Genomic DNA, 142,876 nt, shown 5'->3' on the forward strand with positions numbered 1-142,876 from the left:
GTGTCCTGCTGCCCGGTTTCAGGCCTGGTTAGATCAGGCAAACACGGAACCTGGGGCCCAGGTGACAGAAGGCAGTTCTGGGCAGGACCTGAGTGAGGCCTCTCAGCTCTGACTTCCGAGGCAAAGTCTGGGCTTGGATTTTTGCTTGTGTGTTGGAAATGAGCTGTGCGTGGAGCCTTTTCTTCCAAGGAGGAGGAACAGATTGAGTCTTTTGGAGCTGTTTTTATGCCTTTTTGGTGGTCGTTGTAGCAAAGCTCCAAAAATACCGTCTGTCAGCTCAGATAAAGGTATCTCTTGAAGGTGGATCCAGAGCCTGGCCAGCTGCATCAGAGCTCGTTCTAGGAGCAGCTTGGAGGGGATGCTTACTCAGCAAGCGGTGCAGATTTTGGAGTTTGGCTGTCTGCTTGTGAGTGGCCTCTGAGGCCAGGGCCCTCCACGTTGCAGCTTTGGGGCTTGGAGCGTGCAAGACACTTGCCTTGAGGTATCCTCAGGGGGGCAAAGGCTAGCTGGTACCATGCTCCTCCCAGGCTGTGTCCCTTGCTGCCCCTCTGCCTGTTCTTCCAGCCTAAGGTTCTGTCGCCCCTTCTGTTCTGAAGGCCCTGGGGGTGCCTGGGGGGTTGGTCTATAGCAACATAACGTGACTCTCTTCCTTCACTGGGCGCTTTACAGCTCCCCAGGCCTCTGCCGGCCACGGGGTGCCACGTTCAGGCCTCAGTGAACAGTCCCAGTGGGTTGGCTGTCCCCATCCCCACCTGTAAAGTGCTCCAGCAGCTGGGGCTGTGCATCCAGGCTTTAGAGGATGGACTCAGAGGCTCTGTCCACAGACCTTGCCCTCCTCATCAGCCCTGGCTCGTGCCCACTTCCAGCTGCTGGTACCAAATTGATTGCCACTGGAATCCCTTGAGTGTCAGTGGCCGTGATACTCATCTGGGACAATATTGCTGGACTAAATCACCATTTTAGGAGGCAGCTCGCATCCTCCCTGCCACGCGGGTACATCCCCCTCCCCTCACGCGCACCCCCACCCACTGCGCATCCACTGTCCAAGCAGAGGCGGGGGCAGTGGCCTCCTTCCAGTCTGTCCCTTAGGTTGATTTCTTTTAATTATCTGCTTCCTTTTCTTCTGTGCACCAAAGAGGGCACAGAAGTGGGGAGCAGGGCAAGGCAGCTTGCGAGCAGAGACAGCTCCACACCTCCCTGAGATGCCTGTCTCCTGGTCCTGTTTCCCCACCACATCCTGCATCCTCCTAGATGGGGTCCCTCAGATGGCAGCGGGAACGGTGGGACCCCGTCCCGCCCTTATGGTCTCCAGCCCACTGACCCGGGCACCATCAAGGTGTTTGGCAGGTGTGGGCTGGTGGTGCTTCCTCAATCCTTCATTTCCCCGGCTTTTTGGTAGGAAAACCACAGGGTGCCCAGAGCATGATGGGTCAGAGCTGCACCCTGGGTCACGATGAAGTGGGTGAACACGAAACCCAGACCCGGCCGACCAGTGCTGAGCCTCCCAGAGCCCCTGGGCTCCTGCCTGGGGTTATGTAAGAGTCATCTGCTTTCCAAACGTAGTTGCCAAGTTTTCTTCAAAGGGCTACAACTCAGTAGAGACCAAATTGATGTAGAGATTAGCTTGGAAAGCCAAATATATCCTTGATCTAGATTTTCATGTTTGAAGTCTGGCTCGAGAGGGTTTCTCCTGCCCGATGCCAATCAGACGGGAGGGGAAGGCAGGAGGAGGGCTCGCTGCAGCTGGAGTAGACAGACCCCACTGCCCCCTGACTCTCTCTCTCCGAGACCCCCTGGAATTCTAAGGAGCCCGTGAGTCAGAAGGCCGCCCAGTGGGGAGTGGTGGTTACATACCTTGGATTAACTCTCAGTTCATAGAACGTCAGAGGCTGCAGCCCACCCACGTCAGAGCTCTGGGGGCCCTGGGGTCCTGGTTACAGCAGAGTGTGCAGGACTCACCCCTACTGCTGCTGGTGGGCAGGGGAGGGAGCAGGGGCTAGCCACCGAATTGTCTCCCAGCAGCCTCTGGAGCAGCTGAGTTAATTGGATGCCCCAGCAGGTGCAAGGAAGTGGCTAGGTGGCGAATGGTGCTTCTCTCTTTGGAAAGGGCCCTGTGGATGGTGAGAGGTCAGAAACCTACCATTCATCTGTGGGGATCTTCATAGCTGACACATATCTCCAACGTGACCCAAAGAGAGGCCGGACTGGAGGGCCGTGGGAACGGCGGCATCCATCCCGCCCTGTCGGCCCCAGCCCCCTGACCTGGGTACCACCAGGGTGTCGTGTATTGGCAAAGAATAGGGTCCTGCTGCAGCACCAAGGGGGCTGGGGGAGGAGGGGCTGGGGCTTGTATTTGCCTTTCCATCCCATGCGTGCACTTTGCAAGAGGCTGTCACTTTCTTTCCTTCTCCCCTCCCACCCAAGAAAAGGTGGGCGGCAGCCGTGCGGGGTCCATCTGTGCTTCAGCCTTCCCCGTCCACCGTTCACGTGCCGGCTCTGTCCACTCACTGGGGCTTCTGCCATTTGGTGCACTTTCTCTCCGGTGGCCAGCCAAGGAGGGCTGGCGTGTAGGGCTCGCTGCATCTGCTCTCCCACCGTTCCCAGCCCTGAATGGACAGCAGCCTGGACCGTGTGGCCAGTGAGCCCTCCCTGCCTGCCCTCCCCAAGGAGTTGGTGTTTAGACCTGTGTGTGACCTCAGGGTCTTCAGCTGGCAGTGGTGCTCCTGTGCTCAGGCTCCCTCGTTGGCAGCAGGGAGGATCTGTGGACTGTGGGCTCGTGAGGGTAGGGACTGTCTCATCCTTCATCACCTCTCGAGAAGAGTGCTACCACTTAGTCGATGCTCAGGAGCTGTCTGTGAATGAGTCAGTTTGCTGCCTGGCACAGTGCCCTTGCTTTACAAGTCTTGCCCTTGTGGTTACTCATCCCTGACTACAAACTGAGACTCAGGAAAGGAATGCCCAGTCAGGGCTGGCCTTAGGTTGAGACTCTGTCCTGCCCCCAATAAATATAGAACTTCTTTAACCTCATTTACTAGTGCTCACAATTCCACCATTAGAGGTTCATTCATTTGGCTGAGATTTAGTCACAGTGGAATGTAGACATGTTCACGAAAAACTATCCCACTGAGTGCTTTCAGTTGTTACCAGTTCAGTAGGAGCGAGCACATCTACTTTGTAACTTTCTGAGAGGAAAGGTGGGTGCAGGAGGGAAGAGAACACGAAGGTAGGTGGCACAGGTCCAGCAATGGGATGGAGGAACTAAGGTATCACCAAGGGAGGACCGGGAGACACAGGGGTGCAGATCAGGGGCAAAAGGCAAACTTATCGTCCTTATAGTGGGCTGAGGTCTCCAGTCCCCGTCGGCTTTCTTGGGAAACTGGGACAGTTTACGTACCTACTAGGGACTAACTAGGAGAAGGGCTAGTTCACCTGAAAGAGAAGGTTCTGGTCAGTATGAGTCCAGGTGGGCAGGTGGAGTATGTTGAGGAAAGTTAGTGACACATACACACCTCGACATGTCTGCTCCTGTCTTAAATGTGAGCTATGGAATTTGCACTGTATTTGGATAAAATATGCATGCTTTTAAAAAAAATTTGAGATATGACTTTCATAAACAGTGTATTAGTTTCAGGTGAACAACATAATGATTCCATACTTGCATACATATGAAATGAGCAGCACAGTAAATCTAGTTAACATCCATCACTACACATAGTTACAGATTTTTTTCCTTAAAGATAAGAACTTTTTTGGGGGGGAGAGGGATAAATTAAGAGGTTGGGATTAACAGGTACACACTACTATATATAAAATAGATAATCAACAAGGACCTACAATATAGCACAGGGAAGTATACTCAGCATTTTGAAATAACTTAGAAGGGAAAACGATCTGAAAAGGAATGAATGTATATATATATAAATCACTTTGCTGTACACCTAAAACTACCAAGACATTGTAAATCAACTATACTTCAATTAAAAAAATAATTTAAAAAAAAAACTTTTGAGTTCTACTCAACAACTTTCAAATATGCCATGCAACAAACAGATTGGTGGTTGCCAGGGGTAGGGGTAGGGGTGGGGGGGTGTAAAATGGGTAAAGGGGCCAAAGGTACAAATTCCGGTAATAAAATAAATCAGTCCTGGGAAGGACTGATTTAGTTACTGGATGCCATGTACAGCATGATGACTCTAGTCCAGAAAACACGTCTGCTGTAAATGTCTGTAAAACGTAGAGAAATGCCCTTATCTCTGCGTTCACCCATATCACTCGTTTAGTTTATTCCTCAGTTCCTGAGCACCCGGGGCTGCCTGACCCTGAGCAGATGCCACGCAGACCAGGAAATAAGTGGATTTCTGCCCCCAAAGACCCCTCACTCCAATGATGGAGGGGGAAATAAGTGTAGGGGTAAAAATACTCTTATTGGAGTAGAGATTAGCACTGTTCAGTAGAAATACTATACGGGCCGCATTGGTATTTTGAAAATTTCCAGTAGCCACATTAAAAGAAAAAAAAAAATACAGGTGAAATCAAGTTGAATGACATATTTAATTTTTCCAATATATGCAAAATATCATTTCAAGGTGTAGTCAATCTAAAACTGTACTGCTGAGGATTCATTTTATGTTCTTATGCTGCTCTAAGTCTTGGAAATCAGGAGTGTGGTTTATTTGCACAGCACATCTCCTGCTGAACTAGCCACTTTTAGTGGGCTCAATGGACCCGTGGGTAAGAAGCTGTCATATTGGACGTTTTCCTATGGAAATTCAGAAGTGAGAAAAGTAAATGTTTAGAGACCACCCCCTCCCCAGCCAGTGTGTGATATTGGCACCATTGCTCCAGTAGTAAGAGCTCCGAGGAGGGCCAGTCTGGCTAGCAGCCCTCCTAATTCAACAGTGGGTGTTTGCTGATGACAGCTCTGTGCCGGGTCGGTGCCAGGGCCAGAGGCAGAACAGTGAGCTGGGGGGAGGGCAGTGGCTGCTGCCATCAGGGGCCCTCGGTGTGGAGAGGGAGCTGGGCTGTGCAAGCAGGTCCTTCATACCGGCCGGGGTCCCACACTGTAATGAAACGCTTTTGAAGAACTGAAGAGGGCGTTTGTAACAGAGGGGTCACAGGGTGGGGTCCGTTGTTGGAGAGGAAGGACCAGTGAAAGAGCTTGCTGAGCTCAGAAGCCGTGCCACCTGTCAGAAAGGAGAGCTGACCTCCTGGAGGGATGTTCCCGAAATGTGCCCCAGAGCCAGCAACTGGAATGAACACACCCTGGGGTGACAGACATCTGGGTGGCCCCTCCTAGCTCCAGCAGCACACATTCACTGGACCTGACCTGAGGTGGGGGCCTCCATCCTCTCTCCTGCCCCCCCAGCATCTGTTACCAATGCTACTACCCATGACACCTGGGGCCCATGGGAGGAGGAGAGATGGTGAATCACAAGGCCTGGTTTCAATGAAGACCTTTAGGAGCTTTGTAGAAGTAGGTGTGTGTGTGTATGTGTGCGTGTGTGTGGTGTGGGTGGAGTGGGTGTGTCTTTGGGGAGTTTAGGGGCCAGTGGGCATCAAAGCACTTATTATCAGGAGCTCCAGGTGAAGAGATCAGGTTTTAAACAAAACTCCTATAGGAGGGAACTTGCTATGTTCACCAGACTGAGGGTCTGGATGAGGAAGCCTGGAACACACCACATTAGGGACCTGGCTTCTGTGTGCAGAGAGGAAGCTTATTCCAACGGGGCTGGTGGGCTGCCTACCAGTGCTGCACGGGTGTGACAGGGCTCTTGAAGGGATTTGGAGGGAGCGCCCTTGCATTGACCAGCCCACCCTGTGCCTTCAGAAAACACTGATGGGGCACTTACTAAGTGCAAGGCCTCAGCACTGGGCACGGCTTCCTGGCAGTGGGGCATGATTTGTGAAGAGAGTGTACTTTGCTGAGGTGCCCTGAGTGGTCATCCTTTCCTTCACAATACAAATAAAGAATTTGTATTGTGGGGCAATTCCACAATTTGGGAGCTCTATCTAAATTAAATTGTAAACTCTTTGAGCTCTGAGAAAGCTCCCATTTTGATCTCATCTAAATCTTTTTGAATGCACAGATATAGTTAAGCAGGGCACAGGTTCATTGTAAGATCCCTAAATTCAATCTAAGGGAACTTTGGGGCAACTGAACTGCAGATCAAATGCCTTCTTTTGACCAAATTCAATGGTGCAACTTCTTCAGATGGACATAATGCTTTGTCAGCTGTTGTGAAGATTCTAGCAAAAGAAGGGTGAAGGAGGACTAATCACCAGTGTCTCCAGGAGTGGGATCTCAGGAGTTCAGTAGTGATTGATGGGCCACAGTATACCAGGGCCCTGCATGGAATTTTCATGGTATTTCATGGAATCCCTGGTCCTTATAAAAGAATACTTAGGTTGGAGGAAGGGAAGGTCTCAGTGGAAAAGTCCTGGCAGCAGGAAAGTGCTATTAAAGAACAAACAAACAAAAAAAACCCAAAACTAACATTCTCAATTCTATGGACCAATATGGTTTGTGAAAATAGACCAAGAAAATCCTTAACAAAATATTAACAAATATGCAAATTCAGCCATATATAAAAAGAAGTGTGTACCATGGCAGAGTGGGGTTCATTCCATGGATGCAAGGATGGTTCAATATTTGGAAATCAATCAGTGCAATCTATCATAAGAAAAGGCTAAAAAAGAAAAATTATATGATCATATGTGTTTGATAAATTCTACACCTATCTATGATAAGAACTCCTAGAAAAAAGCAATAGAGGAGCACTTCCTCAACTTGATAAAAAGCATCTATAAAAAACTACCACTGACTTCACACTTAATGTTGAGAAACTGGACACTTTTCCCCTGAGACCAGGAACAAGACAAGGATGTCCACTCTCACCACTATTATTTAACATAATGTTGGAAATTCTAGCCAGTGTGATACAGGAAGAAAAGGAAATAAAAGACATACAGAAAGGAAGAAATGAAACTTTTCCTATTTGCAGAGGATATCATTGTCTACATAGAACATCTCACATAATCTGTTAAAAAAAACTCCTAAAATTAATAAGTGAATTCAGCAAGGTTGCAGGATACAAGATAAATGTACAAGAATGGATTGTATTTCTATCTATTAGTAGTTAACACATGGACACTGAAATGAAAAAATGCAATACCATTTACAGTTGCTCAAAACATGAAATATCTCAGTGTAAATCTAACGAAACTTATGCTGATAACTTGTATGCTGAGAACTACACAATGCTGATGGAAGAAATCAAAGAAAGTCTAAATAAATGGAGAGACATACAATGTTCGTGGATGGGAAGACTCAACATGGTATGAATGTCACTTCTTCTCAGATTGATATAGAGGTTTAACACAATTCTTATCAAAATCCCAGCAAAATATTTGCACATATAGATAATTCTAAAATTTTTATGTAAACGTAAAGGAACTAGAATAACTGCAACAGTTTTGAAAATGAATAATAAAGTGAGAGGGATCCATCTATCTGATTGTAAGACATTATACAGCTACCATTATCAAGACTGTGTAGTATCAATGAAAGGGTAGATATACAGATAAATGAAGCAGAATAGAGAATCCAGTGATAGACTCCCACAAATATGCACAGTTGATTTTTGACAAAGGTGCAAATTTAGTGGAGGAAAGATAGCATTTTCAACAAATGGTACTGGAACAAAAGGACATTCATAGCCAAAAAAAAAAAAAAAAAAGTCCTCACCTTAACAAAATTAACCCATAATGGGTCACTCAATTAAATGTAAAATGTGATTATAAAACTTTTAGGGAAAAAAAGAGAAAATCTGAAAGATATGGGGCTACACAAATAGTTCTTAGACTTGACTCCAAAAGCACAATCCATAAAAGGAAAAACTGATAAATTTGACGTCATCAAAATTTTTAAATTGGCTTTGTGAAAGACTCTTTTATGAGGATAAAAAGACAAGCTTCAGGGAAGGAGGAGGAGAGAATATTTGCAAACCACATATTTGACAAAGAACTAGTATCCAAAATACATGAAGATCTTTCAAAACTCACAGTAAAAAAATGGAGCAATCTAATTAGAAACAAGTAAAGCCATGATGGGGTGTTGCACCAAAGAGGATATTTAGACGGTAAAAAAGCATGTGGAAAGATGTTCAACATCACTGGCCATTAGACAAATGCAGTTGAAGCCATAATGAGACATTACTATGCATCTACCAGAATGGTTAAAATTAAAAATAATGACACCAAATCCTGGCGAGAATGTGGAGAAACTGGATCCCTCATACACTGCTGGTGGGAAGGTAAAATGTTACAGCCACTCCAGAAAGCACTTTCGTAGTTTCTTATTAAATTAAACATGCAGGTGCCATACAGTTGAGCATTTCACTCTTGGGCATTTATGCCAGAGAAATGAAGAATTCTGTTTACACAAAAACTTGTAGGTGAATGTTTATAGCAGCTTTCTTTATAAAGTCTCAAATTGGAAACAACCCAGGTGCCCTTAAGGGAGGTGAGTGGCTAAACACATCATGGTACCTTCACACCACGGAATAGTATTCAGCAATAAAAATGAGGAAACTATTGGTACATGCAACAGCTTGCATGAACCTCCAGAGAATTACGCTGAGTGAAAAAAAAGCCAACCTCAAGGATTACATGCTATATGATGATTCCATAGCATTCTTGAAATGGCAACATTATAGAAATGGAGAACACGGTCCTAGCTGTCAGGGGTTAGAGAGAGAGAGAGAGAGAGAGAGAGAGAGAGAGAGAGAGAGAGAGAGAGAAGGGAAGAGAATAGCTCTAACAGGACAACATCAGGGACCTTTGTGGTGATGGGACGCTTTCTGTCTTGACTGCATCCTTGTCAGTATCTTGCTTATAACATTGTAGTGTGGTGTTGTAAGATGTTACCACTAGGGGAACTGAGTAAGGGTGCACAGGATTTCTCTGTGTTATGTCTTGTAGCACTTGTGAACCTATAATTAACTCAAAATAAAAAGTTTCATTAAACTAGTGTTCTCTACCTCACTGTCAAAGGTTAACATCTGATTGTGTGTGTGTGTGTGTGTGTGTGTGTGTGTGTGTTTCCTCTTTAGGAACCATGTATTTGGATTTAATGACAGTCATAGGTGATGTGGAAATGGGAAAAGGGGTAAAAAAATTACCAAATTTGCTGTTTTGATTCTGCCACACTTTTCAGCGTGCAAAATACAGCAGCATATGAACGTGCGGTGTTGCTAATGTGATGAGATCCTTTACCAGTGACAGTAATGAATGACCTGGTGCATAATTATTGGATAAGAAGAGCTGTCCAGATCCTTACATAAATCAGGTCAGCTCTGAAAATAGTGCAGCCTTTTTGGGGACAGCCCCACTTTCCTGCCCTGGCACATAGGGTGGCATCAAGACCATGCTCCAAGGAAACACAAGAACAGTTGGTTTCTTGTTTCTATATCAGTAAGACAAGAGCCTCGAGTTTGTGAAGGCATAGTGTTCATTTGTGTCTTTGCTGTTTTCACTTCATTTGGTCTTTACAGTAAAAGAACTGGAGTGTGTGTGTGTGTGTGTGTGTGTGTGTGTACGCACATATGCGCTTTATTAATGCTTGTGGAATGAAGTTGGGTAATGCAGTGGAAAACTCTATGTCAGGTTTGACTCTGAGCCTCTGAGATCCCATGAACCAGACCTGTTACTTCTCTTTTTCTGTCCTTTTATGTTCAGCTAGGAGGCACTGAAACACAGTAGTTCCAGACCTTTCCATAAGTCGGCTTTGCACTAAGTGACCCAGCCAATCTATACCATTTCAGTCTGTCCTCAGGATCCACATGACGACTCTGCAAGGCAGGCGTTGCTGCTCTCATTTTACAAAGGAGGAAACTGAAGCTCAGAGGTTAAGTGATTTGCCCAAGGTCACACAGCTGGCTAGTGGGGGAGCTGAGATTTGAATCCAAGTTTCATGGATTCCAGGGTCCATGCATGCTCTTCCCACTGTCCCCTATGGCTCCCATGTTTTATATAAAATCTCCTTCTCACTCCCCTGATTAAGTAACACATTGCCCTTCTGAGAGAAACAAAATAAGATTTAAACAAAACCAAACATAAAGCCGAGAAGGACCCAGATGCTGTGATGTCAGGTCAGCACTTTGTGGATCTAGCCCTGACTCTGACATTACAAGTCCTTCAGGCACCCACAATTTTAGGTAAAAGTTTTGTAGTCTAAGTGAGAGATGATTTTTCAGCAAAGAATTCATAAAATGTCATTGATGAAAACATACCTGTGCCACAGATACAGTCATTCAATCTATTTACTAATTAAAACTAAATATGTCACCAAATCCAAGGAAGCCTCTCTTGAAAGCTCTTGTGAAATTAAAACTGGGAATTAATGAATGACCACAGTGAGAAAGCTGGGTTTAACATAACTTAGAAGTCTGGATAAAAAGGATTGCCCAGGGCTTCCCTGGTGGTGCAGTGGTTTAGAGTCCACCTGCTGATGCAGGGGACACGGGTTCGTTCCCCGGTCCGGGAAGATCCCACATGCCACGCAGCGGCTGGGCCCGTGAACCACGGCCGCTGAGCCTGTGCATCTGGAGCCTGTGTTCCACAATGGGAGAGGCCACAACGGTGAGAGGCCCGCGTACCGCAAAAAAAAAAAAAAAAAAGTATTGCCCACCACCGCGTGCATGCGTGCGTGTGTGCGTGCATGCGTTTATTGAGGTATAATTTAAGTATCATAACATTCACCCATTTTAAGTATACAATTCAACTTCTAGTAAACTTACTGTGTGTGCAACCATCATTGTAGTCATCTTAGAACATGCCCACCCCCCCCCCAGTAAGATCCCTTGTACTCTTCACAGTTAATCCCATTCCTACCCCCAGCCTCAAGCAACCCCTCATCTGACTTTTGGCTCTATAGATTTGCCTGTTCTGAGCATTTCCTCTAAACAGAACCAGGCTTTTTTTGTCTGGTTTTCTTCACTTCACATAGTGTTCTTGAGGTTTGTCTACGTTGTGGGCTTCTTTATTTCTGGGTAGCATTCCATTTTTTGGACATACCGCACTTGGTTTATCCATTCATCTCTTGATGGGCATTTGGCTTGTTGCGACTTTGTGGCTAATACAAATAACACTGCTGTGAACATTGTTTCCATTTCTTTCTCCACCCCGTGTACTTTGTAGCCATCGATGTAAATGCTTTGGCAGGGGTGGGGGTCAGAGAAGCCCTTGGTGTGTTATTCAGTTAGTGGAAATGCACAAGCCAGGTATCCGGGATGCCAGCTCTGGCTTTGGATTTGCTCCTTACCTTTGCTCTGAAGAGAAGAGCCGACTACACAGAAGCCATTGTTTATTTGCTCATTTTTCATGTGATGCACATTTACTAAGTGTCGATTGTGTCTCCCCAAGGTGCTGCATTTTGGCGAGATAAAGACCAGGACAAAGTTTTCCATTCTGCCTTGGTACAAAGCTCCTGTGAAGGGGAACATTTTGACTCATTAGAGCAAGAGCTCCTCGCTGGCCTGGGGGTGGCTCCCGTGGCTGGACGGAGGCAGCCTGTGGCTTGGAGGTGGAGGGGAGGGGGTTGGCAGGTGGTCCTGCAGAAAGCTTCCCCACCACAAAGCGTCCTCCTGCACTCAGCCGGCATAGCTGAGGCAGCCTAAGGCGGGCAGCTGTGCTTATTTGGGATCCTGTGCTTTCTTCTAGTGGGGCAGTGATGCCATTTTAGGGAAATCCACCCTCATGGACTATCTTCCAACAACAGCTATCATTTCAGATGAAAGAGACAGTGCAGGTCCAGAGCTTTTGGGCTTGCTGTGTTGGCTGCAGAACCTCCGGACCACGCCCACCTGCTGGGGGTGGGTTGGCAACGTCACCTCACACAGGTCAAAGATGGTCCTGGGAGATAGCCATGATTTTGGAGATGGAGCAGGGTGAGTCCACACCTGCTTCTCTTTCCTTAAATGAACCTTTGGGTGAAGCGCTGCTGGGCTCCCTTGGGGTTCCGTTCGAGCACCTGAATAAACACAGCTCACTTTGACGAGTCTCATCACTGCCCTCCCGGCCTGGCTGCACCTGTGATCAAAAGTGAATGTTCTCCTGTGGATCCAATCTCCCAAACTGATGCAAAAAGCCATCTTAGGCAAGGAATTACCCGGGGATGGCTGATGGGCTTCATCGGTGCGCAGCCACTATTTTACAAAACTGACTTTTCTAAATAAGAATCAGTGACTACATAGGGTTATATCTTGCATGCTTACAAGGAACCTCCAGAAACCATGGGACCAGACTGTGACAAAAGCCTCAGCCTCCAGCCCAGCTGAAGACCACGCTCTCCTGCTTAGCAAGGAGCACACTGTGATGCGGGGGAGGATCCACCCAGGAGTCTGTTTCCCTCACTCCTCTCACCCCCCTCTTTTTTGTAAAGAGAAAATGCAGGACTGTACCCAGATGCTGAAAAAAGCTGTGCTTCCTGCCGAGGGACACGGTGGCTTTCAGAATGCAAGGATTCTTTAGGGAGCCAATTATGCAAAGACAAGAGTAAGCATGTTTATTTTTATGACACCACATTTCAAAATCCCAGAAAACGTTGATGGAATGGCCCCATTAGGCGCCGGCCCCTCCCTAGCGCTGTGGTATCACACCGGGCGGGTATCGGGGGGCGCTGGCACGCCCTTGATGAAAGCCCGGCCCTGGGCTAATTTACTGCCCGTTACTACCCTGTCCCCAGCTTCCTCCTTCCCTTAGCATTTTCAGGCTAATTTGAGTCTCTTCACAGAAGCCTGATGCTCTAGAAAACCTGAGGCTCAAGCTCACGCAGCTGGCATCCGTTTCCCAGGTTCTCGTCCCCAGGGTCATGGGGGAGATCAGGGCTGTGTTTTTGTCACACCAGCCACTATGTGGCGCCCCGAGGGTGTGCTGCCCCAGGACCGCAGCTCAGGCTGGCTCCAGGCCTGACGGGGCCGAGGGAGAGTTTCTCCTGCAGCCTTCATTCAGCAGGCATGGTGGCCTGCCCCTGTTGCTGTGATGTGCTGGCCGCGAAGACAAGGGACCCTCTCTGGCCCTGCAGGGACTTTTCATCAGAGTGGGAGCAGAGGTGCAGGTGGAATTGCAGGAGCCGAGAGGAAGAAGCAGGAGCTGCTGGGAAGACTTCCTGGAGGAGGTGGCACTTGGCTCCCATCTGGAAGGAGGAGGAGGGTGTGTCCAGACAGAGGGAGCAGGGTGGCTGCTGTTGCTCCAGGAGCATTTATGGTGCACGTGCTTCACAGCCAGGGACCTGGGGGACACCTAAGGGTCAGTGACTTTGTGAGGATGCCCCCCCACACCTAGGAGGAGCACAGGTGCCGGGAGTGGGCAGGGCCAGGCCAGGTGACCAACCAACAGTGCCGAGTCAAGGTGGAAATTTCCAGTAGGAAAGGGAAGACTGGGGGATTGGTTCCTCCTCAGATAATGTCATCGCGGTCGCTGCTTCCTTTGCCCACATGTGGGTCCAAACCTGCGTAGCAGAAAAGATGAAGGCCCTCTTCTTAAAGTAGCTTAAGGAGAGAGCTGGGGTGTGTGTGTGTGTTTGTGTGTAGGTGTGTGGGTGTAGGTGTGTATCTGTGTGGGGTGTGTGTATGTGGGGGGTATGTATATAGGCGTGTGTGGGGGTCTGTGTGTTGTGGGGTGTGTGTGTGTGTCTATGATTGTGGGGTGTATGTTAGGTTTTGTGTGTCTTTGTGTGTCTCTGTGTGTGTAGGGGTGTGTACATGTAGGTGTGTGAGTTTTTGTATCTGGGTCTGTGGTGTGTGTGTGTGTGGCGTAGGGGTGTGTATGTGGAGGTGTGTGTATGTGTGTGTGTATCTGGGTCTGTGGGGTGTGTGTGGTATGTGTGTGTTGTGTAGGGGAGTGGGTGTAAGGCATCAGTGGACGTGAAAATCCCCAATTAACAAATCTTTGCCCTTTTCATCCGTCAGCTCCCTAGCAGTTCAAAACCTTTAATTGACAGAATCTCTCAACAGCTCTCCAAGGTCAGGAGCCATCATTAGCTTGATTTCACAGATGGGTAAACTGAGGCAGAACAAGGTTAAGCAGTGTTTCTAAGGTCCTGCAAAGTCAGCAAAGGAACTTGACCAGACTCCCGGGCGGCCAGCTGTCTAGCCCCAGTCCTGGGAGGGGGACACCGGGGAGAGCACAGCACATCCTTCTCTTGTTCTGCATGTTGTGCGTGTCCTGAAGCCGGGAGCCCCCACCTGGGAGACGGGGTGCCTCCAGGGCTGATGTCCATGGCAGCTCCTAGAGGTGATGGGAAGGGTGGACTTCAAATCAGCCCCCTCCATAATCTCCTTCAGCCCCTCCCATCATTCTAAGACCCCGTCTTGTGTAGGAATTCCAGAGTCCTACTGAGTCACAAGCAGGTAGAATTTATGGCAGTGGCCACAGGGAATCTTTGGATTTCACAGGAGGGACCCAGACTCGGCCACCAGGAGGGATCCAGACTCAGCCAACACTCTTTTTTTAAAAACTTGAGGTGAAATTCACATAACAAAATTAAGACTTTTAAAATGTACATTTCAGTGACATTTAGTACAAATGCAATATTGTGCAACCATCACCACTAGCTAGTCCCAGACTATTTTCACCTTCCAAAGGGAAACTTGGTACCCATTAGCTGTCACTCCCCATTTCCCCTCCCTCATCCCCTGGCAACTACCGGTCTGCTTTCAGTCTCTATGGAATTGCCTATTCTGGACAGTTCATATAAATGAGATCATACAGCATGTGACCTTTGGTGTCTGGCTTCTCTCACTCATCCAAATGTAGCCTGAGTCAGTGCTTCATTCCTTTTTATGGCTGAATAATATTCCATTGTATGGATGGACATTTTGTTTTCCATTCATTCATTGGCGGCGATTTGGGTTGTTTCACCTTTGGCTGTTGTGAATAGTGCTGCTATGAATGTGAGCGTACAAGTGTCTGTTTCAAACCCTGTTTTCGATTCTTTGGGGTGTGTGCCTACATGTCAGCACTTCCCAAACACGAATTTCATCCACACTTGCCTGGGTTGGAAATAGCTGCACCCCTTGTGTGATCTTGGGCAGTTCCCATGTTCCCTTCAGTTTCCTCATGTGAAAGATGGGGCTGTCACCCCATGTGGGGCTGGGAGGATGGTCACTGTGTGAAAAACACAGCCCAGCGCCTGGCTGCCCAGTGACGGAGCCGACCCCAACCCCTACCCCATCACAGAGCAGCCAGGTTTCTGCTTTGCCTGTGGTCCCAGTGCTGGAGCCCTGGGCATGAAGCAGCTGTTTCATATTTACTCCTAACACATCCCTAGGGAAGAGGCTCGGGCGAGAAGCAGCACTTTTTATAAGCTCTACACCAAAGAGGGATTATGAGCCATTTGGGGAGTGGATTAAAGCAGTTGCCCCTGGGATGAATTTTATTCTCGGTGGCTTTTGCTTTCCCCTCTTCCTGGACCTCAGAGCTGAGCCATGTGGTCTATTGAAAAACACCTGAGCCGACGTTTATCCTTTCAGTGAGATGCCAGCCTGGATCCCACAGTTAGGTGAGACCTAACTCTGTGACCCAGCCATGGGCTGTGAACTTGGAGTTTCCCTGGTGATGACCCGGCTTCTTGAGTCTGTTGCCTTTCCTTGAGAGCTGCATCTTGCTAGCACAGAAGTGCGATGTGCACTCTGCTCCTGGCTCCTGGGACACTGCCACCCCTCTGGTCCAGTGCCAGGTCCCTGATAAGCGACCCGATGAAGGTCTCACCACCCGACCTCATCCATCTGTGGTTTCCAGTCCTAAGAACCTGCTGGGCGACATGTGAAGGAAAAGTGTGAGATCAGGAACAATCCCAAATTAACTGGAACGTGGTTTTCCAGAATGTTCTTTTGCCCTCTCCCTTTTGGAGGAAGGGAAAAAGCAAACAACAGCCCACCATGTCAATAGGGGGATTTAAGTTTTAGGAAAACATCTTTTAAGGGATGTCCTGGCGTGGAGATCATTTGAGAAAATGTCCTGAACCTTATTCGTCATTCCTCCTCGGTGGAGGTGATGGTAATAGTAACACTTCCTGGTATTTTAGAGTTTGCATCACACATCCCATGCATCATTTCACTTGTTCACAGTCATGAATAAAGTTGGGTGATTTTGCTCATTTTAAAGTGGAAGAAACTGAGGTCCAAAGCATAATGGTGATGATAATATTGATACGAGGATGACAGCCTTCATAAAAATAGCAATAGCAGGCAACTGTTACCAGGAGCTTACGATGTATCATGTAGCATGAATGCACTGTCTTTCTTAACACTCATGCCCGTCGGAGCATCAGAACCTGGTCTTCCCATCGAACAGGTGCGGGGCCGAGGGCTCAGGACAGGCCCGCCTTTCCCCATCACAGCCCAGGAGGTGGGGCAGAAGGACCTCTCCCAGGCCCTGCAGTCCTTCTCCCAATGCCCTCCCGATTCTGTGCTCACGTCATATCCCCGTTCGTCCAAGGACATTGGCACGATGACATGGAAACCTTGTTAGCCATGCTTCTAAATCTAAAAGGTATTGGCCCATTATTTTTCCTGCTTTTTTAGATCTGCAGACGGAACAAAATTGAATCCATGGGTAACCAGAAAATGTAATTAATGGGAACACAGAGTTTCACAGGGAAGCTGGTTAGAGCCTGCTTTCATTGTGATGGTCTAAGTGGGGACCTGCAGTGCAGACCTCCCACCTGCACACAGGTGCTGCAGCAAGGATGATACTTTTGGGAGTGAGCTCTCCAGAGCACTGTCCTTCCCCATTGGGTGGAGTCTTTCAGAACCCCTCAGCCACCATCCCTGGTTTCTGTGGCTTGAGGCTCTCTGAGCTGCTTGGGAATTGTTAGGACGTGTAACTTAAGCTGAGTACTGGCTGTCTCCCGGGTGTGGACCATGATGGGGGGTTGTCGTGGAGCCCATGTCTGTACTGGGTGGAGGGGGCAGTCGGGGTGACTCGGACCTGCCATGGCTGGACCTTTTTTCTGCCAAATGTTACCAAGGCTATTGGACCCCAAATCACTGGAGCATGAAAGGCTCCACACACATTGAAGAAAAATGAAACAGCTGAACCTCCAGGAGCCACAGGGCCACACACAGTCAGATGTTCCAGTCTTGGGGGCTCTACAGGGATGGAAGACTGTTTCTGTAGGAGCTTTGCCCATATGGTGTTGGGATATAGTCTGTTTCTGTTTGGGACCCTGCACTGTGCTTCTGATGATGGTAAGCCTCTAAGCCTGAAAGTCTGGGAGCAGAATGTCTGGCAGAAACTCCTCAGATAGCCCCAAAGCAGCCATTTCCGGGGACCAGAACCCAGGGTAGAGGTGCTTCCATTGCAAATGCCAGCTCTCTCCAAGATCATTTCCAGGGAAGGGGCCATGTCTGTCTGGTGCATTATGGGGTCCCCAGTGGTGTATGTCTCAGTGGGTGATGGGAGAGAATTGTGGCTCCCAAGTAGGTCCTGGTCTGTGACTATGATGCGATGCTTTGCCCTGAATATGCCACCTGAACACAAAGGGGACTTTGCAGAGGTAATTAAGGTCACTAATCAGTTGATCTTAAAATAGGGAGATTATCCTGGATAATCCAAGTGGCTCCAATGTGACCACACATGTCCCTAAATACTGAGACAGAAAGATGGAGAGATGCAGCAGGGGAGCAGGGAGATTCGAACCATTAGAAGGGTGTGACGTGGTGTGGATATGGAGAGGGCCACCCATCAAGGAAACAGGGACCTCAGTCCTGTAACCATGGGGACCGGATTCTACTGGCTGCCTGAGTGACCTCAGAAGAGGACCCTTCCCCAGGGTCTCCAGAAGGAGATGCAGCTTGTCAGTGCCTTGATGTGAGCTGTGCAGCTCTGAGCAGGGGACCATCCATGCCACTCTGGACTCAGACCCACAGAACTGAGGTTCTGTGGTGTTTCAAGCTGCTAAGTTTGTAGTACAGGTGCAATTTGTTACGCAGTGTAGCTGACTGATACAAATGACTTAGGTAACGAGGTGCCCTTGATGTCCAGTTTTCTTCCCCCTGCCCCACTCCTCCTCTCTGTCTTCTCTCATCCCCTTCTTTCTTCCTTCCTCTCCTTCCCTCTCCTAAGTCTTTCTCAGAATTAGTGGTTCAGGAGAGGCTCCACCCCTGAGTCAGGAGCAGAGAATTTGGGGGCTTTCATGGACTGCATTGAACTGCATTGCCCCCACATAGGGCAGCCAGATAAAATACAGGATGCCTAGTTATGTTTGAATTTCAGACAAACAACAAATACATTTTTGGTATAAGTATGTCCCAAGTTTTACAAGATATCCTTGTACTAAGAAAGAGCTGTTGGTTTTCTGAAATGCAAATGTAGCTGGGCATCCTGTATTTTCATTTGCTAAATCTGGCTGCCCTAGTCCTGGAGATTGCAAACAGGCTGAGAGCCTGGGTTGCAGCTCAGGACAGTGGGCAGGGAGAGGGCACTGGAGAGAGGATTCAGTGAGAACCTTTGGGCTTTAGGACCTATTATGTAGGTCAGGGGCCAGCAAACCACACTCTGAGGGCCATATCCCACTGCTGCCTGATTTTATAAATAAAGTTTTATTGGCACATGGCCACACCCACTCACCTGCATATTGTCTGTGATTGCTTTTGTGCTACAAAGAACAGGATTGAGTGGCTGTGCCAGAGACCCCTACCCAGCCCACAAGCCTTAATCACTTGCTCTCTGGGCTTTTCCAGAAACAGTTTGCTGATCCCTGCTGTGAGTTCAGAGGTCAGAGGGAAAGCAGAGGTGCTGGCAGTGGCGTGAAGGACTGAAGTCAGACACAAGGGTGCACTTTCCGACCAGATGGGCAGCTGGCCGGGGCTTTGCACACAGTGGGCAGAAGCTCTTGGACACTGGTCTGGAGCTCAGGTTTGAGGAGGAGATTGCAAAGCCCCAGTTCTGACTGCACAGGGGACAGGGTGGAGTAAGCAGGCTACGCCCTCCTCTGCCTCCCATCTCCATATTTCGGGGTCTCTGGCAGAAAGTTCTGTGCAAACAAAAGCCTCCTTTCATCTGCATGTGCCTATTTCTGTCTCGTTGCCTACTTCTGCTCTTCCTTCTTGACATTCAGCGTTTTCAAACACAGATTCTGCACAGGGCGTGAATCATGTTGCCATGTGGCCATGGAGACGTTGTCTGGGGTGCTGGCTCCAGCATCTCCTGCAGGCTGGAGAACACTCTCCCTTCCCCGTGGGGCCCAGACGTCAGAGCATCAGGACAGGAGGGAGGGGGCAGGACCCAGAGCTCATACTGTGCCCTCCTCTCCAGCCACCGTCCCTCTCCTGAGCCCCTCAGGGGCCAGCGATGGGAGCATGCTTATGCAGAGTCAGAGGGTGCTACCCCCAGGATCACTGGCACTTCCTACATGGGGTCTGGTGTGTGGGGGCCCCAGGACCACTCCCACTTCCGACACCAACTTCAGCCTTTGGGGGGGCCTCAGTACCACCCTCAGGTTCAGTAGTTTGCTAGAGGCTCTCCCAGAACTCAGAAAAGCTCTTATACGCGCAGTTAAGGTTTATTACAGGGAAAGGATGCAGGTTAAAATCAGCCACGGGCAGAGATGCATGGGTGGAGTGCAGGAAGGAACCGAACACAGACTCCCAGCTGTCCCTTCCCCGTGAGTCAGGACATCTCACTTTCCTGGTGACAGTGTGTGACAGTGCACGTGGAGTGTCGTCCCCCAGGGAAGCTCACCTGAGTCTTGGTGTCCAAAGTTTTCTCTGGCGCTCGGTCACATACACCTGGTTGATGGCCCACATGGCTGACCTCAGTCTCCAGTCCCTTGGGAGGTCAAGCAGATACTGTGAGGCCCAACCTCCCCCCCCCCCCAAATCAGACTGTTAGACTGTCTGGTGGCCAAGCCCTCAGGAAGACACTCTTATCAGGCAGGACATTCCCAGGGCCTGGACCCACCTCCCAGTGGCCATAGGCAAAGGGCAGACCTCTTCGGTCATGGTTAAATCCTTTACTACACAGCGTGCCTTACACCGGGGCCTGAGGGTCCCACATAATCCCACTGTGGACAGTGGTGTAGCCGAAGCCAGTTAAATGTTGCCCTGAAGTCCTTCTGGGCAGAATAACAGATGGAGAATGGTTTCTCCTTGAATCAGCAGGACGTCCTGGTGTGTCCAGTGAAGTTGCTGCAAGAAACAGCATCAAAGCTGCCTCGTTTCCTGCAGGGACTCAGACACTTGCTCTGGAGAGGAAGCTTGTGTCCTTGCCCAGGGACAGCAGCCCCGTCGGTCACTCGCTGCTCCCCCTCCTCCTCTGTGGCTTTTGGATGCTCAGCCTCTTTCAGGAGAGGACCCTTTGCCGCTTGGTTCTCGTGCTGCAGAGATCAGTGGGCACCGTGTGTTTGCCTCATTTCATTTTGGTGCCTGTGTATTAGTCACACTCCTCCAATTCCCTCATCTCCTATGCACTTGCTCGTTTTTTTTTTTTTTCTTCATCTTCTTTTTTTTTTTTTTTTTTAAACCAGTTCCAAAAAAAGATGATTTGTGTGAAGGGAGTGAAAATTGAGTTTATTTACGACAAATTCAAACTTTGGCAAAGAATTCCAGAAGAGGCTACTGGCTCCCGAGATGGGTCTTGTTGCGTCACCGTTGTATGTGAAGTTTCCGGTCCAGCTGGCTGGGGAGACTGACCCTCGCTTCTGTCCTCCTGGGGTCCCTGAGTTCAACTTCTGCACCAGCCCTTCTCAGAGACAGTAAAGGGACCCTGTGAAGTCCGCTTTCAAATAACATACACATCAGAAGGAAGAAGGAAGGCAGATTCTTGGGAACTGCAACCCAGAGACTCCCTGGACATTGAGCTGGGGGTGGGACAGATGGGCCGAGGGAAGGAGACCGGGGATCGTTGGGTCCCCTGTGCGTCTGTCATCCGGGTTTCAGGGATGACACAGCCCTCAAACAGGCCTTGTCTTCCAGTGTCTCGCCAAGGGCCAGGCACCAGAAAAGGGCAGTGTGAGGATTTTAGCCTCTAGATGCCAATGGGGGTATTGCGTTATTGAATTTGCTAAGACTGGGTAATATAGATGCAGTGGCGTTGGCTCCAGAAGTTAAAAAAAAAAAAAAAAAAAGAGCAATGGGCAAAACTGCTACTGTGAGCTGCTTTCTGTTGGGTGTGAGTAGGAGGTTAGGCCTTTGCCCAGCCCTGGGGGTTGGGGCTCGATTTTGGTGGGGAAGGGAGGGAGGTGGTAAAAGTCTCCACCTACAGAAGCACCAGCTCACTTTTGTTTTCTTGACTCATCCTGGCTTCTTGGGACCGACCGCTATGCCCTCCCAGCCCCACCCACCTGTCCCGGCCCTTCGTGGAGAAGACGGTGCCAGGCTCTGCCTGCAAAGAGGCAGCCCTGCTGGTGGTCTTGCCCACACTCGGGGGGGCAGGTCAGAAGGTGACTGCAGAGACCCTGACCCGTGCCCACCACCCCCCTTCCTGTTCCATCACAGAGATGATCAGGCTGAGCCTGTCCCACCCAAAACCATGGAGAGGATTTTCCAGAAGTAGAAGCGACCATCTGGAGGGTCCCAGTACCCAGCGTTTGCTTTGGCTTGTTTGTTCTCACCCCCAGACCTCTGTCCCGACGTATGTCCCTGGCCGTCTGTGTCCAAACCCCCCAACACAAGACCCCATCCCACAGTTCCGTGTTTGTAGGATACTGGGGACCACCTAACGTGGCCTCATTGACCCTCTGGTTCCTTCCACTGGGACAGATGCTCCAGGAGAGCTGAGCTCTGTCAGACTCACCCCTGCTGGGTCCCAGCCCCCAGCACAGGCCTGGCACATCCTCAGCGGGTGTCTGCACAGGGTTGGTTGACCCAGTCGTGGACGGGTGAGTGATAGATGGACTGAACACATGGGCACATTGGAGCGGTTTGTTCATCTAGGAGGAGGGAAGGCTTGGGAGAGTCAGGAGGGGACCTGCGCTGTGTGAGCTGAGGTTCCCAGTCAACAGGGCTGTTTAAGAGCATGTGTGGACCCTGTGACTGGACGGAAACGTGGGCAGGAGTCCCAGGGTGGCTGAGATTAGTTCAAGGTAAACAATGACATCATTGTTGCAGGAGGTGTCCAGTGATGTAATCGCCGGATCATGGAGAGAGTGAGCTCCCCGCTAGAAGAGGCATGTAAGCCCGGGCTGAGTGGCAGGTGGCAGGGACGGTGCAGAGGGGAGACCCCAGTAGACAGTCGGGGTGGGCTGTGATCTCAGGTGCGTTCTAGCTTGTTGGGCTCCCAAAGGCTGAGGACTCTGACCTCATGCCCCTGCTTCCCCTAATAGAGAGGTTGCCTGGTGTGTGCAGCTGCTGTCGAGCCTGCTGCTGAGATTAATTGCTTTTATTTGTAGTAAGCGAGCTGTTCAAATAGAGGAGGGTCTCCACGGGAGATGGTCAGTGGCTTTTCTCTTCTCTTCCCAGAGGGGACCCCACCCTCTCCTGACCCACTCTGCTTTGCCAAGTGGAGGACAGAGAGGGGGTTAAGAAGGGAAAGAAGGATTAGAAAGGAAAAATAAAACAAAAACAAAAACCCAACATCTGAAACCAAAGCTGGCCTGCAGTGGGCGTGAAGCTGTGGTTTGCAAGAGAAACTCTTTTCAAGTCAGTCGGCGGAGATTCACATGGGGTGGAAGAGACTGGCCTATATATAAGAAGGAACCAGCTAATGTTCCCAATGAAAATGACATGAAATTAAAACAAAAATGTATGTGTGAGTACATGTTTGGGTCATTAAGAGACAATAGTAAATATATCCATCCCATAAATGATGAAAATGAACCACTTTTTTCCTCTGTCTATGGTGGTCCTTAGAGCTAACTACTGGTTCAAATCAGAATGCCAATTCACTAATTTTAAGGCGAAATATTAGAGAATTCCCTGGCTGTCTAGTGGTTAGGACTCCAAGCTTTCAGTGCCAGAGCACTGCATTTGATCCCTCGTCAGGGAACTAAGATCCCTCAAGCCATGCTGCATGGCCAAATATAAGATATAAATGTGGAGTGTGGTACTTCTGTTGTTCTCGTGAATAGTGGGTTTTCTTCCTGTAGGGGGCTTGGTGAGTGTGGATCAGCGCAGGGAACCAGTAAGTGGTGGCTTCAGCAGCCCCCAGTGGGACCGACTGAAGCATCTCCTGCAACATGTAAAGGGATGACCCTTTCTTCAGCACTGGGGGCCACATCACATTCTCCCTTATGAATCTTCCCTGTGACCCCAATTCTTGGGATTTTTGCGGGTTCAGTTGAGGAAGAGTGTGTATTTGTGAATCACGTAGAAAGGTGCCTGGAACAGAAAGTGTGTGTATCGCTCACATCAGTGAATCGGTCCAGCTTTGTGCACTGCAGGGCCTGGCCTGTTTCTAAAGATGAGCAGTGTTTGTATTAGTTATCCATGACTGCATAACAAAGCACCACAAACTCAGTGGCTTAAAACAATTCATATGTATGATTTCCCACTTTCTGTGGGTCTGGAGCCTGGCCTGGCCTAGCTGGGCTCTGGGCAAGCTGTCGTCAACTGTAGGCTGGGGCTGTGGTCTCTTCTGAGGGCTCAACTGGGGAAGGACCCACTGCCAAGCCTCTGGCTGTTGCAGCTCCTTGAAGACTGCCTGACCGAGGGCTCCATTTCTTGCTGGCTGTTGACCCTTCACCCTGTGGCCCTCTCCACGTGGTAGCCTGCAACGTGGCAGCTGGCTTCTTCAAAGCCAGTGAGAGGGAGCATCCCTTAGCAAGAGGGATGCTAGAATCTTAAGTGATCCTATCCTGGAAGCAACATCACCGCCTTTCCTGCTTTCTGTTGGTTAGAGGGGAGTCCCACGTCCTACCCACACTCATGGGAGTGAATTATATAAGGCGTGGACACCAGGAGGCAGAGATCATGAGGATGGTCCCCCACTGTGGTAAACGGCTCTGCTGGGGGTTCCAAATAATCGCTGACATTTGTGAACATAATAGGACCATGGGCAAGGTACACCTACCTTGAAATATCTCATACTCACAACAAGCCTATCATCATCCCCCTTTTTTTTTTTTTTTTTTTTCTTTTTGCGGTATGCGGGCCTCTCACTGTTGTGGCCTCTCCCGCTGCGGAGCACAGGCTCCGGACGCGCAGGCCCAGCGGCCATGGCTCACGGGCCCAGCCGCTCCGCGGCATATGGGATCCTCCCAGATCGGGGCACGAACCCGTATCCCCTGCATCGGCAGGCGGACTCTCAACCACTGCGCCACCAGGGAGGCCCCATCATCCCCTTTTAACAGCTGAGAAAACAAATTCTCAGAGAGGTTCAGTAACTTGCCCAAAGACACACAGCAGGTATCTGAGGTCAAGTGTGCACACCCATACCTGTTTCACCCCTGAAGGCCAAGAACAAGCTGCTGACTAGGACCCTGGGGGACAGCTCTATGCCATGCATCCCCAGCTCCCCCCAGTCTTAAAGGTACACCACCTGACTTCAGACAGCACCCTCCTGAGTGTTTTGTACCGCACTTCCTGATGCAGTCATTTCTCAACAGCTCTCTTCACTGTTGGGTCCACCATACCATTTACTTGATTTGTGTTTTGCCTGTCTCCTATCCCTAGCATGTAAACCCCACGAGGTCAGAGAGTTGTATCCTGTGTCCCCAGACTCCAGAACAGAGACGTTCAAAGGGCAGACATTCAATAAATATTTGATGGGTCTGAATGAATGAATGAAAGATCCTCATGTCTTGGACTCTTTGGTAGGGATCTCAGATCATAAGTGACACCAGCTGATTAGTTTTTTGGGGGCTGCCATAACAAAGGACCCCAAAGGCGGGGGTTTTAGACAATCGGAGTTTATTGTATCAAAGTTCTGGAGGCCAGAGGTCAAAGAGCACGCCCCCTCCGAAGGCCCTAAGGAAGAATCCTTCCTCACCTCTTCCAGTTTCTGACAATCGTTAACATTCCTTGGCTTGTGGCTGCATCACTCCAATCTCAGCCTTCGTCTTAGCGTGGCTTACTTTTGTCTGTGTCTCCGTGTTCCTTCACTTTCTTCTTATAAAGACACCAGTTGTATTAGTGTTCTCCAGAGAAGCAGAACAAAAAGAATATACATATATATACACACACACATATAAAAAGAGATTTATTATAAGGAATTGGCTTACGTGGCTCTGGAACCTGACACATCCCAAGATCTGCATTCAGCCAGCTGGAGACCCAGGAGTGCCGATGCTGTAAGTTCCAGTTCAAAAGCCATCAGGCTTGAGACCCAGAGAAGAACTAAGGTTTTAGTTCAAGTCCAAAGGCAGGAAAAGCCTGACATCCCAGCTCAAAGAGGTCAGGTAGAAAGAGATCCTTCCTACTCAGCCTTTTTGTCTTATTCAGATCTTCAACTGGTTGGATGAGGCCCACACACAGCAGGGAGGGCAATCTGCTTTACTCAGTCTACTGATCCAGATAGTAATCTCATCCAGAACCCCCCCACCCCCGCCAGACACACTCAGAATAACATTTAGCCAAAAAACCCCTTGGCCAAGACAAGTTGAGACATAAAGTTACACATCACACCAGTCATTAGATTTTGGGTCCACCATAATACAGCATGACCTCCTCTTAATTACATCTTCAAAGACCATATTCTAAATAAGGTCACATCCTGAGGTTCCAGGTGGACATGAATTTGGGGTATGCTGTTTATCCCACTATACCCCCTTGGGAGGCAAAATCTAGGAAGGAGTTCAGTTGTGGGTCTGCTGGGCCCACGGCCTTCTCCTCAGTAGATGCTCGTGTGTGAATGACCATCACGGGACTGCATGGAGTCATCACCCTGCTGGCCCTGGTTCTGGCCACCATCCAGGCCCCACTGTCCATTTCATCCCTTGCAAAGCCATCCTCAAGGCTGGTATACATGCCAGGCAGAGACGGCCACCTGGGGATGGAGAATTACAGCTGTATTTTCAGGTGCACGGGAGTTTTTATATCTAGACAAAAAAAAATTTGTTTCTACCCCAGTAAGAATGCGAAGTCGCTGTAGCATTGCTACTTAGGAGCTTGGGTTCCAGCACAAGCATCTTTGTAGATGTGTTTTTATATGGACTTTTGGCTGAAGGGGAGTAGGAATGGAGCATTTCTCTGCAGGATTGTAGTCTAGTGTCTATAACGTATACAGTATATGAGCTAAATAATAGGTCTGTGACATTAGAATTCGGGTGGATTTGGAAACATTGTGAAGATAAACTTCTGAGCAAGTTCTGTTTGAAATGGAGTGTTTTCCAGCACCCGTTATTGGCTTAAAATCCTGAGGGGAAGAATTAAATAAATCAAAGAGACAGGTGCAGTTTTTAGATTAAACAGCCAAACTCATACAAAATCCCTTTGTCTAGACTGGACAAACGTCAAGTGTTATTTCAGACGTTTTGATGAAATGCCCACTGTTAACCGGCAGCCTGCTGAATGCCCGCACTGTTTGGTAAAGCCCCTTGGAAGCTCGTGTTTTCAGCACCGCGGACAGTGTGCACAATTGCCACAGACTGCAACAGAGAGGGGTGTCCACTGGGCCACGCTGGTGGCATCCCCGTCTGCCAGCCACAGGCCAAGGAGAGGAGGCCAAGCGCCTGCCAGAGTCAGGCTGGGATGCAGCCATGCCTGCCCCTCTGGCAGGCCTCCAGGAAGAGGCGCCAGGGCCTTTGGGGATGGCCTGAGGCCGGGCTGCTCCGGGCGTTTCTGCTCATTCCTCACCGGACACGTCAGCTGGGGCAGAGAGGACATGGCTGCACAGAGGCGATCCTGGGGCAGAAGCTCCTCATTCTGAGAAATCCCTGCGCCCCATCATGGGTGTGGAGATGAGGCCTCTCTAGAAATGCCGCATCCTGAATTGGCACCTCTGGCTGTGTCCCCTGCAGAGGACAGGCAGGCCACGGCCAGGAAGCCGTGTGCTTGGGATCTGACAGACCAGAGGGGGGAAGCTGTCAGCTCGTGACTCCGGGCAGGTCTGTCAGGGTCTCTGCCCGGATCTCCCCACCTGCAAAACGATGAGGGGGACAGTAGCCATGGTGACAGTGTCTCTCAGCCTGCTGAGTGCTGGACACCGTGCCGGTCAGTCCTCAGCACCCCTGTGATGACCTACGTCTTACAGGTGAGGAAATTGAGGCACAGAGAGGGTAAATTCTATTTTTTTTTTTTTTTTTTTTTTTTGCGGTATGCGGGCCTCTCACTGTTGTGGCCTCCCCCGTTGCGGAGCACAGGCTCCGGACACGCAGGCTCCGGACGCGCAGGCTCAGCGGCCATGGCTCACGGGCCCAGCCGCTCCGCGGCATGTGGGATCCTCCCAGACCGGGGCACGAACCCGTATCCCCTGCATCGGCAGGTGGACTCTCAACCACTTGCGCCACCAGGGAGGCCCGAGAGGGTAAATTCTTAAGGCCACACGGCCAGGAGGGGCCAGGGCTGGGATCGATCTAGGGAGTCTGGCTGAGGGTCCGTGGGTAACACCATGGCCCATCAGGGCTGTGGTGCCATGGATTCGGAGATGCTAAGCGTGCAGGAAGCTTTTGTCTTAGGATCGTGGTCGTGGAGGTGCTGGTGTTGCAGGGATGTGAGGCTGGTTGATGAGGGTCTCTGTGAACGGCGACCCATTGTCTCTACTGAGGTTGTCGTTGCTACAGTGGCCTCTCCCTGCTCGGGGATGCTCCGCCCGCGCCCCGGTCCAGCCTGGCCACCTGTCCTGCTTCCACCTTCGCCGTGTAGTTCCCTCCCTCGACCCCACCCAGATCCCCCCTCACCTGTGCCTGCACCTGGACCACGTTTCCTCTGCTCTCCAGGCTCGAGGCCACATCAGGCCTCAGAGGCCAACTCCCGTCCCCACTGCCCCAGCCCTGGCTGTCAGGGGCCCCTTCCCAGCTTCCTCTCCCAGGTGGCTCCTGGGTGCCTGCAGAGCATCTACCTGGTTTTGTATGATTTCAAACCCAAGGTGCCTTGTGTATTTCCTGTTTCCCCACCCGCACAGCACCCAGAGCCATGCTGAGCCTTCATGGGGCTTTGGACGGGGGTGTGATGATGAGGAGGATTTTGTAAAGGAGTAAGGTTGCATCGTTGTCAAGCTCCCCTTGTCAAGCCAGGTCCCCTCTGCCTTGTGAAGCCCAGTGTGCGGTGTGTGGGCTCCACCTGCACCACCTGCCAGAGACCCAGTTCTGCATTAATTGTAAGAGTCAGATGGGGCTTCCCTGGTGGCGCAGTGGTTGAGAGTCCGCCTGCCGATGCAGGGGACACGGGTTCGTGCCCCGGTCCAGGAAGATCCCACATGCCACGGAGCGGCTGGGCCTGTGAGCCATGGCCGTTGAGCCTGTGCGTCCGGAGCCTGTGCTCTGCAACGGGAGAGGCCACAACAGTGAGAGGCCCGCGTACTGCAAAAAAAAAAAAAAAAAAAAAAGAGTCAGACGGCTCAAATCTGGACTCTTACCCGCTGTGTGGCCTTAGGTGCATTAATCACCCTCTCTGTGCCTCATTCCCATTATCTGTAGAAGGGGGTTCGTAACAGCATCTGTCCTTCAGGGGCACAAGAGGATTAAATTAAGGTCTCTACAGTGCCGTGCACAGTGCCTGCCTGCAGTCCTTGTTCCGTGAAGGGCTGTTGGCATTCCCACCCGGCCGCAGAGCTCGGAACCCCCATCCCTGGAGGGCTTGTGAAAACAGATTCCTAGGTCCAGGGTCTCTGATTGCGTGGGTCTGGACTGGGGCCTAAGAATGTGCATTTCTTACCAGTTCCCAGGTGGTGCCTGTGCTGCTCGCCAGGGACCCACTCTGAGAGCCTCGGAGCCGGTCCGTTCCATTTCAGTGGATCTTCTGTGACCTTGGTGTGTGCGGAAGGCAAAGTGACGCCACGAACTTAGGAGAGCAAAGAGATGTGGGAAATGGCTTCTCGGTACATTTTGGGGGACGTGGCTTCCTGTACTGGGTGCCCCGCAGCTTTTGCACATCTTCCGGCCTCAGAGCTGCAAAATCACCATGAGACTCAGGACGAGATGAAGTTGTCACTCACCCTTTGTCTCATTCATTCCGCTGTCATTTGCGGTCCCTGCCTTGTGCCAGCTCTGGAGTGGGTACAGATGGGGCCACAGGGGCAGGAAAGGCCATCCCTGCCTGGGAAAGCCCCAGGTGGGACCTGGACGGGTACCTCTGAGAAGGGTCAGGAGAGCGCGATGCACAGGGCTGGGGGCCCGAGGAGGGCATGCGGGGTGGGCGGGGAGCCCAGGGGAGCAGCCCATAAAGCCAGGGAGGACAGGGCCCTTGGGTGTGCAAGGGCTGGGCTGGCCGGGCTCATTGGAGAGATTTAGTTTCCTGTCTCTGCAAAGCTCCAGGGTTCAGAAAATGTGTTGCCCTCCGCGTGTGCAGGGTGGGGAGTGCATCCCAGCCATTCGGGGGCAGCTGTTAAAGAGTTGATAATTGTCCTCAGTGGAAAATGTTCTCCGTTTCATTTGCTCCTGGCTCAGCATTTCTTGCAGGTTTAAGAGTTCACAGGGCAGGTGGGAAGGAGTGGGCCAGGAGACAGCCTCGCGCCTGGGGCAAGGGAGCTGCCCGCCACCCCTGTGAGCGCGGCTTTCCCAGCCATCAGCTTAATGGGCGGCAGAAGGCAGAGTTCAGGGGAGCAAGACCCAGGGCAGCTCAGTGGCCTGCCTGTGGGAGGCAGAGGGTGGGGTTGGAGGGGCTGGAGCAGCAGGGAGGGAAGCGGAGGGGAGAGGAGGGGAGGAGAGGGGAGGGGGAGGGGAGGGAAGGGGAGGGGAGAGGGGAGGGGGAGGGGAGAGGGGAGGGGAGGGGGAGGGGAGAGGGGAGGGGAGGGGGAGGGGAGAGGGGAGGGGAGAGGGGAGGGGAGAGGGGAGAGGGGAGGGGAGAGGGGAGAGGGGAGGGGAGGGGGAGGGGAGGGGAGGGGGAGGGGAGAGGGAGGGGAAGGGGAGGGGAGGAGGAGGGGAGAGGAGGAGGGGGGAGGGGAGGCAGCAACGTGAACAAATGCCCTGTATGTCCTGATTTCAGGGAGCTCTTTCCCTCCTGCTTCTTAGACATTCCAGATACATTGCCTTTCCTGGGTAGAATCCTGGGATGAGAAGGTTTTGCAGGCACCTGGGGCTCATCACTTGCTTCCAAATAGAGCTGCGTCCTAACCATCGGAGACAGTCGGGCATCTCTCCATTTCACAGATGGGAAGGCTGAGGCACAGGGATGTCAACTTGTCTAAGGGCAGCTAGTAAAGGCAGAGCAGGTACAACGATTGAACAGAGGTGGGATCAGACCATCTCGTGAGCTCACCTGCCCCTGGAGAGCCAGCCATGTTCTTCCTTGGGAGAGCAGGGCCCCTTGGTGGCCTTGGAGATGGACTCAGACCTGGTCCCAGGCAATTGTCTTCAGCGTTCTGTCACTGTAAGTCATCATGGCAGGGGGGCAAAGGCAGGATGACCAAGCCAGCCTCTTGCTGCCGGAGTGTCCCCTCTTAGCAGGCCTTCTCTGCAGGGTGTGATAGTGACCGAGAGCCTGTCCACCGCCGTCCCACGTCTGTGTGACAGCCAGTCTTCCTGGGTTCTGAGGGCCCGTGTTAGCGCGACTGTGTCCAGAAGAAGGAGCTGCGAAATGCTCGCAGCCCATAAATCATGAAAAACAAGGACATAACCTTGGTTCTTCCTGCACCATCAGTACATTACCCAATTCAATCATAAAATGAAAGAGCGGTTCCATTTGTGTTAATTCCGTAGGAAACATCAGCAGATCTTTGCATTCTAAGTGCTGCCTGCACAGCCCCTCCACAGGCTGCATGAGACCTCCTTTGATGGAACAAGTGTCGAGCAGAAAACGGTATAAACGAGCTCCCACCTCACTGCCTTGCGTGAAGATGCTTATTTAGGGGATCTTTTAATGCCTCGCTGCCAGAGTTTATTTGCAAATGGTCTTCAAGCTGCTCACAATTTGTGTTTCACAATTTGTGGGAATTTGGTGGCAGCCCCTATCCTAACTAATAATGCTGACAAGTCACCAGACGCGGCATCTCCGTCTTCAAGATGCTGCTGGCAGGCACTCCTTCCCGAGACCAGGAACTCCGGGGCTGCAGCCCCCTCCCCAGGCAGGGGACGGACAGGCGGGATGAAGACCGCACCCTGGTGCCTTCTTAACGTGCACTGTGGGGCCTCCCCTTGCCCCCCAACCCCAGCATTCCCCCCACTGCAGGGGCAGGTGCTGTGGGTGGTCCGCCGTCAGCCATCTGGTCAACCTGAGGCTACAGGGCTGAAGGTCTGTTTGCTTGGTTATTGCAACCTCTGCCAGGCTGGAGATGGCAGGAAGGGTCAGGTGACAGACACAGGGACCCAGGCAGCCATTGAAACACACACCACATTTGACAGAACCCCTCTCTTTAGGGATTGCCTCCTGTTTTCCCAGGGAAACCCAAACTGTAGCCTGGATCTCAGGACCTTTTCTGCACCTCTGGGGTCTTTACCCCAAAAGCACGTGTCAGGTAGCTGACGGTTGATAGTTGCTGAAGCGATGAAGCCTCATGTTTACTTCCTCCTTAAAACTCTTGGTAGGGAGGGTCTCCTCCATTCAGTGCCCCCTTATCAAATAATCACACCTGTGTGAGTGTCCTGGGGCTGCTATAACCACAGACTAGGGAGCTCAGAACCACAGAAATATATCCGCTCCCAGTTCTAGAGGCCGGAGGTCTGAAATCAAGGTGTGCGCAGGGCCGTGCTCCCTCCTGAGGCTCTAAGGGAGATCCTTCCTGCCTCTTCCAGCTCTTAGTGGTCCCGGACATTCCTGGGCTGGTGGTCATATCCCTCCATCTCCACATGGCCTTCTCCTCCTCACCCCAAATCTCCTGCTGCCTTTCTCTTACGAGGATACTTATCACTATATTTAGGGTCCACCCAGCTAGTCCAGGATGACCTCATCTCCAGGTCTTTAACTTACCACATCTGCAAGGACCCCTTTTCCAAATACGGCCACATGCTCAGGTTCAGGGTGCTGGGAGGCGGACGTCTCTTTTTGGGGAGCACCATTCAGCCTATGCAGCAGCCCTGTCACACTGAGCTCCTGCTGTGTGCTGGAGACATTGTACCCATCATCCCTGTTCTTTCTGAAACCCTACCAGGCAGCTTCTGTCCTTTGCAACTTACAGATGAGGACACAGGCTCACAGAGGGGCAGATGCGTGAAGGCTGTGTGGTTGGCCCAGGAAGCGAGCAGCCGAGCTGGCCTTCAGCCCAGGACTGTTGGGCTTCACGGACCAGATTCCTACCTTGATGACGATGACCATCTCCCTCCCCGCACCTGGACCCTTGAGCAGGGCTGGGGTCAAGGTTTCTTTCTTCCCTGAGAGTGTGAACCCTTAATTCCTTTGTGCCCCCAGCATAACCCCATTTCCAAAGAGTGCCCCATGCACAGTTATTCGGCCTCAGTAAGTAAATGAAATGATAAACCCCAACCCTCCTAGATCCCTCACCGACGCTGAGGGAGCAGGTAAGCCTGGGCCAGGTCCCCACTGAGCCTTTCTGCTCAGGAGGCACCGGTAGGAATTTATCCCCTCCCTGCTATTCTGCCCATCTCAAAGCCTGCAGATAAAAAAGGAGATTCACTTAGATGCAAATGTAGACAGACCATCCTTCTGGAATGTTTTATCTGCTCTTCCCAGCTGCAGTCAGGACCACTGGCCACAGCCTTTGACTCTGGGCAAGATGAACCCCTTGGTCTATGTGTCCCCTTGGCCTTCCAGCAGCCACCAGTCCCTGTGGTCCCTCAGTGTGACTCACTGGCTGTATCAGCCCTGCTTTTAGGATTTCAGTGTTCAAGCAGATGGTAGTCTCTGCGTCTGCAGAGGGATCAGGGTAGACAGAGAGAGTGTCCCTAAGTTGGACCAGTATCCTTGCTGCCCACTCCCTGCCCTGAGCTGATCAGGGCAGCTACCTGTCATCCGTGAACCGGATCCCCTGCTAGGAAGCCCCCACACAGGGTGTATGAGGACCAAGAACATGGATGGTGACAAGACCCAGGAGTCCTGGCCCCTCCCTCCAGAACCTTTAGCTTGGCATCTTCTTCCTGAAAGACTGATGAGCGTCTCTCTTCTCTCTCTCTTTGTAGAATCCACTCAACAAACATAGAAAAATATTTGACTTTTAGAGCCACGATCAGAGTGAGAATGTAGGATGGAGTGCTTAGAAACCTCATGAAATCCATGTGGGCACTCACTCACCATATAGCAGAATCCTGGGGGAATTTAGGGAAGCCGTGGATCGTTTGTGCAGTCTCTCCCAAAATTATCTGTTGTCTCAGCTGAAATTCAGAAATAGGTTTCCCTTAAACCCAACGTGGAAAAGTATAGAAACACCAGCACACCTTCCGTCAGCCTCAATGCACCAATCCAGCCATAACACATCATGCCCCGTGTGAGGTCAACCTGGGTCGGGGCAGCCTGGTGGGCAACCTCTGGTTGGGGGCCGGAGCCCCTGGGGTTTATGTGGTGGACCTGAGTCTTGGTTTCCTTTTTGATTGGAAATGAAGGGCCTAACGTCTTATCTGCGTTTATCATCGGACAGTGGGGGTCAAGGGTTAAATGGTACCAGGTGGGGCAGAGAGCGGACAGAGTTTGAAGGGATGATAGCAGGAGTTTCTGTCCCCCATAACTAAGGCCTCTTTAAGAAAAGAGGATGTTCATGTGTGGCTTATAACCACTTGGGCCACAGCTGTGAAATGCTGAACTGAATTATGCGATGAATGTGGCTCTCATTCAGAGAAGGGGGCTGTCATTCACCCCCAGGACCGGGGTGGTCAGTGCAGACAGAAAATGGAGGGTGGCATCCCACAGAGGGACCAACACAGGTGTTGTCCATCCATCCATCCATCCTCCCATCCATCCATCTATCCACCCACGTGATGCTTGTGTGCTGGGCATTAGGGGGTCTGGGGTACAGACCAGGACAGAGCTCAGAGCCTCAGGGGCCCCCGGCCAAGAAAGGGGATGTGCTCTAAGTGGGTACTGATGAGGGCTGTGCCTTGAGAAGGTTTCTCTGGGCCTGGCCTTTCCCGGGGATGCAGGAGGGCGTTCAGAGGAAGAGGCATTCACGCCTAGGCCAGAGGATGCAGGAACGGTGGTGAGGATGGGACGAGGGCGGTGGGACCGGGCTCTGCTGGACAAGGCTGGAGAGGCGTCCTGAGAGAGGCCTCGCAAGACCCATAGGGTTGGATGTGGGACATGCGGAGACTGGCTGGGGGTCGATGGCGTGTGGCCCGGGTGTTGGCCGAGCCGTGGGAGCGTCACGTGCTCTCAGAGTGACCACATATGCATGGTCTGAGTGGCGGCGTGGCTGCCCAACCCCTATCCCTCTCAGGCTCTGAGGAGATGGTCCCTCCACGGTCCTGTCAGGCCTTGGGCCAGCTCAGCATGCCCGGGTCTCGGAGGCACATGCTGGCCAAGGCCCGGGAGGGTCCAACAGGGAGCTGGTCTGGCTGATGTCTGTTAGCTCGTCGGTGAACTGTGGGTCCAAAAAGGAGAGGAGGGTGGGAGGGAAGGAGGGAGACAAAGAGAGACAGAGAGGGAGAGAAACAGGGAGAGAGAGAGAGATGTCCTTAGGTGAAATGCAACATGTGAGAAATATAAAAATACATTCAAACATAGACTTATTTAGTGAAAACACTCAAGGTGTAGCTTCTCACTTAAAAACAAACACGTGATTAACTTGAGAATAGAATCCTGGGGGAATAAAAGAGCCCCAATTCTATGTTTTCTCTCGTTGTTTTCCTCGCTGCGGAGATGACCTGCGTACTGGGATCATATCAACTCACAAAGTGCAGGGACGTCCCTGAGAGCCTCATTCCCCTCCACAGTTGGGGAGACCGAGGCACAGAGGCACTGCAGGCTCCGAGGACCCCCGCTCAGAGCGGGCACGCAGGCAGCACACACCCATCGGAGGAGGAGAGACTCGTCGGGGCTCAGGCCCATGGGCGTCTGAGGCTCCCTGGCGAGTGGGGTGGGAGACGAAGTCGCCGTCCTCTGTCACCCCATCTGTCTGGGGGCCACTAGGGCTCCTGGCTGACCTGGCACAGTGGCCCTGGTCCAGGACACTCTCTGTTCTCATGGGGTGTTCCCGAGACCACGTAGAGGGAACGGGGTGTCCAGAACAGCTCCTGGCAGAGTAAAGAGAGAGAGAAACACACCGACATCCTTTTGCCCCAGAGAGGTTACCGATACACAATTACCGATAAATCAGAACAGCACTCCCAGTATGAATTCAACGGATGGAGGTGCTTAAATTGTGTGCCTTTGCCAAAGGGTGGCCCGATTAACAGCCAAACAAGCAGTTTGTTACACCTGAAATACCTACTTTCCGAGTGGATGGCAGAGTGAGTGGCGCCCATGAGCGGGTGGAGGCTGGACCAGAGACCCAGCGCACCTTCCCCGCAGAAGGTAGAGGGCGTTCCCGGCAGATTCTGCACGTACGGCAGGGTGAGGACCAGACCCTCCATCACCGAAGACCCTCCGGTAGATTCCCTCTGAAAGGGGTGGCGGCAGGAAGCCACCAGGATGCAGGATGAGGACAGGGCCCCCGAGACCTGGGGTATGGATTTGCTTCTTTTGGGGGGCTGCACCTGGATGAGTCTGGATTTCAAGCTCAGTGTCCTCAGCCTTGAGACGTGATCGGGCTGTGAGTGTCCAGCGTCAGCGTGAAGGGCCATGTGCTTTCCACGCGGCAAAGCGCTGGGCTTCCGTGTAGGGCAGCTGTGAGAGGTGGAGGAGGGACGGAGAAATGGGGCTGGCCGGCAGCATCCCTGTGAGGGGGTGGGAGCCCCCGGCAGAGGCGAGTCAGAGGAGAGCTCGGTTCTTCCTTTCCTTCGAATGAGAAGAGGGGTGCCTGCCTCAGGGCGGCTGCCTGGCCCGAGGGCAGCATCCGGCTTTCACCGCTGCCGCAGGTTGTAACACAGAACCTCCCCAGCTCTGGGCACAGGTGGCACCCGGTGCACCCCTGCGGACTCATGGATGTATTTCCTGCTGCCTGACAGAGACAAAAAGGACCTGGCCCTTCCCTGGAGGAGCATAGAGTCAAGGAGGGGTCTCCCCACTGCCCAAGGACAGAAGTGTGCCCAAATTCCTCCGGGAGGCCCGAGGAGGGACTGTACCCAACAAGACCCCACGGGCGGTTTTCCAGGCTCTGGCCCCTGTCATTGTCTCCTGGGCAGGGCTGGCCACTACCCTGCCCTCACCTCTGGGGTCCGGGGTGCTGAGCTGTGTCTGCAAAGGTGTCCAGAGCTTTCCAACCCTTTATGATGGGTATGACCTCTTGTTTTAAGGATGGGGGCCCAGCGAGCAGCCATCGGCTGCCCTCATGGCTGCATCCTCTCATCTTCAGGGATCTGCAACCTGGAGCTGCTCCGGGCACCCCAAGGAGGCTCTCGGGTGCAGGACGGCACTGTTTCTTTGCATTTGCACCGCCGGGCCTGGCGGGCGCTGGACACGGTCCTGGTTGAGAGAGGCAGGCTCCTCCCCATTTATGGAGCATATGCCCAGGCCAGGTCCCAGATGGACCTTGTTTTATTTCCTCCTCACCGAAGGCATTCTGTCCATTTTACAGGTGGGGACGCTGAGAGCTTAAACCGTTGCCCAAGGCTGCACAGTCCACAAAGAGAGATGGGACTTTGCAAGTTCCCTGGACACTCGAGGTCCGTGAACCATTTCTGGTGGAAGGGGAGAGTCCCCAGGCTGTGTGACTCTGTTCCTCCTCAGGGGGCCATGCCCAGGGCTGGGAGTGTCCAGCCACTCTCAGCATCCATGCCTCTCTCCCCCATCCTTCTCAGGCCAGATCTGGGCAGGGCCCACTGGCCACCTCCTTTGGTCCCCCTCTGGGCAGCAGGGTTCATTCCCCCGGGTCTGTGGACGGTGCGGGTCGGTCAGCAGGGGTTGGTGCTGTGGGTGGACGGATTCGTCTGCCCCCTCGGTCCTCGGCTGCCCACGTGCTCTGAGAGGGTGGGGCACACAGCAGAGCTCTGGGGAGTTACTGGGCACCAGTCTTGGGCCAGCCAAGGGGGATCCAGGGAGGAAGGCAGGGTGCCGGGTCTCCTGATTCATCTGGACTGTGAGCCCCAGAGATGTCTGGCGCTTGTCCCTCCTGAGAAGAGGGCTGCCAGGCACTTGGGTCATCTGTCCTGCGCCCAGGTCACTGCCCTCTCCCCTCCTCCGTGTCCTTGCTCAGCACCTTCCCTCCTGCTGACCCCAGACCCACACCTGGGAGGCGATGGGCATGGGCCGCTGGAGGGAAGTGCGTCCGTGTGATTCACGGTCAGGGTGACTTTTCAATGCATTGGTGGGCAGGTCCCAAGGAAGGGCTGCCTGGGAATAAAACAAACCGAGGGAGCAGGGGAGTTTCCTGGTCAACAGAAAAGCAGCCAGACCCCGGGGACCCCAGGGCTGGGAGCCACCACCACACGAGTTCACCAGGATTGCAGGGCTTCAACGTGGCTCCCCAAATCCTCCTCCAGGAATCACTCGCCAAGTGCATCTCTTCACCCTCTGCACCCATGAGGCAGATAGCAGAGCCGTGGTGCCCCAGGGCCATTAGGGTCTGAACTGTGTGCACCTGGAAGGTCACCTCCCCCTGATGTGCAGATGAGGAAACTGAGGCTGGGGAGGCCAGCTGTCCCTCCACCATCAGGTCATCGTGGGGACTGACTGAGCTCGTGAATGTAAGAACCCAGCCTCAACGCTGCCCCAGGCGAAGTGCTCGGTGACTGTTGAGAGGGGTTTTCTACACCCTGAAAGGACACGGGTCCTGGGAGGCCCCCAACCCCCAGCACTTTCCTTGGCAGCCCTCCTGCTGCTGTTGGGCCTTCCCGAGTGGACCCCAGAGGTCAAGCCATGGCATTCCTTCTGTTCTCATCATCTCCCCTCCCTGGTGAACGTTGAACGGCATTAGAGACCTGTCACCTCCTCTGAGCAGCCCTCCAGGTTCATCCAGACAGAGCTGAATCTGCCCCAACAGGTTGACTGCCTTGCCTCTGGGTTATCTGTCAGGTAAAACCCTTGTTTTCCCAAGTGGACTGCGAGCTTCTGATTCATTCATCCATTCATTTATTTGTTTGCTCCCTGAATGAATGAATGAATGAATGAACGTGCATTTGTGAGCCAGGCCCTAAGGTGTGCACTGATCAGAGAGGGTGGGGACACCGTCTCTTTGTTTCCAGTTCCCCAGCGCCCATCACCGTAGCTGTGTAATCAAGGGTTGTGCAATAACTGGATAAAAACAGAAACTAACAAGCCCAGTTAACAGTATTAAAGCGTAACTAATATTAAATAAGACTCAGATTCAATAAGCGTCCACCTCAGGCTGCAGCTTTCCTCCCTTATCACGACTCTGGGAGGTCGGTGGGGTCATGTTCCTCTCCCATTTCGTGGGGAGAAAGCATCTGAAGAAACCCAAGAAGCCTCTGTGATGCTGCCGGGATGCAGAGACCCACTTAATGGGGTGGGGCTGGGGGGCAGGCAGTGGTCACCGGTTGCCACGGGCAGGCACTGGGGGAGATGGACTCTGAGCTTCAGAGGAAACTTGGGAGGAGGAAGGTGGGAGGTAGTCGTGGATGGCTTCCTCGAGGTGGTGTCGTGGATGGCTTCCTCGAGGTGGTGTCGTGGATGGCTTCCTCGAGGTGGTGTCGTGGATGGCTTCCTCGAGGTGGTGGGGAGGCGACGGCCCAGAGGACACCCTCAGAAGCGCCAGAGCCCCCACTCCCACCAGCTGCAAAGGGGCCCTTCTTTCTCCAAATGAGGCTGACCACACACGCACTGGGCGCTGGGGAACCGAGAGAGGGAGTTGCCTACCTGTGTTAGGCACCTGCGACCCCAGGGCACATGTGACCATGTCAAGAATGCTTGGCACAGCTTTGGGGTGCCATTTGCATCTTCTGGATAGAGGACAGCAGTGCCTCCAGACGTCCTGCAGTGCCCAGGACAGCTCCTCCCACAAACAGTGGTCCAGCCCAGATGTCTGTGTGCGGAAGCTGAGAACCCCTGCGTGGCAGGGAGGGATGGGCAGGACCCGCTGAGCACATGTTTGGTGGGGGGGGAGGGGCGGCAGGTTCTGAGGGCAGAGTTCTGGCTGTGCTACCTGGTAACCGGCGGTGCCCCCTGGCTGCGCTGATGGGTGTGACATTTTGAGGTGGGCAGGGTCTTAGCAGGGGCTGTGCTGAGTCCAGATCTGTGAGGTGGGGCTGTGCTTCTGAGTGACCTCTGCAGGGACAGTATCTGGAACCCTGGTGCTGGATCCCCAGGAGAGAGTGACAGTGAGGACCCGCCGCAGGCGCTGAGCTCGGAGCCCTCCGGGCAGGAGCAGCAAGAGGGAGAGGTCCCTGTCCTGGTCAGCTCACGCCGCCTAACAGCCACCACAGACCTTTGTCCTCTCCCAGTCCTGGAGGTTTGGGCGGGGCTGGTTCTCCCGAAGCCTCTCTCCTTGGCGTGTAGATGGCTGTCGTCTCCCCGTGTCTTTACATGGTTGTCCCTCTGTGTGTGTCTGTGTCCTGATCTCTTCTTCTGAGGACAGGAGTCATGTAGAATTAAGATCACACACCTAGGGCTTCCCTGGTGGCGCAGTGGTTGAGAGTCCACCTGCCGATGCAGGGGACACGGGTTCGTGCCCCGATCCGGGAAGATCCCACATGCCGCGGAGTGGCTGGGCCCGTGAGCCATGGCCGCTGAGCCTGCGTGTCCGGAGCCTGTGCTCCGCAACGGGAGAGACCACAGCAGTGAGAGGCCCGCATACCGCAAAACTTAAAGATCACACCCCTATAACTTCATTTTACCTTAATTACCTCTTTAAAGATCACATCTCCAAATACAGTCACATTCTGAGATATTGGGGTCAGGACTTCAATGTATGAATTTGCGGGGGGACACAGTTTGGCCTATAACAGGGCCTCAGGGAGGGGGGAGGTCGACCCCAAGGGGAGACGTTGCTTGCGGGGCGGCGGTAGGCAGCTGGTGATGGCAGAGCCCGTCTGCCAAGCTTGACACTCAGCTCTGCTGGGTTCTTCTGGGAAGAATTTCCCCAAAGAGTGTTTTGTCCCCTTGCCAGTGGTGGCTGCCCCATCAGCTTTATGCCAAATTGTGTTTGGAGCCGAGCTCTGGACACTCGACTTGGAGATTCAGGCGAGAGCCCCGTGATGGCGGGTTTCACAGCTGGGCCACAGGAGGGGACATTGGGTGAACTGGAAAAGGGATGGCTGGGGACGCATGTTCACCTGTGTGTCCGTGTGTGTCTGTGTGTGTCCATGTGCGTGCGTACGCGTGTGGTCCAGGCAGGCTGGTGTGGCCTGCATGTGGAATGCCTCTCGGGGGTTGGATGAGTCCTGATTCCCAGCAGGACAGCTGGGGTGGGAGGTGGAAATGACCCGGGGAGGTTCTCTATCCAAGCCCCCGCCCTCCACCCGCTCAGTGCTCTGTGGAGGTAGTGAGTTCCCCATCACCGTTTGTGTTCAAGCTGAAGCTGGGAAGCTGTGGATGGCGGTGGTTAGAGCAGAGATGTCCGTCAGGCAGGATGTCCCCCGGTTCTGTCTTCCTGCGTGGCTGGCAGGAGCCTGGCCTCCTCACTATGCACCCAGGCCCTGGGGGAGGTGAGGCCAGGCGGCCGCAGTGTGGGATTGGGTCCTGCAGGCGTGTGTCAGGTCCCTGAGGTACCGCCCACTGGCTGGTTACCTGGGGCAGGTGCGCCGACACCTCTGAAACGTACATCCCCTTGTGGGTAACATGGCGGAGCGGGGTTGCCTCTCTCGGGGGGTGTGGTTGGGGTAAATGGCCAGCCCAACGGGGACCAGGGGGCTGGTCCAGGCTCGGCTCCTGGCTGTCCGGCATCACGCCCAGCACTTCCCATGGCCTCGCCCGCAGCCCAGTGGGACTTGGGTCTAGGCTCTCCCCCTCTCGGCGGGGTTGGGCAAGGGTGGCGTATCGGCAGCAGAGCCTCTGTTTTTGGCAAGTCCCCTCCTGATGGGGACACAGGACCTTGCGGTAGTGGAGACAGAACTGTGACCTACGCTGTAGGATTTGCACAGATGGCTTCATGGACTTCCGGCGGTGCCGGCTTGTTTCCAAGTTACCATTTTCTTTCTCCCCCATCCACAGACGCAGCCATCCCCTGCCCCCCAGGCCCCCTCTCAGGACCCTGTACCCCGTACAGGCCACCGTATGGGTCCCTCCATCCCCTGCAAAGGCCCCGTTTCATCTCAGCCTCATTTACACTCAGGTACAAAAGACTGAGGATGGTAACGTGGTTGCAGCCAGGCGTGGAGACTGCTGCCTGAGGACTGGGCTCCCTGCGTCCCCTCAAGTGGGCTGGGTCTGCTTTTGACTGTGTGAGGAGGACCCTCCTTCTCCCTCCTCCCTGCAATCTGCGCTTCACAGACTCAGGAGGACCTTCAAGGTCATCTGCCCTCCCCCCACCCCCATCGGCTGCAGGAGACCCTCCCCAGCTGCCTGAGAGTTGTCACCCTTCCTCTGTGTGCTGCTCCTGGTCCAACACCGCAGCCTCCTGCGAGGTTCCGGACCTCTCTAGGTTCTCCTGTAATTTCACCTCCTTCATAACGCCCACTCCAAACTCTTAAACTATCGATTCTGTCTTCCTCATAGTTTATCTTCTGATATTCAGGGACCCACCATGCTTCAGCCACACTGAGCCCCTCTGAGCAGTGACCCCAGCTTTCCCTAAGGGATGGTCCTGGGGGTTCTGGAGGTCAGAGATGGGCAGTGTTGGCCTGGAGACCACTGGAGAGAACTAGGGGGTCACAGCCGGAGCTGGTCCCTGGGCCTCCTCTGGAGGTCCACCACTCTTTGTCCCTGGACACACAGCTCCTCTGCCTTTGCCTCCTGTGGCCTGAGTCCAGCCTCCTCTTGACTCCTAAGCCACATAGCTGGGCCCTTGGCTGAGAGCTCTGCCAGCATCTTGTCACTGTCATCCCCCCCCCCGCCCCTCCCGCTTGCACAAGATGAGCACATGAGCACCTCAGGAGACAGTGCCCAGAGGAGGTGGAGGGACCTGCCCCGGCCCATACACTGGGTGAGCGGGTGATGGAGCTGGGCTTTCGGCCCAAATCCGCCCGACTCCAGAGCTCTCCCTCAGCCATCTCGCTCTTCCTTCCCTATGCCCCGCCCTCCCCACCTCCATCAGGTCATCCTTTCGTTATCCCTGCAGATCCCACGACAGCCCTGCTCCTGAGATTCTGAGAAGCAGCGATGCCTCCACTGTTCTCCACCCTTCTTGGTTGGCTTACAAAGTGCCAGGCACGTGTAACGAGCTTCGTAAATACGACGTAACAATAGCAACACAACTAAAATAGATATTTCCCGTGAGAAAGAGGAACTTCATTGGTTGCTTTGGAAGCTGGCATCGTTTATTCTCGAGTCCACTTTTTAGGGACAAGGCTATCAGTAACGCGCCATCTATCACCAGGAGCGGTGTCTGAGATTATACGGAATGTTCTCTACGGGGAATGCATGTTTCCCAGCACCAGAGAGGCGACGGGACAGTTCTCAAAACCTGAAACCTTGGAGGAACACATCCTTCCCAGAACCAGCTTCCCTCCGGGGCTGAATATTTATCTCCTTCAGCATCAGCTGCTTTCAGTTGTATTTTTAAGAGACTTCTTTCCAGAGAAAAACACAGCTACTATTTTTGTGCTTTTTTCTTCTTCTGCAAGATGAGAGTAACAGCCGTTCTTCTCAGAGGGTTACCGTGCAAGCAGCATGAGACAATTCGTGTCGAGCGCTAAGCCCAGAGCCCCGTGCAGAGCTGGTGCTTAGTCCATGTGGGTAATGGTTCTGGCACCTGCTCTGCCCTTTCCGTCCATGATCAGCTCTGTTCAGCCCTTTCCGTCCATGATCAGCTCTGTTCAGCCCTTTCCGTCCATGATCAGCTCTGTTCATCCCTTTCCGTCCATGATCAGCTCTGTTCAGCCCTTTCCGTCCATGATCAGCTCTGTTCAGCCCTTTCCGTCCATGATCAGCTCTGTTCATCCCTTTCCGTCCATGATCAGCTCTGTTCATCCCTTTCCGTCCATGATCAGCTCTGTTCAGCCCTTTCCGTCCATGATCAGCTCTGTTCAGCCCTTTCCGTCCATGATCAGCTCTGTTCATCCCTTTCCGTCCATGATCAGCTCTGTTCAGCCCTTTCCGTCCATGATCAGCTCTGTTTCCATAAACATGCATTTGTGCCGTGGCCCTTATCTCTTCACGTGACTGTGTAAGAACTTTCCGGTGAGCATCGTCCCGGCCTGACAGCCCTGGCCCATGGTACCCGGAACCTGTGTGCTGAAGGGTCACTGGTCCGCAGCATCCCTTCTGCCCCGCCGAACCCATCCTATATCTCTTGTTAAAAATGGACATAAAATAGGGTTAAACTGGGTCCCAGTGAGGAACAGGAGACCTTCCTCAGCTCTCAACCCTGGATGCCTCTGGGGAGCTTCCTAAAACGTTACTGATGCTGGGCATCCTCCCCAAAGATGCTGATTAGTGGGTCTGCTGCGGTGGGGCTGAGGCTCAGAGTTTTGTAACGATCCTTTACCCCAACCAGGTGGTTCTCATGTGAGGCCTGGGCTGAGAACTGCTGGCGGGAATTTGCAGAATTGACTTTGCCTTTCCAGGGCCTTCTAGACCTTGTTCTGAGTTGGCTTTGGTGGTGGGGATGGTTTCTCACCCAGCTCATGTCTGTTTGCCTTTGCCCAGAGAGATATGGAGAAGACAGGCTTGACCCCGGGACGGACCAGCTCATGCTGGGGGCCTGTCTCAGACCTTTGCCCCCACCTGCAGAGGAAGCATGGGAGGGATGGCCCAGGGTACCTGGCAAGGCGGGCTGGCAGACCCGAGGAGGCTGCTCAGCCGCTGGGGCAGCTGCTGGTCACATCCTGGGTGCTTCCCAGAGAGGGAACAGACACCATGTTGGGGGGTCAGTAGCTGAGCCTCTCAGAGGACCAGCTGGGCCGGGGGCACTTTGGTGGCTGGGGGCTGCCGTTCCTGGATGGCCTGCCTGCTGTCCCGCAGCAGCAGGGCTGCAAGAGGGCAGTGGGAACCTGGCCACGTTGGCAGGGGCTGTAGCATCAGACACGCAGAAGCCCTGCTCCCCACTCCCGGGGAGAGAGCGTTCCCACCCACAGGGCTACCCACCCACCGCTTGTCACCACTTCACTCCTCCGGAATGCTTGCGGGCGCGTTGCCCAGGCAACCAGAATGCCAGCACGTTGCTATCCTTCAGTCTCCTCCAAGCACCTGTGAAGCCTTTGAGCACCAGCCCCCGTGCTCCGAGTTCTGCAGACGCCCCACTCTGGAGCTCCTGGGGAAGGAAGATGGGCCCCTGGGTGCCATCCACAGCAATGGGTGGAGCGGAGGGACCACGGCTGGGAGCCGAGCCTAAAGCACTCCCCATGGAGTCCCTGTGACACACTGTGGCGTGGGTACCCATGTTCACCCCATTTTACAGGTGGGGACACTGAGGCTCAGAGAGGTTCCATTGATTGCCCAAGCTCACGCGGCTAGCAGGTTGGAAGTCAAGTAGCCGGACCTGAGCCCCTGAGGTCATGACCACACAAGGCCGCTTCTGGAGCCTGTGTGGATGAGTCATCTCCAAGTCTCTCTCCTCCTGGGGATAAAGATGGTCATTCCCACCTCACCAGGCCCCAGGAGGAGCAGACCATCCGTGTGCAAGAGTGTTTCTTGGCTTCAGCCCTGTGGCCTTTGGGGCTGGATAAGTCTTTGTGGAGGCCTGTCCTGTGCACATGGGTGTTTTGCAGCCTCCCTGGCCTCTGCCCACTAGATGCCAGCAGCAGTGCCTCCATCCCCAGCTGCTGATAACCAGGAATGTCTCTAGACCTTGCCGGATGTCCCGTGGGGGCACGATTCCCCCTGTGCGAGCACCGATGGTGTGAATGCACTGTGTGGACTGGACAGCGTCACTGACATGCCAGGGCTTATCGTCTTCTGCAAGAGCTTGTGAAGTGATTCCCTGGGGCCTGCAGGGCCCTGGCGGCCAGATGCGGTTGGGAGGGGCGTGGATCCCACCTGCTCAGGTCCAGCGCCCACCCAGCCGCCTCCCCGAGGGCGGAGCCTCTGTGCAGACTGTCCAGGGAGTGGAGTCACCGTGGTTACAGGTTATCGAGGGTTTGTTCTTGCTCTGCTTTTTCTAGTGTGTCCCTGTCCCCACAGGTCTAGGGGTGTTGAGATTTACTTTCTGAGCACAGAGATCATAAGTCCCTGAGTCCTGGACTCGTGGTGACCCCAGCCAGCCCCCTTCATTTGTGGGTCTCTTGTTGTCCACACCTGGGTATTGAGGGTTTGGGATGAAGACACCCACCCACAGATGCTCCAGGACAAAGGGGTCCGTCAGGAGACCGGTTTCCCTGTGCTTCACCCACTGCAAGGCACCCAGGAGTAGGAGGGTGTCAAGAGGACTCCAGCCCCCAGGGCTGACCCCACGTTCCGGGAAGGAGAGAAGCCTGAGACATTTGGTCATGTTGGAGGTTTCTTTCCTGAACTGCTCCTTCTGTGTGTCAGAAACCACGTGTACGCCCGACATCCACTGGGGCCACGGATGACCCAAACCTAGGTGCCCAGAGCGCCTCTCCTGAAAGGGAGGGATGCTTTAATCCCCGCGAATCCTGGGGCCAAGTGTGGAGCCACTGCTACAGGACATCACGGTGACATCGGGCTGGGAGCGCCATTAGAGTGATTCACAGCTGCGTTTGTTTCACTAGGAAAATTGAACCAGTTACTGCTTTCCAGAAGAAAGCACGTGCTCTGATCCCTTCCTGAGCTGGTGCTGGGGGGTAGAGGCTGAGCCACCTGTGTCCGTGAGAGGGGAGGGCGGGTCTCTGCTCCTGAGATGTAGCCAGAGCCCCTGCTGCACTGTCCTGTTGGTGATGGGGGTGCTGGGGGACACGGGTTGGAAGGAGGCCCCCCGAGTGCTCCTGGGCACCAGAGGGTCCTGTACGGAGGGTGGGGGGAGATGGATGTCTCATGGTGTTGGAAGGCCGCATCCTGCTCTCTCCAGGGCAGAGACCTTGGGGCAACACGGAATCAGGGATACCAGGACCTTTTCCCCACCAGGCACCAAGCTCTCCCTTCTCACCTAGAACTGAATGTCTCTTCCTGGTGGGATGTGCCTTCTGTCAGGAGAAGACGTGGTGGTGAAACAAAGGCTCACCTACTGGGAGTTTCACTTTGCCCAAAGGTCAGAGTTGAGTGTGGCCACCGTCTCCCCTTAGTCACAGCTTTGGGGTCCAGGATTTGTCCTCAGAAGGCTTGCTGCCTCCTCCATCCATCCCAGACCCCAAGCCTGCCGCCCCTTGGTCTCTGGTCTTTGCGAAGAGAAGTATCACTCTGTCAGGCTCTAGGAGAGGGGGTATCTCTGAACATCCTGAGAGCAAATCTCATGACATCTTCCCTCCAGCTCCCTGAGTGGAGATCCCACGGCTGGAGCACCCCAGCTTCTCGCTGCCAGCCCACACCCAGAACACACTTGGAACGTAGGTTTTAAAGGAAGGGAAAGTCCTGCCTGTCACCCACCATCCTCTTCATTTGGGACAGTGGCTTCCTTAGATTTGTCCCATTCCATGGCTTGACTGCAAAACTGGTGAGGTTTGAGGAGTTAAAAACAAAGGGGGTTTTCCCCCCAGAGTGTGTGCTGTGTTTGGGGTCCTGCTTCCTAAGATGAGCGTGTAGAAAGGGGAGGGTCCTCACTTTTCAGTGGAGATGGCTGGCAGACAGGACACCACAGGTGTCTGAGGTCATCAGCAGAGGTGGGTCGTGTTGACCTCAGGCACCCCGATACCATGTGACAGGAGGGCTGCACCTCTGAAGTTCCTCCCAAGAACCCATCACCCCAGTCTAACCATGAGAAAAACACCAGACAAATCCCAGTAGACAGACAGCCTACAAACTACCTGACCTGTCCTCCTCAAAACTGTCAAGGTCACCGAAAGAAGGCAAGTCCGAGCATCCATCACAGCCCAGAGGACCCCGAGGAGACGTGATGACTAATGTTATGTGGGATGCCGGAAGAGAAAACTGGTGAAACCCTAATACAGTATGGAATTTGATTCGTGATCATGGACCTGTGCTTTCCCTTAGTTTTGACGAATTCACCATGGTGATGTGGGATGCTCGCATCGAGGCATCTGGGAGAAGAGTACACAGGACCTCTCGGTGCCCTTGTGCAATTTTTCTATGAATCTAAAACTGCTCTAAAAAGAAAAGCTTATTTAGGGCTTCCCTGGTGGCGCAGTGGTTGACAGTCCGCCTGCCGATGCAGGGGACACGGGTTCGTGCCCCGGTCCGGGAGGATCCCACATGCCGCGGAGCGGCTGGGCCCGTGAGCCATGGCCACTGAGCCTGCGCGTCCGGAGCCTGTGCTCCGCAACGGGAGAGGCCACAACAGTGAGAGGCCCGCGTACCGCAAAAAAAAAAAAAAAGAAAGAAAAGCTTATTTAAACAAACCAACAGAAGTGGGGTGGGATCAAGAGGCTTCTGGACACAGGATCATGCTGAGGAGGGGCAGGTAGACTCAGCAGGGGCCCCAGGTGAAGGGAGGCCCATGTCTGCAGGGGGTTGGTGATGTCCACATAGGAACACGGACTCCCCCAGAGCCAGCTCTGTGCTGGAGGAAGCACATCTGTGTCTGTCCCACCTGCATCCTCGGAGTCATTTCAGGCTGTACCCTGTCCATTATTGATCATAGATGCGCGGTCCTTCTTAGAAGATGAGGAGACCTCAGAGCCACCTGCTCCAACCACCTCGTATAAGGATGGGAACTTGGGGCTTGCAGAGTGGAAGCAACAAGCCCATGCTCAGGCCAACCTCAAACAGAATTGTTCCCACTGTGGCTTGTCCCTTGAACAAGCTGATGGCAAGCCCAAGAGAGACATCACGGGTGGGGGTCTTCCTCAGTCATCCAGTGCTGGGGTCGTCCATGGGGTGCTTGTCACTGCTAGTGACAGGTCTGGGACAGGCTGGCCACCTGTCGGATACCACTCAGGTTCTGCCCCGTCCCGGAGATTCCGGGCTGGCCTCCGGGCCGTGCAGACTCCTGCATAAACTTCTGGCCCAGCCCCAGTGCTCTGGCAAGTGGATACCAGCTGCTTGCAGAAGGCAGCCCTGCAAACTCCTTGCTTGGAGAAAAGCGCACCCTTAAGTGGAAGAGATGTCTTTGTCTCCCTTAATTGACAGTGATTTTCTTCAGTGAAGAAAATATACAGAAGGTATCAAATTGAATCTCAATTTGCTGAATCTTATTAAACCGTTCTTGGGGAAAAAGCATTTCAATAAAAATTTAAAAGGGAGAGAAGCATAAAGGCTGCCAACTAGAAAATAAAGTGGGATGGAGCAGTAGTTCCCAATTTGGGAGCAATCAGGTGGGGTGGGGGGTGGCTGGGAGCTTTTGTTCTTCATTTGGAAGTCTAGGCTGGGATGCTGCCGAGGGGGAGCCATCCGGGGCCCGTCTGTCACAGGGTGTAGACGCGGCAGCCGGGCACTCAAGCAAGGATCGTGTGGACGGATCTAAAGTCTCCACTGCACGTCCATTGCCAAGGCCGGCTCTGGTCCCAGCATCCTTTCTGCCCTCCCACCTGCCAGGGACAGGGAACAGGATTAGGATGCAATGCAGTGTGCCCCAAGTCTGTCTATCCAGTAGCCCGGCACACATCCACCTCTTCAGATCTAAACTACGTACCCTAAAATCCATGTCTTTGAAGTGTAGAGGTCAGTGGTTTTAATGTATTCACAAGGTTGTGCAACTGTCCCCACCATTAATTCTGGAACACTCTTATCACCCCTAAAGGAAACCCTGTGACCATTATCAGTCACTCCCTACCCCCCTGTCTCCAGCCCCCCGGCAGCCACCAATCTACTTTCTATCCCTGTGGATTGACTGCTTCTGGGCATTTTTTGTAAACGGAATCGTACAGCCTGTAGCCTTTTGTGACTGGCTTCTTTGTGGCGTTTTCAGGGTCCAGCCACGTGGTAATGTATATCAGCACGTCTTTCCAAATAACGTTCCACTGTAGGGCTGGACCACCCTTCTTTACCCACTCATCAGCTGATGGACACTGAGATTGTTTCCTCTTTCCTCTGTTATGAATAATGCTGCTGCGAAAGTTCGTGTATGCATTTCTGCACCCAAGAGTGGAATTTCTGGGTCCACTTTGAGGAACTTCCAAACTGTTTGATGGCTGCACTGTTTCACATTCCCACCAACGATGCCCGAGACTTCCAGTCTTCCCACATCCTCACCAGCACCGGAATTGTCCCTCTGTTTGCTTGTAGCCATGCTCATGGGGCTGAAGCAGTGGCACTTCCGTAAGGCGTCTGTGGATGCCCCAGAGTTTTGGGGAAGCCGGCCGCACTCGGCCTGCGCCATGGCCTGGCCTCCTTGGCGAGTCACCCACTGGCTCTGATGGTTAGTGACTCTGAGGGCCTCCCCTGCAGATGTGTGGGGTCCTCTGCCATCTTGAAAAATGGCTGATGGCACCGTGGATGCCTTCCTGGGGGAGAGGATCTGTGAGTGGTCCTCCAAGAACCTCTTAACCATGAAACGAGTGTGGAGTTGGGGGCTTCCCAGCCCTGTGCTTAGCAGTGTCAGAGGGACACTGCAGAGTGTTCCTGGGGTCCTGCCTGGTTTCAGGACTAGCTGGAGGGATGAGGGCAGAGGCCACTGGCTGCCCCTCACACGGTCCTCGCAGATGTGGCTGAATCCTCTCACACCAAGATGCGTCTTCACCCCAGGGGATCCCACACAGGAGTCCGGGAAGGTCCAGATTGCGCACAGAGGCAGCAAGCCTGGTGACGGAGCAGAGGGTTTGGGGCCTTTGGCCCCTGTAGAGAGACCAACGATGGGTCCCCTGCAGGCCACGGAATCGGTCCCTGACCTCGCTATGGGAGGGTCTCTCTCTGCTCCCCCGCCCAGGCCCTGCATTTCCTGGCTCCTGGGTGTGGGTGGAGCCTCTGTCCTGACCTGTTCACCTGCCTCTTTATTTTCCCTCTGTGAACAAATCTACCAGTTCAAAACGAAAGAAAATGGACTTGTAGAGGAAAAACAAATCTAGCTCTCCCCGCTGTTGCGACGGGTTGGCTTTTCTGCATAACAGCTGGGTGGCGTGGAAAAAGAAGGGTTTCCATGGTAACCAATTACAGCTCATGATTGGTGGAAAATGGCAGAAATACCCTGCATGTGAAGTTGTGCGGGGCAGGCAGGCACAGGCGCTGTTGTAATTTCTTGGGGCGTTGTTGCTCCAGGTGGTGGTGGCAGGCAGGTTTGTGTGTGACTGCTGTTCACTCAGCCTGCCTGGCAGAGCCTGGTACGACCTGGTGGAGTCTAGTAATGCCTGGTGGGGCCTGGTGAGGCCTGATGTGATTGTGGTACCTGGGAGTGCCTGGTGAGGCCTGGTGAAGTCTGCAGGTACCTGGGGAGGCCTGAGGGTTGCTGGTAGTACCTGGTGGAGCCTAGTGGTGACTGGTGGGGTGTGGTGGGACCTGGTGAGGTGGTGGGGTATAGGGTGGACTGTGGTGCCCTGTGAAGCCTGGGGGTACATGGTGAGGCCTGGGGATGCCTGTTGAGGCCTAGTGGTACCAGCGGGGGGCTGGTGAGGCCTGGTGGTGCCTAGTGGGACCTGGTCCTACCTGGTGAAACCAGATGATACCTGGTGAGGTCTGGGGCTTCCTGGTAGTAACTGGTGGGGTCTGGTGGGATCTGGTTAGGCCTGGTGAGGTGGTGGGACCTGGTGGGACCTGGTGAAGCCTGGGAGGACATGGTGAGGCCTGGGGGTGCCTGGTGGGGCATGCTGAAACCTGGTGAGGCCTGGGTTTGCTCAGCAGTGCCTTGTGGTACCTGATGGGTGGCCAGTGGTGCCCTCCAGGCCGAGGCACCACACCTGTTGGAAGCAGCATCTCATTTCCCTGAGGGCTGGGCTCGTGTCCAAATGCATAGAGAGGTGGGAGAACTTGAGCTTCTAAAGCATCCCCCTCCCTGGGCCACCTGTGGCCTCAGAGGGGCCGCCCTTGGTGTGCGCCTGGGGGCACCTCGCGCTGACCTAAATCTCCGTGTGCAGCGAAGCTGGCCTGGTCCCTGCACCACGCGGGGCTGGCCGTGCAGAGAAATCGCACACCGGCAGCCTCTTGGTGCGGAGGCATTAGCATAATGAGCAGTTCCTAATTTCTGCAGCCAAGCGCTTTCGTTCTGATTGAAAAACTGGGGCCTTATTATTTGAGGATTTGTCCTTTTCGGCAATTAGCGCTCATTAATACAAGTTTCTTCCTTTCAGCATGCTGGGGGGACAGCACGTTCCTAAGTGTCAGTGAGGGAAAAGTCAGCCCCAGGCACGTGGACGCGCTCACACAGACACGGACTGATTCAGTCCCTTTTAAAGTCACGTGACACCCTTGGAAGAAAACCTGCCAAACTCCGCTTCCCCAGGCCTGGTTCCACAGTGTTTCTGGGCTGACGACTCAGTGCAACACACATGCTCTCCCACCCCCACCTGCGACCGTCCCTAAGCTCTGGCTTCGTGTCAATTTCCAGACGTGGCCTTGCTGACGAGCTCTGACTTTCAAGGGCGCCTGTCCCAGGTCCTCAGTTGCCTAAGCCGGTGGCAGGGCGCGGGGCGCGGGTCTCCCCACCCTCCATGTGCACTGCATCCTCCCCTGGCTCTCCTCAGCCTCGCTGCCCTCGCCAGGCCGTGCGGGGGCGCCGACCCCAGCCTCCCCGCGCTGAGGAGGTAGATAGAGGACAGGGTTCCCAAGGGCACCTGCACGGGAGAAAAATAGCAGCAGAACAAGCACTTGGGCAGAGTGGGCGCCCTGATGGACTTTCAGGTTCCCCGCAGCGTGTCTTTTCCTGAGCGAGATCCAGAGGAGGCCACAGACCAGCAGCTTTCCCCGTGTATGTGTAACGGCATCTGAGGCCATGCGCCTGCTTTCAAATCGGCACATTCGACTGAGATACGAGGCAGCAGGTGGGGGTTGGCAGAGCGCGGGACCCGGCCCGGAGCAGTGGATGCTGGGACTCTGCTCCATGTGACGCCCCACAGGCTGAAACCCCTGTCCCTCCAAACCTCGGGACTGCCGGCTGCAGGCTTAGCATCACCCACCTCGGACCGCGATCGTCTGTGACCTAGAGGGAAGTGCCCAGGCCTTGGACCCAGGGTGTGGACCACGTTCCAGCCCTGCCGTCCCCTCCCCTCTTGGTGCCTCCGTTGTATTAAGGGTCAGAGCAAAGCGGGGATGGAAGGCCCGTGAGGTCATCTCTTCAGCTGACAGGTGGGGGCTTTGGAGACTCGGTTTCCCTCCTGTAAGCGGACGCTTTGTCCTCAGCCGGCCATGTGCAGGCAAGCTCCTTGGAGGTGAAGCCGGGTCCTGAGCGCATGTGGTTCGGCCTGTGCTTCTAAGACGCTAACAGACCGCGCTCGAGTCGGCCTTTGGCGTGAGCTAATGAAGGGTTTCATTCCCCTTTGGAAGCTGGGATTAGCGCTCATTACAAGAAGAGCATTTCCTCGTCCTGGTGGGGGGTGGAGAGCGCCCCCCGGGCAGAGGGCCCCCCACTGATGCTTTTCTCTCTCTCCCACGCAGTTCCATGTTCATCCGCTGGCCCGGCTGCTCTCTAGGAAGCCATGCTTGGATCCTTATAGCCATGTTTCAGCTCGCCCTGGATATGCCCGCGTGCGAGTCCCTGGGCCCGGGCCCCGAGTTCCGGCTGCTGCCCCGGCTGCCCCACCGGCCGCCCCGCTTGTGGAGTTTTAAGAGCGGACAGCCCGCCCGGGTCCCAGCGCCCGTATGGAGCCCCCGGCCGCCCCGCTTGGAGCGTGGTCACAGTCACGGGCAGATGCTGAGTCCCCGGGCCCGACGGGCGCACAGACCCAGGGACCAGGTGGCCGCTCTGGGGCCCAAAGCGGGGCTGGCCAAGCCCCCAGCTGCTGCCAAATCCAGCCCTTCCCTGGGCCCCTCCTCCTCCTCTGCGGGGGGCAGTGGAGCTCCCACGGACCAACAGGCCCTCCTGCGGCGGGGGAAGAGGCACCTGCAGGGCCCTGCTTTCAACAGCTTTGACTTCCAAGGCAGCAGGCCCACCACGGAGACGGAGTTCATTGCCTGGGGGCCCACGGGGGAGGAGGAGGCCCCGGAATCCAATACATTTCCAGGCGTTTATGGCCCCACCACGGTCTCCATCTTCCAAACACGGAAGACAGCTGCGGCCACCGCCACCGCCACCGCCACCACGGCCACCTCCGTGACACTGCAGACTCAGGGGCTCACCGAGCCCCTGGACCCCAGGAGTGGGAAACCGGTTGGGGTAAGCACAACGGAGCCTTCCACCAGTCCCAGCAGAGAGAGTGGCAAAGTCAGCAAGCCCCCGCGGGTTCTGGGGGAGACCTCAGGTACGCCCACCTCTTTTCTGGTTGGGGCTGGGTTGGGGGGATATTTGGAGGGGGAAGGGTGTGGCTTAGGAGGGATGCTGAGCTGTGCCCGGGTAATGCTGTTTTGTGAGACTCTTCATTTCCCAGCAGGGAACCTAAAGCCATAGCCCCTCACGGGAAGATGGAGCGCTGTGTGTCTGTGAACTTGCACGTGTATATGTCCTGGCAAATCTGGGCTGTGCTCTGCAAGGAAGGGCCAGGCTCTTCCAGCTGCTGGAAGGGAGCAGGGAGAGGGTCTCTCCTTAGAGGTGGCCCTGAAGTGGGCACTGTACCCACCCTGCCTGTGTAGGGGTATCTGAGCCCCACCAGACACAGGGAAACACCTTCCTGAATGGCAGGACTTCTGCTCCTGGGCCAGCCTGGGAGTTAGATGTGGGCACATGTGCTGATGATGGAGACTGGGTAGGTGGCGTCTTCAGAAACCCTCAAGGGTATGGCCCTAAGGAGGGGCAACTGTCAGACTGACCTAGAATTAGCAATTACCTTAAACAGCAGGAGAGCCGGAGGTCGTGTATCAGGAGGAGCTTCCTGTGGTGTTAGCTGAGGCTTTGCGCACTGACTCAGGTTGGGGGGGTGTCTTGTCCCTGAAGATGGGTTAGGAGGCGTTTGGAGGATGGAGATCAGACAGATGGCTTTGGTTCTCCTGCCCGTGCCATTCTAGGTGTGTGTAGACAGCTAGCATTTCTTGGCTTTGGAATATCCTGCTGCAACGTCGTTTTGTTGTTCTTTCTCCTCCTGTAACGCCTCCCATTGCTTCCAAAGGAGTAGCCCTTGAAAATCTCCCAGGCCAAAGCTTGTCCCTTTGCTGGTAGGCCCTCTGCATGTACCCAGCTTCAGGCCGGCCAAGGGACAGCCAGAATCCTGGACCCCTGTGTTCCCACCCACTGCCAGCATCCTTGGCTTCTGTGAACAAGCCATGGCCCCATGCCCCACCATGACTCCCAGGTTTACAGACTGTGTCCGTGCCTGCACATCCTAGACTAGCAGCAGTATTTGCTGACTTGCAAAACAGGATGCAAGTTCCAGGGCATGAGCCCAAAGGGGTGGGGGCACCGTGCAGCCTCCTCCACCCCTGGCTTGCTTCTCCACTTCCTCAGGGTTTGGACCTGACATGGATCCTCTACAGAACCCGGAGGACAGAGAGAACTGCTCGTCAGGGTCCCTCCGCAGCCAGGTTGCCATGCTGTCCCTTGCACTCGGTGCGTGCACCACATTCTGTATCCCGGCCGGCAGGCAGGGTATGGTCAGTAGTTGGACAGGTTTCCATGGAGTGGGTGGCCTTTGTTCCATGACCTACTTCCTTCCTTCACCTGGATAAGAGAACTGCAGTTTTTATTCTGCGTAATCCTTCCCTAGAGAGCAACATATCTGTGGAAGCAAAGCCAAGCTCCATCTCAACGCCAGGGTCTGGGGGTCGGGATGGAGGGACGGAGGCTGTGAGCTTGGGGGTGTCACGGGAGAGGGTCTGCAGGGCTGTGCCTCAGCTGTCTTCCACATAGCCCCCTTCTGGGGTCTAGAGACACACACACCCTGCCATTCATCTTCTCCGTGCCAGGCGCCCAAGAGCAATTTACAAAGCATTCGTTTTTACCTCAGTAAACTCGCAAGCCATCATCATAATAGAATTTAGTGGTGCACTCATTTATTGTCATCTCCTCTGCCTACGTCACTTACTATATAGACATGGATGAGAAAACGAGTTCCCATTTCTTCCAAATTACATCTGTTATTACTAAAGTTAAATGCCCGGGACAGCATTATAAGGCTTAGCAAATTAATTCATAGTACATTGGATATTGCTAATCCAGCTTGACAGATGCTTATCTTGGAAAAGATTTATGGTTCTTCATAATATAATCTGCTGCTAGATTAATTTGTTTAGCACAACAGATTTAAAAGGGGGAAAGTATGTGTGTTTGTTTCTAATGCAGAGAAATGTTCATTCTGGGAGGTGATGCTGGATGCTGAGTTGGGGCAGCCAGTGGTCCTCAGCTTCGAGTTCAAGGCAAGGAAAGAGAGGAAATGCTGATTCCCCTAACAACCGGGCTCATCAAAGCTCAGCTGGTCCTACATAAGTGATCCAAGCCCCAGGGCATTGAGAGCCTAGGCAGGGGTCCTGCAAATCCCCCTAGTCAGCAGGTGTAGACCTAGGTCCCCCAACTCGTTGGAGTATGACTGCTACTCACACTTCTCCGACAAGATTTAAGGCAGCAAGGGTGGTCTTGGGTATCCCAGAGCTGTGGTCTGGGGGGCCTTGCGCACCACGGTCAGCGGTACGTGCTTCCAGGCTGCAGATCTGCGTCTGAATCTGGGCTCTGCTGCACGTAGCTGGCTGACCCTGGGAAAGTTCTCTTCTCTGTTGGCTACATTTTCTTCATTTATGAAAGTTTAGAAATCTCTCTCCTAAATGGTTGCTGTGAAGTCTCAGTAAATCAACCCCAAGTACAAAATATGGTGCCTGGCAACTAAGACTCCTCTATCCGTGCCAGATGTTTTTATACCCAGCAAGAGTGACTCTGAGGAGAGGGTTACAGGCGTCAAGGACAAACAGACCCAGATTTGCCCACTCACAGCTGGGGGGTGCCCCAAAGTCTGGAATTAGGCTTTAGGAAGTGATATAAAGAATTTGATAAGTCAATTCTGTGGTCAAAGGAATGTCTTTGGAATCAGATTTGGGAAGTTGTTTTATTTTTGCTTCTGTAGAGAAATGTTTAGAAGGGGAATGTCTAAACATTCCTGTCTGTCCATAGCACAGGCGTTGGTGGGTGTAGAAAGGGTAGGTGGCTGGTGATTTTGGGGCACTCTGAAATCTGTCAGGAGCTAACATTATATGGAAAAGCTGCTGGAATTGTCTAAGGGCCCACTTGACGTGGAGCAGGAATCACGCTCCACGTAAGGCGGTTGGGAAATCTCTCCTAGTTTTAGTATGGTAGTCGAGCGCGCCACAGCCTGCCTGCCAATTCCTGGCTTCATCTGTATTAGCTGTGTGAACTTGGGCAGCTTGCTTCTTATCTCTGTGCCTCAGTGGGAATTACAGAATTAAAAATCTCATAATGTTGTAAAGATTCAGTGAGATAGTACATGCCAGGTGCTCAGTGCCTGGCACATAAAAGTTCCTCAGGACATGTTTGCTGCTGTTAACACGATAATGATGATGGTGGTGGTGATGATGATAGAGATGATGATAATGATGATGATGATGATGATGATGATGATGATGGAAATAATGGTGGTGATGATGATGGTGATGATGTTGGAGATGATGGTGCTGGTGGTGTTGATGAAAATGATGATGAGGCTGGTGATGATGATGCTGGTGATGGTGATGATGATGGTTTTGATGGAGATGATGTAGACGATGGTAATTATGATGATGGAGATGATGATGTTGGTGGTACCGACAATGATGATTATTGTCCTTGTGATGATTTGCTGTCACCGGCTTATTGCTCCATGGTGACGTCATTTGATGAGGTCCCACACTCTCATCCCTGACCTTGGTGCTGCGAGCAGAGGTGTAGAGGATGCTTAGCCAGGAACTGCTTGGGGTGGAAAATCACCTGGCTCAGGTTCACCAAGGCATTGAGCTGCAGCTTCACACGGTGCTGGCAGAGGCTGAGCGTCAGACGGTCAGCACTTCACCTGAGGTCGGGAAAAGAGGGCTCACCACAGTCAAGCACTGTTCTCCAGTGAAAGCTCTCTTGCTGGTTGTATTCTGAGTCTGGAATTACAGTGTCTCCCAGGAGAAAAATGGAAAAACGGAAAGTCATTTCCTGGGCTTTAATCTTAAACCTCGTAAAGGGAGCTGTGGGCAGTTTAAGTCAGCTGGTTTCAGTCCCCGCGTTTGCCCACTGCGGGATCTCCTGGGCATTTGGCCGGCAGTTATTGCTCAGTAAAGATTTCCCAGACCTGACGTTCCTCGACCCTGCCTGCTGGCCCCCGGCTCCTGCCTGCACGGACACATCTGACGCTTTCCCCACCTGCCTGTGTTCACAACTCCGGGAAGGTGCACTGCCCAGGAGGGCCAAGGTCCCCATTGTCATTCGAGATTTGTCCCCATCTGGATCAGTCACAGATCTGTGACACCCAGCAGCTCAAGGATGCGATGGCTCAGATGTCCTCCCAGTTCTGTCTGGTAATTTTTACACTGGAATCCACTCACGCGTTTCCAAGGATGATTTCCAGGTTGCTTTGTCCTTGTCACCAGGGGGCCTTAAGTGTCCTCTTGGTGGCACGGGCTGGTGTCCTCTTCTCTCACCCTGATGGTCCGATGACCTGAGCTGGGAGCGGGGAGACCTTGGGATCAAGTCCCATGATGATGGAGTAGTTTCTAAATGCCGGGATCGGAGGGGAAGGGAGAGAGAAGCAGATGTGATGGAGAGAGACATGTTCCTCCCCTTCTGTTTAAAGCTGCGATGGCGGTTTAAATGCTGAGCCCCTTTTAATTAACTTGCTGGGTGTTTGCTACCAGGGAAATGAATCCGTCCTTAATTTAAAGATATTTGAAGCAAATGACTCACGAACTTCAAAATTTTGAGTGGCTTAATTGGGCTAAGAGCATCAACGAACAAGTGAGCTTGTGGAGCTTTTCCTAAACATCCTAAACCCTGTAGACAGCGAGGCTGGTCTTTGGGGTCTTCACTGGGATTTCCTGTATGGATGCGGTGTGGCTTGTCCTGCCAGCTCTGGTTCTGGAGGGTGACCTGTCCTGGCCACAGGTGGGATCATGTGTGTCTGCTGACGGCGCCGGGACCTGTCCAGCCTCCCTGAGCTCTCCCCTGCCTTTGCTGAGCAAAGCTGTGTTCACACCGAGTGGATAAATGAGCTGACTCATTAAAGCCGGCCTCGGATTCTCCTGGAGATGACTCCATCACCGGCTTCCTTTTATTCCCTTGACATGCTTCCTGCTCCAACTTACTACATTTAGTGCTTCTTAAGCTCTTTGTTTCCCTCAGAGCCTCATTCCCCTTCTAAGAGCACTTTGGGATCAGGAAGTTTCTTTAATTCTTATCCCAAACCATGGTGGCCATCCTCCTGCGCTTTCTACCTGTGAGCGGTGGCCCTCCACCCACCCTGGGCTGTTGTCCTCCCCAGGCCCTCAGAAGATGCAGGAAGAGACCTGAGTTGATGGCTCCTCTACCTGGAAACCAGTGTCCTCTAAGGGTGCCGGTGGGGCTGCCGGTGATCCAGGGCCTGGGGGGCTGCAGGAGACACACCCCTGTAGGATGCATCACCCCTCCACGGGAACCACACTCACAGATGCTTTTGATATACGGTGGTATATGGTTTCATCCGCTCACAGGGGAACGATTTTAAGTGTTGAAATTAAATATTAGAACATCATTTTTAGAATTTTGATTTGACTATGTTAAGAGAACTGGTCTCAGAGTTTCTGGCTTCTGATCAATTGCACAGAGAACCATCCACTCCTTAGTTGACGCTAAATGCTGCACCTTGGGGTGGGGAGGGGCCAGGGGGTGGAAAACCCATCCCTGTGCCCTCTTTACAAGGAGCTTAAAAATCTCTTTGGGAAAGCCAGACAGGGAAGGGCACAAGAGACAGATGACAGTTAAGGGCGCGAGAGGAAATGTCACAAACACCACATAGGCAATAATAGCTCAGTTGTTATTCTGGAAACACAGATGGGGGAGGAGGGGTGAATGAGGAGAGTCCTGATGGACGGGGAGGGTGAACAGGGGCAGAGGCCAGGGAGGCCAGCACTGCTGGAAGCCCAGAGGCCTGCCTGGTAGAGGGAGCCCGGGGGTGTGTGTGACCCCAGGACTGTCTTCTCACCTCTAGAACAGGATCTGGAAGAGAAAACCCTTGGGGTCCCTGGTCCAGCTCTGAACTGATAAAGCAACGTGAGAGGCATGTGTCCTTCTGCCGAGCACCAGAAGAACGGCCTTGGTGCTGTTTCCCTCCTGTTTTGTCATCAGCGAAAGGAGAGCCCTGGAGAGCTTTGGCATTCCCCGCTTACAGGGTCAACAGCCTGCCAGCCGGCCGGGGGCCAGGCAGTGGGCCCAGCAGTTCCCGGGCGCAGGCAGGCTCTGGGGTCAGCAGGGTGGTTGCTAGAGACAGGGTTTCAGAGCCTCTGTTTGGGGTGAGATGTCACCCGTTCTGTCCGCCGCCCCTGCCCAGGAGTGGTCTTGGGTTACAGTGACTAACGTGAAAGGGCCCAAGTGATTACACCTGGGGAAGAAACAGTGCCGTCACCTCTGCAGCAGGTAGGTTCCCAGGGAAGGTCAGGGCTCCTCAGAGCTCCCTGCCCAGTTCCAGAGACTCAGCCCCGACGGCCGGGTGATGGATGTGCCACACGGTCAGACAGGAAAACCAGACCTCCGGTCTTTGCTTTCGATGTGGCTCAGCGACTCTCTGCCCTGAAGTCTGTGGTTAGGAGGTGATGATCAGTGATAATAGAGGATGCAGCTTCCCTTTCCAGAAGTTTCCTTTGGCAGCAGGGATGCCGAGGCTGTCTGGGGAGCTGTGTGGGGGACAAAGTTGGGGCTGGTGAGGAGAGCCCCTGCCTTGACCGGACCTGCCCCAGGCCCTGGCGGCCCACCTGCGGGCCAGTGGCATGTCCTCGACTGTGCGCTTGACCTCGGGGAGTCCCAGCTTCCCTGCCTGCAGAACTGGGAAATGCTTTCCACCTCACGAGGCCGTCCTGAGACTTGACCGTGTTGACCCCAGTGGAGCGCAGAGCTTGCAGCAGTGCCGGCGCAGAGCTGATGAGGGAGTCCACCTCCTTTTGCGGCTACCTTGGGGGTTGGAATGGCTCCAGTGCTGGGAAAGTGCTACTTATTTTGTGTCCGTCAAATGCTGCCCGAAGGTATTAGGATGAGGATGTGCAGGTACCCAGCCAGAATTGTTCTAGCTCTTCTGCGACCTTTCTCTGCCCTGGAAGGCTTTCAGCAATCAGACCTACCCCGGAAACCCAGCAGAACCCCCTAACGAGCCACATCAGCAGCCCCGTGTGTGTTTTGGGGGGCATCACACCAAGGGGAGGTCATGAGCTGGAGCATCCTTTGCACGAGGACAGCCTGCTTCTCTCCAGACCCCCCTGGAACACAGCCCTCCCCCAATAAGTAGCCCAGGAAGGACTTGCCATGCTCCAAGCTCGGCTTCACTCTCCACGTTCTCAAAACTGGCCTGGGGGGCAGGGGGTGGTGCTGATGCTGAGGGAGGCTCAGCCATCGAGAGTCGGGGGGCAGGTGGACCCGGACCCAGCTCTCCTCACCCCCAGGCCAGGGCCCTTTCCGTGACTTTGCGGGGACCCTCCCCACCACACACCCCTGTTGCCTGAAGCTTCAGGACATCCTGAGTGAGGTGGGGACAGGGGTCCTAAGTCCGAGAGGAAGCCGATTGTCTTACTTGCTTGCACTTTCTGGGCCATGTGTGAGGTCCAGTGATGAAAGAACCTTCCCTGTCCTCTGGGGCCTTCAAGAAGCTCCAGGAGTGGGGGGTCTCCACCAGCAAAGCCTAGGCCGGGGATGGGGTGGTGGTGTGTGGAAGGGTCAGATGCCCACATGGTGTGCTTTCACACACTACCCAGGAAGGCCAGCAGCTAGGGCCCTGGCCAGGACTCCAGGGGTGTGTCCTTGGGCCGAGGGCGGAGCCCCTGAGAGACGCACACCTGGGTCCTCTTCTCTATCCCCCATCCGCATGAAGGAGGGCACCGGCATCCTCTGTGGAGACGGGGCAGGAGGGGCCACCCTGGAGGACAGAGGCAGCTGGAGAAAGCTGGGCTGGGAGGAGGGTGCCAGAGGGCAGCAGAAGGAAGTGCCGGGGCTCTAGGGCAGGCCCCCTGACCATCCAGACGCACAGCCCGAGTTCCGAATACACATTTGCAAATGCTCCCTTAGCTCACTTCCAACACACCTACCTTTTCATAGAAAATAGAGCCTGCCGAAAGCAGTGGTTCTAAGCACTTGAATGGTGCCCTGAGTGTGATTTAGAGGCAACACAGAGGAAGGTTACTTATGATAAAGGCTGGTCTGTGCACATCTTCACTGGGAAGCGTAAGGAGGTGGTCAAAGGCACCCTCCCCCCCCACCAGGGCATCACCAGGAACATGATGCCAACACGAGCTGAGACAGGTGTGTCTTCTGGGCCTTGAGGGCACGTGACTTTCTGAAATGATGAGCAGCTCTCTGCAACCTTGGGGACAAAAATAATACAGCTTCCTTTTGATGTGCATGGTGGTTGCATTCAGGGAAACTTCGGTGCTCCTTAAAATCATGCAAAGAATACGCTGGGTCTGTACGTGGAGGCGAAGGAGGGTCTCCGGGCTCAGAGCATTCAGAATGTGCCTCAATGTGTGGCAGGATGTTCACAGTCGCACAGGACAGCAGGCCGTCCCTGGGGGAGCACATCTGTCCCCCGCACTGCAGGGTGGGTAACATTGCAGCCTCGCTCAGCTGATGCCAGTCATCATGACAACCAAATGTGTCCCCACATTCCAAGATGCCCCTGCCCCCCGAGAATCCCGTCTGCAGTCTAGGCATCCCTGGGCCTCACCCTCACCTGCGTGCCACACACAGAAGCTTTCTTCTGTGTGTGAGGGTCCTGGGGCTGCAGCAACAAATCACCCCAAACTGGGGGGCTTAAAACCACAGAAGTTCATTCTCTCCCAGTTCCAGAGGCCAGAGGACCAAAATGAAGGTGTGGGCAGGGCTGGGTTCCCTCCACAGGCTCTAGGAGAGCATCCTTCCTGCCTCTTCCAGCTGCTGGGTGCTCCGGTGTCCTTGGCTTGTTGCCTCATCCCTCTAATCTCGGGCTTGTCCTCAGATGACTTATTCCTTCTGTGTCTGTGTCTCTCCTTATAAGGACACCTGTCATTGTATTTAGGGTCCACCCTGATAATCCAGGATGGTCTCATATTGAGACCCTTAATGTAATTACATCTGCAAAGGTCCTTTTTCTAAATAAGGTCATATTGACAGGTTCCAGGGATTAGGACATGGCTATCTTTGAGGGGGGGTGCCATTGAACCCACTACAATGGGAGGAGCTTTCATTAGCTCTGGCTGGGGCTGTCAGTGCCTGGGGATTTGCTCCTGCAGAGGCAGGGAAAATTGCAGAATTTTTCATCTGCCCCGTGTCCTGGCGATGCTGGAGAGGTAGGCAGGCCTTCGGGGGGAGAGCATTAGCCCAACCCTCACTGCCCCTCCCCCACGAGGCCAGAGCTGCCCAGAGGCCCTGGGAGCCACTGGGGCTTGGAGCAAGTTTCCTTTGTATAAACTGAGCTTCACAGACAAGTCAGAGATCAAAATGCTTGAGCTCCCATTGGCCTCATCCCTGTAGATCATCATTCACTCACTTGTTCATTCAGTTCAAGTGTTTACTGAGCACCTACTATGTTCCAGGCTCTGCAGTGACATCAGAAGACAACACACACACGGTCTTTGTCCCCTCCGGGGGCAGCAGACAGACAGACACACGTACAAACACAAATAAGGAAACCCCACGTACGAACGCGTGCGAGGAGGGTGCTCACAGGGTGGGTGGGTGAGTGTGGCCAGGGAGGCAGCCCTCCCCACCCGAGGACCCGAATGATGAGAAGGAGGGAGTGACGGGGACATGGAAGGTGGAGGCAAAGGAAACCCTGTGATGTGATGAGTGACAGAAGGGCTCTGGTGGGCGGGTCACACGAATTGGAGTCGGGGAGGTCAGAGTGGTGGCTGGGGCGAGGTCGCGGGGTGCTTGGGGGCGGCCGTAAGGGCTCTGGGTTTTATCCTGAGTGTAATGGGGTGAACAGAGCGCTGTGGTCCCACATAGGCTCCTGGAGGGCAACCGTAGGGGAAGGAGAGGAGCACGGGTGATGGAGGCAGCCCAGCGGAGAGGGGAGGCTGGCGGTGGGTGGACTTACTGAAGAATCGGACGGGGAAGTGAGGAGAGAGAACAACCTGGAAGGCCTCCAAGTGTTGGGTCTGAGCAACTCGTGTCTTCAGTTGAAAGTGGTGCCTTTGACTGAGACGGGGCAGCGTGGGCGGGCACAGATTGGAAAAGAATGTCAGCCCCTTTAGCCGTGTCGGGGTCAAGCTGCCGAGTGCGCTGTCCAGGTGGGGACGTCTGTGGATTTCTGGACTTGTGAGTTTGCAGCTGGAGAAGGTCTGGCCTGAGGTGGAGACTCAAAGCCCTCCAATGTCTGGGTGGGGAGGGTTGAGATCACCTGGAGGGAGTGTGGATAGCATGCGACGGGGATGGACACAGGGCCCTGGGGAGTCCAGGAAGTGTGAGCAAGAGGGGGAGGGGGGCAGGAGGGTGGTACGTGGAAGCCTGGAGGGGGGGAGAGGGAGGAGGAAGGGGGGGAGGAGGAGGAAGGGGGAGGGGGAGGGATGAGGGAGGGGAGGGAGGAGGAGGGGGAGGGGGAGAGGGAGGAGGAAAGGGGGAGGAGGGAGGAGGAAGGGGAGGGGGGAGGAGGAAGGGGAGGGGAGAGAGAGGGGTAGGAGAACGTGGTCCAGTGTTAGAGCTCCTGCGAGGCCAGGGAGATGAGAACCAAGGGACCGTCACCCTTGTCCTGTGTCAGGGGTGGACTACTGGAGGCTTGGTGAGAAGATGCCCCAGTGCAGCAGATTAGGGGGAGGAGGGTGAACAAGCAGAGGCAGGGGGTGGAGCTGGAGATTTTGCAGTGTCCGGGCTGCAGGGGAAGGGGGAGAGTGGAGGGGAGAGGACCACAGAGGTGACACAGGACTTTGCTGTCTTGTTTTGCTGTTTGTGATGAGGGAGCGTTCAGGCACACTGCCTGCCAGCATGAATGGTCCGGCAGAGAATGAAAACTCATGGTGGGGAGAGAATAGAGATACTGTGGAGGCAAAGTCCTCAGAGGACGAGGGGCTGGCCTTGGTGGCTGGAGGCCGACGTCTGTGCTCAGTGGAGAGGGCGGTGAGTTGGGCTTCGGTAGAGAGAGCGGAGGTGATGAGGGGAAGGCAGGTCTGGGAAGCCCTGCTTTTCCCAATGATGGACACCCCCCCCTTTTAACTTGAGAACCTGCGCCAGCGCGAGTGGGCAGTGGCCCTGAGGGGCGTGAAGAGGAGGCTGTGCCCCCTCCGGCGTGGACAGACGGTGGGCAGGTGCACACGGAGATCGGCTCGGATGGAGGTGGGGCCTGTGAGCTGCTGGGAAGGAGGTGTCTGTGGGTTGGAAGATGTGGGCCCGGGCCTTCCAGGGGCAAGTGCGGAGGCCGCCTGGCAGGCGTGAGGCTGAGGGTGGGAAGAGCAGAAGCGGGCAGAGGGCTGGAGCCCGTGCAGGGAAGTGGGGAGGATGTGGAGGTCCTGGTCAAGAGCAGGCTTGGATGTTTCTCTAAGTTCCAACAGCAGCCACGGGAGAACTACCCCCAAATGTGCAAGCCAGCTTCTGTCCACACTGACATTGGCAATGACCCAGACCCCACCTGTGGCCCCCCACCTGGTGAGGTAAGCTTGGTGTCCTCACCTGGTTACGTTGCGGCTCAGCAGACGTGGAAGAGTACATCCCAGCTGCCACCCTGTGCCAACTCCTGCATCCCCTCTACCAGGGCCTTGCAGCCTCCACCTGCCCAGTCAAACCGGTTCTTGGGAAAACATCACCAAGTTCACAGAGCACCCCTGGCTCTTTCTGCTGCCTTCCACCTCGAAGCCGAAGCCGGTGAAAATGTCAGCCCCTTCCAGGCGTAGGGGTCAGTTTCTCCTCCGTGAGAGACTTGCCCGAGGCTGGAGGCCCTGCCAGCCACAGAATGGCCATCTGGAGCACACCTTTTAGCAGTCTTCTCTAAGCCACACCAGGACTGGCCCTGCTCCTGGCTGAGACTCGGACCCAGACTTAGAAACGAGTCCCTCACTGTTGCCTCTGAGGCCCAGGCTTTATTGGAAATGGCATTCTGTCCCCGGACGTGGGTGGGCATTCAGGGTATGTGGACCCCAGGCCCAGGGCTGGCGCTGCATTCAAAACAGTGGTCAGTGGTCAGCTGCCTACTTGGCAAGACTGGGGTGCACTTCTGGCCAGTGGAGGGCTGACACATCAGTGGATATCAGACTGGGCACTGTTTCCAGAGGCTCAGGAGACAATGAGCCATCGAGGGCGACAAGATGCATGGCCAGCAGCATCTCAGCTCCTCTGGTTTCTTGGCAAGCAGCTGAGGATGGGCTGGTGCCTCCAGTCCATTAATAGGAAAACTGAAGCATCCAGGCAATGAACACACTCTAATCTACCCTGCCACTGCCATGAGCTTCCATGGGGTGGACGCCATGCAAGACAGAGCCCCACCTGGAGCAGGTGGAGGGGGGCAGGGAGGCTTTACATTCCTGGGATATCCTGAAGTCTCGTGCCCACTGTCCTTCTGACCAGATCCCCAGATATCGGTTCTTCCCATCTGCAGTTTATCCTTGGAATCTTGATCACCATCGAGACACTTAAAATCCCTGTCCATCCCCCCGAGGTGGACAGGCACCTCTCTGCTCCTGAGTTAAGAAACTGGCAGCTGAGAGGGTGGTGGGGGTAGAGGAGGCCTCCCGGGGTCTGGTCCCTCAGGAGCTTCCTGGGGGAGGAGTGGGTCCTGGGCACAAGGTGGAGAGGAAAACTCCATGAGGAGATGTGGCCCAAGATGGAAGTTTCCAGGGGCTTGATGTTTCTCTCTGAATGGGCTGAAGCAGGGACACCACTGGCCATGGAAGGGTGGGCCTCCTGTCTGACCGCCCACCGGGACCCATCACCCTGATGGTCATTTGTTTATGCACTCACTCGTTCAAAGCCACGTACAGGCATCCCAGTTTCCAGGCTGTAATCGTCATCTGTGCTGTGTAACAAAGTCTGCACCCTCAGGGGCTTAACACCACCTACTTGTCAGTTTCTGTGGGTCCTTCACTGGGTCCTCTGCTTGGGGTCTCATGGGCTCTGGGCTCCAGAGGTGTCAAGCTGGGAGCAGAGGTCTCACTGCTCTGAGGCTCCTGGTTACCTCCTACATCCGGGCCAGGTGCTCATCTGGAGGCCCGACTAGGGAAGGACCCACATGCAGCTCATTCCAGGCGTCACTTCCTTGTGGCCGTGAGACTGAGTCCCCCATCCTAGTGAACTCACTCAACTCCCCTGAAACACGGATTTTAGCACCAGCTCTGCCACAGAAGCAACTTTCCTGGAAACCTCCATCTTGGGCCATATCTCCTCATGGAGTTTTCCTCTCCACCTTGGGCCCAGGACCCTCTCCTCCCCCAGCCCACTGTCCTGTGGTCTCTCTGTCATCAGAACCAGCCTCGCTGGGCCTGTCGCCTCTGTCCTGAGGACCCCCGTCAATCTCCCCATCAGCCCCTGATGGTCATGGGGCCTGTGGAACCCAAGGGTGCTGCCCCCAGTCTCCTGCTCCTCTTGACCTCGCCAGCTTGGAGCCCATTGTTCTGTTGTGTCCTGGGGAAAAAAATCATTGAAATAAATTACGCATCAACACCTAGAGATGGATCCTTAATTAATACACTCAGCCATCTCGGTTTCCCACTTGTAAATAGCACCTCCAGTGAATGAATAAATGGCCTGGCTCCTGACCTCAACACTGACAAGATCTCCATTTTCTTGTGTCAGGGGAGCCAGTCAGAGTGGGAGGAACCCTCGACAGGGTCTGTGTCCCCATGGGTGTCACTATGCTCAACGGGGCACTTGGGTGGTCCAGCTGGAGCTTGAGGACTGGGCATTACTTTAACTTGATCACCTCTGAAAAGTCCTATTTCCAAATAAGGGAACATTATGAGGCCCTGCAGGTTAGGACTCCAACATAGCTTTTGTGAGGGATACAAGTCCATTCAAAATGCTTGTCATTGGATTTAGGACCCACCCAGATAATCCAGGATGATCTCATCTTGAGATCTTTAACTTGAGCACATCTGCAAAGACCCTTTTTCCAAATAAGGTCACATCCCAGGTACTCAGGGTTAGGACTTCAGCATCTTTTGTGGGGGGACAAAGTTCAACCCATAAAAGTACCCCCTTCTTTCTGCCCCCATTGTCAACCAAATACAGCTCCTCTCTCCTGTCTGTGTAGCCCCATGAGAGCAAATCCTTGAGGAGGGGGTGTTTGGTAAGATGGCTGCAGAGGGAAGGGGCTCTCCATCCCTGAGGACAGACGTTTCTGGAAGTTTTCCTCGACCACACGTGGATTATTTAACGTCCTATCAGAGGAGGAACGGGGAGGAAGAGAGACATGTCTGCAGCGTGTTTAGGGCAGAGGTTCTTGTAAAGGTTGCTTTTGTTGTTGACTTTGGCTTTGGGGGAAAAACAACTCTACAAGACACTGAAAGAGAATTCTAGGCAGCGAGCTTGGCACAGCTGTTCCAGAAGCTGGGATTAATCTGCAGCTCACCTACAGAAGAAGCGGGATGATGGGAAAACGTTTACCTTCCTCTTGATCTCATCTCATTCTTACAAATTTTAAAGACAAGCAAAAACACCAGCCGCTGTTTCCCCTGCTGGATATGTCAGTTCCTGGAAGGTGTGCCGTGTTTCCCGCTGGTCCAGACAGCAGGAACGATGCGGGGCCTCCCTCTTCTGCAGCTGGAGATGGCACCGCAGAACCTGAGGCCCGCCTTTCAGGCCAGAGCCAGAGGGGAGGACGCATGTCCCCAGGAGGAAAACACCAGCCCTTTCTGTCCTGCGGTGCTGAGCCCACACCTGCCAGATGGAGGCAGCCCCATCCTCCTGAAGCAGCAAGCATTTCTGGAGCACCTGTCAGGGGCAGGGTGGAGGTGGGCATCCAGAGTTGCACAGAGAAGAACAGACACTCCAGACCCCCTCTGATGCTTGGTCCTTGAGCAGGTCTCGTCCCCTCCCTGGCTGGATCAAACTTTGCCTGCATTCCTCCTTTTCCTCCAAGGAGAAAGTATGTCCTTCACCCTTGGGTATCTCTTCTTAGTCTCACTCATAGATTCAGCTTCTGAAATTTAAAGGAGATTGCAGATGCTTTTACCATGAGAACATTTTATTGTTTTTTGAAGTAAGTGAAGAGCTGACATTTGCTCAGAGTCTTTCAAGATGTCATCTCCAGGGAAGAGCTGTGGCCTCATCTTGGCATTTTAAGTGTCCCCCGAGAGCTAAGAAAAGTACAGGATATCAAAGCATCTTGTTGTACACTTTAAATATATTTTAATTTATTTGTCAATGATACCTCAATAAAGCTGAAGGAAAGGAAAAGTACAGGACAAGGCAGGCAGGCCGAGGGGCCATGGGCCTGGTCAGCCAGTCATCATGTCAAGTCAGCTTGAGAAGGAGGAAGAAGCAGGTGGTTTAAGGGACTGTGACCCCAAAGCTTAGCTGGTGGCATATGGAGGCCCACGGGGCAAGCTCACTCTGACATGGGGTGCTGTTTGCATGGATTTCCAGAAGGACCAGCTTCTACAGGCTCCCGGCTGCCCTGGGACAAAGGCAGAGGTGCTCACACAGTAGCCTCTTAGGCTGGCAGCTTCTAGAGGAAAGCCGAAGCCAGGCTCTGGGACGGTGCCCTGCTCCCCCCTTTTTCTCGGGTCCGACCCATCCTAGGGGGCCAGGGTTCTCTGCATTCACCATGAAGGGGCCTGGGATGTCCATCGCCAGAAGCATCCCCTCCACGCTGCCCATCCTCCAAGACCCCTCCCTGGAGGCCAAGGCATCCCCTTCTAATCTCAGCTGTGATAGTAACAGAGAGGGAGCCCCCAGAGCCTTGGGATGGCTGTGGGATGTGCCCTCTAGGGAGAAAGGCCCCATTGGGAGGGAGAGATGTGAGCGTGCCTTCCGTCTTGGGGCCTATGAGGTGTATTTCCACAGCCTCCCAGGATACAAGGACAAGGCTTTCAGCCAGAACCTCTGCTCAGAGGGCCCTTAACACACAGGTTTGGGGACAGCTGTGTCCCCCTCTTCCCCAGAGAGGCTGAGGAAGGGGGCTGCATGGTGATGTAGGACCCTTGAGGTCAGAGTGTACCCAAGAGGCTGTGCAGGTCCAGGGGACCCTAATGCCATCTCATTTTAGGACCCTGCTAGGGTGTCACGTGTCCGACCTGGGCAAGGCCCAGCCTCCCAGGAGGAGGTGGGGTGGAGGAATAGCACACAGTTGCTGGAGGGAAACTTCCCTGCCTGGCAGTTCTGCTTCCGCTCGTGCTCTGGTCCACCGGCTTTCACCTGAGTCCTGGAGCCCAGGAAATTGTGCCATGCATGGCTGGGGCTCCTCGGGGAGTCCACTCCAAATTACGCTCTGCCCACAGACATGCTCATCGATGCTAGAACTTTCTATAAACAAGAGCATCACCCCCACCCCAGGTACCCCACGGTGCCCGATGCCAGCTGGTATAGAACAGCTTCGTAGAAGCAGCACAGGACTGAGATAGCTCACTGGCCCTCTGCGGGACCTGGGGCCCTGGGCCTCTGTGTGCACATCTGTAAAATGGGATGACCTCCGTGCCAGACCTCCCTCGACACGTGGGTAACGGATGCTGGAACTCTGGGTGAGTTACAGTGTGCCGTCATCATCTCCCCTGCGTTCTCAGGAGGCCCTTGGGAGGCAGAAGGGCCCCACGGGGCTTGGCTCAGGGTTTTCACTTGATCTATTGTTTTACGGACATGAAATGCTCCCTTCGGACTGCCTCCATCGGGGACATGTGGGTCTGCACTTGCCCAAGGTCCCAGCTGCCCTGAGAACCACCGTCTCCAGATCTTGGGTGTAGAAGCAGGTCATGCAGTCGGGAGGAAACGCCCAGGCGAACCCCATTTGCTCGTTCTTTCATTCAAGAAATCATTCATTCAACCAACCAGAATATATCGAGTGCCTGGCTCTGTGCTAGGAAGTGGGGCCTTCATAGTCGTCGGAATAGTCTCTGCCCCCGTCCTCACGAAGCACGTGACTAGTCCAGTGGGAACCAAGTACAACCGAGCAGCTAGCTGCCTTCCCTGTTCCGAGAAGCCTGTTTGCATTGTTCCGGGAGAACGGAGTGAGGAGAGCTAACCCTGCTCCCAAGCACAGGAAATCCACTGGGCACGACCTTTGGGGATGTTCCAGGGCGTCCCGAGCTGCCCCTGAGTGGTCCGGGGTGAGCCTCCCCCAGCCCCCGTTGGTGGCAGGGCAAGGGCCGGACAAGGCCACTGTGAGTTGTGCTGTTTCCCAGATGCCAGAGAAGATTCTGGTGTTGTGATCTGCCCACACGCCGTTGTCTGTGTCAGAGCCAGAAATAGAAGGCGGAAGATTCTTGCTCTGATTTCTGTGCTCATAATTCTAGGGCAAGATGCCCTTACAAAGGTGGGTCAAAGGAGATGCGGGGAGAGCCGAACGGAGCAGTTCACGCGAGGGCTGCGCCGTGCGAGCCGGGCCTTGCCAGTGCTCCAGTTAGCTGCATGTATCACCCATCAGGTCCAAGTGTCGACGGGGCTCAGCCCAGGGAAACCCGGGAGCAATTTGCAAAAGGCCCTTTCAACCATGACAATGAACATCCACGTACAGACCCGCAAATCTCCTGAACCCCAGGCACTTGTTCTGGCGAGGGAGGAAGAAAGATGCCAGCTGGGCTGCCGCACCTTCTTAGAAGAAAGCAACGCATGAGCTGAGCCCCAGAAAGTGAAGGAGGGGGTCAGTTTGCAACTCCTGCCTTCACTGTTAATAATTAGACGTATCTCGTACCCACCAAGAGCCAGGTTCCAAGTGCTTGGCTTGAATTCAATCTTGTAAGAGGCGCAGCAGCTCTGGGAGACAGACACGCCTCTGCTTCTTATTCGGCGGTGGCAAAACAGAAGCACAGAGAGGTTAAGTGACTTGCCCAAGGTCACACAGCCTCTAAGGGATGGAGTCAGGATTCCAGGCTTCAGGGGTGTTATTGTAATGCACTGCACTACCCCCCAGGCTTTATCTCCTTCAGTCTTCTCAACAACTCTTTGGAGTCTATCGCACAGATTAGGAAATAGAGACTAAAAGAGATCAAGGGGTCTGTGACAGTCACAGACTGCTTGGCCCCAAAGGCCTGCTGCTCCCAGCACCCTGGACCTTTGAGCACGCACACGTATGGAGTCAGCCATCCCTTGGCCAAGCCTGGCTAAGCCTCCCTCCCCGCCATCCCCCCTCATGGGGCCCTGGCCTGCCCCTCCTCCTGACCTATTCGGACATTCTTGGGAAGCCCCTTCTCAGCTGCTCACTCTGCAGCCCAAATGCAGCTTCTGCTGCTTGCCCAGGAGGTGCAGGCCCTGGGAGGTCCCAGCAAAGGCGGTTAGAGCACCTGAGGACAGGGAGGGGGCTAAAGGCGCATGAGAGGGGCAGGAAAGCCCCCGCGCCCCGACATAGCAACACCCCGGCATCAGCTTTGGGAAACGCCCTCCCTTTCCCCAGCTGCCTGGGGACCCAGCCCGACGTCCTGGGGCAATGAACGAACGACAACCCTGCTGTCACGTGACCTCAGGTCACGTCCCACTGGACAGAGGGACCCACAGGGGTGATGCCCAGTACAGTGCATGAGCTCTCTGTGGGCGTTCTTGGAAGGAAGAAAAGAGGAAGCCCTGAGGAGGAGCCAGAGGTGGGGGGTGGGTGGGGAAGGCGTCAACTTTCTCACCTCCTTCTGCACAGGTTCCAGGGTCCAGGGATGTCCTCTGCCCCCAGGGCCCTCAAGCACACCTCCCCCCACCTCCCTCCGTGTCCCCGTCACAAATCGGCTTGTCCACGTCTGCTGTCTGAGCTGCCGCCCGTCTTCACTGGGCGGGTGGAGGGAGCTCAGCTGGTCAGTGGACGTGGGGCTCCCCCCAGGCCTCCGGCAGGATCCAGGGGTCCTTACTGCTAGAGGGAGAAGCCAAGAGGGGCAGTCTGGGCTGAAATCACTTCAGACCAGACGACAGCCTGTCTCCCGTCCTGACTCTCACTTCTGGGAGAGGGAGATGGGTGATTCCCAGAAGGGATGGGGTAAGGCACGCAGGGTCCCAGCTGGGGACCCAGGGTTGGGGCTCTGCCTTAGAGGAGTCTGTCACCTGCCACACACCCTGCCCGCAGACGGCCCGGGAGGTGCTCCAAGGCAGGCGTGTTGTGCTGGGGGGCCGGCCGCCCAGTGCCTCTGGGTCAGTGGCTGGCTCTGCCTGAGCTGTCTTCTAAAGGCCTTAATTCTCTGTCTTCTGCCTGACCACCCCCAGCCAATCCAGGAAACCAGAGCTTAGGAGAAGAGGGCCAAGTCCCCTCAAGTCTGAAAACCAGCACCGCTGCGTCCTTGTTCTAATGCCTGACTGCTCTGTGCCTCACCTTTCTCACCTGTGAAACTGGGATACGAAAAATGCCTGCTTCATAGTGTCGCGAAGGCGACAGGAGTTAATACTTGGAAAGTGCTCAGAACACGCCTGGCACACGGGAGGAACTATAAGGGGGTTTATTCCATACATTTCATAAACTTCCATTCATTTCATAGTCTGCATGCAGCGGCCAGATCTGACGTTGCCACTCCCCTGCTCAGGAATCATCAATGGCTCCTCACTGTATACAAGAAAAGTCCATGCTCCCTAACCGGGTTCAAGGCTGTGGTCACCTCTGCACGTGGCCTCCAGGGACCCTCCTCCTTCCCAGAGCCTTACCTCTGCTTCCAGTACTTGCCCTGTTCCAGAGCCACTGGCCACAAACACTCCCCTCCCACAAATCTCTCTAATTCCATGTGGTCAGAAGTAGTCTCTTCCTTCCCTCTGTGCTCAGGTCACCTTCCCTGTTGTGCTACAGAAATTACTGCAAAAGAAGACTGGAACGAGACCCTCCCTCCCCAGTTAGCCCCCAGCCCCTTCCAAGCAGAGCCCTAATAAGCGCTTTCTTTTTTCACCCTATATAACATATCGAGAGTAATTGCACCCACCGTGCTCCATAGTATCTATCAAATAAGTAAACAAAGAGGATTTTTTTGCCCTGTTTTAAAATATTTTTTATTGAAGAATAGTTCATTTACAATATCGTGTTAGTTTCAAGTGTATAGCAAATATATATATATGTATTCTTTTTCCGATTCTTTTTCCTTATAGGTTATTATAAAATATCGAGTAGACTTCCCTGTGCTATACAGTAGGTCCTTGTTGGTTATCTATTATATATATAGTAGTGTGTACATGTCAATCCCAAACTCCTAATTTATTCCTCCCTCCTCCAGTCAATTAAAAAAAAATCGATCTCCCAGAGGATATTTTAATGAAGAGTGCGCCCCTGTCGCTCAGCCCCCTGCCCCCCAGCCGTGTGCCCTGGGGGTGCAGGCGGGGGAGCCCCTCTGAATTTGGGGTGCAGAGCTCAGGTGGGATCCGCCTAGGTCTCTGCGGGGACACGGGTGCCCCAGAGATCCTGGGTGTGGAACAAGGCTTGGGTGGTTTGTCCTGTGAGGGCTCGTTTGCAGGCCCTTGTCGGGCAGGAGCCTCGCTTGATCCAGCATCCTGGGAAGGAAGGGATAGGCCAGGTAGACCCAAGCTGTGCAGGTGTTGGGCAAATGGGGTTATTACCCATTTTTGCATCGCTGCAAAGTGGGGATGGTCTGAGCTGCTTCTTGAGAGGCGCCTGTCCCTTAGCAGGCTGTAGCTACCGCCGGTAAGTGGATGGAGCATGTGGGCCCCCGGGTCTCTGGTTGGAGCCCAGGCACTGGCAGGGAGGGGCTGGAAAGCAGAGCCACAGGTTGGGGTAAGGGGGGAAGCCTGCCTGCTCCTGGCCTCTGCCCAGCGCCCTGGCCAAGCCCATAAATTGCAAGTATTGATGATGACCTGGACCTGGCAGAGGCGGGCGCTTTGTTCTCTCTTTACACTGTTGTCAACGTGGTTGTCAGCTTGTCGCATGGAGTCAGGTCCAGGCTGCTGGGTCCCGGCCCCCCGAAGCCCATTTTCCTGGGCTTGGGAAGAAGGAAGGAAATGCCAGCCACCTCAATATAATTCTTCCCAGAGGCCAAAAGAGGAAGCCGTGAACTCAAGGTCGGGGGTGCTGTGTGTGTTTGGGGGTAACCCAGAACCCACGTCCCAAGAGCTGGTTAGACCCCTGCTACGTGCAGGGAGCCCGCCTGAGGACACGAGAGCTCCTGGCCCTGGCTTCACCCAGTACTGGGGACAGATTTTACTCCTTCTCCCTAAAAGTGGTGTTTCTCTCCTTGTCATCTATTAGAGGTGCAGTTAGACCCAACACCAGTGTCCTAGAATCACTGCAGCATCATACTTAGGATGGCCGGGAGCCAGGATGTCTGCCCCAGAGTAGAAGAAGGTCAAAGCCAACAGGGAGCACAGACTTTATTCACCAAGAATCAGATCTTGCAGACCTACTATGCACAAGCCTGGTGAAGGGCCCTGGAGAGGTGGGGCCCTGCTGGCCTTAGTGGGGAAGGGGGATTATACAGGAATTCACTCGAATGCATGATTGCAAACCACGGTGAGCATGCAGGACACCGGACACCGAGGCTGAGTTTACAGAAGAAGAATGTCCTTCCGATGGGGGAGTCAGTGTGGCTGGGGAGGGGTGCAGTGGTTAGGGGTCACCAGGCAGCAGTGGAAGGGGCGAGCCCTGGGGGCTGCATGGGACCAGCACGGGGTCCTCGGAGAGGTGGAAGAGCCAGTGCGTGGGGAGGAGGGAAGAGTGTGCAGGACGGAGGGGAAGAGGAGGGCGTTCAGACCACGGGCAGCACTTCCCTGGGATCCGGAGACCAGGAGGAGCCCTGGAGGGTTAGAGCGACGAGATCCAACCTCTGTTCTCGTGGTTTACTCTGGCTGCTGTGTTCAAGAGAGACGCCGGAGCAGGAGGCCAGGTCGGGGTTCCGGTGCAGGGATGCAGGGGAAGCGAAGATGGGCAGGACCTGCACGAAAGCCCTGTGGCTGGACAGATTCTCCATCATCACCAGCCTGAGACTGCTGGTACACACCGGGAGCTGAATGACACAGGGGACCAGCCGAGGTGCCCGTCAAGCAAACGGATCTTGCTTGGCCACGGGCTTGGGTCCTGCCAGCTTTGGGGAACTGGTCCATCCCGGCACAGCCTCTCCCCTCCATACACACGACAGCCAGGTGACAGGCCCTGGAAAGCAAGTGACTCCATCACCCGACACCCCTGTGTTTCCCGGGTGAGTGTTCACCTGAGGTCTCATTGCTACCTCCTGAGCTTTCTGGGGAAATAAGTCAAAAAGTTAATTTGATTTTGAGCAGATTCTTAAATCAGTTCCCAAGAGGCAGAGATCAATTTGCATTTTATTTTTTCTTACTGAGTCATCTTGGCTGGTATTTCACACGAGTTGTTGGTATTTTCCGTGTTCTCTCACTGCACAGAAATGACCCTCAGAGCATATTTTTAAAAGAAGAAAGCCATCTAAGGATGGGGAGGGAGGCAACAGCCTGTACACGTGACTTCTGTTCCTCACGGCACGGAGGCTCACGGCGGCGCTCGTCTCTCACTTTGAGTTGTGTATCTGGTCAAAGGCGCATTTCCTCCTGCCTCCCCACCAGAGTCCAGCATCTCTTCCTGCGTCCTTGGCACCTGGATATCTACTGGGGTGTAGGGATCCCCCAATGCAGGCCCTCCCCCAGCGTGGGCGTCCCCATGCAAAGCAAAGATCCCTTCACCTTGGAAGGTGAACAGGATCTGATGGGGCAGAGACCCCAAAGAATTGAAAGTAGGGACTCAAAGACATATTTGTCCACCCATGTTCACAGCGGTATGATTCACAACAGTCGAAAAGTAAAAACAACTCAAGTGGCCATGGATGGATGACCAGATAAACAAACTGGTCCCTCCATGCAATGGAATATTATTCAGCCTTATAAAAGGAAGGACACCTGCTACAATGTGGAGGAGCCCTGAGGACACTATGCTCAGTGAAATAAGCCTGTCACAAGAAGACGAATCGTGTACGATTCCACTTACATGGCTTCCCTAGAGTCATCAAAGTCATAGAGACAGAAAATAGAAGGGTGGGGGCCAGGGGCTGGGAGAGAGAGATGGGGAGCCAGTGTTTAATGGGGACAGAGTTTTAGTTTGAGAAGATAAGAAACTTCTGGTGATGGATGGTGCGGATGGTTGCACAGCAGTGTCGATGTGCTTAATGCCACTGAGCTGTGCGCTTGAAGATGGTGAAGATAAATTTTATGTTATGTGTATTTTTATCACAACTTTTTAAAAATTAAACAAACAAAAAAAAAAACTGATGGCCTCATACAGGGTGAGGACCAGGGCGTCCTGCTTCTGGCCCCGACCTTTGTCGGAAGCATGGGAAACAGAAGGGCTTTCTGGAGGTTCTAACCGCAGATTTGCCATCAGACTCTACAACCACAAATAAAGGGAAGTCCTTGTGCCAGTGCACATGGCTGAGGCCATTTAAGGGGGCGTCAGAGCAGGGCAGTGACTGGCGGGGTTGAGAGATGGCCTCCTGCATGGGATGGAGCTAAGTAGACAGACAAGCATGTGCTGGGAGCCCAGTTTCTCCTGGGGAAGAGGAGGCACAGATAAGGAAAGGGGGAAAGTGAGGATGATCTGAAGGTGTGGGTTGCATTTGGAGGCTGTGTTGGTTTTCTGGGGATTCTGCAACAAAGTGCCACAAACTGGGACAGGGGCTTAAAACAATGGACGTTCATTCTCTCCCAGCTCTGGAGGCCAGATGTCTGCAATCAAGGTGCCAGCAGGGCTGAGCTCCCCCCAGAGGTTCTGGGGGATGATCTTTCTTGGCTTCGTCCAGGCTCTGGGGGTTCCCGCTGTTCCTTGGCTTGTGGCCACACCCCTCCAATCTCTGCCTCTGTCTTCCCTTGGCATTATCTCCTCATGTGTGTCTGTATGTCCTCTTCTTATAAGGACACCGGTCACTGAATGTAGGGCCCCCACCCCTTCCCAGTATGACCTCATCTTAACTTAATCACATCTTCAAAGACACTATTCCAAATAAGGTCGCATTCTGAGGTTCTGGGTAGATAGGAATGGGGGGCGCTATTCAACCCACTGTGGAGGGGTTGGTGCAAACTCATGGTTTCCCCCTTGATCATGAAGATGTTTCTTGACTCCCCAGCTAAGGGGCCCCAGGAGCAGCAAGACCCTGGCCTGAATTCTCCATTGAAGGGCAAGGGCTCCTGGAAGAGGTGGCTGATTCCAGGGCTGGGGCGGGGAAGGAACAAGACAGGCCTGGAACACCTTGTGCCAGAGAGTAAGGAAGTGCTCAGAGAGCTACAGGGATGTGTCTGAAAGGTGGAGAAGCCAGCTTGAAGGGGCTTCCACTGACCGAATCTGCAACAATGTGGGGTACAAAATAAGAAATGATGGCATAACCAGTTGAATAAAGTAGGGGTGACTGAGTGGATAAAGAATTTAAGAGAGGAGACCCCTCTTCTTGACGGTAGGATGCCAGCTAATAAAGGCAGAATGACAGAATTAAACAATTGCCACCTTCACAGTAATAATTAATACAGGCAAGAAACATCGACGGACCGTAAAAACAGTGGGTAAAAGTTGGGAGAACAATGGGACTTTCCATCTCAAATTGTCTCCCGGAAAATGCTTATTTTCACAAAGGGAGAGAAGTAACTTTGAAATGAAGATGCTTGGCGGACACCATCTGGGCCCAGTGGTCCTAGTGGCCCCACCAGGGAGGGGACACGTGGAACTTCTGCTCTAGCAGCTAGGAGTCACGGAGCACACAGCCTCATTTTGTGATTCCCCCTGACCCACCCCCCTGCCAGATCCACAACTCAGGAGGAGACGTCGGGCAAATCAAAATCACATGCTACAAAATGCCTGATTTTTCTGTTAGCTTCCAAAATGCCAAGGTCGCGGAAGTCTAGGAAAGACTGAGAAATTGTTCCCAATTGAAGGAGACTAGACACAAGCCAAAACCAAACGGGATGTGTGGTCCAGGACCGGATCGTGCCGGGACCATCAGCAAAGCTGGCTGGGCCTCTGGGCACAAGGCACATAGGTGTCTGTCCTGTCCTCGCAGCCTTTCCTCCAAGTTTGAAATTGTTTCAAAATGCAAAGTAAAATAAATAACTACATCTAAAAGCCTATCACCTTTTGCAGTTCCTCCCCAAGCCTCTCCCTGCATATGTGCACACAGAAGTGGACAAGAAAAAAAGTTCCTGCCATTGGAATCCACGTAAGGCATAAAGGGGGGAACACTGTGACACATCCCCAGTTGAAGCACAGCCAGGGACAATACTTTTACCCTTTTCTAAAAGCCCTGGAATTCAGAGGCCATTCTCACATGAGTTGTTTCCTTTGGTAACTGCATCCTTGTAGGAAAAAACAAAAGGTGAGGCAATGATGGGAAAGATGACTGTCCCTCTGGACCGTATTCTAGTTCCCAGTTACCTGAAAGGGTAGATCGGTGTGCTGGCACGTTCTGGGAGATGCCCCTCAGGTCCTGTGTGCCCAGAGACCCCATACTAGTTCCATAGTTGCCTCCAGAATGTGACTCGGGGGTCCTAAAATGTGGCTCCACAGTGGTTGCAATGTGGTCCCCGTCCCCAGTGACATCTGCCCCAGGCCAGGTATGAGAGGCTCTTGTTAAAGAAGAAGTGTGTTCTCTGCTGCGGGACCCATGGGGTCATTTGGGCTTCTTATTATTGGGTTATCAGAACGTCATCAGAGTCCCTGGGGCAACAGGGCCTAGAACAGAGGTGGTGCAAGCAAAGGTCGGAAACACAGCACCGCTTCGCCAGGAACTTGTGTGTGGTGCAGGGCTGGGGCAGGAGGACCGTGATGGGGCCGTGAGGTGGTGTCTGAGGTTGTAGGGTATAAGGGGAAGAGGGCTCAGCAAGGGCGGAAAAACAGGGAAAACAAACGTTATGGAAACCGCAGGTACCTGTGCCTGCTTCCCCATATACCCACCCTCCCATGTGTCCATGTATTCGCCCATTCATTCATTATCAGCAGGCCATCAGGCAAATGCTGAGGCCTTAAAGGGAGCTCGGGATAGGTGGGCCCGAATGTTTCCCTCTAACTGTTCCCCCACCCACTCCTCCCCAATGAGTTGGTCTTCTTGGTGTTGACCTGAACCTTTAAGTGCTCTGGGCAGCTGGGGCGGATTTGCATAGGGAAGGTCAGGTTGGCTCAACCCCACCTATAGGAGGTCTCGCCAAGAACAATTCCTGGCTTACCTACTCAGAATTGATTTGGGAATAATTGGCCTCCTGATTTCAATAATGCTCGTGTGCTGATTCAGTCTTGATGGTATAATTACAGGAGAAGGCGGGGCTGCAGCGTGCTGGACAGTCCCCCGAGCGCTCTGGAGGCTGGATTGTGGCTCGGGATGGGAGGTGAAGCGATTGGCTCTCTTATTTGGGATCTGTCTGGACAAGCTGAGGAGAGTGGGGGAGAGGACAGTGCAGAGACACACGGCTTCTGGTCAACGCCACTGTGTCCCCGAGGAACAGCAGAGTATGTGGACCAAATGGGCCCTTTGAGGACCTCGGTAACTTTGTCCAGGGCAGTTACGTGCATGTGGGTTTAGACCCAGAAGGAACCTTGGCTCCCAATTGCTGGCTGTAGCCATTCTTCCTGTTCCCAGGCCCCAATATAATCCTTATAATCTATATAATGCTTCGTGATTTTTAAAGGACTCTCACGCATTTTCTCCTCTGGCAGATGAGTAGGCTGAGCATTTAAGTGGTTTGTCCAAGGTCAATGAATCAATCAGCAGAGCAATTATTGAACTCTATCAGAGAGCGTGGTGCTGAGGGCCCCTGGAGATGGACGCAGGCCTGCCCCAGCTGCGCAGAGAGGGGAGTGCGGATCTGAATGCAGATGCAGGCACGTGTGTGCACACGCACCGTGCACACTGGTGTGCCCAGCCAGAGGCATGCAGTGCACATAGGCACGCGTGCACCGGCACACACATGCGTGCACACACACACTGTGCCCACACAAAGAGAGTTTTCAGCCTCAGGCCAAGCACAGTGGTTTGCCCGAAGGTGGAGGCGCCACCATGACGTGGTGGGAAAGCAAAGGAATGAGAACACGTGGGTCACGGGGACTTCAGGGGAGGTGGGCCTGGGTGGGGCCCGGGGATCCAGACCCCGTCTCCCCACCTTGAGCTGGTACCACCACACCAGGGAAAGAACACTTCAGAGTCTCCTTGGAAGGAAAAAAGGAGGCAATCCCAGTGGAACCTGCAGCTGCCTTTCCCCTCCGCTGCTGGAATTGAAATAATCAGAATAATCACAGGCAATCAGGCTAAATAACAATGTGTAATGATAACAAATGGTCGTCAGAGACCCTCCAAGGTCTGGAGTTTGTTGGAGTGTAGGATGACAATTTCCTAAATTAATTGTTCCGGGGCCTCCGCTTAGCTCACGTGTACGGAAACGGCTCAGGGACGATTCGGCCTCCTTCTTCCGCGAGCTGGGAGCAGGTGTTCTGGCTTCTTTGTTTTCTCTCCTATTTTGAAACTTAGGCTTCTCTCCACGCCTTTTGGGGCATTGCAGCCCTGCCTTCCAACCTTGACAGCAGGTACAGGTCTGGGTGTTTTGATTAGGAGATAATAAAGTGCAACCCTGAGAAAGGGGTGTGAGGGGGCTCCCCTGTGGGGCCCCACCTCCTCCTGCCGGGACCCTTCCACTACCAGTGAGCTGTGTGTCTTGTGATTGATTTACGCCCAGGAATGAATTATGCATGTCTTGGAGCTCCTGGAGCGCCCGGGTGGAGCGCAGAGGATGGGGGATGAAACGCTGCCTCTGAAAAGTGTGAGCATCCCTCCCTTTTACTTCTGGCTCCGAGTCCAGAGTAAGCGGGTCATTCGTGCATCTTAGAGGGAGTCCAGCAGCAGAGGCTCCGGGTCCTGGGAAACTCATTCTCTTAGATAAAGTCCTTGTCCCACGCCCCTCTGCTGCTGGGCGAGTGGCCTGCTCAGTGTTCGGCTGGGACTTGAGGACCTGTGGAGAGAGTATGGATTTTGAAATCATGCTGAGCTGAGTCTGAACATGGGCTCTCCCATGTACCAGGCAACGGGCAACCGGGACCAGCTCCCTTCCCTCCTCACAGAGCGAGGACAGCAAAGTCTGCTGTGACAAGTCACCCCAAACCGGGGCCTTCAAATAAACAGAAAAGTACCATTCCACAGCTCTGGAGGCCAGAAGTCCTAAATCCAGGTGTGGGCAGGGCTGGGCTCCCTCCGGAGGCTCCAGAAGAGGATCCTTCCTGCCTCTTCCAGTTGCTGGGGGTTCCAGGCGGTCCTTGGCTTGTGGCTGCATCTTTCCAATCTCTGCGTCTGTCTTCACATGGCTTCTTCCCTGTGCCTCCGTTGTCCCAAATCTCCCTCTCTTTTCTTTTCTAAGGATGCCTGTCATTGGATTAGGGCCCACCCCAAGTCCAGGATGACAGAGATCCTTAGCTAATTACAACGGCAAAGACTGTTTCCAAATAAGGTCACAATGAGAGGGATTTAGGAATTAGATAAACCTTCGGGTGGCCCTGTTCAACCCACTGCAGCTACTCTGTCAGATCATTGTTGTAAGAAGAAGCACTACTATGTGTTATGGCCTCCCAGCTCCTGGCATGCAGCCACGACCCCACAAATGGTAGCTCATCACCGTCCCCTGCAGAAGGACCCAAATTGTCCTACACTGACCGCTCCAGGTCTGCCAGCAAGCTGATTTCACACCGTGACTGAAAATAGGCTTTATGGCTTCAGATGAAAACCTGCACATTTGGTATCAACTATTTCCATTGAATTCCCTTCTTTTGCAGCTCAGTGGGCACCCGGCTTGGGTGGTAGTGGTTGAACGGAATGAAACCCAGAACTTGTTTTGCCTGTTCGTTTGGTTGGTCACAGCTTGGCTTCCGGAAATGCTCCCCAGCTCGAGAAATTGCCTCCCCACATTGGGAGTTTGGTTGATGAGGCAGCTGGTGGCCTTGGGTCACCCCGTGCCATGTCGGGAGGGGCTGTGTCCCTGTGGTCACTGTGCTGCTGGGACGGAGGGTCTGCATATGAGGCCAAGGGTAGCAGGGGCTTGCTCTGTGCTGCCAGCAGATAAGCATGTCTGTGTGAGGTCCACCCCGGGCCTCTTTCCAGAAGCCCCTTCCGTGGACACTTGGCTGCCCAAGCCCAGAATCCAGCCTTCACTGTTTGTGTTAGTTTCTCGTGGCTGTCGTGACAAAGCACCACAGACGGGGCTGGGGCGAGGGAGGCTTCAAAAACAGAGACGGACTCTCAGAGCCCGGAGGCCAAGGTCAAGATGGAGGTGATGGCAGGGCTGTGCTCTCTACGAGGACCCTAGGGGAGCATCCTGCCTCTGCCACTCCCAGGTGACTCTCGGCTCAGAGCCAAAATGCTCTGATCGCTGCCTCTGTGGTCACGTGGCCGTTTTCTCTACGTGTGTCTTTGTGCATCCTTGCCTGTTCTCGTAAGGGCACCAGGCACATCGGATGGGAGCCCACTCTGCTCAAGTGTGCCCTCGTAGCTGATTACGTCTGTCATGACCCTGTTTCCAAATAAGGTCTCATTCCAAGGAAATGGGGGCTCAGACCTCACCCTATCTTTTAAGGGGGGCACCATTCAGCCTGTAGCACCATTTCTCAACCTGTGTCACATTCCAGGCACCCACCACCACACACAGTGCAGCCTGAAGGGCTCTGTTGTTTCAATCCTGTTAACTTTGATTCATGCGTGTTGTGCGTGTGTGCACCTGTCTGCCCGTGTGTGTACCCGCGTGCAGCAGGGGGACACACTGGAGGCGTGGACGCACGTCAAGCCATCAAGGCAGGGCTGCCTGGTGGCCTCACTGCCCTCCAGGCTTTTGTGCTAAAGACGGAGACGGGAGGTGACCAAAGGGACCTGCCAGCTGACCTCATCACGCTTGTAACTTCTAAAGTGGTTCTCCAGTAAACCTGGAGTGCACGGTGCGCATGGCAGCTGTCGTGTTGATGGGCGGAGGCATCCGCCCCATCCTTTGTAGCGGGTCCCTGGGGGTGGCTGAAGTGGGGCGCGTGCCATGGTGAAGGGTGAGGGGATGCAGGGAGCCTCAAACCTCCTGTGAAGAGCCTCGTGCTCCGTCACTGTGAGAGGACCCCTGCTGTCAAGTCTGATTGGACCCAAAGGAAGTGAGGGAGGGGTCTGACCTTCTGAGAGACACAGAGATAGAGAGAGAGAGAGGACTTTGCCAGCTTCATCCAGCGCAGTACGTGGGGCAGCTGTGAACGAGTGTTCTGATTCCATTCAGTTCCAGAAATCGGGTCACGTGACGAGCCTGGGATGCAGCGCTCTCTCCTGGGGCTGTGGGCAGGATCCAGGGGGGTGGAGACCAGTCCACCGCCAGGGTTTGCCAGTCTGGACACGGCTCACACTCACGGCTGTGCCTGTCTATCTGGGGTGTCTGTTCCCCAGCTTTATACTGGACTTGGCCTTTTCCTCTGAAGAGCAGATCAGGCTCGTGGGCAGCCCAGAGGACGGTGTTTCACCCAGGAGGACGGAAGGCAGTTGAAACAAAACCCAAGGGAAAAGCATCCCTGCTCTCTAAAAAATGTGTTCCCACTTCCTGTGTGATAAGGGCCAGGCCCTGGGCCCTGACACGCCAGCCTGGCCTGGGCAGAAGCTGAGTGCATGGGTGGCTCCGGACACAGTAGCTGTGGGGCTGGACGGGGGCCTAGTTTCTGGACTCGGCCGCCCGCTGGCCCCTAATGTGAACGGACCTACTCCCGCCCCTGCTTGCTGCTGTCCTGCTGGATGGTGATCAGTGCCCGCAGGGAGACAGGGCGAGTTAGCCAGGGAAGCCACCAGGCAAAGTGCAGGGCTCGGTGGGCGGAGGAGACTCCATCAGATACACGAGGGGTAAAGCCACAGTGTGTCACTGACCAAAGGAGGGGCAGGAAGGAGGGAGAGGGACAGAAGACACTGAGGTCGTCCACCAAGATGGACGGGCAAGCAAGGGACAGGTCTGTTTCGGGCATGAGGGGCTCAGAACTTCCCCAGGGAGATCCCAGCAGAGGCCAGCATGTAGAAGGTGAGGGGTCTTGGTAAGAGAGAATGCCACAGCACGGTCCGTGTAGAGACGGCAATCAGAGTGCTGAGACCTGCCGGGGTTGGCCAGGGAGGGCTCCCATGCAATCTCTGTGTGCCCTGTATTCGCCATCCTGCAGAGTGGGGAAGACTAAGTGGTCCACCTGGCACATAGCAGGTGCTAAACAAGGAGCACTGACTGTCATGTGGTAGAGCCTACACTGGCTAAGTCGGAGGGAGCCTGGTGCAGTTCCTGGCGTGGAGCTCTCCAGGAGGGTCGGCCCCCATCCTTCCTCAGCTTCTCGACATCACCAGGTGCATCAGGACCCAGGACTTTATTGCTTCTCTGAATCCCTTGTGGCGCTAAGAAAAGACCTGGACCTCCCACGCTCTCCATGCCCCACCCAATCACAGTCACCTGAGTGGTTCAGTCTTCCAAGGAGGGTTTGCCTGTCAAAGACCAGGAGCTAAAGGGTGGAATTCAAGGCATGAGACAAAGGCTAGGTCCTCAGGGTAGAGGGAGACCTTGCAAAGCTGGGGACAACACATCCTGATGCAGGGGTGCCAGTGGGTCCTGTTCTGCCCAGGGCTCCTCATGCCCTTTGCACAGACTTCCTGCCAACAATGACCTGGGGGCTCCTTAGCCACATGGCCTTCGTTCTGGCTACCCAACAGGTCCTTTTCCATGGCCTTTTCTGATCATCCCATCCCTGCCTCTGAAGAGCATGCATCTCCTCCTTTCACAGAATCTTACTTCTTTGCTTCTGGAAAGGCCCTCGTGCACTAATCAACCCAAAATTTTCAAAGTGCTTTTTAGTGAAATCTACTATCTCCAGTATGGAGAACAGGTTGAAAGGGAGCAGTACAGTGTGAACAGAAGTGGGGACCTCAAAACCTCCTTATTCATCCTTCTCGACCCCCTAGAAGGTACAATGTCAAGGCTCAGAAGAACATTTGGATAGGGACCACAATGTAGGCCTAGCTCCCCGCTACACAGATGGGGAAACCAGGACCCCCAAAGGAAGCAAGAACTGCCCAAGGTCAATCACACAGGAATTAGCAGGAGTATATTCTGTTTGCTTCAAAAACATTCATATGTATTATTTGTACATAAATATATAAATTATTCATATGCATTCTTTATATATAAGATATTAGTATTTACCCAGTTCTTTCTTGAAATGCTCCATCTTGTAATCTGTTTTCTTTAATAAGAGATTAGTCACTGTTATTTGAAATGTGGTGTCTGATAACTACAAAACCTGGATATTCTAGGAGACTACTTTTTCTGTCTGTTATTTTGTTTTTCTCTCTTGATTTTTGTGCATTGGGTCCTATCCCCTATTGTGTCTGGTAATCTTGTGTTAGATGCTGGACATTGTATCTGAAAAGCTATAGAGATCATTTAAAGCTTTAGACTAGAGGTTGCCGAACTACAGCCTGTGGACCAAACCCTATCTGTTTTCTGCTTTTGTATGTTACAAGAGCTAAGAATGTTTTTTTAAACACATTTGAATGGTTGGGAAAAAATCAAAAAGATATTATTTCATAATATGTGAATATTATCTGAAATGTGAATGTCAGTGTCCACTTTTTCTTTGGACACAGCCCCACCTGTTTGCTTGCGTTGGTCTGTGGCAGCTTCTGAGCTACAGTGGCAGAGGTGAATGGTTGCAGTGTGGACTATCTGGGCCACGAAGCCTAAACTTTAACGTCTGGCCCTTTGCAGGAAGAGTCTGCAGACCCCTGCTTAGAGGCTGTTCCTCAGGCAGCAAGGTTGCAATCATGAGACTGGAAGCCGGGTTACCATCTTTCTGGAAGGCCATCCTCCTTGGAAGGTTTCAGCCTCTGTTATGTCTGTAGCCCGCAGATGCCTCCTTGACTCCAAACAGCTGTCATCTGGTGGGGGGGGGGAGAATAATGCCTTTTCTGTTCTCTGAACTCTCAGGAAATTCCTGGCTTCTGACTTCACAGACTGAACTTGAACATTTTTCTGTTTCTGCTTGTTCTCTCTGATGGGGTTTCAGGATTGTGCTTTGAAAGCCTGTCTTGAGAACATGAGTTGGAATGTTGCAGGGACCCCAGAGCAAAGCCAAGAACCGCTGTTTTCCCATCAGTTTCCTTCTTCCTCCCCTCCCCTGGGCCTCCCACCATCAGACCTTCCTCCCTGCTCCCCTGGCATCACGGGGACTGGTCCCAAAGCCATCACTGCCTGGGCCTTTTATGTCCTGACCTTGCAGCAACCTCAGAGAGGCAAGATGCAGTGGGAGGCCTAGCCCGACCTGGACCAGGTGCTTCCCAGCAGGACTGGCAGGTGGCCCTGCCTTGGGTGGGTGTGGTTCTCTCCTAGTGCCCCTCCCTGCAGTATACTACAGGCATGGTCTGCTCCCATCCTGGTGGGAGGAGGGGCATCAGACCACCACCTGAGGTCAGCAGGAGGGCCAACCAGGGCTGTTGGGTGGAGATGGTGGTATGGCGGCCTTTAAATGCGGCTCTTCGTTTATTGTTTTAACAGAATGGTAGTTAGCAGCATAAAGACTGCAGCAGCCGCTATTTGGATTTAAGGATATTCCCCACCGAGAAGCCTCTTGAAAGTGGGCAGCTGGTGCTGGGAGTGCATGCCTTTCCCCTGCTTTCTAATACCCCCCACCGCCCCCATCAAAATTGCATTGGAATTTCCCCAAACTTTCTGGCTACAAAGAGGTTTTAATGGAACCTGGGGATAACCATCTCTCTCCTGCTGGCACTGTCAGTGGATTTTTGAAGGCAGACCTGACAGCCAACTGGGCCTCCGGGCTGGGCTCTGTTTGCAATCTTAGCACAGTGCTCCATGGAGACTGGGCCAGACCTTCCCACCCTGCCCCTCAGGCTCAGTCTAACCCTGAAAGTTTGGCTTAGAACTCGCAGAAAGGCTGTCACAGATGGGGTTTTGTTCCCTACATCAATGGGATGCCTCTCAATGTACAAATAGAACAGTGGCAGGCCCCAAACCAGGAGAAGCAAGCAAAACGCAACTCAGCCAGGGCTGAATGTATGGCTGCCTGGCTCGGAGCCTGGGACCCTGTGCTCCAGATGCTCTGGGCGGGTTTGTCGTGGACAGGAATCCCGGACAGCTCTTCTCTGGCTTTTTAATCTCAAAAGCAGAAGCTCGTCCCGGCCAAGATTCGGCAACAAAGATCATCCCCCCTGGATCAGCGATTCCCACATTGAGTTCCTTGTCTCCATCCACAAACGTTTGTTGACAGCCAAGGGCACAGCAGCAAGTGAGCGGGATTTGGAGAAGCAGCAGAACCACAAGACGGGGCGCGTGCTCCTCCCCTGAGCCCACGTTCTGTGGAGCTCCATGGATACTTAGTTTGCTCAGCATCTGGGGAAGGCTGGGTTAAACCAGCTTTCTGAAATTGCCTTCTTTTCTGGAGGATGCTCGAACCTGTGCATCACAAATCTCTAGGAGGGGCCTAAGCTGCACGCCCAGAATTCTTGTTTTTTTGGAACACGGAGAAGAGCCCTTGCGGAGGCAGGGTGGTCCCTTTAAGGAGGCCCACGGCCCCCTCCCTCACCCTTCTCTCTACCAAGCAAATCAGATCCATCCACCCATGTCCTCACCCTTCATTCTGTGTGTCAGAGCCTGGCGTTCACGAAGGGAGAGCCTGAGGCTCATGTATAAGTAGCTGTCGGGGACGTGACCACAGTGAACAAGTCTGCGAGCATTAGATGCCGCGTCTCAGATGACCGGTTCTCTGAGCTCTGCACTGGAAGCGACCACGCCCCTCAGGGAGCTGTGATCCCCCGCATCACTCCTGCCACAAGGCCTCCCAGGAAGTCCCACTCTGACCTTCACCCATGCAGTTCCTCCTCTTTTCCAGGAAGAACCATCCCCTTCCCTCTTCACCTAGTGTATCAGTTAGCCATGGCTCTAGAGATGCCACATAACAGACGGCACCAAACCTCAGGGAATGCAAGCAGACCAGGAAATTCCTGGGGTTCGTGCCCATGGCTGGGGTTGCTCTGTCTGCTGATCTGGGCTGGCTTCCATCCCAGGATTCAGGCTGTCAGCTGTGCTCCACCTGTGTCCCATCCCCCAGTGGTGTCCTGGGCATATTCCCATGGCAACAGCAACATGCAAAGGAGCCAGCCTTGCACATAAACCCATGTCCAGCCTCTGGTGCATCACTGGCCCAGCCCAGAGGTGAAAGCTGGGATAGGTCACCATATCAGTGGCTGGGGGTGACAGGAGCACTCCAAGTGACAAAGATGGAGGGAGGGAGGAACACTTGGGGCCACCATGGTGACATCACAGCCGGGGGACTAGTCTGAGGGTCTCAGTCTCTTGGGGACCCTTTCTGTGCCTTCCTGGATTGGCTCACGATAGGCCCTCATGGTACCTCTTGTCATTGGAGCCTTTGTCACAGAGCAATGACAGTTATTTCTGAGTGTGTTGGGTGGCACCTGCCCCCTCAGTCTCTGACTGCAGTGTGCACAGGGTGGGGACACACCTGCTTTTGTCCCCAGCTGCAGCTTAGTGTCTAGCCCAGTGCCTGCACATAGTAGGTCCTCAATAAAGAGCCCCTGAATGTACATGTGGCACTTCCCTATCTAGCAGGGACCGTCTGCAGATGAGGTGTCACCCTTCAACCCTGTCTCATTGGGGGACGGGCAGGGCCTGCGTGGGACCAGGGAAATGATGGGTGGCCGTCTGAGGTCCTGCAGGCAAAGCACAGAGTCGTGGCCCCATCCCGCCTCGCTCATCAAAGGGCACATCACGTGCCACTGCTTGATGACAGCGTTTCCCCCACCCCCGACGGCCTGAGCACAGAAGGCGTTCTCATGAGTGACCCTGGAGGATGCGGGAATCAGCGGGCAGCTTCCGTCTGAAATCATGTTCTCAGAGCCAAGTCCCAGACACGCTGTTTCCTGTACCCAAGACCCTGGGCCAAGAGCAGCGGCGGCACCCGTACTGCAGGGGGCACCAGGCTAGTGGGTCATCCGCAACCTTCAGAGCAATTCCTAAGTTAGGAAGCTCGAAGCTCCAGAGCTGAGGTCGGAATGCAAGTCCAGCCAGGTCCAAACGTGGCGGAGTTCATTATTACACCTGTCGCTGTCCCAAGATTGTCTTTACCTGTGACACACCGACCTGCGAGCGGTCTTCTGTCTGAGATTGCTGAATCCCCCTCCAGTACTCAGCTGGCATCCAAGAATCACTCACTCTGTCGTTTGCCTGGTATCTGCCTGTTGACTGCGGAGCCACGCTTAGGTCTGCTCCTCTCGGATGGAGCCACCAGACAGGCATGTCTGTCCTGGGCCACGGTCACCACGCTGAAACATCACTGAAAATAGGGAGGGGACAAGGTCACACACCACAGGGAGGTAAATACCCCACAGTCTGGGCCCCCATCTGTCTGATTTGGAGAGGTGTCTGGGGCACAGGGAATGTATTTTAAAAGAGAGCCTTAAATAAAAAGATTAGTGGAACTAAAGCCTCTGGGACTGGATGGTGAGTGGGAACCAGGCTGTGATATCTCTGAACATCCTGGGGCTTTCTTTTATTTATTTTTTTATTGAAGTATAGTTGATTTACAATGTTGTGTTAGTTTCAGGTGTACAGCAAAGTGCCTATATATATATAGCCTATATATAAAAAGATTATATATATATATATATATAAACACATATATATATAATCTTTTTCAGATTCTTTTCCCTTATAGGTTATTACAAAATATTGAGTAGAGTTCCCTGTGCTATACAGTAGGTCCTTGTTGGTTATCTCTTTTATGTATAGTAGTGTGTATATGTTAATCCCAAACTCCTAATTTATCCCTCCCACATTTCCCGGCCCCCTGGGGCTTTCTGATACGGATGCAGCACTGATCCTTCTGTTTATTTGGAGCATGTTTATAGGGAGTCTATTCTGGGCCACGCTCTGAGCCGGCATGCCCAGCCCTCTGCTGTGCCAGGAAGGCAGCCTGAGCCTCTGCCCAGACTCCGGGGTCACGATCACCAGGATGTGAGCCACTATCCTCCACACACCTTCTGTGCGCCACCTACTGGTCCGGAGCCCTGGCAGCGCAGGGCGCGTGGCCTGCAAAATGGGAATGTGCAGGTGGCATCCTGAGAGTGGCTCCGGGGGGTGGGTGGGCAGGCCTCACTCTTTGCCTAGAGGTTTGAGCCATTCACCGTTCTATGGGCTAAATATAGACTCCGTCCCGATGGTGGGTGCTGGTTCTGATGGCAGGTAATCTAGTCACAGACTTTGCAGCTGACACGTGGGACCCAGAGCTCCAGCTGCCGGGGGCCGGGGCCCCGGGACCATGCCGCTCTGAGGGCAGAAGGTCCTGTGCTCTCGGAAGCGCTGGCTCGTGGGGCACCGTGTCTGTCCCTCCACAGCCCCCTACCTCCCCGCCCCCGCCGCGCCAACTCTCCTTAGCATCAGGCAATACCACCGGCTGCCCCCAACCCAGGCGCCCCGCCCCAGCCTGCCATCCTTTGTTGAAATATTCAAATGCTGTTGGGAGTTCAGCGAAGGAAATGGGTCATTTCTATATTGGCTCCTGAGCTCACAGCTAAATATCACCTGCTTCTGTTCTTCAATGGGATGAGCAATGAATTCAGCGTATGTGTTTGTGTGTGTGCACACGCGCGTGTGTATGCGCACACATGTGAGTGTGCATGCCCTGTGGACATGTGCACATGTGTACCTATATGAGCCTGCACATTCTGGGGGGGGATCAGCAAACGACACGGGAGAGGTGGGGACGGTGACACACTTAAGACGCCCCGATGTGCACACTGCCTGGGAGTTTAGGACTCCATCCCTTCTGTGTGGTTTGCATTTCCCTCGGGGACTGGCCTTTTTGCCGGAAACAATGCTGCCATTAATGAACAGATTTGACCCCCGTGTCCTGGGTGTCCAGGGCCCCAGGCTGGGGGCACATTTCTTGGGCCCCCTTCAGCATCCTGGTCGCTGCTGCCCACTGAATCGGAGTCCAGCCGAGCAGCCAGACGGATGGGGCCTGGCTTCCATGGGTGACCCACGTGCATAGCCATTAAATCTGGTTCAGAAACCCTCCCGAGCCTTTGCCACTTTCTGAAAGGTGCGACCCTGTGGCTCTACCCTCTGACCCATGTGGTCATGCAGTAGGAGAGGCACATGAGGAAAGGGTGGGCAGGGTCACAGAGGTCACCCCTCACTCTCCCCAGCTGCCCACCCACCCCTCCAGTCAGGCCACATGCACTCTGGTGCTGTCCCCGAGGGCAGGGGTCCCAAACTTTCCCATAAAGGGCTACACAGAAAATATTTTAGGCTTTTGGGCCACACCACTCAATTCTGCCTTTGTAGCACAAAGGCAGCCTTAGACAACACGTAAATGAATGGACGTGGCCTTGTGCCAATAAAACTTTATTTACAATGTCAGGCAGTGGGCGGGACGTGGCCCAGTTTTCTGACCTCTGCTCCAAGGCCTTGCTATGCTGAATGTGGCATCAGCGACCCCAGGAGCAGGTGAGACGCAGGATCTCAGCCCCTTGGGTGGGAGGCCGGCTGAGTCAGGATCTGCATTTAACACCATCTCCAGAGGGAATTCGTTGCCATGGGGGAGAGAAGAAGCAAGGCTGTCCAGGACCTTATAAGGGATAACCAGGCATTGCTTTGAGGGCCCGCCCTGGGTCTAGGGTAACATCATCTCCAGATCCTTAAGTAATTCGTTAAATCTCTAAAGACCCGATTTCCAAATAAGGTCTTATTCTGAGGTTCTGGGCAGACATGGATTCTGGGGGGACACTGTTCAATCCACTACAGAGAGACCAAGTCATGTGTCCCGGTGTTGGCTGTCTTGGGACTGGTGAAGTGTGCGGTCAAGACCGTGCCTCTGAGTGCACGGCCACCTCCCCGTGTGATGGCCCAGTCGGGGGACTGGCTGAAGGGTGTAGGGTGAGGGAGGCAAAAAAAAAAAAGAAAAAGAGACTGGCTCTGAAGTCAGCTGTGGGGTGGATCGTGATTTTTACAAATGTAGCGGGGAGGCCCTGGGCCTCCCGACCCTAACTGACCCCCTGGCGTGCCTGAGTGTCACAAAGCTCAGAAGGTGTAGTAGCTTCCTGGGGCCCCCATGACACTGCCTCACAGACTGGGGCTGTTTAAACAACAGAGTTTATCCTCTCACTGTTCTGGAGGCCAGACGTTGAGGCCAGTGTTGGCAGGGCTGTGCTCCCTCTGAAGGAGCTGGGGAAGCATCCGTCCTGGGCTCTCTCCTGGCTTCCAGTAGATCCTTGGCTTGTGGGAGCATCACTCCGGTCTTCTCCCTGTGTGTGTCTGCGTCCAAATTTCCCCTGTTGACGAGGATGCCAGTCATATTGGATTAGGGGCTACCCTCCTCCAGCATGACCGCATCTTAACGAATTACAGCTGCAGCGACCCCATTTCCAAACAAGGTCATGTTGTAGGGCGGTGGGGATCAGGGCTTCAACCTCTGCATTTGGAGTGGGGGGACACAATTCAGCCCCATAACGTGGAGCAAACCCTGCTGCCTGTGAGTGAGTGGGGTCTCCCAAGCTCTCTGTGCCCCGCACCCCACCCTCCCTAAGATCCCAGGTCTGCATGGACAGAGCTTGCCCTTCGGGTTGAGAAGGGACAGTGCTGAGATTTGGCTGAGAAGACGGTGCTGAGCAGAGTGAAGGGAGCTGGATGCATCCACCGGGGTCTAGATCTAGCTGCCGTGTGACCGTGTTAGGCCCCAATCTCCCTCCGTCTCCTCATCTGCAGCACTGGGTTCTCAAGTTCAAGTCTCCAAAAGCGAAGGAAGTTCTCAACTGAGGAACTTGCCCCCAGCTGTGGCCAACCCAGGGATGGGACAGCGTTAGTTGAGCCTAATGTCAGGGGACGTTATCCACCTTCAAGTCCCTTTTGGAGGCTGTAGACAGCAGAGTGCATGTCATCATCCCAGGACCAGGGTTCCACGGCCACTGGCCAATGCATGCAGAGAAAGGACAGCGGTTCTCCAGTGGGCTAGGCAGGGGAGAAGCTAAAGTACAGGCCCGAAGAAAGCCTGCTTGGGTTCGAGTCCTGTGTTTGCTGAGTCTCGGCTGTGTGTGCATAAAGGGTTAAGCTTGCTCAACGGAAATTTCTTTTTTTTTTAAATTTATTTATTTTAATTTATTATTTTTGGCTGTGTTGGGTCTTCGTTGCTGCACGCAGGCTTTCTCTAGTTGCGGCGGGTGCGGGGGGGTGCTGCTCTTCATTGCGGTGCGCGGGCTTCTCCTTGCAGTGGCTTCTCTTGTTGCCGAGCACAGGCTGTAGAGCACACAGGCTTCAGTAGATGCAGCATGTGGGCTCAGTAGTTGTGGCTCGTGGGCTCTAGAGCGCAAGCTCAGTAGTCGTGGTGCATGGGCTTAGTTGCTCCACGGTATGTGGGATCTTCCCAAAGCAGGGCTCAAACCCACGTTTCCTGCATTAGCAGGCAGATTCTTAACGACTGCGCCACCAGGAAGCCCTCAAAGGAAATTTCTTGACCCCACCTCCTGGGAGGTCAGCTCTCAGCCCTTGGAATGTCCTGCCTGATAAGAGGGTCTTTGTTTACCTGGGACCTTGGACTGGGCACATAGTCTATGCTAATAAGGGGATTTACGGTGGGAGCCTTGGGCTACTGTGTCAGCTCGACCTCTGCACGGGCTGGAAACAAAGGCCAGCCACGTGGGAAGTCAGCCATGTGGACGTGACCAAGCACCAACTAAGAATCTGGACAACCAGGCTCAGGGGAGCTTCGCTGGCCAGCCATACCCCATGCATGTTGTCACCATGGTCCCTGGGAGGAACCAGTGCTGTCCATTGCCTCCACTGGTAGGATGACTGGAAGCTCCTGGTCTCTCCTGGGCTCTTCCCGTTGCTGACTTTAACCTGTAACCTTTAACTGTAATAAACCGTACCTGGAGTATAACAGCTTTGTTCAATGCTGTGGGTCCTTCTAGGGAATTATTGAACCTGAGAGTGGCCTTGGAGACCTCCCAGGCTGCACTGTACAACCTCCCTGTGGACACGGGGAGCATTTTTGTGCCCACTTCACGCAGTGGTGCTGAGGTACATGTGAACTAATTCACTGAGAACCACGGGTGGTATCACTGCCAACAATCACTTCATGGGTTGGCTCTGCGGCCCATGAGTCAGTCCTGCACCCCATCTCTGCTGTTAGTGAGGATGGGGATGGAGGGAGAAGAGGGTAAATAACAGGGAAAGGACCATATTTCTCACGTTGCAGCCACAGAGGGTGTCATCTCAGGATGTGTCTGACCCACCAACCTCATGCTACCTCAATGATGGTGTCCGGGGAAGTCAGTTCAGAGGGTGCGACGTGGTTTTGAGGAGTGGACGCCCATTTCTTGTTGTTCACGCATTTCTCCTGTTAGCAGACAGCCTCAGCACCTTTGATGTTTGGGTCCAGATCTTTCTTTCTCATGGGGCCGTCCTGTGCGTTGTAAGATGTCTGCCGAGTGGAACCACCCCCATCCCCTGTGCCTTCTGACATGTTCAGACATCTCTGGCCGAAGACCATGGTGGCAGCCTGGCTCTGAGGTCCTTATGGGGTGATTCCTTGAGGTGTCAGCACAGCTGTTTGCTGGGTGAGCCTGTGTTCTCTCTGCTGACGTCCTGCCCTAGGCTGGACGGACTTCCAATGGGTGGACACGTCATCTCAGCAGAGTCTTGGCTTCAAGCATGTCCCCGTGGAAGGCTCTTCAGGGTCACTCAGAAAATGGTGTCCTTGTGACCCCGCCACCAAGCAGGTGTCCTTGTTTTTCTGTGGACGCCCCAGTGTTAGAAGGTGCATTTTCCCTCAACAGCCTGCCCCCCACCCTCCAGGTGGCCGACTGCCTCAGAAAGAGCCCCTCATCCTTGGGGTGCCTCTTCCTCAAGAAAATGGAGCCAACCTCTCGCCTGCCCCGCCACGGACGCTGAGAGCTTCACCATGTTCCCAGAGACCATTTGTCAAAGACATCCTGTGCAATCAGCATTTTGCAGTGTTTGTGGAAAAGGAATGGTCTCTTTGCGGTGGAATTGGCATCACGGGCACTCACTGTCACCTGTCCAGTACCTGGAGACAGACATTCTTGGATGCATTTGTCCATGGGTCTTTGTTTCCATAATGCAGGCGCACGAGAGCCCTGCTTTGTAAATGAGCCACTATAAACCCAGAAATGCCGTCTCTTTGCCTCAGTTCCAGCCCCTTATTCCTCCCTCCATCTGAGGGTACCTACCACCAGATGAGCCCACGCCACCCCTCCAGGACAGGAGGGAAGGTCCTGCAGGGGTTGGTTCCTCACATGGACAGTTAATTCGGCTTCATTTCGTAAGAAACTCATCCCGACCCAGAGATGGATTACCAATTTCCCCATCAGTCTTCGGGGCCTGATCTTATTACAAAGCACCACAAATATAACCATAAAAGCCCTATTGATTGATGCAGCGCTTGGTAATCCATCTGTCGTCATCCATTATTCTGGGTATAATTTTTCATTATCTGCATGGCAGCTGATCCCTAGCACTTTAGTGTACAGTGACAATTACCAGGAGCAGAAAGAACCCCTAAATTAGCAGGAACAATCACACCTGTCAGGAAAGGGAAGCAAGACTCCCCACACAGCTTGCTTTGTGCTCTGGAACCATGTCTGAATGGCAAAGAGTTTGAAGATTAATTCAATATTGACCTTGGAAGGTGGAGAGGAGAAAGTGGGTTGTTTTTTCCCCTTTCTTAGGGGTCTAGAGTGCACGTTCCCTTAAAGTAACCACCTTGTCAACCCAATCACAGCCCACCCAACAGCTGGCACAGAGGCTGTTTGAGGATGGCCTTGCCCAGGATCAGTAAAGTTTATGGCACAGATATTCCTGTCTGCGTTATTTAATGAGCACAAAAGACCTGACCAGAGGGAACAACTGGTGTGAGTGTTGAAGGTGCGAGTGTTGAGAGAAATTATTCAAGAAGAAGAGAAGTTTGGAGGATGCCCTCTTAAGAACAGTCCAGTTTGTGGCAGGGAAAGCCCTGTCCGTAGACCAGTGGGGTAAGGTCTCTCTCAATGCAAAGATTCTATGATCTGAACATTTTTTTGATTAATTTTTATTGGAGCATAGTTAATTTACAATGTTGTGTTAGTTTCTGCTGTACAGCAAAGTGAATCAGTTATACATATACGTATATCCACTCTTTTTTAGATTCTTTTCCCATATAGGTCATTACAGAGTACAGAGTAGAGTTCCCTGTGCTATACAGTAGGTCCTTACTGTCTTTTACACCATGAGGTTTCTTTTCAACCCTAATGGAAAAATTGAGATAGGCACATAACTGAATTATTTCTGAGGGCCATTGGAGGGGCTCAATTGGTAAGATTCTCATTGATCTTCACTCTCCAAAAAATCAAGAATCCTGTTACTGAGTATCACACAGAGTCATCTGTTCTCAAGTTGGCTTCACGTGGACATACCCAGTAGGGCGAAACTGCCCACTGCTGGTTGTTATGGACCCACTTGATAAGACAGAGGCTTGGCTGTCTTTGAAATTACCTTGACAGTGGCCAGTGAAGGTCTCAGAAGACTGTAGACCTTTGATTGTAGAGCAGGAAGGTTCCACAGAACCAGAAGTTGGGAGTTTGAGTCCCGACTTTAACCAACCATTCAAAATAGATTCTATACTTCTATTTAATTGATCAGCCACACCACCTTCAGCTATTCACCTAAATCAGGGTCTGCAAACTATAGCCCATGAGCCAAATTTGACCATTGTTTGTTTTTGTGAATAAAGTGTTACTGGCACACAGCTATGCCTATTGGTGTGCCTATGACCCACGGCTTCTCTTATGCAGGGTTGAGAAGTTGCAACAGGAACCATACTACCTGCAAAGCCTAAAATATTTACTATCTGGCTCTTCATGTCAACGTTTGCCTACCCAGGACCCACACAAACTTAAGGGACTTACAAAGATGGGGAAACAACTCCTGGCATTTGGGGAGGCCTGAAGGATAGGACAGATGCTTGAAACACTACCCAACTTCTCATGAGTGGTTCTATCATCTTCTTAGGAGCGACCTCCCAAAGAGAGGAAAAGATGAGGCATCCTCACAGGGTTTCCATCTTCCAATCTGCTTCCTACAAATATCATTCTTACCGCATGAAGACCCGGCCCTTGTTCAACCATCATGACTGTGGGGTCTGTGGGGTCTCCTTGTAGCCATCGATTCCTTATATCTGGGGCCCAGTGACCCATCAAGACGCATGGGCCAGTCGTGGAAGCACAAGGCTGTTTGTTTGCTTTGCAAGAAAAGTACGTGAGGAGCAGTAAGGAGTTTGCCTCTAACCAGTTTCATTACCAAGAATGTGGTTACAGATTTGTTCATCTGGAGTTCGATGTTTGATTTTTCCCTGGAACTCCAGTGTAGAGAATTGCCTTGTGTCCTGGCTCTGCAGGATGGGCAGTGGATCAAATTGATCACGGGTGTGAAGACAGGCATAGAGAAGTCTTTCCAGAGAGCATAGCTGTTATATTATTGTATTTCTGCCCAGACGATCCTAGCTGGTTATTAACCTAGATATCATTTTTTCCCCCAAATTTTAACTTGGCAAGTCCTATGGAGAAATTTCACACAGAACGCAGGAGAAGGACCTCCAGAACAAGGCAGATATTGGAATTATGTCATTACCTTTCTCCCTGCTCCCCTAGTTTTTTATTTTCTACTTTTCAGGTATCAATTTAATAATATGCCACCCAGCTACTGTTGTAAGGTACTGTGTCAGGCATTATGTGTGTGTGGGGGGTGTAGGGGTGGATATAAAGATGGTGAAGATTTGACTGTTTCTTAAGGGCCTCAAAGATTCATGAGAACCTCAGGCAAAGGGCTGGTCTTCTCTTCTTGCAGTCGTCAGTGAGGGGGTCTCTTGAGCCAACTGTCTCCCCCTCTGGGCCTCAGTTTCTTTCATCCACCAGAAGGAGAGAATCAATGCTTTCCCATCCTCACCCACAGAGGGAGTGGGAGAGAATTAAACATCTAAGATACAGCTGTTCATGGAACACTTCCCTTCCAAGGAGTTTGGTCACTGCAAATACTCAACTCAACAGAAGAATTCCCTGGGTAACAAGATGTGAGGTCAAATATCCAGTGGTGGCCTGGGCCTTCTCTGGCCCTGCAGACGTTAGGGCATGGACCACAGAGTGCCCTGCTCTTCCAAGGGAACTCTCAGTGCCCCTAGCTGGGCTTGGTCTGAACTTGGACAAATCCCTACTACTCCTGTCGGCTCATTCCCATTCAGTGTGCTCGTTTACACTCCATAGATGTTGAATTGTCCTGACCTAGAAGATGGCATGTTTAGCCCAAGAAACAGTGGTTTAGTTCTTGCCATGGAGTTTGGGGGTGTGACCTGCCAAGTTGGCTGAGAGGCTTTTGGAATGAGCCTGGAGCACTCCTTAAGAGATCTATCCATGGAAGGGGTGGTTAGGCTCAAGCACCAGCCTCCATAATTTAGAAGATTATTCTTCTCAAGAATATAGAGGGTAGAGGTGCCAGCCTCTTTCTTGGAAGATGCAAGGACCCCAGATCAAAGCCAAAACTGAGATGAGCAAAGTCTGAGCTCAAAATCATACAATACTACTGCTCTTAGTATGGGCTTTGGAATCAGCACATTCTATATGACCCAAGGAATTTACACAAACTTGCCCAGATGATTTTCACTTCCATAATTTATGATGACTGTATCTGCCTCTGAGGGTTGTTGCCAGGAATAAATGGGATAATATACACTTGACAGTTGCTAACACTTGTTGAGCGTACTTGTGATCACCATCATCACTACCAACATCATTATGATCACGATCACCTTCATTATCACCATCAGTATCACCACCATCATCACTACCACCTTCATCACCATCACCAGCATCATATCACCATCATCATCACCACCATCACCATTTCCATCATCACTATCACCATCAGCAACACCACCATCCCCATCATCATCATCACCATCAGCAGCAGCAGCATCACCACTTTCATCATTATAATCACTATCATCACCATCGCCACCATCAGCCATCATCACCACCATCAACCATCATCACCATCATCATCACCATCATCATCATCACCATCATCATCCTCCTTCTCTTCCTCATCATCATCACCACCACCATCATCACCATCACATCACCACTTTCTCCACATCACCACTATCACCAACTCCATCATCAAGATCACCATCAGCAACAGCACCATCAACATTATCATCATCACCACTTTTATTATCATCATAATAATCATCACCACCATCATCAACATCACTACCATCATAATCACCATCACCATGATCAGCCTCCTTCTCATCACAGGAAGCACAGACACAGGATGAGCACATACTGTTCATGACAGCATGGCCATCTCTTGACTGGACCAGAAGGGTTGTGTAGATGGAGGGTGAGGGGAGACTGAGCAGGCATCTTTCCTGGTTGTCCATTAAACTGGACATCCATTTCAACCTCCCTCTCCCAACAGAGTCTGAGTTGGGTCTCAGGGAAGCTGGTGAATACACAGAGATTACTGAGGCAAGTGGGCACTTTATGGTGAGATTGAGGGTGGTCCCTATTGGCATAACTAGCTTTCAGCCCCACTGGCAAGCTGATTTGGCAGTCCTAGAGGGAAGGCAAGCCAGCTCAGAGTTTTATAGTACATGCCACATATTGGGCACAGGTGCCTGGGAAGCCGTTGGCCAGAACCAACAGGGAACATTGCCGCTTTAAAAAATGGGCACCAAGGAATCTGTTCCTGAGGGTGGACACCATGGCTGAGTTAGTCAAAACTGTCGCTGACTGGCATGCAATAGGTGCTCAGTAAATTATTCTTGAATCAATGGATAAAAGAATGAATGAAGGGAGGCCCATGGCATTCATGGATTTTCTCCAGTTTTCTGAGTGGTGCCTATCCTGCGGACTCAGGAAGGGAATTCCTTGGGACAAACAGAAATAGCCTGGAAGAGAGGCCGCCAGGAAGAGAAAGCTTGTTTTCTGGTCATGCCAACTTTGAATCATTTATTAACAACTCCCCCCATGAGGATCATATTCGGTAGAGAGGTAACACCTGTTTGTGAGACTGTGTCCTTGAGAGGCCGCCAGAAAAATCTTACACTCTGAAACCCTCCACACTGGACCATGCACATGCAGTGTTCTCACCCCAGGACACGCCGGGTTCTCAAGTGTTATGGGTAGGCCTCTGCACATGGATGTCAGGAGTGGAGAGAGACAGGCGCTCAAATGGCGGAGGTAAAAGAACATGGGGGGTCAGCACTCCCAGGGGGCAGGGTGCTGACACTTGCAGGGTCTCTGCAGAGCCCCTCACAGCCTTTAGCCCCCAGCTCCTCGGGTGTTGTTCTTGCTGACGGGAGGAGGGTGGGGCCAGAGCCCTGGACCTTTCAAGTGTCCCTCACTGACCAGCAGATTCAGCCCTAGTGTCTACATCCCAGAAAGGATGTAACAGATGAATTGTCAGGAACCTAGCCAGGGAGGGGACCAGAGGTGCTACCGGCCTGTCTTTTCTCTCTCCCTCTGTATCTGTGGTTGGTGAAAGGTGATGCAGGAGGAGGGGGCCAGAAGAGAGAATCCCTGTCCTCTACAATCCTGGTCCTCGTGTGGGGTTTGCAGACAGCTCTCGGTCAGGGCTCTGGCTGCTTCTGGAGTGGCCAGTCCTGCTGTCCCTGTCCTGCCATTTCCCCTTCCCCCTCCCCCCACCACGTATACACACACAAGTGGAGACGGAGCCGCGAGGCCACACTGTAGATCCTCTTCTGGGACTTCGGGAAGCATCTGCTGCTAGGCCTGGATCTTTTATTCCCTGGAAGCTCATCTGGCAGTGAACTTCTTGGAAAGTATTCTGGAAAGGGGAAGATGCTCCCCAGTGATCCAAGTGCCTGAATCTATAAGGGTGTCAACATACATGTCCCTGTTCTCCACCTTCCCAGTAAATCCTGGGCCATGCTGGCTCCTCCTGGGTCTGGCCAAACCCTGCTCCCACTTGCAGGCCAGCTGCCCTGGTGCCCAGACTTGAGGAGCAGAACTTACCCAGGTTGGGAGGAGAGAAAGGAGGGGTGACAGCGCTTACCTGTGCCAGGTGAAGGGCTCAGCAGGTGCAAGAAAGGACACAGCGGCCCAGGGGCCGGGTCATAGCTCAGGGACCGAGAGAGGCCAGGCTGGGGCCTCCCTTCCCAGGCTCCAGGTGAGAGCAGCCCCGGTACCCACAGAATCTGGCAGGCCCTGTCAACGTGGGCCCCCTGCCAGGGTGTGTGCACATGATGGGACCCGGGGTTCAGAGCCGGGTTGGTGGGACAGGTCGCCACACCCCCCTTCCTGGGCCCCTTCATCTCATGCCGCTGGTTTCATTGCCCCCCTCCCCCTTTCTCTGTTTCCAGGTTTGGCGGTCCATCAGATCATCACCATCACCGTCTCCCTCATCATGGTCATAGCTGCTCTGATTACAACTCTTGTCTTAAAAAACTGGTAAGGATCCTCGGCCCTTCTGGCCTGGAAACGGGGATCAGTAGGGGTCCCCGGGGAAGCACACACAGAAAAGTCCTTACTTTTCAAACGCGATCTCGGCTCACAGCCCAGGGAATTGTGTCTCTGTTTGGGATGGAGAACAGCATGCAGCTCCTGATCTGCTAAACAGGCTCACCTTTGCCCCGGGCAGCTTGGCTGGCTGGTGAGGGTGTCGCTCCCTGACACTGCCCTTCTGGTGGCTTTCTCTGCAGGACACGAGCCCGGCCTCCTTGACTTAGTTCCTCAGGCAGCAGGTGTCCTGTTCCCAAAGCCCATCCCTTGGATCCCAGTGCCCCTTTGAATGTCACCCTCCCAGCGCATTTTTCCTTATTTCCCACCAGCAGCCTGGGTGGGGTCCCTGCCTGCCCCTCCCTGTCCTGGGCTGTCCTGGTCTCTTTCTCCTGCCTTCTTCTCACAGCCGTTCTGTGTCTGCTGAACTAGGTTACTGCTTTGCTCCAGGCAGCCTGTCTTTGCCTATTTCCTCCTGGAAATTGGCCTACTTTGAGGTTGGCCTTGGCTGGGTGTACACACCTGCTACACCCCTGGGAAAATCAGGGAGCTTCTGGCTAACCCTGCTTCTCGCATGCCTCCCAGGCCCCTGTCTGCCTGCAGTCACCCCTCCAGCAAACGAGGCTCCTGTTAACATCAAAGCTGAACGGCCCTCGTAGAGTCATACACCCAAATCATCCCCCTGCTGACCAGTGGTAGGAAGTCAGACAAGCTGATGGGAGGGAGTTGCCCTGGAGCCTCCAAGTAACAGAAATGCGTGGAAATGCAAGACAAAGCCGGTCTCCAGGATTAGAGAGGGTGGGGAGGGGAGGGGCATCACCCCAGAACAAACCAGCGAGGCCTTGACGCTCCTGATGGCCAGCAGTCCCAGGACCCGGGGCATTTTCTGGGGCAGATGACAAGGATAATGTGAGCTCCCAACAGGGCATCTTGGACAAGGCTGGCTGTCCAGAGAAGGGGCTCCAGAGCCCTGGACCACACGGGTGTTCAGCGGGTCCAGTCCCACTGGCCATCTTGGTGAGGGAAAGCTCCTCCCCCAAAGGAGACCTCGGACTTTGTGACTTAGTAATAGGCAGGCAAGCTTCCTCTTGGTTTGCCCACACTTTTGGGTTTACAGCAAACCCTCAAAGAGTCCTTTGGGAAGGACAACTCAGGGCGGTGGATGAGTGGTTCCATGACCTTGGGGGTGTCCCCTGGCTTTCACATCCATCTTCTTACCTTCATTTATGGGTGGATCTTCCCCACCAGCAATCAGAATTTCTCTCATTGGGAAGACAAGGCAGGGAGTTAACACAATTTATGGGGAGACGGGCTCACACTCCCGCCCCTTGCAGAGCCCCCTCGCTTCGCAAAGGCTCTGAGCATGAAGGGAGGGAAAGGAGGAGAACTGGTGTCCTGATGAGGTGCCCCCCGTCTCCTCCTCTCTTCCCTCCTCTGTGGGGATAGCGCTTCCTTCCATCCTTGTGAACTTGCCCCTCCGGGGGTTGGGAGGGGTCCTTGCGTACCTCCTCCATCAAATCCCTTGGCCAACAAGGGTGGGACCCCCATGTCTGGTCTACACAGCGTCTGGAAGCCTCTGTGGTCCAGAAGAACAGGGAATTAAGGCGGGTACTCACGGGGCACAAAGCACAGTTCTCTCCATAGACCCGATGATCCAGTTTCATTTCCGACTTGTGAGCCTGGGCAGAGGATTGGCTGAGGATAAGGGTTCCCCAGTTTTAACTCTCCCCAAAGATAACTGCATGGTCCATTCCAAATGGACGATGGCCACCCCGACCTGTGCTCATGGCTTTCCCCCTGGGCACCCGTCACAGTTTCCATCCCATCCAGGTGTTCCTGGGGAAACTGAGTCAGCGCCTCTGCCCAACTGACATTCTTTGGCCAAACCAGGCCTCCGCTCTCCGATAACACAGGTCAACCCCTTACCTTCTAATCCTCCCTGCAGTAATGGCCACATTTAAAACTCAACTTTTATTTTATTTATTTATTTATTTTTTTGATAAAAGAGTTGATTACTTGATTGTGGTTGATCTTTCTGAAGAGGCTGGGGATTACCATTTAATATTAAATGATGTATAGTTCATGCCTGGAGATAAAGGTTCCACAGTGTAAACGCTGGAGATGTTTGTGGGTCTCGGCGTCTGCCCATCCCCCCACCCCCACCCTGACTTCTCTCTCCTCCAGCTGCGCCCAGAGCGGGAACCCTCGTAGGAACAGCCACCAGCGGAAGGCAAACCATCAGGAGGAGAGCTGCCAGAACCTGACGGATTTCACGTCCGCCCGGGTGCCCAGCAGCCTGGACATTTTCACGGCCTATAACGAGACCCTCCAGTGTTCACACGAGTGTGTCCGGGCATCTGTGCCCGTGTACACCGACGACACACTGCACCCAGCCGGGGAGTACAAATCCACGTTTAACGGGAACCGGTAAGCACAGGCTTGGGCCAGACCCGGCCGCTGTCCCCTCCTGGGGATGCAGGGGCTGTTTATCTGTGTCAGGCAGCCTTCCCATCTCTTTGTGATGGTCCAAGCAAATGCCGGCAGCTAAGTTTGCTGAGATGAGACCAGAGGGGCACAGTAGACATAAAATGGTGCTAAGACATCCAGCAGCCAGGGTTCACTTCCAGACCCCTGCGCTTGGTGGACAGACTTGTCTTACCCGGCCTTGGATCCCGCGTGGTGGAGGCTGAGCGGGCATTATGGTGCAGAATCCAAAGCGAGCCTCACAGTCTCAAGCCTCCCAAATGTCAACAAATCATGATCGGTCCCTCCCCGGTCAATATCTCTGAACCCCCATCACTAAAATGTCAGCAGCAAATCTCGCAAAGATATCAAATACCAACCAGACTCCCGGTTATTAAACACTCTTTTTTATGAATCATATGTAATCCCTCAAAGAAGACATGCCTCTAAAACCACACCTGGGAATATTTAAGAAACCCTTGAGTCAGCTTCTGAAGGTTTATCTGGAATTAGATTAAAACATCAATAGCTATTTTTTTTAAGTGAGCACACACTCATGCATCATTTTGTAAATTAAAAGAAAAAGAATTCTCCAATAACTTAGAGATCTTAGGAAAAACTGAGAAGGACACCAGGCTGACTTGAGGGCCCCACAGTCAGTGGCAGGAGTGGCATCTGGGGACACTGCCCAAGGTGCCCTACAGGGCTCCTCCCAGAACCCAGGTCGAGGAGACTCTGGGGGACCTTCAGCTCTTGTCCCGTAGTTAATGTCACTTTGTCCTCGAGAGCGAATGGGCGTTCCTTAAACACCTTCTCCTTCTCCTCTCCTTGTGTCTCCACACCAGACTCTGCCGTATTGTCTATCTGAGATGCTCCCTCCCCAGAGGAGGAGGGTGGAGAAACCTCAGAGAGCAGAAACCTCAGGACCATCCTTCTAAATGACTTTGCTTTTACTCGACAGCATTTGGGGAGCTCGTGGGTTGCACTCCAGCCTTCCAGAAGGACGAGTTCACAAAGAATTGGCAAAAGGATTTTCAAACCATTTCACTGAATGCGTGTGTGCCTGTCTGGATGTAAATCCTGGCCAACCAGTGCTTCAGGGGAAGGGAGTGGATGGGTCTTGGTGTTTTGCTGTGTCTCTCTCTCTGCCCCTATGTCATAGGAGAACCCTGTCCACGTGCAGGGTGGCATAGCTGACTGGTGTGGAAGCACTGGATGGAACAGGTTCTTGCTCTGGGGCTGAAGGTGATGCTCTGTTGGTTCTCACTGGCCTTGGGAAATGGTAGCTCCGTCTCAAAGGGGATGAAACATCTGGTGGCGGGGGGTGCACATTTTAGGCATCAGGCCCTGTCCTCTCTAGAATGTGCAGTAAAGTGGGTAGAATCTCTGCCCTCAGAGGCAGAGACTCTGAGTTTTGCCTTGTCCTGGAAATCAAAAACTGAAATCTGGAGATGGTACCACTGTGGGTCTCAGTGCCAGATTCCTCCCATATGTGGATCCCTCAGGCTGCGTGTCCTCCGAGGCCTTCCAGGGTGGAAGGGAGCCCTGGGCAGCATGGGGAGGGGAGGCCAGTGGGTCCAGGCCTAGCATCACCTTCCTGGGGTTCTTTTCGACTCGAGAAACCAGTTTTCTGCCAGAGGTCTGAGCCAGCCTGCCTGTCGGGTGTTATGTATCAGCCCTCATGAGCCCGTTTTTCTGCCTGCTGCAGACCCTCTTCTTCTGATCGGCATCTTATTCCTGTGGCCTTTGTGTCTGAGAAATGGTTTGAAATCTCCTGCTGACTGGCCGAAGACTTTTTTACCTCCTGGGGGCAGGGCAGACGCCATGTGTCTGTTTTATGGTACGTACCTCTTTTATTGGACCTTGATTGATTTTCCCTTGGCCTCCCCTTTCCCACCCCTGTCTCACCTCTGGGATAACTGGGAGCCCTTCTGGACATGGCAGGTGAAATTCCAAGGGCATCACCATTCTGGATGCAAACCAGAGGGCTGGGCTTGTGGTCTCTCTGCTGCACTCGTTAGAAATGCCCCCATGTCCTGGTGGAAGGGAGTATCAGACTCAGGACCCCCCTGCTTGGCACCCTGGCCATTTCCGTCAGTGCCGTTCCATCCCCTAGGATGGCCTGTAGGGCAGGGAACACCAGTTCTGGAAACGAGCTACAGGTACACCTCTCATTTCCCTCAATGAGAAGAGACCAGGACCCCAGCCAAGTGGGCAGACGTCATGCCTCCATCACATCTTTACATGGCGGGGATGGGTGGGAGAACACAGAGTGGAATTAAAATACAATTTTGAAATATAAATATAAGAGATAAGAAAGAAAATGATGAAGAAAGAAAGTGAAGAGTTGAGACATCTACTAATTTGAAGCCAGGGACCGGTACCAAAGCAGGATGAATTTTCCACGCTCTGCTGGATAGGAACATTTGGTTTGCTTTCAATGATATTGACTTTGATGCTAACGTTAAATTGCTTTCTTCTGTGCCGAATCTCCCAAACATGCGAGCTGCTGGGGGGAAGAGCATCTCACCCCATGACTGCACATTCTGGATGCACAGTCAGTAGAGGCAACCAGGGTTTTTTTTTTTTTTTTTTTTCTTTTTCTCTTCTGATGCTAGGTTTTTCAAAGGATGACATCTTGCTCATCCACAGAGAGCATCTTCCCCCCCTCCCAGATATTCCTTCTAAGTGTGACGTCAGATCCCTTCCAGGAGTAGGGAACACAATTTCTAGGCTTATTGATATTAAAAAAATTTTTTTTCCTTACTTTTGCTCATCTTCTGATACGGGGACTGAGTGGAAAATGCCATTGTCAGAGTCAGGGGAGGTCCTGGGGCGAGGGTGGTGTCTTTTTGGGGTGCACATGGGACCCTCAGAGACCTCTGCTTGCAACACTTAGCTGGGGTCCGGGGACCCAGCTTCTTTGAGAAGCAGGTGTGAATCAATCAGTTCCTAATCCCAGCCCTAGTGAATTGCATCTTTGCTCCAAATCAAATCTCCAGCCCTCACTTCCTGTCCCAAAGCCCAAATGATCCACTTAGCTCTATGTTCAGCTGATGGATGAAGGAATATAATGAGATTAAAAGGGAAAGTGACCCTCCCCACCCAAAGGCCTTTGCTGAGATGTGCAGGTGAGGCAGGTAAGAGGAGGTCTGTCCCCAGCATTCAAGGGCCAGCCCTGGGCATGGCTCATCCACCAGAAATTTGTGCCTTTGTCTGCCTGGATATGATTCCTCGTTAAGGCCATGGGTGAGCTCCCTTTGGAGTTCTGACCAGGCCAGCGATGGGGAGCCTGCCTATTAGCTGCGGAGCTCTTGCCTGCCTGATGAGGCCTCTGCAGGGTGGCCAGGTGGGCACCAGCATCTCTCTCGGGATTTCAAAAATGCATAAACACAGAAGGCATTGACCTGGGAGATGCCAGCCGTACGCATCAAAGACCTCTGCTCTCTTCCTCCGAGAGCTGCAGGCCTGCGGCCCTGGAGGTGGACTTGCCTTCCACTCCAGGTAGCACCAACCTGGGGCGGGGTGGGGACAGTTCCCTAATGGGACATTCACATGGCAGCTCACTGGAGCACTCCTGATGTCTAGAGACTCATTCGGTCTTCTCAGCAGTGCATCTTACAGGGGAAACTGAGGCCCGGCGAGGGGAGGTTGTAAGTGGTAGGGCCACGTGACCCCAGGTCACCTGGCTCCAGGGCCATGCTCCGACCACCGGTCAGAGAGCCTTGACTGCCATCCCCCGTGGATGCCTCTGCCCCGTTCCGTTCCCAGCCCGACTCCAAGTGGGAAGAGGCTTGGGTTGTGGGAGATGAAGGTGGGCTTTCCAGCTGCCTTGGCATCCCTGCTGGGGACACTCAGCCTGACTCTGCAGGGCAGGGACATTGCAGGTGGGAGGCCAGCCCCCGAGCCTCCAAAAGCCTGGGCCGAGGACTGCCTCATTCACATCGGAATATGGAGCCACCTCCCTGGCTTTAAAAGAAAATCAAACTGGGGGGGGGGGGAACGTGCTTTTAGTCACGTCTTTGCTCCAGAAGACCTTCCTGTCCCGTTAGCCTGTTTCTCCAGCAGCATGGGGCACAGAAGAAGTGGGGTTGGCTCTCCCCACGTGCCACCCTCGATGGCCCCAGGGACCATGTTCTCCGGAAGGTGTCTGGACCCCACTTCCCAGCTCCGCCCGAGGAGCTATTTCAGGACCACCCCCATCTACAGGAGGGGGCACCTCTGTGTTGGAAGAATTCAACCCACTCACGTGGATCTCAGGTGGGCGGTTTGGGGAGGTGAGAAGAGGCGACGGGACTTACTGGGAACTTGGCCGCGCTCAGACACCGCGCCTGCAGACTCGGGGCAACGGCTGCCTCCAGCCCTCTCCTCCCGCAGACACGGACCAGGAGGACCCCGCGAGCAGCCTTGTTAGTCCTTGATAAACGCTTCCACATCCCTTCGCTGTGTCTCGGACGGACTGTTTATCACTCACTGGGAGGAAAGCATTTGGATTCAAAGTATCCCTGATGCTTACAATTAGTGCCTGGACATGAAGATGGAGTGGTGAAGAGCCAGGAAGACAGCTCAGATTTACTGGGGTTCTTATTGTCCCTTAAATAAATAGCAATTAATACTAAAACATTCAATTAAGGTTTAAGAGCCAGCGGAGATATTTATCTCTTGCATAACTGTTAAGCCTCTCCAAATGCATTTTTAATGATGCTACGGCACTTTGTTACCGCACCGTCTTGCATGCTCACGCTAACCCACACGTACAGCTGGGACCTGAGCCCCGCCCAGTCCGCTTCCCTGCTGGCGGGTTGACAGCAATGCTGGGGCTTGTGAACACAGGTGACCCAGCCTGGGCAGAAGTTAAGCCTGTTTGCCTAGAGTCCACCTCTACGAGGAGATTCCAGCAAACTTGCCTCAAACCCCCTCCGTGGTGGAGCCTGATTGAATGCTCTGGATGAGACAAAATGAGGTGGCCTTTCCTGCTCCGAGGAGAGGGACCTTGGACACACACCTGTCATTGGCTCTTGGGCTAATTTCCTGTCGTTTTTCACGTAGCGAGTAAACTTCAGAAAACCTCATCAGTGTTCAGATCTTTCCGTTTGCCAAGGCCACTTCATTCCGAACCCAGCCTGACAAGTCATAAAAGCTCTTGCATCTGAAGCAAGTGAGAAATAAATCATGTGTTATCATTATTTTCAAAAACACACCAAAGATATAACTAATAAAAAAAAAAAAAAACAAGAAACGCACCTGAGCCTTCCCACTTTGTTCTAAAAAATACATTAACAGAATATCCAGCTTCTGTAAATCAAAGGAACATTTTCTTCAAAGCAACATCCAGACCCTCCTGGAAACCATTCTCTCCCCAAGCTGAGAACCGGCACCAAGGAAACCAGTGGGGAAGGAGCTTTTTTCCGGAAGTGGAGAAACTAACTAGAGGCTCCACGCTCCAGGAGGCCTTGCTGCCTTCTGCCTGTTCTCTTTGTTCTGCAGAAGCTGATGCTGATCTTTAAGCCCAGGACCCCCTGTGTGGTTCGCAGCCCGGGGGTGCCCAGGAGCCGAGCATCCCCTTTTGGGCAGCAGAGGGCACTGGTTTCTCCCAAGTCAGAATTCATCCCGGATCCGATCGCTCAGACCTCTCAGCAGCCACAGCTTTTCTTTCTGGCCCAGAGTCTTGCATGCACACCCTCGTCGGGTACGCAACCTCGCCGGTGTCCTTCTCCAAGCAGGACGCCCCTCCCCCTCCCGCCCCTCCCAGGGTTATTGCCAGGCTGAGAGGCTCTTGCTCTAAGCCTTTGGAGCAGAAAAACCCGAGCCCTCCCCCACGAGTTGAGTGTAAGCAGCAGGGTTTCAGCTGGAATGTAGGGCAGGCCTGGAAGATGGCCAGGTAGCCTCAGACCCCTCCTTCTTGCAGGGGACAGTCACCTCTGCAGGAGGCCAGCACTGCTGTTGCAGTGGCAACTCAAGGCGCAGAGTTGGAGGCATCGCTCCTTCTCTCTCTCTCTCTCTCTCTCTCTCTCTCTCTCTCTTTCTCTCTCTCTCTCTCTCTCTCCCTTTTTTTTCATCCTGAGATGCCAGATAGAAGCAGATGCTGGAAGGTTTGGAAGAGGCTAGGCCCCCATGTGGCCCAGGAGCCCCTCCATCCATCCTCCCAGGCAGGCAACATGTGAAGGTCATTCCAGGCAGATAAGGGGATAAGGACAAAGCTCCTTTCACAGAGATGCCTCTTCTCTGAGTTTCATTCAGTGTTGATTTTTCTCCCCAGGCCAGGCTCCAAGCTGGCATCTGGGCAAACCTAGGTGGACCTGGCAGGCACCCTGTGACACCTGGGTGATGTGTGACATATACATGCTCAGATACAAACCAGTGCAGGTCATCCTGTGCCTGAGGAGCCATAGAACTGATGCTCTAACAGAAATGAAACAGAGAACACGTTTAGGAAACGAGGGGCTATCCACAAAGGCCTCCCCAGGGAGGTGACCTTCAGCAGAAACTTGGGGGACTTCAGGTAGGAGATTTGCGATTTGAGGCCAGGGTGCCACCTGGAAGTGGGAGAGGGAGAGGGAGGGATGGGAGAAGAGGGGGCGGGACCTTGTCCTGAAGAATCCGAGGAGCCACTGTAGAAGCACTGAAGACTTTTAAGTGGCAGATAATATCTGTTTGGAAAACCCCTAGGGGATGCTAGCCCCAGGGAACAAGCAGAAGCAGCACGTCCCTTGATCTGTCTGGTTAAGGTCACAAGAAAGGACAGGAGAGCAGCCGCGGGCTACAGTTCTCAAGGAAGCCTTCCTTCTTAGGGAAGGAGGCCCTGAGGCTCACAGTCCCACCCTGGACCCGTCTGAGGGTGGAGAGGGGCGCGGTGGTCATCCTGCTGCTGGGACAGCGGGCAGTAGCTCAAGCCGGAGACTGTCCCGGGACTGGGCAAATGGTCACTAGGCCCAGCTTTTAGTGTCCCCATATTTTTTCAATGTATTTTTTAAAAATTCTAAAATTGTAGTAAAATATACAGAACATAAAATTGATCATTTTAACTGTTTTTTACAGGACAGTTCTCTGGCATTTAGTACATTCACAATTGCTTGCACAGCCATCACCACCATCCATCTCCAGAACTCTTTTCATTTTCCCAAACTGATTTCCTGTCTCCCTTAAACACTAACTCCTCCAGCCCCCAGCACCCAGCATTCCACTCTTCATCTCCATGACAACTCTAGGGACCACATATAAGGGGGGGATCACATAGGATTTGTCCCCACATTTTTTTAACTTTCAAAAGATTAGAAAACAGACATACAAGAGGGACATTCCTCTCTGTGTTAACCACCTCCCACCCCCAAATCCTAGAGAGCGGAGGGGGCAGGAGGGGCCGGGGCACAGCTGGAGTAGCGTTGCCGAGAGTGGTCCAGCACGCGTCTGACGGGATGTCCGTTTCATCACACGCGATGACACCCTGCTCACAGCAGGGCAGGCCATCCCACAGGAGATGAGTAGATGGCCCATTTTGGCCTCCTGGAGTTGCCCAAACAGGTGTCATTTAGAGGTAAAGGCAAGGCAAGGTGATGAGCAGGGGCTCTGCCTTCCTCGTCCAGACTGAGAGGGGTCCTGGAGAGGGAATGGGCACTGCCACCCCCTCCCCACATGGAATAGACTTTGGCATGCCGATGCCCTCGGAGAAGATGATGGAGTCAGTGCTGACCAGATGCTCTCCTGCGGGCTGCAGGTGTGTCCCACCACCTGGATTGCCCTTCAGCCCTCTGTCCTGTCGAGGATCACCCGGGGGCTTATTTGATTCAGGGGAAAGCACCCAACCCCCTAGTCTCTTTAGAAGGGTGCCATGACCTTCTTCTTTCTACCATTTGAGGGTCCGCATTTCCTGCAGTGTGGGTGCAGGTGAGGGCTCTGAGTGACAGCAGAGAGAGGCATGGCCCCATCCTCAAAATGGGGCCTCAGCTTTGAGCCAAAGCCCCTCCGGCCCGAGGCGTGGGGCGTCCCGACTCACCTGACCGTGTCCAGGATGGCTGTAGTTCTCTGACTCCCGGGGGCATGCTGACTTCGGGGTCTGTCACTGAGGCAGGATGACTCTGGGGTCCCCATTTGCCGAGATGGCACCCCCCAGGCTGGACAAGAGCCACCGGCTTCTTTGCAGCCCGCTGACCTGGCCTGCAAGCATGGTGGTTCACGTTGTTTCTCTGTCCAGCAAGATCAGCTCTTGGGGAGATCCGGGAGGTGGTTTTTCTGACACAATCCATTAGCCTCTCCTGAGTCCCAGCCTCAGCGGGCGTCCAGCTGAGCAGTGGATTGAAATGGACTCCGTTGCTTCCCATAGCCCCTCTGTGGAGCTGGCGGTCCCTCTGCCTGTGGTGGTGGGAGCTGGAAAGGGAGCAAGCAGGATGCTGGGTGCATTCAGTCACCTGCAGGCCTGGGGTGCCACACCCCCTGTGAGTTCATGCTGGGGGTGGGCCCAGCGCCGTCTTGTGAAGCCCAGACCCCCTCCCACGCAGGCAGGAGGACAACTCCATCAGTTACCGTAGTTAACCCGAGGTTCCCCCGGGGATTCCTAGCGTGTGTACCAGCCCCTGGTGACCAGGTCCAGTGAGACTGCCTTGGCATCCCCAGGACACTTGGGTGTCATTAGCCAGGGAGCTGTGCGCCTGGGTCTCGGTGACGGAGGCTCGGAGGGGTTGCGTGGACACCTGCTGCCCTCAGCTCGCTGCCCTTTAACCTCTCCTTGTTTTCTTTCCATGCAGGATTCCGTTGGTGAACCTGTAAAAAAAAAAAAAAAAAAAAAAAATTACAAAAAAACACAAAACCTAAAACTAAACTATCAAAGGGGAGGGTCCCCACACCTACCACTTCTGTTTGCCGGTGGGGAACTCACAGAGCAGGACGCTATAGGCCAAATATATTTTTATAAAAATGCCGACGCCTATGGGGAACTGCCTTCTCCGAGAGCTTCTTTGGGGAACAGAAAGAAGATGGTCCAAGAGAAAGAGCTGGAGACAGAGAAAGGGCAGGAGGACACACCAGAAGCTGGGATTTGTACTGCGATTTTGAACCTGTGCCAATAATACCATTATGTGCCATGTACTGACCCGAGAGACTTGGTGACAAAGCCGAAGCCAAGCAAACCACAAGGAGAAATCTTACAGAGAACAGGAGTGGGCATCTCTTCCGATAGAGTTGCTATTTCTGGTTAATGTACATATATAAATATATAAAGACACACAGACATACACACACACACACACACACATACACACACACCCCTTTTTTGTACTGTAGCAATTTTTGAAGACCTTCAATGTTCCTTTTTAAAGAAAAAATGTGTTCTCGGTTACAAAATCTGATTTCTTTAACATGCTTAGTATGAACAGAATGAACTGGTGTTTTCTACTTTGCAAACTCACACACAGGCATACACGCGCATACACACACACACGTACGCACATATATATGCATATATCGGAAATGCAGTTCCGCGAGCGAGCGTCTTCCTCCTGGTGACCTGGTGTCCCACTGCCATCCATGCCAGGTGGCTTTGATGCACGCCAACTGGCCCTTGAATGGCATGTCCTGCGTTTGCTAGGCGTTTGGTGAGTGGCGCGATGTGTGATTTATTATCTTGGGCCAGAATGAAGAATGCCATGGTTTTATATACATACATACATATATGTAATCTGTATACATATAAATATGATCTTTTTTCATTGAATTGTTTGAAGAAGCTACCTAATAGCCATGTGCACACGTGTGTGGCCAGCCACCTACAGATGGGCCTGAGCGTCAGATTGGTGGGGGCTGGTGGGTTCTTGGCCATCTTTGTGTTATACAAGCTTAGACCGAATTAAAGAAATTTTCCAGTTGCAAAAATTAAAGGAATATATCCTTGTAATGTGTGTGCCTATGTCAGAGCAGAACTCAGAAATATGTGAGCTCCCCGTTCGTTTGGCAAAGGAGCACTGGATCCCCGGGTCAGTGTGCTCTGCGTTTCTTTCCCACGTGTTGGCACTCAGAGGTTGCCTGCTCTTTCTTGAGCCCAAGAGTGACTTTAAATTTTGGTGCAGATGGTGGCAAAGATGCTGTCTCTGGTCGGCTCCCTTGGTCAACCTGTGTGTTCTGCCATCAAGAATTCTACTGTGGAGCCTCCCAGTGGAAATAGGGGCCCAGACAGGAGTCTCCTTACAGAGGATCCCAACCACACACTTCACTGAAAATACTCCCTGCCAGCCCTCACCTTACAAAGGCACCCTGATGCCCCATCGTGCGGTTAGTGGGGGGCACTGTAAGGGGTGGGGGTTCCATCTGGGCGTCGTGCTTCCCAGTTAGACAGAGGGTGTGTCCTCCTTCTGGGGACCCCAGATTCGGTGCACATGGCCTGTCTCCTATGAGTGATTTCACCAGTAGGGCTTGCAATGCCACAGACCAGGTTGGCAGGCAGGGAACTAACTCCCCCCACCCCCCTCCCACTTACTGGTCAGGCCGGTGACCTGATTCTTCCACCAGGCTCCCTCTGCAACACCTTGAAATGTACTTGAAAAGTTGGCTTTGGTACCTTTTGAAATATGGGAGAGTAAAATGAAGCCAGTGGAGGGAAAACCTCATTTTTGTCACACCCATTAAGACCGGTATTGGTGATAACTGCTCCAAAAGTAGGAAAGTTGGATTTTTGGTTTTCATTTTGTCACTTCCCATCTCCCCCCACAAAGCTTGAACAAGATGCTGCAAACATCCACCCCTGGCATCCATCACCTCCAGGCTCTAGACTCACTGCACGGCGCTCCACTGCGCTCCACTCTCTACCCGGCATCCAGCTCACATATCTCATTATCCTCCGGTCACTCTCCCGCTGGAGGGCGGCTCTGGGGCCTTCCTGACTCAGGCGAGCACAGCTTGGAGTGAGCGCCAGCTGAGGGCTGTCAGCATCCTTCAGGGCCGAGGGACCCACCGCTCTGTGTCGGATGCTCTGAGATGAAGGTGGTGGCTGAGGGGCCTGTTCTACCAGGGACAGCAAAGCCTGGGATTCCTGCAGGGATGCAGCTCAGCGACTACTGCGTCACCTCTGACTGCAGCTAGGCCCTTTCCCCGGACCTCAGGCTGCCCTCGGGATGCCTGAGCACCGGGTGGTACCGAGCTTTCCAAGGAACGTGAAAATAATGACCCCCTCCCGCCCCCAACACACACACACACACACACACGCCCCTTGCCTCGCACTCAGGGCAGGGCTGGGGGACACATACGGCCACCAGACAAGCCACACTTGCAGTTCCCCACCAGGAAATCTAACATCTGTCAAGACAAATCCACTTTGGGGAAGGCTACCATTTCATGATGATTGAGGAAGTGTGTGTAGAGATGTTTTATTTTATTTTTTTAATGGTTACCCGGAAACATGATCTCTATACAAGGAGATAACAAATGAAAGTGAGCAGACTTACAAGACTCAGCTTCACCCACAGTCAAGTCTATGAAACGATACAACGTGTTTTTTTCCTGAATCAGGCCCCATGTACACGTGTCCAAGCATTGCATGTATCTGTGTCTGATGAGTTTGACCCGGCCACCCTTCCTCAGCCCTGGGGTGATGTTCTGGGTCGGTCAGTGTTCCTTCTTCTTGGCTCCTTGGATTTCAGAATCCATCAGCGATCCCTCTGTGATCAACCTCAGAGCTGTAACTTCTTAGGCCCCAGGGCCCCAGTTCTTACATTTGCTTTAGCTTTTTTTTTTTTTTTTCTTCAAGAAAGGTACTCAAAGGAAGGTACTCACCATATTGTTTGGTGAGGTCCCCAAAGATTTGTCCACCTCCATCTTATCCCCTCAGGGAGTCTGAAACCCCACAATCATCAGCCCCTGGGCAGCACATCACCTCTGTCCCTTGCCTACCTATCGACTCTTAAAACTTTTAAAACAACAGGGCTTGGCTCTCAGGAACTCTCTGCTGTGTGGTCAAGTCTACTTCTAGGCTTAATCACTTCTGTGTGTACTTGACGCCATTTTTATCTGTTGAAACAACGAGTGTAATTCCTTTCGTTTACAAGTTCTGAGTGCCAAGGGGAAGATGCTCCAGGCAAGATCAGGAAAGCCTCCTGACCTTTTCCTACCAGACTCAGAGTCCAGCAGTGTCCAAGGAGAGGCCACTTAGGAAGCCGTGTTTTCTCCGAAGTGTTTCCAGTCCTTCCCAGTCCTGAGTGTGGGACTTCTTGTGTTGCCTTCAACTCCCAGACATTCACCTCAGTCCTCCACGGAACATTTTAAATTTAGAAACCTACACTCACTCATCAGCAGATCCCGCCACCTCTCTGAATTTGACCACCAGGAATTCAGTAATTACTACAGGGACCTTGCCCTCTTCAAACATTCTTCCGACAAGTTTGTTACTCTTTCTCGGCCACATTTCAACATCAATCAGAACTTTCCTTACAGGTTTTGGTCTTCAGGAATTCTGTGTGTGGATGTCCACTCCCATGTGTTAGCTCATGAAATGGACACAATAGAAAATAGGCCCTTTTGCCCTGTATGGTCTCTATTTGACTCTATTGCCCATAGAGATAGTCCATCTCTTTTGCTTCTTCTCCCAGATGGTTCAGCATCATCAGTAGCTCAAGATGCTTATCTTGGAAGATAGTAAGAGGAACCAGGGCTGAGGTTCAAGGCTGGGACCAGCAGCTCTTTTATGGTCAGGCTGGATCTTCTCATACCTTTCATTTCAAAACGGCATCCATACACACTTTTTCTTTGTCCACATCTTGACACTCTTTCATCAGGGAGATCTCAGCCTAAGTGAGTCTCGACATTCCCCTGGGCTCTCTTTCCCTGGCTCTTCCAAGGAGCTGTGGTACAAGATAGGATGGGAAACGATACTGGGTTCTGTTGAGATTCAGTTGTCACTCTTGCTGCAGCATGGGGGTTCTTTAAGAAGGCACTACTCGTATATGCACTTAGGAGAGAAGCATCTCTTTGTGGCTCCTGCAATTAGCTGAAAATCCATCCATCTGCTTATTCAACCAAGACTTGTTGAACTTCTGCCATGTTGGTGGTCAGTGAGGAGCAAGATGGACGTGGCCCTGCCCCTGTGGGTTTTACTTTCTATGCCAGGTAGAGGAAGGCAATTGGCACAGAGCAAACAAAATAATTTTGAGAGAATGATGAGCGATAGGAAGGCAGCAGAGCAGAATAATAGGAAAGAAAGAAAGAGAAATGGGGGTTATCTGGGTTTCTTCATCTGGTCTCATTTCCAACTGGGAAATCATCACTTGCTTCCTGAAGGTCGGTCTGGGATTGAGGGAGCAAGAACGCCTTACTCTTATTTCCTGGATAAAAATGCAGTGCCAAGGAATAAGATGTCCTAGTCATGACAAGCTCTTCCACTCCTCAGTCATTCTAGCAAGGCGTGACGTGGCAGGGGAAACAGAGAGATGGGACCAGGATGGGGTATATCACCCAGGTGATGAACTTGGTCTCTTCCTGGATGGCTGTCCCCCTCTCTCCCAGGTCCCCTCCCCATCCCTAGGTTGTCAAGTCACCATTAGGTCAGCCAGGTCTCAAGGAGGACAAAGGAATTCAAGGACAAAGAGGAGGCCCACTGGGCCCCAGGGGCCCCAGGGAGAGCCACCCCTCCTCATTAGAGAAGGCAGCTGCCTTTTCCAAATTTCAACCTCAATACAGAACATATTCAGTAACATACTTCTTAAACAACATCTGCTTTTATTCCAAAACATGCTATGATTCATGTAATTTTGGAGTGGTTACTTTGGTGCAGTTTGTCAATTTCCTATGCCCAACTGTTTTTTGATAGTTTGTTTGTTTTCCAATGTAAATAGCACAGCCCACATAAATGAGCCAAACTCTCACCATCTGAGAATCTTTGATTATTCTTCCCAACTTGTGCTTTTTCGCCTACTCTGAGCCAAGATCTCTGTGTTAGTTACACTCAGCGTTATTACTGGGGCTTCCATCCAGGTCGTAAATGATTGATTGCCATTTTGAAATATTCTCCTAGCCCTTGATTCCAAAAATTGTAAGGCATGGTTGGGCAGTTTTGTATTTCTGGGTTTCGAGTTTGCATTTGAATGTAAAGAGTGGGCTAAACAGAGGTGTAGGGAGAGAAGCAATCTTTTTAGATCACCCCACCCACGAAACAAACAGAAAGATTGAGCTTCCTTGGACCACAAATGATTCTAGAAAGATGCCAGCCAGCAAGCCTATTATAGCTAAACTCCAGAGTTCAAATCGGTCATCACGTGAGCATGCAAGTAAGAAATTTAACTATGGACCCAGTCTCTCTTGATGCCAAAGGGGCAGCTGTAACATTTGCACTTTGTCAGGGGAGCAGCCCCGCCAGAGCAGCCAGCCTCCAGGGTAGGGGGTGGGCTCACATGTACCCCCTTCCACTCTGCTTCACTGTAGTTGAGTAGGTTCACCAGCTAGTCTGCACCGATGAGAAAGCTGTGCACACAACGGGGCCAGGAATATAAAAGGGCAAGGAGAAGGCAGGTGAGATGCTTGTGTGGGCTCTTGAAGGCAGTAGTGCATGGACAGAGGGGGGTTGGGGGCGAGGGCCTTCTCTCCATGCATTCCACCACGACAGCGACAAGTCCACACGTCACACTTGTAAACGCATGGCCCACACCCAACTGTAAAGGCAACCGAAGAGAATGGTCATCTGGGTTATAACATGTGTCTGTGTTGGAGCTGGAATGCTAACATCAATCCTTCCAGGAGCCCCATTGCGTTTCCCACTTGATGGATTCCCTGTTAAATGCTCCAAGAGTTACTGGGCATAGAATCAAGAGAGTAGTTTTGAATGTATCCATAAATCTAAGTCTTATATGGAACAGCCTCAGCTTAAGAGGGGGGTATAAACTGGGCCGGCCCTGCCATCAGGGACACAAAGGTTTATAAGCACTTAGGGTGGGGGGAGTGTAAATAGCTAGTGAGTAGTGGGGGAAGCGTCAGTGAACCTATAAATGGCCCTGTTATCTCTTCCATGTTGGTAGGAATCAGAACATACATGTACCATGGAGCGCATAAATTAAATGGGTTAATAGAATAAGCCGAGAGGGTTGCTAAGACATCCCCTGGGGGTGAATTAACTCTTGCTCCTATCTTGAATCACAAAGTAAAATATCTGCTGAGTCATGGAATGGATGCAGAGAAGGTCAGATTGTAGGAAACCCTTCTTTATAAAGTTAATTAATTTTGTCCTAGGTGGTCTCTGTCTTAAAAATAGAATCCCCTGGAGACCTGGATTCTTATCAACACCCAAATATTTGCAACACCAAATAACTCCCCAGAAACTTCATTTGTATGTGGACCCAAACTAGACTGTCCACACTGGTGAGGTTTTGTCGGACTTCTGAAATTCTGCAATAAATTCTTTAGTGTTGATGTTTATAGTTTTTGGATTGGTGAACTAGCAGTTCATGCCAGTCTTACTGAATGTGGCAAGTTATTGCTTCCAGAGAAGTGGGGAGAACTTTTTTCATGGGAGAAACGAATCCTAAGTTCTAGTTTTGGGCATCATCATGTACCAGGAAGACTTGTTGCCACTAAAAGTCTGGGATGGGGAACACTCTGAGGACCCCCAATACAATTGTTTCAAGTCACCATACAGGAAACTACAAGAACAACCACCATTGTCCCAAGCCAAAAGGGACACTTTCAAAGCCATTGTGACAGCCCAAACCCAATCTCCCGCCTTTGGGGGATTAATTGGAATAGGAGGGAGGGGTTTTTCTTAAGTTTTAGGTTTCTGGAATCCACGTAGCAGTAGAGCAGTGAACCGATAGCATTGTTCTTGACAAGGTTTCGTGTGGCAGTGGCTACCACCAGAAAGAACTCTCTCCCTCTGCTTCCAAAGGCTATTTTAGGCTGGACTCCACTCTGTATTTTCTCTCCCTTAGGCTTATGGATTTCTAACATCAGGTGTTGTTGTGACTGCCTACAACTTAAGGTCTACAAGGCAATGTGCGTATTTTTTTTTCATGATGAACTTACAGCAAGTAGACACGAACTGACGTGAAAGTTCTGGAAAGGAGAGATTTCTAAGGCACTGTTAAGTATTGTGCCATTCCCACATACAAGCACAACTGCCAGTCAAGGGCCTTAAAGACAGGGATGGGTGGCTGGTTTTGAAAAGTCAGTAGGCTTGTGTGGCTGTGGCCACACACGCCTTGAGTCAAACTGTCATGACCTACAGAAAACACATTTTGTTTCATTACTTTTGTTCTTTTGCTTTCCATGTGCATTTGGGTTGCTTCCTCTGAAGCCAGAAGGGTGAAAGGACTTGAATGAAATCGGTTCTCAGTCGACTGACCATAAATTTGATCCTTTGATGAATTCCCAGCACAAGATGACATGGAATGGCTTGGGGTTCAGCAAAGGTTTCAGAGATGCATACGTGTTCTGCTTGGTGGGAAGATGAGCACTGTCCATGTCATTTGCTGCTCCCTGAGATGTTCTCCAGTAGTGGGGAGAGGAGATGTGGGAACTTGCAAAGTTTGGGAATGAAACGTTGAGATTTTGGGAAAATATTGTAATCAGTTTTGGGTTCTGGATAATTGGTTTCTTAAAAACTAGAGAGTGTTGTGGGGTTTTTTTTTTCTACTTTTTTTGGGCAAACCCATTGGAATCCTTTCTTCTTCTTGCCTCCCTTGGAGAAAAAAAGATGGTGGGCAATGGAGCCCAGAACACAGTTAACCTTTAGCTAAAATTATTTAAAGGAAAAACAGAAAAACAGCCAAGCCTCACCTGACCTTGAATGACTTTGTTAAGTTTACTTAACTCGTGATTGATACATGGATTGACAAGAGATTAACTGATGTTCTGTCTCTCTACACTGCGCTGTTGAACATGAGTTAAACCCTTGAACATGACTTAGACCCAGAACTCGTGAAACTGGACATTGGAGGAAATGTGAGACTACACATTGATTATCTTTCCAAAGTCTTTTATATTTTTTTCAAAAGGAATAATTGTGTACTGAAAACATTTAGAAAATATCAATAACCAAACAGAAGGGAAACATCGGAAACCCTTCAATTACTGTCTAATTCAGTGGAACCTGTTCATGAAAGTCTGAGAGAGAGAGAGCAAGTCGCAGAGATCTGCCCTTGGTAAGCACGGTTGACCTATCTGGCTCCAATGTATGTTTTTTAAAAGTTAGTCCAATTAGCATTTCAGCACATCTTTGCCGGTTTAGCTTGTCATGGACTCAAATCTTTGCTGATCATGAGAATGCCTCTATGACTAAGTGGAAAATGCAGTCAACCATTTGGATGTTTTGCTTTCACATCCATCATCAAGCATGGGCCCCTGGGTACATCTGGGTGTTTGGGGGGTATACACAGAATACTCAGAGACACATCCAAACTCTTGGCTGGATTTTTCACGTGGGGCATCTATCTGAGGGTCAAAGACCTGAGAACCAGAAGGCTCCATGTTCTTTGCGATACCCCTCGTGTAATTGAACCACACTTGAATTCACCAGGTCTAAGTACATACATTTAAACATGGACCCATTTCTCCCTCTTCTTCCCCAGCTCACCCGTGGAACTAGGAAACTCACAAACCATGAACCTGAACCACAGGACAAGAAGGTCAATGGTGATGGCCACCCTGGCTCGTTTTCACAGCTGTTAAGTTGAATGTTTTAGAACTTTATTTTTCTCCCCTCCTCCCACCCATGTATAGAAACACTGGGCTTATTTTGATTTTCCTAAATTATTTTCTGATACAATAAACTGTTTACTGTTTATTTATACTTTTACATGGATCACTTGTTATTTTTCCACAGAAAAATAGAAGCCTCTCTCTCTAAGTGTTATACATATATATCTATGCCTCAGCTGTCCTTATAGACATATTTATATATCATCTTCCTGAAACAAACTGTTGTAGTTTATTGTTGTGTTTTTCTTTAAATGCATCTCATAATTATGTTAATAAACAGAAATTACATGATATATTGGGGTGGGGGTGGGGGGCTGGGTGTGATTTCCATACAGGTGAACTTTTATTCCAGATTTTTTTAAGTTGTTTCTGTATTTCAAAACTATGTAATTTGGAAAATATTGTCAATGCAGCACCTATATCAACTTTGTTTTGTATATTTAGTACTCTGATGTTGCTATTAAAAAAAACATAATATGAAAAAAAAAGAGACAAAAGAATCACCATTAGTTCAGGTTGTGACCTCAAAATGACTTTTTCTAAATGCTATTTGTTTATTTATTTATTTTTTAACAGTATTATCTGAAACTTACTCTAAGAATATGGATATTCATGTCTATGTCATGGATCACATATTCTAAGATTTCCTCCCTGGATATTCACTATTTCCAAACCAATTATTTCCCAGTTCAACCACAAAGAAAACGTTTCCAGATCTCTGGGTGTGGGTCCTGGGCTGCTTGTAGCCAAGACTGTGCCAACGGGGACAGTCCCACAACACTGCACCCGAGACCACAATTGCCCCCAAGAGCAGGCTGAGGGTTCCCCATTGTGCTTTTGTGGATGGTCTGAGTCCAGCTCACACCTGCAGAGATTTCCTGCAGAGGAAACCACCCCCGAGAGGAAAAGAGGTACAAAGCTTATATTTGTGCGCCTATCTGTGCCAAGGAAGGGCCCCCATCCTTGAGCCAGGGGACACACAGAACACGCAGAGTTTACAGAGGCAGAAGACGGGCTCAGATCAGGCTACTGATGTGTGAGTACGGACCCTGCCACCAGCCCAGCGGTTCTTCATCAGGGGCAGTCTTACCCCTCCAGGGAACATCTGGCAATGTCTGGAGACATGTTTGGTGTCACGCTGTGGAGGGGTTGCTCCTGGACTCTGGTGGGTAGAAGCTAGGATGTTGCTAAGCATCTTACAACACACTGGATGGCCCCCAAAGCAACAGTCAGACCCAGATGTCCACAGCGCCCAGGTTGAAAAGCCTGTCCTCACCTTCAGGGGATGCAGGCTGAACTCTGCTCTGGTGGTGGGCATGGGTCTTACTCCACTGATGTGGACTAAAAGAGGCTGCCCTTGCCTAAGCGGCAGAGGTTTCCCTGCTCCCGGGGCTGCAGGCTCTCTGGTTGAGTCTGAGAAAGCAGGGACCTTAATTAAGGCCATCTTCTTTTTCAGGAAATCACGCTATCAGCCCAGAGTGTTCCTCTTCGGACAGCGCCTGTCCACACACCTGCTGTGGTCTCAGTGTTGGGGATCCCTTGAACACACTGCCAAAGTCCTACACAGCATCAGCTGTCCCAAGATACCAGGAGCTCGCCTGGCTTGTGCAGGGCCCCTAGCCCAGGGGGTGGGGCCGAGATGAACCCAGTGCCTCACCCCATCTTCTCACCTCCAGCCATGACCTCACAGACCTCCAGAAACATCTCTGCAACACAGTTCACCTGCTGCTAAGTTTCCTGGTCCCTCTTTAGGTACATCCATTGCCAAGGCCAATATCCAGCCTCAGAAAGACAGGAGAGAAGGGGGCAGGGAGCTGGGGTCCCAGGGATGAGGCAACACAAAAGAGCTGACCTGCACCTCAGGACCCCAACTGAAGGTCTGCAGAGTTGGCGAAATGAGGTCTCGGCCATCTTTTCTGAGAAGGAAAACACATTCAAGGATGCAGATGTGCCAACGATTGGAAGCAGGGGTTAGAGGATTCCTTTCAAATCCGAATGAGCATCCTTCCTCCCGAATTAGCTCCAGAGTGTAGGTGGCACCCCTCCCCCGCCCACACCCCACGCCCACTGCAGGACCCACAGGTGATTTACGTGTTGCCTCATCCAGCACAGCGGGGACAGATGCACTTCCATTCGGTCTCCTCTCGGAGTGGTGCCTTTGCCTTTGCTCCTCTCTCACCCTGGGAGCCTCCGTTGGCTTCTGAGGCTGTGAGCCTGCAGATGGCTGTGGTGACCAAGGACTCCCCAGGGAGAACCTCTCCTCAGCCTGTGAGGGGCTTAATGTCCTGAGACACATTGATGAATGGGATACATAACTGTCTTTAACAAGCAGAAAAAACAATAACACTTTGGTCATTTAACTGATGTAAACAAATCAACAGCCTGGATGCCATCAAAATAAACTCAATTTTCTCACCAGTGAGAGGGGGAAATTGGGATTTTAGAATCCATTTGCTAGTGTGTTTAGCCCTTGCCTTTGAACTGAAGCCAAGGACATAAATATGGGGTCTCAGTATAGCTGAATACATTTGGCAGAGCTGACCATGATGGGTGTCCAAATGTGTAAGCCCAGCAGAAACGTTTTGGTGCTGGAGGGAGGCTGGAGATGTTTCCCCCTCTCAGAGCATTGGAGGGACATGGCCTGTGACCCAGGGTTTCTTCAGCAACTGTCACCACTAACTGTAGGGAGGGCAGGGAAAGATGTTTATGGGGAACAAAGGGCCCACATCACTTCCCTCAAGAGGAAGTCAATTCAGCAAAGATGAACACTTGTCCACCACAAAAGCAACTCAATGAACCACCCAGGCTGGAAAAGACCACAGGATTCTAGATCCTACGAGTCTCCTGGTCTACGGGGACGCTGCCTGGAGACATTGTTGGTTGTCACAATTAGGGAAGAGGTGCTACTGGCATCTGGCACGTGGAGGCCAGAGATGCTGCCACACCTTTGTCAGGTAGAGGATGGCAAAGAATGATCCGACCCCAATGTTAACAATGCCGACATGGAGAAACCCTGCTTTAGGGGAGTTAAAGTTGACCTTCTTTCTGCAGAGGTAACTTTTAATAGACTGGGTGTTGCTCCTCCAACACATCTGGTCTGCCACTGGTTGGCTTCCATGACTGACCGTACAGTCTTCCTTAAAACACCAACTCTGTCAGGAGACGATGGTTGCATCACCGGCGGCAGCCCAGGCAGCAAAGTGCAGGCTCCTCTTTCCCTGGTTTTTTTTCTTTTTCGGCTTTTGCTTTCTTTCTTTCTTTTTTTTTTTTTTAATTTTTAATTTTATTTATTTTATTTTTTTATACAGCAGGTTCTTATTCTTTATCCATTTTATACATATTAGTGAATATATGTCAATCCCAATTTCCCAATTCACGACATCACCACCACCACCCTGCCACTTTCCCCTTTTGATGTCCATACATTTGTTCTTTACATCTGTGTCTCAATTTCTGCCCTGCAAACCAGTTCATCTGTACCATTTTTCTACATTCCACATATATGTGTTAATATATGATATTTATTTTTCTCTTTCTGACCTACTTCACTCTGTATGACAGTCTCTAGATTCATCCACGTCTCTACAAATGACCCAATTTCGTTCCTTTTTATGGCTGAGTAAGATTCCATTGTATATATGTACCACAACTTCTTTATCCATTCATCTGTCGATGGGCATTTAGGTTGCTTCCATGACCTGGCTATTGTAAATAGTGCTGCAATGAACATTAGGGTGCATGTGTCTTTTTGAATTATGGTTTTCTCTGGATATATGGCCAGTAGTGGGATTGCTGGGTCATATGATAATTCTATTTTTAGTTTTTTAAGGAACCTCAATACTGTTCTCCATAGTGGCTGTATCAATTTACATTCCCTCCAACAGTGCAAGAGGTTTCCCTTTTCTCTACACCATCTCCACCATTTGTTGTTTGTAGATTTTCTGATGATGCCCATTTTAACTGGTGCGATACCTCATTTAAGTTTTGATTTGCATTTCTCTATTAATTAGTGATGTTGAGCAGATTTTCATGTGCTTATTGGCCATCTGTATGTCTTCTTTGGAGAAAGGTCTATTTCAGTCTTCTGCCCATTTTTGGATTGGGTTGTTTGTTTTCTTTAATATTCAGCTGAATGAGCTGTTTATATATTTTGGAGATTAATCCTTTCTCTGTTGATTCATTTGCAAATATTTTCTCCCATTCTGAGGGTTGTCTTTTCATCTACTTTGTAGTTTCCTTTGCTTTGCAAAAGGTTTCAAGATTCATCAGGTCCTATTCATTTATTTTTGTATTTATTTCCTTTACTCTAGGAGGTGGATCAGAAAAGATCTTGCTGTGATTTATGTCAAAGAGTGTTCTTCCTAAGTTTTCCTCCAAGAGTTTTATAGTTTCCAGTCTTACATTTAGGTCACTAATCCATTTTGAGTTTATTTTTGTGTATGGTGTTAGGGAGTGTTCTAATTTCATTCTGTTACATGTAGCTGTCCAGTTTTCCCAGCATCACTTATTGAAGAGACTGTCTTTTCTCCATTGTATATCCTTGCCTCCTCTGTCATAGATTAGTTGACCATAGGTGCATGGGTTTATCTCTGGGCTTTCTATCCTGTTCCATTGATCTATATTTCTGTTTTTGTTCCAATACCATATTGTCTTGATTACTGTAGCTTTGTAGTATAGTCTGAATTCAAGGAGTCTGATTCCTCCAGCTCCGATTTTTTCCCTCAAGGCTGCTTTATCTATTCAGGGTCTTTTGTGTCTCCATACAAATTTTAAGATTTTTTTGTTCTAGTTCTGTAAAAAATGTCATTCGTAATTTTATAGGGATTGCATTGAATCTGAAGTTTGCTTTAGTGGTATAGTTATTTTCACAATATTGGTTCTTCCAATCTGAGAACATGGTATATCTCTCCATCTGTTTGTATCGTCTTTAATTTCTTTCATCAGTGTCTTATAGTTTTCTGCATACTGGTCTTTTGTCTCCCTAGGTAGGTTTATTCCTAGGTACTTTATTCTTTATGTTGCAATTGTAAATGGGAGTGTTTCTTTAATTTCTCTTTCAGATTTTTCATCCTTAGTGTATAGGAATGCAAGAGATTTCTGTGCATTAATTTTGTATCCTGCAACTTTACCAAATTCACTGGTTAGCTCTAGTAGTTTTCTGGTGGCATCTTTAGGATTCTCTATGTATAGTATCATGTCATCTGCAAACTGTGACAGTTTTACTTCTTCTTTTCCAATTTGTATTACTTTTATTTCTTTTTCTTCTTTGATTGCCATGGGTAGGCCTTCCAAAACTATGTTGAATAATAGTGGTGAGATTGGACATCCTTGTCTTGTTCCTGATCTTAGAGGAAATGCTTTCAGTTTTTCACCATTGAGAATGATGTTTGCTGTGGGGTTGTCATATATGGCCCTTATTATGTTGAGGTAAGTTCCCTCTATGCCCACTTTCTGGAGAGTTTTTCTCATAAAATGGGTGTTGAATTTTGTCAAAAGCTTTTTCTGCATCTATTGAGATGATCATATGGTTTTTATTTTTCAATTTGTTAATATGGTGTATCACATTGATTGATTTTCATATATTGAAGAATCCTTGCATCACTGGGATAAATCCCACTTGATCATGGTGTATGTTCCTTTTAAAGTGTTGTTGGATTGTTTGCTAGTATTTTGTTGAGGATCTTTGCATCTATACTCATCAGTGATATTGGTTTGTAATTTTCTCTTTTTGTAGTATCTTTATTTGGTTTGGGTATCAGGGTGATGGTGGCCTCCTAGAATGAGTTTAGGAGTGTTCCTTCCTCTGCAATTTTTTGGAAGAGTTGAGAAAGATAGGTGTTAGATCTTCTCTAAATGTTTGATATAATTCACCTGTGAAGCCATCTGGTCCTGGACTTTTGTTTGTTGGAAGATTTTTAATCACAGTTTCAATTTCATTACTTGTGATTGGTCTGTTCATATTTTCTATTGCTTCCTGGTTCAGAGTTGGAAGGTTATAGCTTTCTAAGAATTTGTCCATTTCTTCCAGGTTGTCCATTTTATTGGCATAGAGTTGCCTGTAGTAGTCTCTTAGGGTGCTTTGCAATTCTGTGGTGTCTGTTGTAACTTCTCCTTTTTCATTTCTAATTTTATTGATTTGAGTCCTCTCTCTCTTTTTCTTGATGATTCTGGCTAATGGTTTATCAATTATGTTTATCTTCTCAAAGAACCAGCTTTTAGTTTTATTGATCTTTGCTGTTGTTTTCCTTGTTTCTATTTCATTTATTTCTGCTCTGATCTTTATGATTTCCTTCCTTCTACTAACTTTGGGTTTTGTTTGTCCTTCTTTCTCTAGTTCCTTTAGGTGTAAGGTTAGATGGTTTGAGATATTTCTTGTTTCTTGAGGTAGGCTTTTATTGCTATAAACTTCCCTCTTAGAACTGCTTTTGCTGCATCCCATAGGTTTTGGATCATCGTGTTTTCATTGTCATTTGTCTCTAAGTATTTTCTGATTTCCTCTTTGATTTCTTCAGTGATCTCTTAGTTATTTAGTAATGTATTGTTTAGCCTCCATGTATTTTGTGTTTTTTACATTTTTTTCCCTGTAATTGATTTCTAATCTCATAGCATTGTGGTCAGAAAAATTACTTGATATGATTTCAATTTTCTTAAATTTACTGAGGCTTGATTTGTGACCCAAGATTTGATCTATCCTGGAGAATGTTCTGTGTGCACTTGGGAAGAAAGTCTAATCTGCTGTTTTGGGATGGACTATCATATAAATTTCAATTAAATCTATCTGGTCTATTGTGTCATTTAAAGCTTGTGTTTCCTTATTAATCTTCTGTTTGGATGATCTGTCCATTGTTGTAAGTGAGGTGTTAAAATCCCCCACTATTATTGTGTTACTGTCAATTGCCTTTTTCATAGCTGTTAGCAGTTGCCTTATGTATTGAGGTGCTCCTATGTTGGATGCATATATATTTATAATTGTTATATCTTCTTCTTGGATTGATCCCTTGATCATTATGTAGTATCCTTCCTTGTCTCTTGTAACATTCTTTACTTTAAAGTCTATTTTATCTGATATGAGTATTGCTACTCCAGCTTTCTTTGATTTCCATTTGCATGGGGTATCTTTTTCCATCCCCTCACTTTCAATCTGCATGTGTCCCTAGGTCTGAAGTGGGTCTCCTGTAGACAGCATATATATGGGTCTTGCTTTTGTATCCATTCAGCAAGCCTGTGTCTTTTGTTTGGAGTATTTAATCTGTTCACGTTTAAGGTAATTATCAATATGTATGCTCCTATTACCATTTTCTTAATTGTTTTGGGTTTGTTTTTGTAGGTCTTTTTCTTCTCTTGTGTCTCCCACTTAGAGAAGTTCCTTTAGCATTTGTTTTAGAGCTGGTTTGGTGGTGCTGAATTCTCTTAGCTTTTGCTTGTCTGTAAAGCTTTTGATTTCTCCATCGAATCTGAATGAGATCCTTGCTGGGTAGAATAATCTTGGTTGTAAGTTCTTCCCTTTTATCACTTTAAATATATCATGCTACTCTCTTCTGGCTTGTAGAGTTTATGCTGAGAAATCAGCTGTTAACCTTATGGGAGTTCCCTTGTATTTTATTTGTCATTTTTCCCTTGTTGCTTTCAATAATTTTTCTTTGTCTTTAATTTTTGCCTATTTGATTACTATGTGTCTTGGCTTATTTCTCTTTATGTTTATCCTGTATGAGACTCTCTGCACTTCCTGGACTTGGGTGGCTATTTTCTTTCCCATGTTAGGGAAGTTTTTTACTCTAATCTCTTCAAATATTTTCTCAGGTCCTTTCTCTCTCTCTTCTCCTTCTGGGACCCCTATAATGCAAATGTTGTTACGTTTAATGTTGGCCCAGTTGTCTCTTAGGCTTTTTCATTTCTTTTCATTCTTGTTTCTTTATTCTGTTCTGTGGCAGTGAATTCCACCATTCTGTCTTCCAGGTCACTTATCTATTCTTCTGCCTCAGTTATTCTGCTACTGATTCCTTCTAGTGTATTTTTCATTTCATTTATTGTATTGTTCATCTCTGTTTGCTTGTTCTTTAATTCTTCTAAATCTTTGTTAAACATTTCTTGCATCTTCTCAATTTTTGCCTGTATTCTTTTTCTGAGGTCCTGGATTATCTTCACTATCATTATTCTGAATTATTTTTCTAGAAATTTGCCTACTTCTATTTCACTTAGTTTTTTTTTCTGGGGTTTTATCTTGTTCCTTCATCTGGTACATAGCTCTGTGCCTTTCATCTTGTCTACCTTTCTGTGAATTTGTTTTTTGTTCCACAGGCTGCAGGATTGTCATTCTTCTTGCTTCTGCTGTCTGCCCTCTGGTGGATGAGCATATATAAGAGGCTTGTGCAAGTTTCCTGATGGGAGGGACTGGTGGTGGGTAGAGCTGGTTGTTGCTCTGGTGGGCAGAGCTCAGTAAAACTTTAATGTGCTTTTGTGCTGATGGGTGGGGCTGTGTTCCCTCCCTGTTGGTTGTTTGGCCTGAGGCGACCCAATACTGGAGCCTACCTGGTCTCTTTGTTGGGGTTAATGGTGGACTCTGGGAGGGCTCACACCAAGGAGTACTTCCTAGAACTTCTGCTGCCAGTGTCCTTGTCCTCATGGTGAGACACAGCCACCCCTGCCTCTGCAGGAGACCCTCCAACACTAGCAGGTAGGTCTAGTTCAGTCTCCTATGTGATCACTTCCCCTTCCCTTAGGTACTGATGTGCACACTATTTCATGTGTGCCCTCCAAAATTGGAGAGTCTGTTTCCCCTAGTCCTGTCAAATTCCTGCAATCAAATCCCCCTAGCCTTCAAAGTCTGATTCTCTAGGAATTCCTCCTTCCATTGCCTGACCCCCAGGTTGGAAAGCCTGATGTTGGACTCAGACCCTTCACTCCAGTGGGTGGACTTCTGTGGTATAAATGTTCTCCAATTTGTGAGTCACCCACCCAGCAGTTATGGGATTTGATTTTATTGTGATTGCACCCCTCCTACCATCTCATTGTGGCTTCTCCTTTGTCTTTGGATGTGGGGTATCTTCTTTGGTGAGTTCCAGTGTCTTCCGGTTGATGATTGTTCAGCAGTTAGTTGTGATTCCGGTGCTCTCGCAAGAAGGAGTGGGAGCATGTCCTTCTACTCTGCCATCTTGAACCAATCTCTCTTGGATTTTGCTTTTTAACCTGGGTTATTGCCTGCTGGAACAAAGTACCACAAACTGAGTGGCCTGGAACAGAAGAAATTTATTGTTTCAGCATTCTGGGTGCTGAAAGTCTAAAATCAAGGGGTTTTCAGGACCATGCTCCCTCAGAAAGCTCTGGAGAAGGACATCCCAGGCCTCTGTCCTGGCTTCTGGTGGTTCCTTGGCTTGTGGAAACATCACCCCAGTCCTCACATGGCATCTCTTTGTGTATGATTTTGTGTCCAAATTTTCCCATTTTATAAGGCACCAGTCCTATTAGATTAGGGCCCCACCCTGCTCCAGGATGACCTCATTTTCACTTATCATATCTTAGGGGATCCTATTTCTAAATAAGGTATCATCCTGGCGTCCTGGAGTTTAGTTAGGACTTCATCATGTGTGAATTTGGGAGACAGAATTCAGCCCAGAGCACTGGGAGATCAGAGTGAGGTGTGGTCACTAGGATTGAATCCAGCCTCATTTTTCCCTGTCCTCTATCTGCCCCTAAAAAAAGTGAGGAGCTGGAGGCTGGGAGGGGTAAATCCAGAAGGAAGGTTCTTGCTCCTCCTCCCCCCATATAATCTGGGGGTTCTGGTGACAGAAGTCTGGTGGGGGCATCACCCTTTATTTCTGAGGCAGCTGGTTTTCTATGTGGAAGCCCAGCTGGACTTTGAAAGAAGTGACTTCATTTTAAAGTGACTGTCCCTAGAATAGTGCTTTGCTTTGGTTTCGGGTTGCCAGATAAAGGTGAAGCAGCTGTCAGGATTACATGTGGTTATAAAACTTAGAAAAAAGGGGAACTCTAAATACATAACCCCCTGCACAGAGGGCAGTTGCAAAGGCAGAGAGTTGCCTCTTTTTTCCTTCTTTTGCATCTGTGACTCCTTATTCCTCGTTCACGTCTTCCCGGAAGCCCCGCACCTTCTGATGGAGGGTTCATCCTACGGCATCTGTAGTGTCCCCGTAAATGTCTGCTGCATTGGTAAAGGGAAGGGAGCCGCTGTTCCTGGCAAGAAAAGTTTCGGGTGACTTTGCCTCGTGATCCAGTGGGCTCTTCCCTTCATCTCTCCCTGAACTTACCTTTGGTATGTGAGTACCTGAACTGGAAAAGACCCCTCTCCCCTCTGATCTGTCTTCACCCAGCACTTTATGTCCTCTCTTCTCCACAACTCTCTCTGTTTGCTAAATATTCAGCTTTGAACTTGGCAGAAATGAGGTAGCAAAATTTCCTGCCTTCGAGGCTGTGATTTTCCAGGCTTGCAGTCAAAGATGGCAAAGCAGGAAGCAGAGGTGAGCAGGTTCAGGAGATGCTGAGGTGCAGGGCAGTTCTGCAGTGGTCCTAGGCTGGTGCTTGACGCTCCACTCAAACCTCGGCCCAGAGGGTCCCCGGAGCTCTCCTTGGTGCTTGAGGTGCTGAGCCAGTTCATTTGTTCTCTTTGTCTTGATAACACATCTAGAGAAGAAGCGGTGTGTAGACATACTGCTGGTAGTTTTAGAGATAATCACCCAGAGTGTGGTGGCTGATAACATTCTACACAAACTAGAACTGGAAAACTACAAGATATTGCACTTTTTTTTTTTTTGGATAATGACACTAAATGAGCTGTAGACATGGGCTAGACCGTCCTAGGACCTCAAATCACCTCCAGTGCATCTTATTAATACCAGCAGACTTCCTGGGGCTGTCACCACTGAAAGCAGCTGAGTCAGGAGAGTACCCAAGCGTTTTGAGAACACTTCACCTTTATGCTGTTGAAGTCGTGCATTGATATTGTTCAGTCTGTGAACTGAGTTACTTCACATTCTCCCCACAACAGCAAGGGACCTCCCTCCATTATACTAGATTGCTTTGGGTCATGGAGAAAAAATAATAATAAGGAAGCATTATCATGGACATCTGGTTGCGTTTTGTTCTCCCTGGGAGAGAAGAAATCACACCACAATCACTCCAAGAATGCAACAGACACCTGACTCTGTAGCACATACTCTGGCTGGGCTTCTAGACCTTGTGCTGTGGTTAGGCTGTGAGCATCCCTCAGCCAAGTCCTTATATATGATAACATTATGCAGAAAAATAATGAGAACGATTGACAGATGCTGCTCACTTTGGGACTGAATTAACGCTTAAATCAAGCTGGCAGTGGACAGGGAGTTTGTGGAAAGAAATGAGGGAGGAAGCTGTATTTCAATTGGGAAGGCCTGGGTGTTTTCTGGGAGACTGGGGCTCCTGTAAATGAAATACAGCTCTGAGCTCGCATTCTGTCTCCTGTGATTCATCTGAGCTGAAGGGGCTTTTTTAAATGGTTCTGAATGTTATTTTCAAAGAGCAAATGAACATCTCATTCTGGAATCAGTGACACAGGAAACAGGCTTGGAAGGAGGTGACCTGGGAGAGAGGGCAGGAGGCAACATGGAGTTCTGCCCAACTAACAGCCAGTTCAAAGCAGGCTGCAGGGTGTGTGGAGCAGAGACACCCATGGGCCTTGGTGGGGCAAGAAGTGTCACACCTGGGGCTTTTCCTCTGAACATCAACAGGCAATAGGACTTGTCTCCCAAGGTCAGTGTGGGGGTGTATACAGCCTGGGAAATATGAGAGAGACCAGCCCAAGCCAGACTGCATCCTTCCCAGTCTGGCCCCACTCTAGACCATCTCAGTGCTGGACACATCCCACGCAGACCATCTCTGTGTTGGACAAGAGACTCACATTCAGACTAAATGGGCCTGGTTTTGAAAGTGTCCCAGGTGAAGCAGACATACCCCACTGGAACAGGTTCAATTTCTCAGGTGTTGAGCCACTGGAGCTTTTGAGCAGAGGCTTGATGTGAATGGTGCAGAGTTTGAGATAAAAGGACACAGACAGTGGGTTGGAGGGAAATGGGACCAGAGCCAGTGGTTGGAGAGGAGACATGACAGCAGTCAGCCAGGGGACAAGGCCACCGAGGCTGACCCACGGCCCGGAGGGAGGATCTGCAGGTGGGAAAGACAGAGCACAGAGCCCTCTCCATGACCATCTGGGGCCAGGAAGTCAGATGTCCATGCTGGAATATGGCCACACACAAGGCTGCTCCAGGCACAAGTCTCAAAGGTGGTGGGGTGGGCGGGGGTGGATGGTTTATGCTGTGGTCCGGGAGAAAGCAGACACCAGGACCCCAGCCAGGACCAGAGGATGCCATTCTCCCAGGCTCTTCCCCATGGCCCCACATCTAACCCATTGCCCACTGTGATGCCGGTCTCTGCCTGGAGGGTGGGTGGCAGGAGAGGCACTTGTCAATGAGTGAAGAAGGACTTGGGGTGGGTTCTTTCAAAGGAGGACAAGGACCTGAGCAGAGTGTGGGGGTGATCAGCCCTGAGGAAGGCAAGGGGGCCACCCAGAAATCAAGTCCCCATCACTAGGAAAGCCGGTTCTCCCCATAGCTCTTGCTGCTTCTACAGTAATGGATCAGACCCTCCCCTCGCTATCTTTCCCATGTTGTTCTGGTCAAGGCTTGTTGCCTTTCAACCATCCATTTGCATCACCTTCTTGTTGGTCTGCCCACCCTCTCACCTCTTCTCACCGCCCATCACATACCAGACCTCAGATATTTTCTGCACAAAATCTCTCTTGGCCCAAATGCCTTCACAGAGCTCCCAAACTCATTTGCTCTCTGTGTTTGTGATAGTCCTAGGGAAGGCTTGGGTTTTCATTTTATCTGCTCATTCAGGGGATGGAGGCCCTTGAATTCACTTTTTGCCTAGGAAAAAGGAGACCTTTAGAAATTGATACCCAAGAGAAGGTTTATTTTATTCAATGGAAGACAAAGCCTAATTCTCTTTTTTTTTTTTTTTTTTTTTTTTTTTTTTTTTTTTTTTTGCGGTACACGGGCCTCTCACTGTTGTGGCCTCTCCCATTGTGGAGCACAGGCTCCGGACACGCAGGCTCAGCGACCATGGCTCACGGGCCCAGCCGCTCCACAGCATGTGGTATCTTCCCGGACCAGGGCACAAACCCGTGCCCCCTGCATCAGCAGGCGGACTCTCAACCACTGCGCCACCAGGGAAGCCCTCCTAATTCTCTTAAGGGTAAGTTTTACCTTCCCTTGATGGTGGGTTCTCACTTCTCAGTTGCACCCAGGTTTTCTGGTCCAACTTTATTTGTGGTTAGGCCAGTGATTTACAGGTATTGATTGACATCTGTGCCCCTTTTGAGGTTTGACCAAGGAGAAACCCACCACCAAAAAGGGATTTCTTTTTCTCCTTTCATTAAGTTCTAGGCTCTGGCCAGCGATGGGTGTAAGAGGATCAAACATCACAAAAAACATGCAAATCAAACCACTGGGCACTCAGGGGCCTTTGCTGGGCACCCGGGAGAGACAGCCTTCCCCTGCTTTACTCTTTCCTGGCTGTGTTCCAGAAGCACAGGCATGCACCCCACGGCACCCCGCCTACAGTCTGGGATGTTGGGCTGAGGACAGAAGGAGCATCTGCCCAAGGAAGACCTTATAACGCCAACTTCTGGAAATATCATGGGACAATGGCCAAAACAGGGCTTTATCCTTTACTACTGCAGTCCTTCTGTTAGCATCTCATAAAGCCCTTATTCATTCTTGAGAAGATGTGGTAGGGCCATTCCTCTTGTTTCTGACACTTGGGTGAGATAAACCACAGGAGAATGAAATGAAGGTGTGCCCAAAGCCTGGATATATCCTGCCAATAGGAAGCTGCTTTTGTCCCTCAAAAGACATCACATTGGATGGGCTCCTCCTCATGTTCCCAGTCTTTTTGGTCCCCTCACCATTTGTCCTATGCTTCAACCCCAGGGAACAAATCATTGTTTCCCCTAGTATGACTTATTCTTTGGGGTCCATACATTAAGTTGTTTGCTCAGCCTAGACTGTTCTTCTCTCAGGAAAAATAATTCAAACTCTCCAAGCACAGCTCAACTCTAATTCCTCCTCCTTCAGAACACTCTTATTTCCAAATCCTCTCTAGTAACACCTGCATTGACTTGGGTTTAGTCCACCGCTGCCCTGTACTCCTACCACATTGGGTCTGAGGTACAGTGCCCATCACTCTAATAGATGCACTGGAGACCATGGTAGAGCAACAGATGACATCTACTGAGCATACAGAGTCTTCCCTGACTCTGGCCAGCAAGAGATGAGGTCAGTGGTCTGGTTGTCTATTGCTGTATAACAAGCCAACCCAAAGTTAGTGACTAAAAACAAGTGTCATCATTCTATTTTTTATCTGTAACTCTGCTGAACATGGACTGGGCTCAAGCTGGGCAGTTTTCCCTCCAGGTCTCTCACCTGGTGGCAGTCAGATGGTAGTTGGAGCTGGAACCCTCTGAAGGCTCCATTACTCATGAGTCTAGATCCTGAGTTGAGGAGACTCAAACATCTGGGACTCCTACATCTCTCTCTGTGTGATCTCTGTGTGAGTGTCCATTTCCTCATCTCTAAAGTGGTACTGATAATATGAACTATCTTAGGGGATTGTTTTCAAATTCAAACGGGCAGGTAAATACCTGATAAATATCAGCTGATATAGCGGTAATTGTTTTCATTATCAAGAAGACTTGGGAGCTGCAGGAAGTCTTTGGTTACTTAACAGCTATCACTAGAATGTAGGACACTTGTCTACACAGATTCTGAGGGAAGACAGAGGCCAATGGATGGAAATTATGCAGAAGATTCTGTGTGATTTCTAACAGGAAAATGGTTCAGAAATGGAACAAGCTGCCATGACAAAGAGTAAGTTGCCATTATTGAATGGGTTCAACCCAGCCTAGCTGACCATTTACTAAGGAGAGGCAAAGGGATGGCGGCACCAAATGGAAAATTAGACTAAGTTCCTTCAGGATTTTTCTAACTCTGGCTTCCTATAAGTTTCTGATTCTGTTATTTCCATTAATGGGGCCAAGAGCATTCAATGTAAACATAACCCTTATTTCTTCATCTGCACATTCATTTATGCAACCAATATTTATTGAGCATCCCACAAGTGCTAGGTCCTGTTCTAAACACTGATGACAGTGATTATAGCAGCTCATGAATACATGGGGTTCATGAGCCTCATCCGAGAATCTAATGGAGGATACAGACAGTTACAAAACCATGTAATAGGAGAAATGTTCTATTGGGAAAGAAACCCAGGCTACCAAACCTCATCTGTGGAAAAGTAGGGAAGGAAACTTTTTTGAAAGAAGGAATATTTTTTAGAACTGAAGGATGAGTAGAAATTTGGAGGCAAAATATGGTTAGAGGTAAGAGGTGGAAAGGAAGAGTGGGCCAAAGAAAGGGAATAGTATATGGGAAGATTCAGAGATGAGAGAGAGCATGGTGAAGGGGAGTAATAAAGCTCTTTAGGGGCGCAGGGCACAGGATATGGAGTAGACAGGTTGTAATTGAAGAGCCCTGTTGATCATTGAGAGGTATTCTTGTTCTTCTGATATATGTACCATCACTCAGCCTCCTCCCACAGTCTGTCATTTAGAAAGGTATTATTTAGTTGATGAAGACCTGTCCCAGTTATGTTGCAGTAGAAATAGAGAGAAGGGAGTGGATTTAAAAGATCCTTGAGGAAAAATTGGCATGTCTTGAAACTGGAAAATTCACAGTATTCTAAAGGATAACTAAACACAGGCACTCGATATTGTAATATTCAAAATGTCTAGCATGAAATAAAAATTACTAGACATGAAAAAGTACACTAAGTGACCAATTACAAGGAGAAAACTTATTTAATAGAAACAGATCCAGAACACAGAGGTGGTGGCATTAACATTCAAAGTCCTTAAAAGAGTAATCATAAATATGCTTAAGGGCTTAATGGGAGACATAAAAATGAGAAAAAAGATATTAAAAAGCATCTAAAATTGAAAAATAAATTATCTGAAATGAAAACTTCCCTGGAATAGTTTAACCATAGATTAAACGCTTAAGAAGAAAGAAACAGTGAAATCGAAATATAGAAGTAAAAATTATTCAATTGAAACATAGAAAGAAAACAGACTGAAAAAATAAATAAACAAAGCTTTAGTGATCTGAAGGACAAAAACAAGCAGTTTAACATATGTATAATTGGAGTCCCAGAAGGAGAGGATGAAATGGGGTTAAAAAAAATTTGAAGAAATAATGGCTGAAATTTCTCCAATTTGATAGAACTATAGCTCACAGATCCAAGACACCTCACAGACTCTAAGAGGAAAACAAAACAAAAGCAAAAACAGAAACAAAAAGCCACATTATCACCCAATTCTTGAAAACTAGTGATAGAGAAAATCTTAAGAATATTCAGCATAAGAAAACACACCTTCCATACAGCAGAACAAAGATAAGACTTATCTTACGTCTCATCAAAACAATGAAATATAGAAGACAGTGAAAAGACATCTTTAAAAGGGGAAATAAAGACTTTTAAAGACAACAAAAGCCAAGGGAATCTGTGGCCAGCAGACTTGTACTAAGAAATGTTCAAGCTTTTCAAACTGAAAGAAAATGGTATCAAAGGAAACTCAGATCTACCCAAAGCAATGAAGAACACCAATGATGGTAAATATGTGGGCTAATTTAAAATAGACTCTTTTCATCTTGACTTTTAAAAAGATAAATTACTGTTTAAAGCAAAAAATTATCGTGTTCTGTGGAGTTTAAAGAAGTAAAATATCTGACAATATTAACCCAAAGGGTGAGAAGGAGAAATAAAATTTTATTATTGTAAAGTGTCTACAGTAGACATGAAAAGGCATAAACTTAGTTGAAGTTAGATAGCCACTGGGGCTTCCCTGGTAGCACAGTGGTTAAGAATCCACCTGCCAATGCAGGGGACACAGGTTCAAGCTCTGGTCCGGGAAGATCCCACATGCCATGGAGCAACTAAGTCTGTGCCCCACAATTACTGAGCCTGTGCTCTAGAACCAGTGAGCCACAACTACTGAGCCCACGTGCCACAGCTACTGAAGCCTGCATGCCTCGAGCTCATGCTCCACAACAAGGAGTAGCCCCCACTTACCACAACTAGAGAAAGCACATGTGCAGCAATGAAGACCCAATGCAGCCAAAAATAAAAATAAGTAAATAAATTTATTTTAAGAAAAAACAATTAAAACCTTTAAAAAAAAGAAGTTAGATGGTCATCAGTTAAAATGTGTATGATGATCCCTATAGAAACCACAAAAAAATTAAAACAAAATGGTATAATCTGGGATGGAGATACAATGAAATACTAAAAGATAATCTAAGTAAGGCAGGAAAAGAGGGGAAAGGAGAGCAGAGAGAATATGACATAAATAGAAAGATGAGAGCCTTGGACATAATTGTGTTGATAATTACAATAAATGTAAATAGTCAAAGTATTTAAATTAAGGGCAGATAACATCAGACTGGAAAAAAGCAAAATCAGTGTGTTGCTGGTAAATGCTCAACAACCAGCTCCCTGGAGGAATACAAGTCCTAATTTGTATCAGTTGCTGATTTATGTGGTGCAAATACTAACACTATGGCCAAATTCAAGCTGCAACATGACATCCACCAGCTTGCAAAATTCCTATAAAGTTAACAATCAACCACTCAACTCTTATGAGCCAGTATGAACATGCTTCAGCACATCACTGATTAAAAACAAAAAACAAAACAAAAGAAACCATGTATATACTGTCCACAAGAAACATACTATAAAGACACTGATAGGGCTTCCCTGGTGGTGCAGTGGTTGAGAGTCTGCCTGCCAATGCAGGGGACACGGGTTCATGCCCTGGTCCGGGAAGATCCCACATGCCGCGGAGCGGCTGGGCCCATGAGCCATGGCCACTGAGCCTGCGCATCCGGAGCCTGTGCTCCGCAACGGGAGAGGTCACAACAGTGAGAGGCCCGTGTACTGCAAAAAAAAAAAAAAAAGACATTGATAAAAACAAGTAACTGATAGATTAAAAGTAAAAGAATAAATGGGGGGAGAGATATACCATGCTAAAAATAATCATAAGAAAACTCAAATGGCTACATTGATTTCTGACACAGTCGATTTAGGACAAGATTTATTACCAGGGACAAAAAGAATACTTCATAATGAGTCTATTCATCCAGAAGATATAACAATTCTATGTACACAACAAATAACAACTTCAAAATATGCTAAGCAAAAACTTACAGAACTGAAAGAAGACAGACATATTCATGATTATAGTTTCAATAGTCCTTTTTTACTACTGATAGGAAAACTGGATTGAAAATCAGGGCACTACAGAAGACTTGAACAACACTATCAATCATTTTGACCTACTTGGCATTTATAGAATGTTATTGCAATCAACAGAAGAATACATTTTCTTTTCAAGTGCATGTGTAACCTTCACTAATTTAAGCCATATGCTGGGCCATAAAACAAGTTTTAATAAATTTAAAATATTAAAGTCATATACAGCATGTGTCTGATCATAATAACATTTTATTAGAAATAGAAGAACCAAAAAGGTATCTGGATTATATCCAAACCTTTAGAAATTAAACACTCTTCTTAAAAAAAAAAAAAAGTTGCAAGAGACATTAGAAAATATTTTAAGTTGAATATAATGAAAACAAGGAAGAAATCACAAAGGAAATTAGAACATATTTGGAACTGAATGATAATGAAAACACAACAAATGAAACTTTGTGTGATATAATTAAAATAATGCTTAGAGAGAAATTTATAATTTTGAATGTTTATATGAGAAAAGAATAAAGTTCAATAAAGTAAGATCAAGATCAGTGATTTAGTTTTCCCACTTTAAGAATCTAGAAAGAAAAAAGCAAATTTTAAAAAAGTAAGTAAGACTAAGGAAATACTAAAGGCAAGAGTGGAAATCAATGAAATAAAATATCAGCAACAAGAGAATGAATTAATTAAATAAAAAAACTGGTTCTTTGAAATAGCCATAAAAATCATAAACACCAGCTAGTCTAATAAAAAAGAGACAGGGCCTCCCTGGTGGCGCAAGTGGTTGAGAGTCCGCCTGCCGATGCAGGGGATACGGGTTCGTGCCCCGGTCTGGGAGGATCCCATATGCCGCGGAGCGGCTGGGCCCGTGAGCCATGGCCGCTGAGCCTGCGCGTCCGGAGCCTGTGCTCCGCAACGGGGGAGGCCACAACAGTGAGAGGCCCGCATACCGGAAAAAAAAAAAAAGAGAGACAAAACAAAATCAGATAAGACAACATATCAAAATGAAAGTGTGATATAGATACCCCCAGACAATAAAAGGGAAATATTGGAAATAACTTTATGAGAATAAGTTCAACCATTCAGATAAAATGCACACATTCCTTAAAAGATACAAGTTACTAAAACTGATACAAGAATAAGAAATTTTGGATAGCTGTATATGTATTAAAGCAATGGAATTCACATCTAAAGACATTCCACAATGAAAACTGATCCATATGGCTTCATACTGGTGAATAATAACACAGTATTTCCTGAGTATATCCTGAGGAAATACTAGTCCTACATAACCTCCTTCACAGAGTAAAACAATAAATACTTCCCAGCTCATTTATGAGTTGATAATGAAAGACAGAACAGCAACAAAAATCTGCAGACCAATATCCCTTATTAAATTAGATGCAAAAATTCCAAATACAATTTTACTACATCAAATTCACATATACATAAAATGATAATACCAACTAGTGCTTATTGCCAGAATATTAAGTAACTTCACTATTCAAAAAAATCAATTAGCTATTCCATTACTTTAACAGAAAAAAGGGGAAAGATATGTTTATTTGAATGGATTAAGAAAAAGCATTTGACAAATTTCAAGGCCCATAATGTTAAAAACTCTTAGCAAAGTAGAAATAGAAGGAAACATCCTCAGATGATAAAAGACATCAAAAAGATGAAACAAAAAAAAAAACAATCTTTAAGAAAACAAAACAAAAGCACACTCAATGGTGAAAGCCTGAACACTTATAGGAACATGGCAAGAATGTCTAGTCTCACTATTTCTATTCATTGTTTTATGGGAGCTCATAGCCAGTAAAACAACAGAAGGAAAAGAAATAAAAGGCATACAAATTGGACAGGAAGCAATAAAACTGTCTTTATTTGCAGATGATAAGATCATGTGTGTAGAAAAATCCTAAGGAATCTCCAAAAACATTACCAGAACAAATAACTAAATCTAGCAAGTTATCTGAAAAGTCAATATACAAAAATCAATTCCATTTCTGTAATACCAACAAACAAATGGAAAATGAAACTTAAAAATAGTGTCACTTATAATAGCATCGAAGAAGCGAAATATTTGAGGATCTATATGTAGTCAATATAGGTATATACATCTAACTATATACTATATAAAAATATATAAATATGTGGGGATATATATATTATATATATATATATATATATAATATATATGTGTGTATACATACAAAAACTGTACACTGAAAAACTATAACTTTGCTGAAAGAGACTAAACAGCTACATAATTGAAGAGGAACATCTTATTCAAAGACTAAAAACTTTACATTAAGATGTTAATTCTTCCCAAATTCACACATAGATTTGATATAATTCCAATCAAAATCCAAGCAGAGTTTTTTGTTTTTGTTTTTTGGGTTTTTTTTTGACAAACTGATTCTAAACTTTATCTGGAAATGCAAAATGACCTAGAACAGGCAAAATGATTTTGAAACAAAGAAGGCACTTAGTCCTTTTGGGCTGCTATAACAAAATGCCATAAACTGGGTGGCTTA

General features: G+C 51.2%; 1 protein-coding gene across 1 annotated transcript; it reads left to right on the top strand.

Moving 5' to 3' along the window:
• Positions 1 to 49,492: 49,492 nt before the first annotated feature.
• AJAP1 (adherens junctions associated protein 1) lies at positions 49,493 to 106,096 on the top strand. The gene is made up of 9 exons (XM_060118114.1): positions 49,493 to 49,535; positions 51,083 to 51,152; positions 51,689 to 51,748; positions 51,857 to 51,912; positions 52,344 to 52,398; positions 52,599 to 53,401; positions 101,717 to 101,804; positions 104,037 to 104,279; positions 106,024 to 106,096. Exons 1-9 carry the CDS (start codon positions 49,493 to 49,495, stop codon positions 106,094 to 106,096), a joined length of 1,491 nt encoding a protein of 496 aa, XP_059974097.1.
• Positions 106,097 to 142,876: the final 36,780 nt, after the last annotated feature.

Source organism: Mesoplodon densirostris, chromosome 2 (genome assembly GCF_025265405.1).
Source record: "Mesoplodon densirostris isolate mMesDen1 chromosome 2, mMesDen1 primary haplotype, whole genome shotgun sequence".
NCBI classification, from domain to species: domain Eukaryota; kingdom Metazoa; phylum Chordata; class Mammalia; order Artiodactyla; family Ziphiidae; genus Mesoplodon; species Mesoplodon densirostris.

Coding starts and splice junctions, on each gene's coding strand:
- AJAP1 (XM_060118114.1), top strand. CDS start 49,493: ATGGCTGATGGCACCGTGGATGCCTTCCTGGGGGAGAGGATCT. Junction 49,536..51,082: donor CTTCCTGGGGGAGAGGATCT/GTGAGTGGTCCT, acceptor CTCCGTGTGCAG/CGAAGCTGGCCTGGTCCCTG. Junction 51,913..52,343: donor AGACCAGCAGCTTTCCCCGT/GTATGTGTAACG, acceptor CTTTGTCCTCAG/CCGGCCATGTGCAGGCAAGC.